The sequence below is a fragment of the Pseudorasbora parva genome, chromosome 5 (assembly GCF_024679245.1).
Source record: "Pseudorasbora parva isolate DD20220531a chromosome 5, ASM2467924v1, whole genome shotgun sequence".
NCBI lineage: Eukaryota > Metazoa > Chordata > Actinopteri > Cypriniformes > Gobionidae > Pseudorasbora > Pseudorasbora parva.
This window is the reverse complement of record NC_090176.1, coordinates 2,841,462-2,953,706: the sequence shown is the minus strand read 5'-3', so window position 1 is coordinate 2,953,706 and position 112,245 is coordinate 2,841,462. Positions and strand designations below refer to the sequence as shown.

The 112,245-nt window shown below is 42.6% G+C and overlaps 2 protein-coding genes across 2 annotated transcripts; one reads left to right on the top strand and one right to left on the bottom strand.

Annotated features, from left to right (window-relative positions):
• The first annotated feature begins 3,225 nt into the window (after nucleotides 1–3,225).
• Nucleotides 3,226–64,427, top strand: LOC137075801 (uncharacterized). The gene is made up of 13 exons (XM_067444755.1): nucleotides 3,226–3,395; nucleotides 3,475–3,831; nucleotides 3,956–4,083; nucleotides 4,163–4,269; nucleotides 4,362–4,474; nucleotides 32,724–32,813; nucleotides 33,124–33,212; nucleotides 39,394–39,661; nucleotides 39,741–39,973; nucleotides 40,072–40,381; nucleotides 40,509–40,636; nucleotides 63,889–63,992; nucleotides 64,085–64,427. Exons 1-13 carry the CDS (start codon nucleotides 3,257–3,259, stop codon nucleotides 64,209–64,211), a joined length of 2,193 nt encoding a protein of 730 aa, XP_067300856.1. The 5' UTR covers nucleotides 3,226–3,256; the 3' UTR covers nucleotides 64,212–64,427.
• Nucleotides 64,428–82,911: 18,484 nt separating this feature from the next.
• On the bottom strand, nucleotides 82,912–90,645 carry LOC137074947 (CD209 antigen-like protein C). Its single transcript, XM_067443052.1, has 5 exons — nucleotides 90,470–90,645; nucleotides 90,199–90,390; nucleotides 83,723–83,850; nucleotides 83,535–83,638; nucleotides 82,912–83,442 (listed from the first exon to the last, which is right to left on the bottom strand). Exons 1-5 carry the CDS (start codon nucleotides 90,606–90,608, stop codon nucleotides 83,277–83,279), a joined length of 729 nt encoding a protein of 242 aa, XP_067299153.1. The 5' UTR covers nucleotides 90,609–90,645; the 3' UTR covers nucleotides 82,912–83,276.
• Between the last annotated feature and the right edge of the window lie 21,600 nt (nucleotides 90,646–112,245).

The following is a 112,245-nucleotide window of genomic DNA, read 5'->3' as shown; positions in this document are numbered from 1 at the left end:
CACCACAAACTCTTATCACCCAGACAGAATTTAACAAAATAATATCTAGATATATAGTTGAGGACATGCTGCAGTTGTCGGCAGTTAAGTCGGATTCTTTTGGGGCAATAACTGCGAAGATACCATCGAGAGAGTGGGTAAGCCCGCCATACAAACAAGACTTGAGAGCACTTCTTGTTAAACGGTTTACTTTTGTGAGGAAGAAAATACTTCAAGTTGGCTACAGTATACAAGTTGTGTGACAATTTTAAAAGTTTAATGTGCACTACAAAGAGTCTAGGCTTTGTAAGATAGGCCAATATATTTTTATTATTATTATTTTCTATTTTTGGTAGACTTTTCTTAAGGAAAAACAATTATTTTTAGATTTATTTGATGGCCAGTTAGGGTCTGTTCAGTAAATATTACAGTTCTAAACAATCTATTTTGTTTTATTTTTTCCACTATATTAATGATATTTACAATAAGGTATTGAATTTGATAGGTGTCCCCACATTGTCCAACAGCAACATTAAAATTGTATAGATTAGTGTACAATGTTTTATAATAATAAATTATTCTATTTAGTGTCCATTTCATTCATTTAACATTTAATATTGGGGGCATCCAAGTTATTTTACATATTTGAACATAAAAAAAAAGTGCAACACTGATGACCAACACTGGCAATAAATAGGTTTATTTACAAGGTTATGTACAAACACTTGTCTGTTCTACTCATTTTAACTGACTTCTGAAAATTGGTAAAAAAAAAAAAATCAAAATTCTATGATTTATAGCAACTTTTTTTTTTTTTTTTACAGTAACACAAATAGTTACTTTCCCTGGTAACAAGTTACTGTTATTATAGAATAATTCAGATACTAACTACTTTTTGGTAGTGAGTAACTAAAACTAATTACTTTTTTAAAGTAACGTTCCCAACACTGCTTATGACCCAGGACCAGTAGTGAAGAAATGAAGACAAAGAGTCAGGATTACAATTAATTAATAGAAAAATTTACTTTCAAAAGCAGAAGCCAGTGAAGGGGGATTCTGAAATCCACTGCCGCTTCAATATACCTGTAAGTATTTATATCCTAATTAACTTCATAATCAAAACGTTAATCAATATTTATCCTATATTATTATAATGATTCTTTCCAGTTATGATTTTGCTTAATGTTTCTTGTTTTCTAAAGTGTATATTTGGTCTCTGAGGAGTGACTGAGGGTCTGGCCTAGAGATGTGTGATGTGTCACTAAACACTGGCAACAAGGTCATGTGTTTGGATTTTTGAGGTAACACACACCCCCTAACATGTCAGGAGTGCAGTAACAGGGTTTGCTCACTTAGCCTGGCTTCCAGATATGAAATATGGATTTGTCTTTCATTTAATTTATTATATTTTATTCCTTTTATATTTCCTTTTACTGAAACACTAAAGACTCAAGATGAATATTGCCTGTACTATTGTGTGTCCCTCTCACTGAAAGAAAGCACATGTTATCAGTATGTTTTGGTAAGAACTGGTTAGAACTGGAGCTTAATCAGCTCCAACCTTGGAGAGACTGTGTATCTGTGTATGTGTGCAATATCCTCTGTTACAGATCAGTGTTGAGAATGGTGTACAATGGGCACCCTAAGAGATGGGTGGACTTGTTGTTCTGGGCAAGCTGGCGCCTGCTCCAGATCGGGAAGGTCACTACGGGCCTTATTCTGGGGTGAAAGCGTCAACAAGTGACATGTCTATGTAAACGTGCATCAGATTAACTGACATGAGTGGAAATTTACCATGACTGTGCATTGTCACTGAGCCAATCAGAACCATCCACATTGCAGTAATGACGTGGATAAGACCTTGAAAACGGTATAACTGTTGGGACAATTGTATGTCCGATAGGGCGAGGCAACGAGACGGTTAGAGAGGGAGCGCGGCCTACGAACTCCTTGTGAGACTTGAAGCTGGCTTCTGCTTTTGAAACTGCAAACTATTCTTAAGTTAATTTTTCTTTTAATTAATTGCAATCCTGACTCTGTCTTCATTTCTTCACTACTGGTCCTGGGTCATAAGCTGTTAACCCCTAACACAAGCTTCAAGTCTCACAAGGAGTTCGTAGGCCGCGCTCCCTCTCTCGCCGTCTCATTGGCCCTCCCTATTGGACATACAATTGTCCCAACAGTTATACCGTTTTCAAGGTCTATCCACGTAATTACTGCAATGTGGATGGTTCTGATTGGTTTAGAGACAATGCACTTTTTCAAGCTTTTTTATCCAAAAGATGTGTAATAATGAAAGTAATTGTCAGTTAATCGTGATCTCACAAAGTTCTGTTTTAAAAAAAGGAAAGTGTCAACAATAAATCTCTTCCTTGCATCATTTCTTGACTTTGTTGAGAAGTTTTGCGAGCCTGCATTAACTCAGCACTAAATGAGCGGTGAGATTGTGACTCACTTTAACACCTCTGATTGCATTTAAGAGATCAACAACTGATCTGTGACATTAGTCACCGCTGTAATTAGATGCATTTGTCGCTCAAATCTGCCAAATCAACTACTGTAACATGCTTTGTCCATATTAATGAAGTTAGTATACCTATAGACAACGTCACATACATACAGTAGAGTCATTATTTTAACAAAAGAAGAGAGAACATACAAAATACACATTATTTAATATTTAGTACTTTAAAAAGATGGATCTCAAAATCATTCAGTCACTGCTGGAAATGATTCAAATATGCAAAAGATGCTGGAAACCTGAAGAATTTGCTGGACCTGGAGGATTTTTCTGAAGAACATTGGTCAGTTTAACGGCTGAGGACAAACAAGAGACTCAAGAACAACCATCACAAAAATCACACACAGCCGTGGATCATCAGGGACCGACACACAGTATTCAGAATCAAGGGTAGGTCAACTTTTGAATGGAGGAAATTCATTTATTTTGTTGTGGAATATATGTAAAAAAAAATTATGTAAAAAATCTTATTTTGTACAGTGCTAAATAAAAATAATATGAATTTTGTATCATCTCTCTTATGTTGTTAAAAATATTTGCATTTTCTGCTAGGGGTGTGTAAACTTTTGAGCATGACTATACATTAAACACAGGACAAAAATGCATTTAAGTACAAATAAGTTGTTTTAACACCTTAACAGGATGTCACACGTTCTTGACCACAGTGATGCTTTCTTAACACCTAGTTCAGAGCAATGCAATCCACTTGAAGAAACAATTTCTAATAAGCTCACATCTAACTCCAGCAGACTGAATATGTCTTATTCTGGCAATATGAACGTTCCCAGGAATCATGACATGGACAGAGAAGATGAAGAAGAGATGAATGACTATTGTAAGATGGATCCCATAAGCAGATCAGACACCAAGAGTCACCAAACGCCTCAACACATAGGTAAGGAGACTCACTTCATCATAACACACACATTTGAGTCATTTGAGCAATTAATGATCTTCATATCTGTGGTGTTCAGGAAGTAATACTGTGAGGAACAGAAGCTCCAGAGCAGCTCGAGTGTGTTTGGTGCTGCTGTGTGTTCTTCTGCTGACTGCCGTCATAGTGCTGTGTGTCCACATCCATACAAAGAGTACAAACTACACTGAAGAGACACACCGGCTACTAACCAAGATCACCAACCTCACAGAAGAGAGAGATGAGCTACTGACCAAGATCACCAACCTCACGAAAGAGAGAGATGAGCTACTGACCAAGATCACCAACCTCACGAAAGAGAGAGATGAGCTACTGACCAAGATCACCGACCTCACAGAAGAGAGAGATCAGTTAAATAAGGAGAAAAATGAACTGTCAAAAAGTCTTCAGGAAAGAGGTAAACATGAAGTATATTAAAAACTAAACAATTAAGTTTTTTACAGGATAGATGACTAATTATTAGTTGGTAGATCAGTGTGATGGGAATAAAGTGCTTAAACCTAAACTGGTTGTGTTCACAGATGGATGGACTTACTATAAGTCCCATCTTTACTTCTTTTCCTCTGAGAAGAAGAGCTGGACCGAGAGCAGAAGATACTGTACAGAGAGAAGAGCAGATCTGATCATCATAAACAACAGAGAAGAACAAGTGAGTAAACTCATTTTCTAACTGGATGATAGTTTATAGGAAGGAAATTATTAAATTAAATATCATTTTATGTTATCAGAGTTTTGTTAAGAAAATATCTGCTGATGTTAAAGTCTGGATTGGTCTGACTGACGGTGATGTGGAGGGCAGATGGAAATGGGTTGATGGCAGCACACTGACCTCTGGGTGAGAAAACACTGAATTGAACCCATTATTGACTAATAAATCAACACCAGTATCATATCACACAGAAAGCAAATGCTGGTCTTTAATTTCAGGTTCTGGGCGTATGGAGAGCCAAATAGTTTCCTTGGAACTGATGAAGATTGTGCTCTAAATGATGAATCAGGATGGTTTGATTATCCATGCAATCATGCTTATCAGTGGATCTGTGAGAATGTCATTTAAAAATAAGTCAATACATGCACTGCAGGTTTATGTAAAGAAATACATAAAGGTTTATTCTCCCCTAATAAAAACTATGTGTAAGTGGCCAGAACACAGTCACTCAAGGGTGGGAGGAGTGATCATTTGTAATGGCTGTTAGGACAGGCGTCTGCTGCTTCTTACAGACTGTCATGAGTAACTGTACGTGTTCAATGTTCAAGAAGAGATGCTGGATATCTTTGTGTGGCTCATGGCATTACAAATAAGAAGCTATTTCCTAGTTCAGTAAGTCAGTTCATTCAACTGTTGATGACAGAAATGTGGAACATGTTTCTTCAACTTTATGAAGCTACATAATAATAATAATAATAATATTAGTAAGTAAGTATTTTTGTTATTTGAAGTTCACATTAAAAACTTTTTGGAAACTCTTAACCATACCTCCATTACTTTTTTGTGTTCTTTTTTTCTTTTAAGTGATCTAGTTTTCAGTGTTGCTTTGGATTTTCATTGATTGGGTTGTTACACCTGTTGTTAATGGTTCATGTATATGTATGATGTCGCCACAAAGAGTTTGACTAAACTTTTATAATACAGTTTGACACGTTTTGTTTAGAAAACTGTTTGTATGTCTCACATCAGATAGGATTAGACTATCACCGTTGCAGTATGAATTATTCTTTGCATCATTTTGCAGTTTCTAATAAAATTACCAGCCAACTAATGAGCAACATTTGTTTTTATTTTCTCATCAAAGAACATTTTTATTCATATACAGTTCTTAGTGAAAGTTAAATTTAGACCCTGTGTAGATGTCCACGTGTGTTCATATTTCTTTCACAGAGCTAGTGAGGTCAGATATTGTCATCTCTGTCTTCTGTCTCATTTATTTCTCTGTCCATTCTTGAGCTTCACTTATTTTCTTCAGGAATGAATCTCCGTCATTCAGAGCTCCTGTAGTAGGTCAGCAGGGAAGAAGCCCAGTTTACGGCCAGTGCTTACTTTCAGATATCCATTCACCTCCTCTCCTTTCTTCACCACAATCTACAAAGCAGAACACAGTTTTAAATCTGAAAATCGATCTGTAATCATTCAATAAACTGCCTCTTAAAGGGTTACTTCAGCGATTTAGCATATGGCTTTGTATCAGTAGAAACCTGGGAGTATATTCAAATGATCATGCTTCTTTTGTTTGTTTTTTTTAATAATATATACATTTTTGGTTGAAGTAACCCTTTAAGTACAAACATTAACTAGGGAGGCCAGATTTTTGGCTTATACAGAGGTATTTCTGTTGACTGTTTCAGTTGACTCTCTTTAGTCCTCACCACACAGACACACACTGACCTGATCTTTCTTCAGGGTAATCTGGCCCATCTCTCTGTTTCCCACGAAGGAGCGCGTCACTTTATACACCCTCTCGCCTGCTCGCACCCTGATGATGTAATTCATGGGCAAGTAGCCTGTCTTCTCACCAATCTTACCCTATGACACACACACAAACACAGTTCAAAACAGAATATGTAGACTAGTGGTTACATTAAAGCCTAGGTCTGAAGCTCTGCTCCTAGAGAACCAATGTACTGCAGAGTTCAGCTCCAACCCTAATCAATCACACCTAAATCTTCTAACCTGGGGTGCGTTTCTCAAAAGCCAACTGTGGTTGCAAATTCTGTCATTGCCTACACAATTCAACAGAACTTGCGACCATAGTTGGCTAAAGATGCTTTTGGGAAATGCACTCCTGGGTGGTATCAAAGGGAACAAATGTTTGACAACTTTAGTGACTGGCAATGGCCTGGGTAAGTCAACACCACGCAGAACAGAAGTTGTGTTGGTGTTTTTTTCCTACTGTGGTGTATATCAAAGTTAAATGGCTTCTTGATCCCATAAAATAGTAGGGTGGGACTATTGTCTATTGGGAATTGATTGTATTGTTAAATCATTACGGTTTGCTGTCACTATGATCTCATTTGAGTGACAGGTTGCCCCGCCCTTGCATCAGTAAGCACTTCATCAGAGAAGAGATGTTGTTGCAAGAGGAAAGGCATTTTGACTGAAGATTACAAGGGCATATGAATTTTTGCAAAATAAAGATGACTGAGTAGAACCTGGTCAGTATTTCCTGTAGCAGGTTGAACTTCATCTGCTGACGAAGGAAGTACAAATTCTGCTGGGCTTTTTTCACAATGGAGTTAAGTGATGGAGTACTCGAGTCCTGGACTCGGACTCGAGTCCTTATTCTCTGGACTCGAGTCTGACTCGAGACTCTGTTCTCTGGACTCGGGACTCGACTTGGACTCGTGGACTGATGACTCGTACTTGGACTCGAGTCTCAAGGATATAAAATCGGACTTGAGGATTCATCAAATTAATTACGTTGTTTCTGACTTTTTGATGTTACACTTTTCCTGTTTCCTGCTCCAAGACCAGCCGTGAATCGTGATCTTTTTTTCCCTCACAGACACTGCTACCGCTCGCTCTCCTTGCTTGGCAACACACTCACTGACGTCACCCACTTTACGCCGCATTCTCCTGCATTATTCGCAGGCTAAATGTTGTCATTAGGAAAATAAAGAAACTATTATTGACTAATGCATATATGATAATGAACAGAGGAAGCTAGGGTTGGGCGATGTCTGCCTATTTGGCATCAGCCGTCGACGATGTCTATGTACAGTGAAGTGAATGTACAGTAACGGGACATAACTGCCAGATTCAAACTGTGCTTTCTGCAATGGCTGGTGCTGAGCCAAAGACGGACGCGCTCAGCGCTTAATCCTTAAGTTTATTTTAGATTTCATTCAGATATTTAAATACATATCATTTATAGCAAAATAATACATTTATAGTTTGTAAAATACACAAATGTGTCTATGGAAGCGGCAATAAACAATCCTTTCAAATGTATTTGCCTATGTACACTACAGGCCAAAGGTTTGGACACATTACTGTAATGTTTTTAAAAGAAGTTTCTTCTGCTCATCAAGCCTGCATTTATTTGACAAAAATACAGATTTTTTTTTAATATTGTGATATATTTTTACAATGTAAAATATTTTGTTTTCAATTTATTATACTTTATATTATCAATTATTTCTGTGATCAAAGCTGAATGTTTAGGATATTTCCTCCAGTCTTCAGTGATCATGATCCTTCAGAAATCATTCTCAGATGAGGATTTATTATGAGTGTTGGAAACAGTTCTGCTGCCTAATACATTAGACAAAATAATTATTCAAAATAAAAAAATATTTGTAAATAATATAAATCTCCTTTACTGTCACTTTTTTATCAATTTAACACATCCATTCTGAATAAAATTATTGATTTATTTTAAAGAGAAAAAAAATGACTGACCCCAAATTACTGACCAGTAGTGTATAGAGTTCTATTTTTAAAACATTTGCTTCTTTATTTAACTTTTTACAAAGTATCACAGTTCTGCTGCTTAATATTTTTTCATAACCTGTTTCCAACTTTGATAATGAATCCTCATCTGAGAATGATTTCTGAAGGATCATGATCACTGAAGACTGGAGGAATGATACTGAAAATTCAGCTTTGCATCACAGAAATAAATGACAATTTAAAGTATAATAAATTGGACTCGAACACGGGACTCGAGCCTCGACTCGGACTCAAACTCAGGTAATGGTGACTCGACTTGGACTCTTCTTTGGTGACTCGGACTTGGACTCGGAACACTGGGACTCGAGACTCGACTCGGACTCGACAGTTAGTGACTCGACTACAACACTGATGGAGTCTATGTGGAACTCCCACTTCAGGTCCTGTTTAACAGCCAGGGCTTGTGATGAAAGCCCGTTACCATCATGCAGATCTCTCTCTGTTCTCTGGCCCATCTGATGAGATGGCCAATGAATGGAGAGGTTTGCTGCTGCTCTCCAGCGCATTTCAAGTGGGTTGAGGTCTACCTAAACAAGGAATGGACCCTTAGCTCAATGCACTGCCTGGCGGGAGGGATCATGTTGTCTTCATTCTCCTTGAGCTTCCTCATCTTCCTCCTTCCTTTTGCTGTTAAGGTTCCAAAAGGGGAGGCAGATAAGGAAAGACATAGTCCATCAGTTTGCCCAACTGCATGACACAGGGGGTTATAAAGTCTCCTCCATGTGCGACAAAATCCAGGCATTTGACGTAGGACGTAGCGTCCGTGACGTCACCCATAGGATTCTGATAAGCCGTTCTGAAGCTTAAAGTATGGTCGAGCTGGGCGTTGCCATCTTGTGAGCGAGTCATCGCGTGTCACTCCCGGTTAACAGAAAATGGGCAAAAAGACGGGATGTGCGCGGAGCTGAGGTGACGCAATGACTATAGACGGCAGATAAATGGCTATCCACTTGTAACCATGCCCTTAATTATGCAGAACTTTAAGGCTTTATATAACGTAAATGAAATGATTTATAAAAAAAATTCACCCCCCCTCACAGTTGTCATGAAGATCAAAATTAGCCTTATAAGCCAAAACCACAATTTGTACCAGGCTGTAAACATGTTTTTTTCTGCTTTAAAGTTGAGAATTTTAACATGGGGCTCAATGAGATTCTGCTCCCTTCTGGAGCCTGTCCCTAGTGGCCAGTTGAGGAATTGCAGTTTACATTACTTCCGTATTGGCTTCAAGAGAGATCGTGTGAGGTTGCCGCTTGGGCAAGACACACTGATGAGCAACGTAGAAAGATAAACAAATGTTCACAGGATACACAGTACTGAAGGCAAACGAAGAAGCCAGCTCAGTCTAATAGCGAGATACGCTTGACAGCAGAAGTCCAAAGATCCAAGGAGGAATCCACGGGAGAGGGCGAGAGAGAGACCCACAGAGAGATCCAACAAAACAGGTGAAAGGAGAACGGCCCGGGCAAACACAGTCTCAGCTGAGTCCTGAAGGCAAAACAAAAGGTGAATGAATAAAAAAAAAAGCGAAACAAACAAAAACAAAAACCAACACGAACCGGACGACACACGGCAGCGATCACCCAGGAGGAAACAACGAACGCGCAATGAGAACAAAACATCAGGACATTAAATAGAGAGACGAACACGAGACAACGGTGGAAAACAATCAGGGATTACGAGGAGGGAGGAGACAGAGAGTGTACATGTGGAAACAAAAGGTAAACAAACAATTAGTGTAGATCACACCGGAATCCTGACAGAATGGTTATTAAGTTATTAGTTAAAATATTATTAATCACTGAAATGTCAGCGTACCGTTATCTCAATAAATTGTTAATCATGAACAAATGATGATCAAAACATTAGTAAATAATGAGTATATAATTTATTGATGCATATCCCAATGTGTCAGATCAAGACGCATTTAAAGGGTTAGTTCACCCAAAAATGAAATTGATGTCATTAATGACTCTCCCTAATGTCGTTCCACACCCGTAAGACCTCCGTCCATCTTCACACACAGTTTAAGATATTTCATATTTAGTCCAAGAGCATATCCAAGTGTATGCACACTATACTGTCCATGTCCAGAAACGTCATCAAAGCATCATCAGAGTAGTCCATATGAGACATCAGTGGGTTAATTAGAGTCTCTTGAAGCATCAGAAATACATTTTGGTCCAAAAATAACAAAAACTACGACTTTATTCAGCATTGTCTCCTCTTCCGTGTTTGTGATCAATCGTCAAATAAAGATTCAAACGGTTATGAATCAGCGTACTGATTCATGATTCAGATCGCGTGCCAAACTGCTGAAATCACGTGACATTGGCGATCCGAGTCATTGATCGAGATCGAGTTTGGAGACAGTCCACTCTAAGGAAAAGCCAGGAGGTTGAGAGGAAGACCAAAAAGGAGGTTTATGGATGTAGGGAAGAAGGAGGTGAAGGAAGTCAGTCTTAAGCCGGGTGCACACTGTGCGATTTTGGCCACGATTTGGCCGTCTGGGACAAATTTAGCAAATCCTAAAAGATTCCTCAGATCCTAGGCTAAAATCTGACGTCTGGTCGTTAGTTTGACATGTTCACCGGCAGCCGATTAATGAGCGCTGCAATCAAATTTTACCTCAGACGAAATTCTGGCAGTGTCAGAAGATTTGGCACAGAATCCTGCAGTGTGACTTCTCCTACGACGACCGGCAAGGAGTCTCCGTTTTTCAAGACAAACTATGACCAAAACGAGAGCTAGAGATTTCTTTGTAGCCAGCATTTCAGTCCCGCGTGTAATGCAGCTCACCGTCACCGAACGCGTCATTCATTGATGATATAAAACTCCGGGTGAGTTTTCTTGCGTGGGTCCGTTTTTAGCGCGCCTTCACTATCGTGCAGTCTGACATTAAAGGGGCGGTGAAACACTCAGTTTCAGTCAATCTCATGTCAATCTTGTGTACCTATAGAGTAGTATTGCATCCTTCATATCTCCGAAAAGTCTTTAGTTTTATCATATTTATAAAAGAAATATGGGCTGTACCGAGTCTTTCCAGAAAAAAATGAGCGCCTAGAGGCGTATCGTGTGGGCGGAGCTAAAGAATGACAAGCGCGCAAAGCGGTGACGTCCTCAAGCGTGGAGAAACCCATCTATCTCAGCTAATACAGATAATGATCCAGAATCAAATCTGAGGCTGAAATAAATTGAACAGGAGAAACGGCAACATCAGGATGTCCGTCTCTGTGGTATGTACTGTATTTAGGGGCCTTTGTGTGCAGTTTATGAGGACATGATTCGGTTTATGGACTATTGTATGTGACTAACGTTAGACCTTAGAGGTAGCAAGCAAAACGGTTTTGCACGTCAGAGTCAGTGTAACAGAACAACAATGGAGTAACCGTTAGCGCATTTGAATGACGAAGCACGCGATCGTATCGTTTACTGATGTTTACTCATGCGACGATAGCCAATAGCAGAGACATTTGAAGTTGATTTACTCACCGGCTGCTTCCAAGGACCGAACCTTTATCGCTGGGACCGCTCTGTCAAAAACACACTTCTTTGGTATGATTTGGTAAAGTCCTGTGACAGCAGTGACCGTGGAAATCCACTTTGCGACGCGACTGAAGCGATGCCTTGAAGCTTCCCGTCATTTCTGCGTTCAAATCGGTTCAAATGCAGCGCTGCCTTCCCAGAATGCTGTGCTGAAGCGTTGAAGTCGCTCGACATCACCCATAGGAATAAAGTGGAGCGCGGCGCGTCATAAGTGTTCACGGACGACTGGATCTGCACCTGAGAGACTGTTTACGGCGTGCATTTCCTCTCTCTCCCTCTAGTTACGCGCGCGCACACCCTACCGGGAGAAGAGCCCGTACGGCCCATACAAGGACCTTCCGCTCTATTAACGTCAAGCCGACCCATACTCGAAAAAAACTCGCCGAAACTTGTGAGAAACCGGAAGGAGTATTTTTAACACAGAAATACTCCATCAAACGTCCAACATTAGTTTTGGAAACTTTGTCTATGTTTAGGATGGGAATCCAAGTCTTTAACAGTGCAAAAAGCTCAGTATGCATGAAACAGCATTTCACCGCCCCTTTAATGTCAACTGAGATCTTACAGTGTGACATGGGACATTCGCCAAGGATTTTGAAAAATCGCACAGTGTGCAGGACCCATTAGAGAAGAGGATGCAGGGGACATGGCTAGATGGAGGAAGATGATTCGCTGCGACCGCTGAAGGGAACGGCCAAAAGGAAAAGATGATTGAAGTAATCTGGAAGACCATTTGTAAGTTCTTGGTAAAATTATGACAATTTTGGAATTTTAATGGACAAGACACTGAAAGAAAAATGTACTTTAAAGGAAATCCTAATTATTTGGAAAGATTTTGATAAAGAATTGGGTATTAAATATGACTAAGCAATAATGTCATGAGAGAAAGATGAGTGAACGAGTGTCACGTCTGAACAAAGGAAAACTGGTGTGAGGACTCAAGTGCAGGTAGTGATGTTACATCTGACACCGATACTCTGAAGCTTGCTTCAAACTCGAACGGTTCTTACAATGAACCACTGCTTCGGAGCTTGTATCACGACGTCACTAGTCACGTGAAAATGACTTCTGGAGCAAACACACCGCTTCACTCCTGTAGTGAACCACATGACTGCTTTCACAGCCCAATCAGTGCTGAAGGTATGACACCTGTAGGTTGTATTTCTTATGTGCTTTCACACATGATACTACCCTGCTGAAAAAATAACAGAAAGTCTAATGGATTTAATGGTTTTCATGGGAATTTTATTGGTTGTAATGGAAATTATAGCGGGTTCACATCCCCTCTGGGTCTCTACTGATGTGTTGAGTTATATTGGTGGGGGCATTATATCCTAAGGGAATATGTCCCAAACTCACAGCAAAAATGTTATATATGCCTTTTAAAGAATAACAATATTTAAAATATTTTAATAGAAACCATTAGATTTTCTGTGATGGTTTCCAGCTTTTTTTAAGCTGGTCTGATCTTCTGTCCTTGTCTAAATAAATAATTACACACACACATCATGCTTAATGTTTTATTATCACGGTGAACACATGAAATTCATCGGTATCTGTAAAATTCACCTACATAAATGAGTTTTACAGCACTAACATTGTTTCAGCTTTGATCACCTCGGTTTATACGTAATAAACGGGGCGTTAACATAAGCCTGCTTGCATTTTATGCATCTGAATGAAGCTTCCAGTTTGTATGAGACATGAGAAATGTATGAGAAATTGTATGAGAAAGCAGTAATGCTTTGAAACGCTTTATTTGGCCATCACTAAGTGCAGGTAAAGGTAAGTTTTATTATAAAATAAACATAAATACAAAACAAAACCCACGGGGGAAAACATCTAAACAGTCCTAAACATAAACTCGAAACATACCAAAAAGGAAACACAAGGAAAACTGGAGATGTAGACATAACAACGATCCGACCGAGACTGACAAACACAGTGGCCTGTTGCCCAAAGCTGGTTTCAGTTGCTACCCAGGTAAGTTCAAGATTATTTTGAGCAAACTCTGTTTTATCGTGCTCAAGAAGCTGGATTGGTTTTTAGCGGTGTTCATCACCATCGTAACTTACACTGCACGGCTAACCTGCTCTGGAGCCAGTTTTATTCTGGGTTAGAGACTGCAAACCCAAACTGGACCAATCGGCTGCAAGTACACACTAAACCCTGTTCCAAATTTGCAGTTTATAGAGAAAAAAACGTTAGAGACAAATTTGCTTATCCTTTGGTGCTTATTATTTATTATATTTATATTATAGGATATTAATTATAATTACTTTTAATTAATATAATCATATAATTGTTATATTTATTGACAAGTAGCCACATATTAATATACATATAAAACATGCATTCATAATGCTTTTAAACAACGTAAATGTGTGAACCTATAATTATTAGGCATATTCCTTTGGTTCACATCATGCATTGATATAGTCAGATCATCTTTCAGCTGCTTTCTCAAACTCTCCGCAGCAGCAGTCTTTATTCCTGCTTTGTAAACACATTTAATTTCATGATCATTTTCAAAACGATCTCTCAATCTCCAGAATAGAAGTGAATCAAACGGAGGCTGTGATTGGCTATTTGCTGCACGTCTCACACTTTCAGGTTTCAGAGTTAATCGCTGACTCTGGATTAAAGCGGAGTTCACAGAGAAAGTTTATACCAAACTTTGAGAAACGGTTTTATCTGGATTTGTCAACTCTAAACCTACTCTGAAACTCAGAGTTTGTTCTAGCTTCATTCAACAGGCTTCAGGAGCTTCTCAAAGGGGACAAATCAAGCAGAGAATGAGGGAACACAGGTGGGGCAAATGAAACCAATAATGAGATGACAGAGAGGGAGGAATCAAACACTGACAGGAGCACATGGCCACACTAACAAAACCCACATGTGCACACAAGACAGAACACACAAGATGTGACAACAAGCTGGTTGAATGTGATACAAATAGATAATTACGTCGTTTTGATGAAAAGTTTACAACGTTAACAAATGTAGATTTATGTTCATAAATGGTTAGATATGATGAGTGAAATTGGGTTTGATGGAAACACAAAAAAAAAAAAAAAATAGGGTGGTTTGTGAAAAATTGTGTTGAAACAGCGGACAGGAAGAACCCATATGGAAAAGTCTTGCTAAAAACATGTGTGATTCTTATATGTTCCAACAGAAAACTATAAGGATCATATATGCTGCAAAAACCACATATACAAATTGTACAATATTCATGTATTTTCAATCATATATGTCCTACACTGTAAAAAAAAAAATATGCTGGATTGTGTTAAATACAACCCCTGCAAATCAGTGAGATTTCACTTTAGTAAATTAATTAGCAAGTAAAACGAATAAAAAGGGGTAACCCTAATGCAAAGAAAAAAAAAAAAAAAAAAAAAATATATATATATATATATATATATATATATATATATATATATATATATATATATATATATATATATATATATATATATATATACACACACACATACACACACACACACATACAGTTAACAATAACACAAGTCAAGCACACTGGCATGTTCCTACATATTTAGCAAAGAGCTGTAACTGACATTATTGTTAATAAAAGTAACAGTTTTACAGGTTTTTAAATTGAGCAAAAACACATCAAATAACAATTAATTTTAACATTTAACCTCCTTTAAATCAGAAGTAAAGCATGATGGGAAGTAGAAATTTGTTGTAACTCATTCTGTAAAAGTGTTTATGTGTGTGTACATGCATTCACATTAATATGGGAAATTCAATATACAGTACAACACAATAAAGGATACAACTTAATGGATATTACATGTAATACTATTTATATCTTAATTACTAAATATTTTATGTGTTAAAATATAGCCATATTTTATAAATATAGTCAATATGCATACATTGCAGTAGCTATATTAAAAAAGGCTTTAGTTTCCTTTATTCCTTTATATTTCCTTTAATATAGGCTATTTTGCATATAATTGCAGTATATTCCCATATATTTGTTTCGTAATGTTCTACCCATACAAACTTAACAGCAATATCAGCAATATTTAAGCCTTAGTTCTGTCATCGCAAACTGCGCATGCGTCAAAGCGCCGCGGCCAGGAGGAAATCAATCGCGGGTTCTTGTTGTCTCCGTGTCCGTGATATGATTGCCTCCCAGCGGGACCGCGAAGTGTCGAGCTCCAGGTAAGAATGGTGTTTGTCATGTCGTTCTCAATGCAAATGTTAACTTATTTAATGGCAAGATTTGCTAAAAGATTTGTAAATTGTTCGTTTCTGTTATCATGTCGGTGCCACAGCCGTAACGTACAGGTAACGTTAAGCCTAATTATGATGTGCGCACGTGCAAAAATTAAATTACAAGTATTTAATGTGCAAAAACAAGTGAAAAATGCTTATATTTGTATTAAAGTTATTAAACTATATGATTGGTCTCATCATTTGTTAGTCCCTTTGAATAAAAGCGTCTGCTAAATGATCAAATGTAAAAAACGACTATTCTAGTTGTTTAACTATGTCATTTGATAACTAAGTTAAACCCTAAAGCTCATGGTTTGCATAGATAACGTTATACAACGATACAGTGAAAGCTGTGTGACACTGACAAAAAGCAAAAGTTAGAAGAAATGTAATGTGATTTGTTTACCGGTATGTTCCTTTTGTGATCATTAATAGTCTATTTTGTGCCAATTCACTTTAAAAGAGTTAATGTTTTAGTGAACTTGAGTTTGCAAATTGCTCTAATGTAGTTAAAATATAGCTAAAATATAAACTTCTATAATTTGCATTCATGTAACTGCAACATATATGAATCTAAATGATGTACAATATTACAATTTTGTAATAGAAAGTAAGTAACTGTATAAGAATATATTGTTATACTGAAAAAAACATTATATTGAAACGTGTCTGTAATATTCCTGTATGTAAATGGGGTGGTCAAGAAGATTTTCTTTTTCTTCCACAGAAAGATCTTCATGAAAACATTTGAAGACCACGCAAGAAGAACAGGTTCAGCCACAGACTGTTTCATCCCATGAGGACTGGTTCAGTTCTGAAGGGGAAGTGTTGAAGAAGTTTATGTAATGTGAGTTGTAAGACTTGAACTAATGTTAACAAATGAGACTTTATTGTAATGTATTAACTAACATGAACTAACAATGAGCAATACATTATTACAGTATTTATTAAACGTTGTCAATTTTTAACGTTTAGTTCACCCAAAAATGTATGTTGTTAAAATGACCCTCATGTCGTTCCAAACCCACAAGACGTTCATTTATTTTCAGATTTCGTGATTACGTCATCCTTGGCACCTCGCAGAGCTGAGCAAGTTGAACAATTAAGGTTGAAAAGTATATACATTTTTTTTTTAAATGACTGATCGAATGTTTTCTTCAAGAAACTTAATTTCTTTTCCACTGAAGAAATAAAGACATGAACATCTTGGATGAGATGGGGGTGAGTAAATGATCAGTCAATTTTTATTTTGGGGTGAACTAATCCGTTCATTATCTTTGATTGATGGCCATGACGCTGTGTTCAGTGTATTTTTGTGTTGTTTTTTGGGTTTTGTTTTTTTCCTGAGCAAAGTTCAGTTTGCTATCAAGTTGGAATTGTAAATTACTCATGTGGAGTATAATTTGAGTGTTTAATTTTGTGTTGAAATAAAAGTGTTTCCATCACAAATGTGTGTATAGCCCCGTTTCCACCAAAATTACCCGGAACAATTTGTACCAGGAACTTTTTTACAGGAACTTTTCTCCCCCCCAGACCTGCAGCTGTCTGCGTTTCGACCGCGATAAAGTTCCGAGAAGATTAGGCAGATTAGTCCGGTGATGTAGGACTACGCGCGACTACTCCTCCAAGTCAGTGACAGACATGTAATCATTTTTAAGTGTACCGATTGAAAGATTTAGTGAACTGTTTACATGAGACGTTATCTAAACCGATCTGGTGTTTACATGTGATGACTTTCAATCGCAATCATTTTGTCACATGCAGTTTGTCTGCCGCACCAAAAATGTCAACGCTGTTTTCTCCAGCAGCTGGAGTGTGTTAACTGAAGCCATAGCAACTCTTAACGGCCACCAGGACTAATACAGTATTATTTATAGCTATTTGTTGTAAAGTGCAATAATCATCTCAGAAAAAAAAAATTCTGTCAGGCGCAGTTAAAGTAAAAACTACCCGGGGCAATATACGCTGTGTCATTACTCCAACATTATCTTCATAACTTACGAAATAAAAAGTTTACCCCTCAGAAAAATGTACTTTCCTCTCTTGTCAACATGAGCGCGGCGCGCGCCGTCACGTCATGTAAGGACACACACTTAAAAGTAATCGGTCAGGTCGTTTACATGGTGAAAAAAAATGAATAACGAGTATGGAAGAGATTCAACCTGTGCTGCTTTTGCTGGTTATGTATAGGTTTACTAAAGAGGTAATTAACAACGACAGAAAAGAGCACTAATATGCAGATTCAGCAGCATGCAGCTGCAGCATATTCAGAAAGCTTGTAAAGCTAGATTTAAAATGACAATGTATATTATTATCAGCTATTACGGACATTGAACGTGAGATGGCTGAGACGACCGCGCGCCACCAGACAGAGAGCAAGACTGATATTTACTGAACGCAAAACGAACCTCGCAAAAGACTTTTAAAAATGCCGGTTGAACTGCGTGAGCTCAACCAATCAGCATGTTCAGCGCCCAAGTCCCGCCCTCGAAAGTTCCTGAACTTTGAAAAAGTACTACCTCGCGAGCAGGGCCGTTTGGAGGGGGAAATATTTACCCGGAACTTCAATTTTACCCTGGTTCCTGCGGTCGAAACACACGAAGTACCACCCAAAGTTCCTAGTTCCTGGGTAAAGTTCCTGTGGTGGAAACGGGGCTTATGTCATTGATTGAAATCATATATGGTTAGTATATGCAGAGATGTTGTAATATTGACTGAAATCATGTATGATTATTGTATGTAGTTTATATGTATATTATATAAACTTGAAGAGCTAACACACCATTTCCCTATTAAAAACATATGAAATCTGTATAAAAACCATATAAACAAATGACACAAAATATAAATAAATCCTATATGACTTTAATATGACAAGCATATGATTCAGTATAAGAACTTTATATGATTTGTATATGAATATCATGTATTTTCTACTAATACCATATACCATTGCATACAGTTTACATGTAAAACTCATATAAGATTTTTGCAGTGTTCATACATGACCCAAAAGTTTTCTGTGTGCTTTTTAGTATGAAACGGGCCATAAACGGTCTGATTTTGTGTATGACATATATGGGACTTACATTAAACATATAAGATGATTCTGACTGATTTAAGTAAGGAACATATATGGTCACTATATATGAACCATATAGGTTTTTTTCATATGGGAAGGTTGATAAGAATATGATGTACAGTAAACATGAAGTTGAGGTAGAGGATAGTGACCCCAGACATTTGTGCTTTAAACATAAGTCTTGCATGGGCAGAGGAGACCTCTGAACTGTGGGCAAAGCACAAATATAAACTGAAGGATGTTTATATATAAAGGCTTAAGGGCTTAGATTAATTATTATCCATATTACTTATGTTTTGTTGTTTAGTTTGAATTGGACCACTATTGAGATGATTTGGATTAATCAAGAGAAACAATGATTGCTTCTTTCTTCATGTGGTCTAAAGGTGTGTATTTGTTCTGAGGAGTGACTGAGGGTCTGTCCTAGGAATGTGTGATGTGTCCCTAAAGAGTTGATAGCAACAAGGTGTTGTGTGTTTGGATTTTGAAGGTATCACACCCCTAATTTGACAGGAGTGCAGTGACCGTCCTTACTCACTTAGCCTGGCTTTCAGATATTAAATATGGATCTTATATTTACTTTCACTGAAACACGAAAGAATCAACCCAGATAGCAAGCATGTTTGGGCCACATGTGGGTATTATCTGGCACATATGGCCCAGATTTGGCATGGCTGAACAGATATGGGCCAGAATGTGACCATATTTGTTTTGACATAACTTTAAAATCAGCGGGAAATGTTCTCTTGGTTCACAACTCATTTTGAGGTATATGGCCCAGATAACAATGTACACATGAGGGCCATATGTGTTTGAGCTATGGCACAAAGTGAGACAGGCTGACTTGTGGTAAACCTTTGGATTATATATGGAAAAACACAGGACACCTGAAATCAAGCGCAGCTGACCTCCGAGGTTCCACACCTCAGGTGGTTGCATCTCATTAGCGGAATGAATCTGACTGATACTACGGCACCATTTTCTCATCTGCTCTCGTGAGTTTTCAGTCACGCATATCTTCAGGTAAGTGAAGTTTTGGCATTTCAAAGTCTTTTTAAGGTTATTTTGTGCAGCATTATGTATTTGTTTGAGGAGGGTGTCGAATTAGCCTCAGTTGAGTGTATTTACCATTTCAATCCCATGTATAATGCAGCACACAGTCACCGAACGAGTCATTGATGATTTAAAACTCCGGACTAGTCTTCTTGCGTTTGTCTGGTTTTAACGCGCCTCAACTATCGTACAGTCTGACACTTATGACAGTTTTGATCTTACAGTGTGACATGGCTTACAGCACTGATTATGTTTGTACAGCCTGACATGGAACAATCGTGAAGGACTATAATAAATCTAAAAGTGTGCACCCGGGTAAAGTTGGTTAGTTTTTTTTTTTTTTTTGGCGCAAAAAATAAATTAATAAATTCAAATCTTAACCTTGATAATGATAAATTACAATGATTAAAAAAAGTGACAAAAAATTATGACAGAATTATATTTTTGGTTGAACTATCCCTTTAGTTTACGATTTATTTTAATCATAATTATGCAGACCTAGCTTCCAGGTTGTATTGCTGTTAACATTATTTAAATGTACTTTTTATTGCAGGTGCAGTCGGTTGAAACAACGCCAGTCCCAGCAACACACTTCCAACACTGATTAGTGTCACAATTCACCAGTGTGAGTGCCCGTGCTCACCACCAGAGGGCACTCCAATCCGGACTGTCATTCTATCATAAACTACATTACCCATTATCCTTTGCCCGGACTCATTAGCACTCACTGTTTACTAGTGATGGCGAAGTGAAGCTTTCTGAACCAGTGAAGCTTTCAGCACAGTTGTATCAGAAAAAGGTTCATTACTCGAAGCTTTTCAAGTCAGAGCTCAACGAGGACCTCTGCTGGTGAAAGTGAGGGAAAGCGCTGTGTCGCAAAATGTTTTGCAACCGACGCATTATCTAGAAGTAAAAAGTGAATTAGTGGATTGATTAATAAATTAATGAATTAATAAATATATTATATATGACATTATATGACACAATCTGTTCAATTGCATACTCCCAGTAACTTAAACCAATAAAGATATGATTTTGTATTGTGAATGTGAACATTTTTCCTGTTTGTAAACAAATAAAAATCACGAATAAAGAAAGTATGCTAAATAAATGCATGCACACAAGGAAACACACACACGATTATAGAAGCCTACAGACCAACAATGAAATGTAGGACAGATGGGCAAGGGAAAAGGAAGATTTGTGCTAAATGAACATTAGAATGTTCTTTAGAATGATTGGTGCATGGGGAGAGGGTAGGGCTTCAAGTGATTTAAACTGGGAACAGTGCTTTGAAACAGTGGGAGTATGTATATAACTGACTGACAGTGTTTTAAGAAATGCAGACACGGTGGAATGGGAATATTTTATACTGCTATAGTGTTTGTGGAGAGCTCATCGGAAAATGTATTGTGGTGATTGATGGTGTTTTTGGGTAACTTCTGTGGTTTGATTTTTATTTAGGAACAGGATTTTCTCCACAGTGGCTGGGGCTGAACCTATTTCTTTTCTTGCTGACCACTTCGCCAGCCTTGGAAGATACCCGTTGACAGGGCACAGAAGAGGCAGGGGTACACAGATAGCTCAGGGCCAGCATGTATAAATGTGGGTAAATATGCCTATGCCGTGACCAAAACTGAAGTGGGTTTTCAGAGCGGGGGATGTTGGGTTCACCCAGGTAGCGTTAAACTTCAATGGTGGCATTGGCAGTGGCACTCTTCACCTTCTGCGTTTCCATCACCCGTTGGTCAAGAAGATCCCACAGGCCTGTCCCTAAAATAGTGAGAAAATACATAACATTTCATTTATGCTTCAAAATACAACATGACCATGGTGAACTTAGCTGAGGTATCTCCAGCTGCTGCAGAGGTATCAGCAGGCTCTGGGATTGGGTCAGATGCTGTTTTTTCTCTTATTTTAGCTGCACATTCAGCTGTCAGCCTATTGACAGCATTCTGGGCATTAGATGGGTTGCAAAAGCCCATCGTTTTAAAGCGGGGATCCAGGATAGTGGCAATGGTCATTTGGCTTGATTTCTCATAATGAGCCAACCTTTCAGACATAAGTCTGATGAGGTTGTTGCAGAGCTGTGCTGCCCTCTCATCAGTAACTCCTTGCTGCCTTGTTGTTAAAGCATGTCTCAACATGCGATAAGAGGGGAATGACCTTGGAGCCAGAGACAGTTTTTTCTGCTGAAAGTTCAACAGTTGCCTCTTTCAGCGGAGACAGTACACCAAGGCACTCAGACATTGTGTGGTACTCAGCTGAGGACAGAGCAGCCAAATCTGTCCTGAGAGAAACCAGTGCAGCACCAACTGGTTCACGCTGTTCATACAGTCTAGACAGCATGTCAAATGTGCTGTTCCAGCGTGTGTCTACCTCCTGCTGTAATTTAAGAGAAGGTATGCCCATCTGTTGCTGGAAACTTACCAGTCGCTCCTTTGCTACAGTACTTGTTCTAAAATAAGCAACAATCTTCCTCGCCTTGCTCCTTATGTCTTGAAGCCCTGGTAAGTCAATAGCTTTTTTTACAATCAAGTTTAGAGAATAGGCAATGCAAATGCTATGCCTAAGCTGTAAATTGTTGGCACATGCAATCATATTAGCAGCTGCATCAGTGAAAAGACATCTAATCTTAGATGTAATCCCCCATTCCTCCATGAGAGATGTTTTCACAGCAGCAATGTTTGCTGCTGTATGTGAAGCAGGAAATGTTCCTACTCCCAGCAATACCATAGCAAGCTGGTCTTTACTGTCAATAAAATGGCAGGTGACTGCTAAGTAAGAATCCATATGGATTTGTCACGGAGTGACCTCAAAGGGCGGAACTTGAAATGGCGGAAATTGTCCGCCCGGACCATTGCACATGGAACACACGATCAGTTCCGGTAACTCCGGGCAACGAAAAGAGCGTGTTATTGGGAGCAGGTGTGTGCATGGACGTGGCGATCGATGGTTGGGCAAATTAGAGCAAAGGAGGCATATAAAGAAGGTACTGGGAGAACAGGGGAGAGAGTTGATCCCGGCAAACGAGGAAGTTGATTCCGGCAAACGGGGGCGGAAGGCGGAAGTTGATTCGGGCCAACGCTGCAGGGTGAGCGCAGTTGATTTGGGCGATCGCGGTGGGTGAGACGGAGCGACCGGTGGATCAGAGGGACGTCCCGAGGCGGATGATACAGACTGGGCGAAGTGAGAACGAAGTATTGGGCTGAAGAAAACATGAGCTAAGTGTTGGAAGCATTCATGGTTGAAACTGTGTTGATATGTATTGTTACTGCCTTGGAGAAATTGTTTACATTAAGAAGGCATTGGGAATGTATTGAAAAGAGGAAGGAGCGTGCTGAAAGATCGTGGTCTTGACGTTTTCATATGGTCATCTTTTGCACTGATCCTTTCTACTACCCAGGACTTGTCTCCCGGCCCAATGTGGTGATCCTGACCCTAATTCACCGTGAGTGTGTGTGGAGTGCAGTGGGTGAGTCTTTCTTTTGATGTGTGTCCACCGAAGAATTATAGTGTTGTGCTGTGCAAACGTTGTCAGCGATCCCTCCCTAGGTCGAAGAGAAAGCCCTGCATCAGAGGAAGCACTAAAGCCGACTTCTGCCTGACTACGGATCTGTGAGTTGAAACTAGTAACTGCCTGTATACTCACCTGTATGCCCAAAGTTAAGAGTCCAGTGTACCGCCTGTGTACTCACCTGTATGCCCAAAGTTAAGAGCCCAGCGTACTGCCTGTATACCCACCTGTATGCCCAAAGCTGAGAGCCAGTGGACCGCCTGTACACTCACTTGTACGCCCAAAGCCAAGAACCCAGTGTACCGCCTGCTAGTCACCTGCAAACCTAGGCGTGAACGCCGACAAGAGAGAGCTGGGAAGATCTGTCAAAAATCAGGAGCGACTCGGGAAACCAAGGCCCCAGTCCTGGAGGACTGGTGTTCCCCTTTTTAGTATCCCCCCCCCCCCCCCTTTTTTTCATAAATCTCTTTTAAATTAATAAATATTGGTTCTTAACTTACCCGTACTCGTCTGTCTGGTCATTGGGGTGTTTCTGGGACCTCCTCGGGGTGGAAACTAAGGGAGGAGCGGGACTCGCGCTAAGTGGCGGTCCGCTCCGGCCTGTGACAGATTGATGTCCACATATCTGAAGTGAAGGTCGCAGCAGTAGCCCTCAGAACTTCTTCTTTAGCCTTCTTTTTCTCTTCTGTAAACTTTGTCTCCACCATTGTCTTCAGTGTTTGCCTTGATGGGAGAACGTATGTTGGATCCAAAAGGCTGACAAAATTTCTGAAACCAACATCCTCCACAAGGGTGAAAGGCTGTGAGTCCTGGACAATCATATTCACGAGAGCCTCATCAAGCCTGTCCTTTTTGCTTCCTACAACACACACACACACACACACATGTTGGTCTATGTGGTTTACAGGGACTCTCCATAGGCGTAATGGTTTTTATACTGTACAAACCGTATTTTCTATCCCCTTACACTGCCCCTAAACCTACCCATCACAGGAAACATTCTGCATTTTTACTTTCTCAAAAAAACATCATTTAGTATGTTTTTAAAGCCATTTGAATTATGAGGACATTTGATATGTCCTCATAAACCACATTTATAGTGTAATACCAGTGTAATACCCATGTAGTTATACAAATTTGTGTCCTCATAAACCACATAAAAAGGCTCACACACACACACACACACACGTTTTAGATTCCGTCACTCACAGTTGAAAAGGAGGAGAGAAAGGAGGGAGAGCGAGATCACACAATTGCTCATAACAACATTTAACCCCTTAATTTTTCCAATACTTGAAAATGAAAAGCTAGATAAAAAAGGGAGGCTGGCTTTCACCCTGGTTGTTCTCCATAACTTGGAGAGAGGATCTGACACTGTCGTGCTTTGCTCGAAAATGCCTCAACATGGATGATGTATTATTATAGGCCAGCTGCTGGGAGCAAATCAAACCTTTGACCTAGAAAAAAAGAAAAAAGAAAATGAAGTTTGGCCTATACTTGTCTCTAATGTATGAAGTCATAGGCTAGTGCGGATTAAATAAATAAATAAATAAATAAATAAATAAAGGCAGAACAAAAGCCAAATAAATGATCAACCTTATTGGGCGAAATCAAATGAAAGTGTTCCCACATTTCAGAACGCCCTCTCTTTGCAGCAGGTTCCATAACAAACTCGAGCAATACAACAAACCGCTCAATGCAACGCAATACACCTTAACAACCCACAAGGGCCCGCCCTGTGTCGCGCATTTTTAAACCTGTCTGAATCAGTCACGTGGGTGTTTGTGAAACGAAGCTTCGGACGCCATTGGTCACGAGGTTTTGATAGAACGAATCAAGCATCGATACAAAGCTTCACAGAAATTAGTTTCATTTTTTTGACACACGCTTCGGAGCTTTGGTGTCACTGTTAACATCACTACTGTTTACACCTGTGTTTCATTATCCTGTTTTCCACCTGGTTATCTGTTATTCACTGCGACGTCTTGTTTTGTGTACACTGCATTTCTGAGTATTTTCCTCGGTTTCATGTCTCTTGATTTGTTGGATTTCTTGCCTGTTTCCCGGATTACCCGTTTGCCTGTCTCTCCTGTGTTGTTTGCCTTTTTGGACTGTTTGCTTGTGTATGACCTAGGGATGTGGAAATGAAGCCTCATGAAGCAGTAAGGCGTTACCCGGACTGTTCCGGGAAAAGATTCAAAGCTTCGAGAGTGTCGAGAACAGCACCATCTGGTGCTTATTTAAAATAAAGCAGCCAGAAGTCTGTGGAAGAAGCTCTGACTGTCAGATGAAGCAACCACAACACACTCCATTGTTTCAATGCTATGTGTACAAATAAAAGCTTTATATGTTTGTGTTAAATATGTCCATTAAATAAATTAATTTACCCATTAAAGTGTGAGAATAAAATATGAGCGAAAGGCTTGAGTCAATAAGATCTAATGTAGGCCTACTTTCTATACACACACAGTAAATAAGGACTTTATGTGATTGGATCATCTGTAATTAAATGTGTTTATGACACTTGGCAGGGCTTGTGTAACTGTAGGAATGACAGTAAGGTAATATAGGTTTAATTCTTATTATTAAGAAATAAAAGCTGTTTCAGAGTGTTAGGGCTGAGTCTATTTCTCCTCTTAGTACTTTCCCAGCCTTGGAGAACACTTTCACATGGTACAGAGGAGGCCGGGGTACAAAGAAACTTTAATGCCAATGTATATAGATGGGGGTAAACATGTTTCTGCATTTTCCAATATTAAAGTGGGTCTTCAGCTCTTTGTATGTTTGTCTCTGCAAGATATCTATTCACTTCAAGGATTGCATCAGAAGTGGCATTTGAGGTTTGTTTGTGCTGGTCTACAGCACTGTCCAACAGGAGCCAAAGGTTTCCACCTAAGAAGTGTGAGGAGAAAAATATTTCATTGGGATTGACTGTGCATGTACATTGACTAAATATAACATACATCAACATTCAACAATTATAATAATAAATACAAAATAATAAATAAATAAATACTTGAGCTTGGTGTGGGCTGTTGGGTTGATGATGGTGCTTCTGTTGACTGAGTGCTTGCAGATGTAGATGCTGTTTCTTCTTTGGCCCTGATGACATTACCACATTCTGCTTTTAGCCGTTTCACAGCCTCTGTCATTTTAGCTTGGTTAAGGAAACCCAAGGTTTTAAACCTAGGGTCCAGCAGAGTTGCCAGGGTCATTATGCTGAGCGACTCCATATTCCATATGTGTTCTCTTAGACGCCTGATGAGGTTTTCAGTTAACTCCTTAGTGATGTCCATGGTTAACCTATAAAATACAAAATTATGTACTCTGTCCAAAAATAAGTAATAATTAAACTTTTTTTAAAAAAAAATTGCTAATGAGTAGGCTATTGTAAATAAATACAAATAAATACCCAATTAGGTCAGTCTGTAATGTGTGGTGAATCATTTTTAGCAAAGGAATCACTTTGGAGCCAGACACTCGTTTTTCCTCGGACAGCTCTACAGTGGCCAGGTGGAATGGGGCGAGGACACACAGAATTTGCTGTATGGCTTCATTTTCTTGTGCATGAAGTGGTGCTACATCAGTTTTAAGTGAGGCAAGGGATGCTCCCACAGTTTGCCTTTCCTCATGCAGCCGTTGAAGCATGTGTAAAGTGCTGTTCCAACGTGTTTCCACTTCATTCACCAGTTTAAGAACTGGTCTGTTCATCTCTTGCTGTACCTGTGTCAACATTTCTTTGGCAGAGGTGCTGCTTCGAAAATAGGTGACCACTTTTTTAGCTTTGTTCCGGATGTCACACAGAGCTGGTACCTGATCAAAAGGCGTTTTAACCATGGTGTTAAGCGCATGTGCAATGCAAACTGTATGTCTCACTTGCAGAATCCTTGCACAAGCAATCATGTTTGCTGCTGCATCTGTGACAAGACGCTTCACTTTGTCTTTGATTGCCCACTCCATCATGACATTATTTGTCACCAGAGCCAGATTTTCTGCTGTGTGCTTGTTTGGGAACTTCTCAACATCCAACAACACTGTATTCAGCTTATCACTGTCATCAATGAAATGGCAGGTTATTGCAAGATATGTATCCATGTTGATTGAAGTCCACATATCTGATGTTAGAGACACAGCGGTTGCTTTTTCCATGTTGGCCATGGCCTTCCCCTTTGCTTCCTCATATTTTGAAGCCACCATTTTCTTTAAAGCCTTTTTTGATTTAACAAAAAATTATTTGTAGAAGTACATTATTATAGATACAGATATATTATAGAGATTATACATCATAATCGAACTCTGCTATTCTCACCTGTCTGGTTGGGATTATATAGGAAGTGTAGCGTCTGGAGTCTCTCTCATCAGGATCAAAGATGAGTCAATTCTGATGTGTAGGGTGGATAGCTTTTAGCCACATATAAATTAGGGGCCCGATGCCAACGAGTCTGGAGAAGCTGACACCTCAGACAGTTTTTATGACCCAGTCGAAATGAGACAGGCAGCATCTTTGGAAAACTGTGACAACTTCAATCAGATTGTTATCTGGTCACATGACTTGAACTCTGTTCCCCCCCTCACATTCTTTCAGACAGAGAGACGCCGAGACTCTTCCCAATACACACACACTGACTTTCCTTATGAAGCTTTAATTAAAACTATTCCAGACTGTATATGAGGTATCATTGTGTGTATGTATGCTCCATATGTCATACCAACATAGTCATGATGTATAAACAATGTAAGTTCATTTTAAATGCTTGTATTCCTGTGTAAGAATGTATCTCTGCTTTAATATCTCCCAGCCATAATGTGTTTGATATCTAAATATTCCTCTCTCTTTGTCTTAATCAACGATGCACAGAATAGGATTATGAAATGTATCATTAATACGTTTAGCAAACTTGGGAGTAGAACTGTATAAAATCGACACCCTTTACGACACCTGATAAAACATGCAAAGTAGGTCGTAAACAGAGACAAAAGATAATTTTTCCCGCTCAGAATTCACCCTCTGGATTGGGTAAACTAACCCAGAAGGGGTGTCGATTAATTGTCTTAAAAGACAAGTGGAAACATTTCTTTGGGCTCTTCTCTACTCGTCCTCAGACCTTCCCTATTGTCCTCTGAAGCCGGCTCACCGCCTGCCATGAGGCTTCGGCCCTCGGCTAGGAGGTGAAGCCAACAGTGGTTGTTTCCTTTGAAGTCAGCGCGCTCCGCTACTCAGTCCTTGGACAAAGGCACTGAACACCATCAAGGAACTTCCATAACTTCGAAGGAAACCTTCCTCTCCTTTGGCAACATTCACTTTCAAACTACCTTCAAACTTCTCGCTGATCAAAGACCCGATTACTTGGAAGAACTGAGAGAGAGCGCTCCAGCTCACAGAAAACTCTGAGAGGACCCTTACGCATTCTTTTATACTCAACACAAAGCAACCAATGCAAGTATAAATTCCCTCAAAATTTAGATGCGTTTAAGACTAGTAACCCTGTTTAAGGTGATATTGTTCTTTGCTGGCTCTCTGTAGTAATGTTTGTGAAATGCCATTCTGAACCCTTCCTTTCTCTTCTTTCTCCTTTTCTATTTCGTTACCTGTCGTTATTCTGTATATACATGTATTCTTTATCTAGTCGTATGTATTCGTAGTATCAATTATTAAAACCATTGTATCCATGTTTAATTGTCATTGTTACTGCTCACAAGACATAAGTCACTTTAATGTTCAGATCTAGCTACAGCTCTCATGAGTATCTTTGAATACTTTAACTAATATCCCAATAGCTCAGGAAGTTTATTCTTTGTGGCCAGAAGAGTAACCTTCCCAGAGATTTGGTAGAAGGAATAAAAGCTTTGAGAGTTGATAAGAGATTGTACTGATCGTTCGTTAAAAGAACAGATCAGATGAGTTTTGAATTAATTCTTTAAAGGTTATTCTGTAATGATTTAATATATATTCGTTAATTGCAAATATATATTGTTGCAATTATTATTATTGTTGCAAATTGTTGTTAACCAAATTTATATTGCTTAAATACCTAGGTTAGGTACAGTCTTGTTCAAAATAATAGCAGTACAATGTGACTAACCAGAATAATCAAGGTTTTTAGTATATTTTTTATTGCTACGTGGCAAACAAGTTACCAGTAGGTTCAGTAGATTCTCAGAAAACAAATGAGACCCAGCATTCATGATATGCACGCTCTTAAGGCTGTGCAATTGGGCAATTAGTTGAAAGGGGTGTGTTCAAAAAAATAGCAGTGTGGCATTCAATCACTGAGGTCATCAATTTTGTGAAGAAACAGGTGTGAATCAGGTGGCCCCTATTTAAGGATGAAGCCAACACTTGTTGAACATGCATTTGAAAGCTGAGGAAAATGAGTCGTTCAAGACATTGTTCAGAAGAACAGCGTACTTTGATTAAAAAGTTGATTAGAGAGGGGAAAACCTATAAAGAGGTGCAAAAAATGATAGGCTGTTCAGCTAAAATGATCTCCAATGCCTTAAAATGGAGAGCAAAACCAGAGAGACGTGGAAGAAAACGGAAGACAACCATCAAAATGGATAGAAGAATAACCAGAATGGCAAAGGCTCAGCCAATGATCACCTCCAGGATGATCAAAGACAGTCTGGAGTTACCTGTAAGTACTGTGACAGTTAGAAGACGTCTGTGTGAAGCTAATCTATTTTCAAGAATCCCCCGCAAAGTCCCTCTGTTAAAAAAAGGCATGTGCAGAAGAGGTTACAATTTGCCAAAGAACACATCAACTGGCCTAAAGAGAAATGGAGGAACATTTTGTGGACTGATGAGAGTAAAATTGTTCTTTTTGGGTCCAAGGGCCACAGGCAGTTTGTGAGACGACCCCCAAACTCTGAATTCAAGCCACAGTACACAGTGAAGACAGTGAAGCATGGAGGTGCAAGCATCATGATATGGGCATGTTTCTCCTACTATGGTGTTGGGCCTATTTATCGCATACCAGGGATCATGGATCAGTTTGCATATGTTAAAATACTTGAAGAGGTCATGTTGCCCTATGCTGAAGAGGACATGCCCTTGAAACGGTTGTTTCAACAAGACAATGACCCAAAACACACTAGTAAACAGGCAAAGTCTTGGTTCCAAACCAACAAAATTAATGTTATGGAGTGGCCAGCCCAATCTCCAGACCTTAATCCAATTGAGAACTTGTGGGGTGATATCAAAAATGCTGTTTCTGAAGCAAAACCAAGAAATGTGAATGAATTGTGGAATGTTGTTAAAGAATCATGGAGTGGAATAACAGCCGAGAGGTGCCACAAGTTGGTTGACTCCATGCCACACAGATGTCAAGCAGTTTTAAAAAACTGTGGTCATACAACTAAATATTAGTTTAGTGATTCACAGGATTGCTAAATCCCAGAAAAAAATTTTTTTTTGTACAAAATAGTTTTGAGTTTGTACAGTCAAAGGTAGACACTGCTATTTTTTTGAACACACCCCTTTCAACTAATTGCCCAATTGCACAGCCTTAAGAGCGTGCATATCATGAATGCTGGGTCTCATTTGTTTTCTGACAATCTACTGAACCTACTGGTAACTTGTTTGCCACGTAGCAATAAAAAATATACTAAAAACCTTGATTATTCTGGTTAGTCACATTGTACTGCTATTATTTTGAACAAGACTGTATGTCCTATTGGGTGATTTGAAGATTTATTGTTTGATCATAACCAGTTATGATTAATAATAAATATTTAAATATTAATCCCCATAATTCCCTATTGAGCTAATTTAATTTATTAATATATGTGGTCCAGTCACTACAGAAGGATCCAGGGCATTGATGAGGTCCCTGAAACCCTCACCCTCAATGGCTGAGAGTCTTTTATGACCATGTTGAGCAATGCCTCATCAACCATTTGCTTGTGAGATGCTATAATGAGAGATGTTCATATTATACATATTAATTTAAATCATGATAATGTATTCACAATTATGAATAAAAATCATTAAGCAACAGTCCTACTTTGTGTGCTTGTAGGATTGTTCTGGGGCAGTGCAATGTCATGCAAAGCTCTGAAATGCCTTAGCATGGATGATGTGCTGTTTCCATACGAAAGCTCCTTGTCACACACCAAGCATCTCACCTTCTGAGAAAAGTTATATGAAAGGAAATTACATACAAGAATAAAATACATAAAATGTTATATATATATATATATATATATATATATATATATATATATATATGATTTTTCCCCTTCTTTAAAAAATAAAAAAATGCATACATACATTGGAAGCTATAAGCTCAAAATGTCCCCAGGTAGGGGAAGTCTTTCTTTTTTTCCCTGTTGGCATTGCCCTAAATACAAACCCTTCACCAAACACCAACACCCTATCCCCTAATCCCACCCTTACCCCAAATACCAACACCAAATTACCAAAAAAAAAAGTGCAAAGATTTTACCAAAATACAAAGACACAAAACCAACAACAAAAAAAGATTAAGTAGTGACAAATAAATGTTTATCTAAATGTAATATATTGATTAACTTTCACAGTACAGCACTCTCCTCACACACCCATCAACCAGACTGAGCCAACAGGGACTCGTTAAGTAAGATCTAGAGGTTCGAAGCTTCTGACATGCAAAATGAAACGCGCACGTGATTGGACAGAAAGTGAGGCTTCATTTGTCATCGATCACGTGACTCAGGGAAACCAATACACACCCCGATACGGAGCTTCACTACAAATTGTGTCACATGCGCGATACGCACATCGAAGCTTCAGTGTCATATGTAACATCACTAGTATGACTAGTATAACATCACCTTTTGCCTGCTTTTTACTATGATTGTGGATTACCCTCTTAATATATACTGCATTTGGATCTCCTACATTCTGTCTCAGAGCGGTTCTTTACAATTAGAGACTTTTTTTCTCTTGTGAAGTTGTTGTTTGTTATCTTTAGCAAGTTACTGTGATTCCCCCCTCCCTTCTACTTTAACTCTCATTGCTAGTTTAGCAAAATACACACTTGAAATTTGGTGTCACACTTTGAATGTTATTTATATTAATATAAATGATTTCTGATTAACTGTAAATATTTGTCAAAAGAAAATTATGGAATACATTTTTGTTGTTGAGTGTTGTATTAACCATGGAGTTAATAAGACTTTTACATAATGGTCAAAGTTGCATGTGGGCCACATAAGGGCCATTAGATTTTAACAAAACTCAGCCATACAAAAATTCCATATAAGGGCCACATATAATTGTATTGTTTGGCTCACGTTTGGTGGAGTTATGGCACTGCTTTGGCTGTGCTGTGGTAAGGAAGAAGTGGGCCAGATCTGGGCCGGCAAACACAATCTAATCTGGGCCACATCTAAGCTGTTTATCTGGGCCAGATCTAGGCCAAAGGAAATTTGCTGACTGGGAAGTTAAAGATTGCCTGGTTAAGACTGGAGCACTGACTGAAGTATGCAAGTTGATGAAAGGTAAAAGTGTAACAATTTACACAGAACTGCGTTATGCATTCGGAGTTGCGCATGATTTTGGGGCATTGTGGAAACACGGGAAAATGTTTTACCATTTTTCAATTGTGTCTGCTCCTCTAGATGCATTTTTTTCTTGCCTGGCCGGGTTGATATCTGTAAATGCACAGCGCACACTAATAACAAAGATTTGATTTAAACAGGAAACACAAGAACAGATGAGGCTGCGAAGGCCGGGGCAGAGAAGCAGTCAAAGGAACCATAATGTCTTTTGATATCTGAAATAAACAAAAATGCTTTCACTTCTTTACAGAGGATGGAGACTTTTGCCACAACAGCAGAGAAACAGCTGTGGGAATGATGTTGTTACGTTCGCTGGTGGAAAAGAGACAGAGAATCCAGGTGCGTGAATTAAACAGTTTATTATACTCAAGTTCAGTATGAACACAAATAGTTCGCTGGTAAACGCGAGACGAATACTCAGGAACACAATAGGACAGGCAGGCTGAAGATCAGGCACCAGCAGAGAGGGCAGGCAGAGAGAGCATGCCGGGGTGTGACGCAGGGCTGAATGGGCTATCCGAATCGGCAGCAGACGGGACTCCGGCGCGACGAGTAGAACATCCAAGACACACAGGAACAGGAACACCACGCAGAGAGGACCCAGACGAACTGCAATAATCTGACAGCAAAGGAGAGTGAGAACCTTGTATAAATAGCCCCTGTGATAAGTGCAGCAGGTGTCCGTGATCAGAGTGAGAGTAATCAGAAACCATGCCTCCAACAAACCCACACACACAGAAAAGGTGAGACGATACATTCACCCAACGTGACAGTACCCCTCCCTCTAGGAGCGCCTCCTGGCGCTCCCAGAAGAACCTACCTGTCGATTGTAATCATCGATGAGAGGGATTCAGCAGGTCCCTGGCAGGAACCCAACTTCTCTCCTCCGGACCGTAACCTTCCCAGTCCACCAAGTACTGAAATCCGCGTCCCCTCAGTCTTGAGTCCAGAATCCGATTTACTGAATAAGTAGGTTTTCCAATAAATGTGGGGGCTAATTTATTACTCACGGACCGCAAAGGAATGTTCTTAGTAGAAAGCCACACTTTTTGACCCATGACGTAGACGGGAGGCTTAGACCGGTGGCGATCGGCTTGGGCCTTGGTGCGCTCTCCCACCCGGAGTAGAGTCTCACGGCTCAACTCCAGGGCTGGTGACACCTCTGGACAAATGCGTGAGTGGAGGGGACCGCGACCTCAGATTACAGACAGGGAAAAATGGGTGGCTGGTACCCTTATCTACACTTAAGCGGAGATAGGCCCGTGGCCGACACTGGTAACAAGTTATGTGTGTACTCAACCCAAGGAGGAAGGGTTCTTGGAGAACAAACATCGCAACACTCTCTCAAGATCCTGGTTGCCGCGCTCGGTCTGACCATTACTTTGGGGATGGAAACCCGAAGACAGACTCACAGTGGCCCCCAGTAGTCTACAAAACTCCCGCCAAAATTTGGACACAAATTGGGGCCCCCTGTCGGAAACCACGTCTGTCGGAAGGCCATGTAAACGAAAGACGTGATCTACGACAGCCACCACTGTCTCCTTGGCAGAAGGTTATTTGGCCAAGGGAAGGAAATGAACCATTTTTGAAAACCGGTCCACGGCGGTTAAAATCACCGTCTTGCCCTGGGAGGGCGGTAATAAAATCTAGAGCGATATTAGACCAGGGTCTCGAAGGAACAGACAGCGGCTGGAGCAACCCATCTGGAGAGCGATTGGAAGTCTTACCCACGGCACATTCCGAGCACGCCAAAACAAATTCCCGAATATCGCGAGCCATCCCTGGCCACCAGAACTGTTGCTTGACTAGAAATCTAGTTATATTAACCCCTGGGTGACAAGCTACATTGGAACAATGATCCCACCAAATAACGTCGGACCAGACCCCCTCAGGCACAAACAAATGAATCGGTGGGCAACCGGGCGGAGGCATTACCCCTTCTAAGGCCGTCTTGACCTTCGACTCGATCTCCCATGTGAGTGTTGAGATGATAAGTTTCTCTGGAAAAATACACTCGGGAGTAGACGGGGATTCGGAACGATCAAAAATGTACGATAAAGCATCGGATCTTAGAACCCGGACGATACGAAAGAGAAAAATCAAAACATCCGAAAAAAGGGCGCACCGAGCCTGCCTAGAGTTAAGTCTTTTGGGAGATCTGATGTTCTCCAGATTCTTATGATCGGTCCATACGATAAAAGGAACCCCTGCACCTTCTAACCAGTGATGCTAGTCCTCCAATGCAAGCTTAACTGCCAACAATTCCTTGTTACCAATGTCGTAGTTACTCTCGGCTGGCGATAAACGATGCGAAAAGAACCCGCAAGGATGCATCTTATCGTCCAAAGCAGAGTGCTGTGACAGCACCACTCCTACCCCCACTCCTACCCCCACCTCCACCACAAACTGACGTGAAGGATCAGGGGCAACGAGAATGGAAGCCGAAACAAAGCAGCTCTGAAGTTTGGAACATGTAGCTTCGGCTACACCAGACCACCTGAACGCCGTCTTGGAGGAGGTCAACGCGGTAAGAGGCGCGGCTAGTTGGCTGTAATTACGAATGAAACGTCGGTAGAAATTGGTGAACCCCAGAAACCTCTGCAGGGCCTTGCGGGAATCCGGGGTTGGCCAATCCACCACAGCCTTAATCTTGTCGGGGTCCATGCGCACCCCTTCGGACGACACGATGTAACCCAAAAAAGGGACAGACTGTGCATGAAACGAACATTTCTCCGCCATGGCAAAAAGCCCATTTGCCAGCAACCTCTGGAGCAGTAGTCTGACGTGCTGAACATGTTCCTGGAGAGAAGAGGAAAATATCAATAAGTCATCCAGGTAGACATAAATTAACTGATCTACCATGTCTCTCAGCATGTCATTAACAAGTGCTTGGAAAACGGCTGGGGAGTTAGAAAGCCCGAAAGGCATGACTAAATATTCAGAGTGACCCCTGGGGGTATTAAATGCTATTTTCCACTCATCGCCCTCCCTTATGCGGACCAAATGATAAGCATTGCGCAAGTCCAATTTTGTGAATATGGACGCTCCCTGCAACCTCTCGAAAGCTGAAGACATCAACGGCAAAGGATAGGTATTCTTCACCGTGATGTTGTTCAACCCTCTGAAAATCAATGCAAGGTCGCAGAGATCCGTCCTTCTTACTCACAAAAAAGAACCCCGCCCCCGCCGGAGACGAGGAATGAGTCCGGAAGCCAACGAATCAGAAATATATTTCTCCATGGCCTCCCTCTCGGGATTAGAAAGAGAGTATAACTTGCCTTTAGGTGGAGACGTACCTGGTATAAGATCTATAGCACAGTCATAGGGACGATGCGGAGGAAGAGAAGCAGCCCAGGACTTACTGAACACTTCTTTCAGGTCACGGTAGATAAATCCACCGTCTCCTCCTGAAACACAGAACTAGACACAGACGAACAGGCAGACACAAGACAAGAGGCATAGCACTGAGCACTCCAAGTGGAAATCGATCCTTGACCCCAATCAACTCTGGGATTGTGCTTCATCAACCAGGGGTGACCAAAGACGATGGGGTTGAGGGGGGTATCAGTGATAAAAAAACTTCAGTGTCTCTGTGTGATTTCCCGCAACAGTCGAAGTGATAGTGTCCGTGGTGTGTGATCGTGGGTAGTGTCTGACCATTGAGTGTGTGAACTGCAATGGGTTTGTGGAGGGTGGTGGTGGGGATGGGGAGGTGACTGGCAAACTTAAAGTCCATAAAATTACCCTCCGCTCCGGAATACACCAGGGCGTGACAGACGTGGGATCTGGTAGCCCATTGCAGTCTACCCGGAAGGAAAGTGGTGGACGAGGATTTCACCAATGCTGCTCTACCCGACAGTAACCCCCGCTCTACTGTCGGGCTTGATCTTTTAACGGGCACCGATTGAGGAAATGCCCCGACGCGCCACAGTAGAGGCATAACCCTTCTGCTCTACAACGTTCCCTCTCTTCCCGGGAGAGCCGAGCTCTACCCACCTGCATGGTGAGTGATCGTTGAGTGGACTGACCGCATGCCCCGCGATGAAATCCACCATCTCAGGTTGCCTTCGGCCGCGATCATATCACACCAGCCTGGAATCGACCCGTAGAGCCAACTCCATTAATCCGTTGAGGTTCTTAGGAAGATCAAGCGCGTAGATCTCTCTTTGGATGCGGTCAGCCAGCCCATGCAGGAATTGGTCCCACTGCGCCTCCTCGTTCCAGTGGCACTCGGCAGCCAAGGTGCAGAACTAGATCATGTAGTCGGAGACGGAATGCTTGCCTTGATGGAGATTGGACAGTTTCTGGGCCGCCTTGCGGACCGCCACTGCCCGGTCAAACACCCGTCTCATCTCCTCCTCAAGTGCAAGTTTTCCCACACCGCTGCTCCCCACCGAGCCGCACGTCCAGACAGGAGGTTCAGCACTAACGCCACTCTGGAACTCTCCGTGGAAAATGTTACTGGTTTGAGTGAGAAAAACTAAGAGCATCTTGTCAGAAAAGATCGACACATCTCTGGCTCACCCGAGTAACTCTCTGGCGTAGGAATCCTGGGTTCGTGCTGGTGAGTAGCGTCACTCGGGTTTAGGGGAACAGGTGGTGTGGCGGGCACAGCGGGCGATCTTAACTGTTGGATCTGAGTGGAGAGCTCGGCCACCTGCATCACAAGAGCCTGAACCGCCTGAGCAGTGGCGGAGACCTGTCCCTCTTGCTGGTCCATACGTTGTCTACTAGCAGTCAAATATTCCTAAAGCTCTGCCATTCTCGCTGGATCCATTTCGTGGTCAGATTATTCTGTTACGTTCGCTGGTGGAAAAGAGACAGAGAATCCAGGTGCGAGAATTAAACAGTTTATTATACTCAAGTTCAGCATGAACACAAACAGTTCGCTGGAAGATGCGAGACGAATACTCAGGAACACAATAGGACAGGCAGGCTGAAGATCAGGCACCAGCAGAGAGGGCAGGCAGAGAGAGCCACCAGGGTGTGACGCAGGGCTGAAGGGGCTATCCGAATCGGCGGGAGACGGGCTTCCAGAGCGACGAGTAGAACATCCAAGACACACAGGAACAGGAACACCACACAGACAGGACCCAGACGAACTGCAATAATCTGACAGCAAAGGAGAGTGAGAACCTCGTATAAATAGCCCCTTGGATGAGTGCAGCAGGTGTCCGTGATCAGAGTGAGAGTAATCAGAAACCACGCCTCCAACAAACCCACACACACAGAAAAGGTGAGACGATGCATTCACCCAATGTGACAGATGTGACTGCACCGTTCAAAATGGTGTGGTGATGGTATTAAGGTATCTGCAGGTTTCACCAAGTCAAATTTAAGACTTTTTAAGACCATTATAAATTAAATTTGTGATCTGTATCGCGCAATAAAAAATACAAAATACATCTCTTGAAAATACACGAGATGTTCGTTCTTGCATGTGTTTCAGATGAAACGTGCATGAGAACGTCATAAAAAAGCTTGCCTGTCACCAGCGCATGCATGAGACGCTTCAAACTTTCATGACGTTCTCATGCACGTTTCATCTGAAACACACGCGAGAACGGACACCTCTTGTATTTTATTCTTGTTTGCTTCTAATTGCTATTACCATATATTATGTTATTGTTTGTATACTGTTGTGAGCATAAAATAAAACGACAGCATCAGACATCCACATGACCAGAGTTTTTCGGTGCGCGCACGTCACGCTTGACGCTTCAAGTTACGTCAAGCGTGAAATCAACCTTCGCATGCACACGTAGATAACTACTGGTCGGATGCGATATATTGTTATTTTTCTTACAAACACTTATCCATTGGGATCGTATGGATTACAGTAGTTATTGCTGTATGTGCTGTTTGATGCCTTAACTCTTAGAAACCCAAATGAGTTTTAATTAGCAGAGATTGTTTATTTATCTGTGTTTCTCTGAGGAAATAAAGTCGTATACATCTCAAATTGCATGAGGGTAAAAGACGAGTAAGCGGTGAGGACATTTCTGCGCGCACTGTATTTTCAGTGTAACAGTTACAGAATACTAGCTAGAGACATGTGGGATCCTACTTAAGATTCATCTGTGGCAAGGAAGAAAAAGAAGAGGAACAAGAGGAGGATGAAGCCAAGCATTAGAAATTAATGTGTTCTAAATCTGTTTTTTTTTTTTTTTTAGTTTTTTTTTTAAAAATTTTAAATAAAGGTTTCTGAGTGATATCAGATTGTATTTGTGTTTTTATTGTACTTAACCCGTAACTACATGAAACAAGAAGGGAACAAGAGCCACTTTAAATTAAAGCCCACACATCCATACTTACCCCGTAACTACACGGATAATTACCCCTTAATTAAAAAATACTAATAATTAAAATAACAAATGATAAATAAATAAAAAAAAACATCCATTTTGTATAACCCTGCTTATTTTTTCTTTCCCGCTTCATCACTTCATCACACCAGACAAAAATGCACAGATAAGTTGTTTTAGCAGTCTAACAGGATATCACGTGTTCTTGACCACAGTGGTGCTTTCTAAAACTGCTCAAAGGCAGAAGTTCAGAGCAATGCAAACCATTTGAAGAAACAATTTCTAATAACCTCACATCTAACTCCAGCAGACTGAATATGTCTTATTATGGCAATATGAACGTTCCCAGGAATCATGACATGGACAGAGAAGATGAAGAAGAGATGAATGTCTATTGTAATGTGGATCCCATAAGCAGTTCAGAAGTCAGGACAGAAACTGCAAACTCCGACACCAAGAGTCACCAAACGCCTCAACACACAGGTACGGAGACTCATTTCATTATAACACAAACATTTGAGTCATTTGAGCAATTAATGATCTTCATATCTGTGGTGTTCAGGAAGTGATACTGTGAGGAACAGAAGCTCCAGAGCAGCTCGAGTGTGTTTGGTGCTGCTGTGTGTTCTTCTGCTGACTGCCGTCATAGTGCTGTGTGTCCACATCCATACAAAGAGTACAAACTACACTGAAGAGACACACCGGCTCCTAACCAACCTCACAGAAGAGAGAGATGAGCTACTGACCAAGATCACCAACCTCACAGAAGAGAGAGATGAGCTACTAACCAAGATCGCAGAAGAGAGAGATGAGCTACTGACCAAGATCGCAGAAGAGAGAGATGAGCAACTAAAACCAAGATCGCAGAAGAGAGAGATGAGCTACTAACCAAGATCACCAACCTCACAGAAGAGAGAGATCAGCTACTAAACAAGATCACAGAAGAGAGAGATGAGCTACTGACCAAGATCACAGAAGAGAGAGATGAGCTACCAACCAAGATCACCAACCTCACAGAAGAGAGAGATAAGCTACCAACCAAGATCACCAACCTAACAAAAGAGAGAGATCAGCAAGAAATCAGGAATACCAACATCACAGAAGACAGAGATCAGCTACTAAGCAAGATCGCTGACCTCACAGAAGAGAGAGACCAGTTAAATAAGGAGAAAAATGAACTCTCAAAAAGTCTTAAAGAAAGGGGTAAACATGAAGTATATTAAAACTAAACAATCAAGTTTTACATGACTTGGATAAATGACTAATTATTAGTTTGTAGATCAGTGTGATGGGAATAAAGTGCTTAAACCTAAACCGGTTGTGTTCACAGATGGATGGACTTACTATAAGTCCAGTCTTTACTTCTTTTCCTCTGAGAAGAAGAGCTGGACCGACAGCAGAAGATACTGTACAGAGAGAAGAGCAGATCTGATCATCATAAACAACAGAGAAGAACAAGTGAGTAAACTCATTTTCTAACTGGATGATAGTTTATAGGAAGGAAATTATTAAATTAAATATTGTTTCATTTTCTCAGAGTTTTGTTAAGAAAATATCTGCTGCTGTTAAAGTCTGGATTGGTCTGACTGACGGTGATGTGGAGGGCAGATGGAAATGGGTTGATGGCAGCACACTGACCTCTGGGTGAGAAAACACTGAATTGAATCCATTATTGACTAATAAATCAACACCAGTATCATATCACACAGAAAGCAAATGCTGGTCTTTAATTTCAGGTTCTGGGCGTCTGGAGAGCCAAATAGTTACCGTGGAGATGAAGATTGTGCTCTAAATGATGTATCAGGATGGTCTGATTATCCATGCAATCATGCTTATCAGTGGATCTGTGAGAAGGTCATTTTAAAATAAGTCAATACATGAACTGCAGGTTTATGTAAAAAAAAAAAAAAAAAACTATGTGTAGGGGATTTGAAATGTCCAGAACACAGGCACTGAAGGGTGGGAGGAGTGATCATTTGTAATGGCTGTTAGGACAGGCGTCTGCTGCTTCTTACAGACTGTCATGAGTAACTGCACGTGTTCAATGTTCAAGAAGAGATGCTGGATATCTTTGTGTGGCTCATGGCATTACAAATAAGAAGCTATTTACTCGTTCAGTAAGTCAGTTCATTCAACTGATGATGACAGAAATGTGGAACATGTTTCTTCAACTTTATGAAGCCAAATAATAATAATAAGTAAGTAAGTATTTTTGTTATATGAAGTTCACATTAAAAACTTTTTGGAAACTCTTAACCATACCTCCATTACTTTTTGCGTTCTTTTTTTCTTTTAAGTGATCTAGTTTTCAGTGTTGCTTTAGTTTTTCATTGATTGGGTTGTTACACCTGTTGTTAATGGTTCATGTGTAATGTATAATGTCACCACAGAGAGTTTGACTAAAACTTTTATAATACAGTTTGACATGTTTTGTTTAGAAAACTGTTTGTATGTCTCACATCAGATAGGATTAGACTATCACTTTTGCAGTATGAATTATTCTATGCATTATTTTGCAGTTCCTAATAAAATTACCAGCCAACTAATGAGCAACTTTTGTTTTTATTTTCTCATCAAAGAACATTTTTATTCATATACAGTTCTTGGTGAAAGTTAAATTTAGACCCTGTGTACAGGTCCACGTGTGTTCATATTTCTTTCTCAGAGCTAGTGAGGTCAGATATTGTCATCTCTCTCTTCTGTCTCATTTATTTCTCTGTCCATTCTTGAGCTTCACTTATTTTCTTCAGGAATGAATCTCCGTCATTCAGAGCTCCTGTAGTAGGTCCGCAGGGAAGAAGCCCAGTTTACGGCCAGTGCTTACTTTCAGATATCCATTTACCTCCTCTCCTTTCTTCACCACAATCTACAAAGCAGAACACAGTTTTAAATCTAAAAAAAAAAAAATCAATCTGTAATCAGTCTATAAATCTGCCTCTTAAATACATTTTGATTTGGTTATTTTACGCTTACTTCAAGAGTTAGCTCACCCACCCCCCAAATTCTACTTGCCAAAACTCAAAATGAATGACATAGCCCCCCTCAAAGGAGCGGCTTCCAGCTTTAATTTCCAGAAATTAAATTTAAGATCTATATCGCACGATAAAAAATACTGGATACATTTCTTGAAAATACAAGAGATGTCCTTTCTCGCGTGTGTTTCAGATGAAACGCTTCAAGCTTTCATGACGTTCTCATGCACGTTTCATCTGAAACACACGCGAGAACGGACACCTCTTGTATTTTATTTTTGTTTGCTTCTAATTGCTATTACCATATATTATGTTATTGTTTGTATACTGTTGTGAGCATAAAATAAAACGACAGCATCAGACATCCACATGACCAGAGTTTTTCGGCGCGCGCACGTCACGCTTGACGCTTCAAGTTACGTCAAGCGTGAAATCAACCTTCGCATGCACACGTAGATAACTACTGGTCGGATGCGATATATTGTTATTTTTCTTACAAACACTTATCCATTGGGATCGTATGGATTACAGTAGTTATTGCTGTATGTGCTGTTTGATGCCTTAACTCTTAGAAACCCAAATGAGTTTTAATTAGCAGAGATTGTTTATTTATCTGTGTTTCTCTGAGGAAATAAAGTCGTATACATCTCAAATTGCATGAGGGTAAAAGACGAGTAAGCGGTGAGGACATTTCTGCGCGCACTGTATTTTTAGTGTAACAGTTACAGAATACTAGCTAGAGACATGTGGGATCCTACTTAAGATTCATCTGTGGCAAGGAACAAAAAGAAGAGGAACAAGAGGAGGATGAAGCCAAGCATGAGAAATTAATGTGTTCTAAATCTGTTTTTTTTTTTAAGTTTTTATTTTTCATTTTTTAAATAAAGGTTTCTGAGTGATATCAGATTGTATTTGTGTTTTTATTGTACTTAACCCGTAACTACATGAAACAAGAGGGGAACAAGAGCCACTTTAAATTAAAGCCCACACATCCATACTTACCCCGTAACTACACGGATAATTACCCCTTAATTAAAAAAATACTTACAGTATAATTTCCCCTTAATTAAAAAATACTTACAGTATAATTACCCCTTAATTAAAAAAATACTTACAGTATAATTTCCCCTTAATTAAAAAATACTTACAGTATAATTACCCCTTAATTAAAAAAATACTTACAGTATAATTACCCCTTAATTAAAAAATACTTACAGTATAAATGATTTGTAAATTTTCCTGATAGTTACCCCTTTATTCCCCCAATATTACATTTTGTTCCCATATACTTACTTTATAGTTACACTATAATTACCAAAAGTTATGCTGTAAATTCACTTTAATTATGCAGTACTTTCCGGGCCGTAATCTACATTTACATTTATGCATTTAGCAGATGCTTTTATCCAAAGCGACTTACAACTCAGGAGAACAGGAAGCGATCCGTGAAGAAGAGGCAACGAAACACAAAAAGTGCCCTAAATACCAAGATTTGTATACCGCTCAGAGTAGCAAAAACCAGAAAAGGGAAGAAGAAAGGAGAGATAGAGGAAGAAAGAGTTTTTTTTTTAAATGTAAGATTAAGTGCTCGTGGAAGAGATGAGTTTTTACCTGTCTTTTGAATGAAGCGAGTGATTCTGTCGTGCGTATGGAGGATGGAAGATCGTTCCACCAACCAGGAACAATGAAAGAAAAAGTTTTAGAGATGCATTTCATGCCTCTCTGTGATGGTACCACAAGCCTTCCCTCATTAGCTGAGCGAAGGCTTCTGGTGGGTGTGTAGACGCGTAGGAGTGAGTCGAAGTATGCTGGTGCTGAGCTTGTGGAAGATCCATAAGCAAGAGTCAGGGCTTTGAATTTGATCCAGGCAGCGAGTGGTAGCCAATGCAGAGAGATGAATAGAGGTGTGACATGAGCCATTTTGGGCTCATTGAAGACAAGACGTGTCGCAGCGTTCTGGATCATTTGCAGTGGTTTGATTGCACAAGATGGAAGTCCAGCCAGAAGCACATTGCAATAGTCAAGTCTAGAAATGACCAGGGCTTGGACAAGAAGCTGTGTTGCATGCTCGGTAAGGCACGGTCTGATTTTCCTGATGTTGTGCAATGCAAACCTGCATGACCGAACTGTCTTTGAGATGTGGTCTTTGAAGGACAGCTGGTCATCAAAGATTACTCCAAGATTTCTGACCAACCCTGAAGGAGTAATCAAAGATGAACATAGCCATGATATGAGAGGCCATGTGCCTGAATGATGGGTCCTAATGATGTAGTGTAAATGGAGAAGAGGAGAGGTCCAAGCACTGAGCCCTAAAGAACCCCCGTGGTCTGTTGATGTGTTTGGGATACCTCTCCTCTCCAGGCAACCTTAAAAGACCTACCTGTGAGATAGGACTCAAACCAGTGGAGAGGAGTCCCTGTGATGCCCAGTGATGAGAGGGTTGACAGAAGAATCTGATGATTCACAGTATCAGGCAGCAGATAGATCAAGGATGGTGAGGACTGATGATTTGGAGGCAGCTTTAGCCAGCCGCAGGGCTTCAGTAACTGACAGTAATGCCGTCTCAGTTGAGTGGCCCTTTTTGAAGCCTGACTGTTTTACGTCCAGTTGATTAGACTGTGAGAGGAAAGATGAGACCTGGTTGAACATAATTCTTTCAACGGTTTCGCAAAGAAGGGTAGGAGAGAAACTGGTCTGTGGTCAATTTTTTTCTGTGAAAAAATTGGCAAGATCGTCTGCAGATAGAGAGTGGGAGGTGGTGGAGGGGGACAGAGGAGAGAGGTGAAAGTTCTGAAAAGTGTGCGTGAGTCTGAGGTGCTGTTGATTTTGTTGTGAAAATATGGGGCGGCAGTGGCTCAGTGGTTCATGTAGATTGTCTACAAACCGAAAGGTTGGTGGTTCGATCCCCGGTTCCACCTGACCAAGTGTCGAAGTGTCCATGAGCAAGACACCTAACCCCAGCATGCTCCCGATGAGCTGGATGGCGCCTTGCATGGCTGACATCGCCGTCGGTGTATGAATGGGTGAATGTGAGGCAAAAATGTAAAGCGCTTTGGATAAAGGCGCTATATAAATGCAGTCCATTTACCATTTACCAAATATGAGGATTTAGTCCTGTGAGAAGGAAATGAGCAAAGATTGGTACTTACTCAGGTCAGATGGTTTGTTTGATTTGCGCCATTTTCTCTCTGCTGCCCTAAGTTTGGTCATGTGTTCACGAAGAACATCAGATAACCAAGGGTTAGAGGGAGTAGCGCGAGCTGGCCTAGAAGACAGAGGGCAGATAGTATCTAAGAGGTTAAAGTGGAACATAAAGCGTCTGAACATAATCTAAAGCGTTACCACAGGAAATAATATTAACCTTTGTCATTTGACAAACTGTAATGTGAGCAACATTTACATTTAATCATTTAGCAGACGCTTTTATCCAAAGCGACTTACAAAAAAAGGGAGAGTAATAGAAGCAACGAAACAAATAAGGCCAACAACCTGTAAGAGCTGTAAGAAATCTCAATTAATTAGCATAGTACACAATTATTATTATTTTAATACAATAGCCACCTACAACAAAATCTCACGTATGCAAAATACAGAACACTGGATTTTGATAGCGATGATAACAACCCATTACACTGCATGAAAAAAGGTGTATCCGGACCCGTATACTCCTGTATACACTGCTGAAATTCGGAAGAATCCAGGAGTATACTGGCCAGATAGGTCAAATTCCCTGGATCGGTATATATCCGTATACATCCGGAATGATACCAAATCGGATGTATGTTGTGGCCGTATACTTCCATGCTACAGCCATTTGTTGCCATGGCAAGTAATCCCATCAGGTTTTTTCAGGAGACATTTTCACACCTCTGAGCAGCTTTGCCTCCCATCCCCTATTGGCCTTTCAAATCAAACTGGATTGGTTGTTCTTTTAAAACCACTCCCAAAACCCAAACTGCTATTGGAGGACAGGGCACATTGAAAACCCAGTAAAGTGATTTTATTGGTTACTTTTAAAACTTAGCCCACCCTAGGCCTTATAGCATAGTGATTTGATTGGTTATAGGTCAGCTATGCAGATATTTCTCAAATATACATACACCATAACCCCCCCCCCCCCCCAAACACACACACACACACAGGAAAAATACACACAAAGAACAATTTAGGAAAATCTGGAATATTTATTAAGGGACATAAAACATTACCAAGAGCATTATAAACAAGCATAAGAACAGAATGGGGGAACAAATACAAGTGAACAAAATGTAATAAGTGTAAAAAAATGTTTAAAAAAAAACAAAAAATAACAAGAGAATTTAAAATGAACAAATAAACCATGCAAATAACGTCTCGGTTACGTATGTAACCCTCGTTCCCTGAAGGAGGGAACGGAGACGTACGTCAGAACTGAACCGACGAATTGGGATCTGCCCTCAGAGACCTATCCACTTCGAGTGTGTAAAAACGAGCCAATCGGAGATTGGCATGTGATCCACACATTCCACGCTCCGCCCCGCAGCGCGGGTATAAATAGGAAGTGGAATGGTAGATCAAATGCTTTTTCAACTGAGGAGCCGAATACGTGACTGGGCTCCTAGCTGAAGCACAGCTCCTGGCGACGGGACGTACGTCTCCATTCCCTCCTTCAGGGAACGAGGGTTACATACGTAACCGAGACGTTCCCTTTCAGTCGGTCACGTTCGACGTACGTCAGAACTGAACCGACGAATTGGGATCCCTTTGGAAAACGCCAGGATGCTGGCCCTTCCAGCGTCCTGCTTGAGCGCACTGGACCGTCTAGTATGGTACGGAAGTCAGGGCTCCAAGCAGGGAGGTCAGTCACTGCTGTTTCTGCAAGACCCACTTAGAGTGACCATAGACCGCTGGGAAGCGTGTTCTTCTCGGGAGAAGGTACGCTGCGGGGCCACGTCCTTCAGGGAAGGAGTGGTGGCGGAATACACATAAGGACTAACCTGGCAGGGTAGTGCAACATATGGCAGTCTCTGGGGTGGTTCCAACCTAATTGTAGGGGGGAAAGAACACGCCCAGAGACGACAGAGCGGGCTCTGTCGAGGAAAAGACACGGGGCTAGCCCGAAGGGTAGCTGATACCGTGGACGTTGCCGTGAGGGAACCACTACATATGGAACCCAGCCTACAACCACGTTCCACAAGCATACGGGTGCAGGCCTAGCGTCAGACGGTCCGCAACGTCTGACACCGCATGGGGTGACGGAGGAGCTCCACAGGGTTAGCCGGTTTCCCGGGGAACACAACTGGAGACAATAAACGCACGTATCCGGCCCAGAGGGCGGGAGTGGCGTTGCAAGCCGACACTTAGAACGGGCACTTAGCGCTCCTGGCCACCAGGGGCGAGGATGCGGGAAGATACCGGCTCTACACGTAAGCTATAAAACCTAGAAAACGTGTTAGGTGTCGCCCAGCCCGCAGCTCTACAAATGTCTGTCAGCGAGGCGCCTTGAGCCAGCGCCCAGGAAGAAGCAACACTCCTAGTGGAGTGTGCTCTTACACCGAACGGGCAAGGCACGTCTTGGGACTGGTAAGCCAAGACTATAGCATCCACTATCCAGTGGGCTAACCTCTGCTTGGAGACAGCCTTTCCCTTCTGCTGGCCTCCGTAACAGACGAAGAGTTGCTCTGAGGTCCGAAAGCTTTGGGTCCGGTCAATGTAAGCGCGAAGAGCGCGGACCGGACACAACAAAGCCAGGGCTGGGTTTGCCTCCTCCGAAGTCAGCGCTTGCAGGTTCACCACCTGGTCCCGGAAGGGAGTGGTAGGAACCTTGGGCACGTATCCGGGCCTGGGTCTCAGGACAACGTGAGAGTTACCAGGCCCGAACTCTAGGCACGATTCGCTGACCGAAAGTGCGTGCAGGTCCCCTACCCTCTTGATTGAGGCCAAAGCAGTCAAGAGCACTGTCTTCATTGACAGGATTTTAATCTCAATGGACTCCAAAGGCTCGAAGGGAGGGCTCTGAAGTGCTCTGAGCACTTGAGCCAAGTCCCAAGAGGGTATCGAGGATGGACGAGGAGGATTTAGTCTCCTCGCACCTCTGAGGAACCTGACGATTAGGTCGTGCTTTCCCACGGACTTACCTTCGACTGCGTCGTGATACGCCGCTATTGCGGCGACGTACACTTTGAGGGTGGAGGGAGACAGCCTTCGCTCCAACCCGTCTTGCTGGAAGGAAAGCACAACACCAATCGAACACCTTCGGGGGTCTTCCCGGCGGGAAGAGCACCACTCAACGAACAGGTTCCACTTCAGTACATAGAGGCGCCTCGTAGAGGGGGCTGAAGAGATGGTATCTACGACTGCTTGTGGTAGTCCATCTAGAACCTCCGCGTCCCGTCCAGGGACCAGACATGAAGATTCCAGAGGTCTGGACGCTGGTGCCATAGAGTGCCCCGTCCCTGAGAAAGAAGGTCCTTCCTCAGGGGAATGGGCCAAGGAGGGGCTGTCGCGAGGAGAGTAAGTTCTGGGAACCAGGTCCGGTTGGGCCAATACGGCGCAACTAACAAGACCTGCTCCTCGTCCTCCCTGACTTTGCACAGGGTCTGTGCAAGAAGGCTCACTGGGGGAAACGCATACTTGCGTAGGTCCCGGGGCCAGCTGTGCGCCAGTGCATCTGTGCCGAGGGTACCCCCGGTCAGGGAATAGTACCACTGGCAATGGGTCGAGTCCGGAGAGGCAAACAGGTCTACCTGTGCGGCTCCAAACTGGTCCCATATCAGCTGGACCGCCTGGGGGTGGAGTCGCCATTCTCCCGGAGGTGCTGGCTGTCGAGAGAGCTCGTCGGCTGTCTGGTTCAGCGCACCAGGGACATGCATGGCCCGAAGCGACCTCAGATGCTTCTGACTCCACAGGAGCAGGTGGCGGGCGAGTTGGAACAGGCGACGGGAGCGTAGACCACCCTGACGGTTGATGTACGCAACGGCCACCGTGCTGTCCGTACGGACCAGTACATGCTTGCCACGTAGCGGCCCCTTGAAGCGGCGCAGCGCCAAGTGTACTGCTAGCAACTCGAGGCAATTGATATGCCAATGCAATTGCGGTTCCGTCCACAGACCTGCATGCCCGTTGTACGTGGCCCCCCAACCCGTGGATGAGGCATCCGTGAACAGCACAGCATGCCTGCACACTTGTTCTAGGGGCACCCCGGCCCGGAGAAACGAAGCGTTGGACCACGGGCTGAAGGTTTGGCGGCAGTAAGGAGTCACTGGGACCCGGTACTGGCCGCTCTGCCACGCCCACCTCGGGACTCGGCCATGAAGCCAGTGTTGGAGCGGTCTCATATGAAGCAATCCGAGCGGCATGACCGCGGCTACGGATGCCATATGCCCCAGGAGCCTCTGAAAAAGTTTCAGTGGGACCGCTGTTCTGCCTTTGAACATATTCAAGCAGTTCAACACCGACCTGACTCGCTCCTCCATGTGGCGCGCAGTCTGGCTGACCGAATCCAGCTCCATACCGAGGTAAGAGATTCTCTGTGTAGGACAGAGCTTGCTCTTCTCTCGGTTGACCCGAAGGCCCAACTGGCTGAGGTGACTGAGCACCATGTCCCTGTGTTCGCACAACTGCTCCCGAGACTGGGCGAGAATGAGCCAGTCGTCGAGATAGTTGAGGATGCGAACGCCGCGTTCTCGGAGTGGAACAATGGCTGCCTCCGCGACCTTCGTAAAGACGCGAGGCGACAGGGACAGCCCGAAGGGCAGGACTTTGTACTGGTATGCCTTCCCCTCGAACGCAAAGCGTAGGAACGGTCTGTGTCGAGGGAGTATAGAGACATGAAAGTACGCGTCCTTCAGGTCGATCGCTGCAAACCAATCCTGGGGACGGATGCATTGAAAAATGCGTTTCTGCGTTAACATCCGGAACGGGAGCTTGTGCAGGGCCCGATTCAGGACGCGCAGGTCCAGGATTGGCCGGAGCCCACCCCCTTTCTTGGGCACGATGAAGTAAGGGCTGTAGAACCCTGTCTTCATCTCGGCTGGAGGAACCGGCTCGATCGCGTCCTTCGCCAGTAGGACCTCGATCTCTGACCGCAAGACTTGAGCATCGCTGCTTCGCACTGAGGTGAAGAGGATGCCCTTGTACTTGGGTGGCCGGCGCGCGAACTGAATCGCGTAGCCGAGTCTGATGGTACGGATGAGCCAACGGGACGGTCGAGGGAGCTGTAGCCACGCTCCCAGGGACCGTACCAGCGGGACCAACGGCACCACAGACATGCCCGGGGTGGGGCAGCGCAACGGAGAGCTCTGGCTCGACTCAGGAGGCCTGGAGGCGGCCCGGAGTGTCGTGCGGGCAGGGAGCGGGTGAGAAGGCCCGGAGGCGTCCTCGGAGCCCGCTCGACTGCTCGCTGCCCGGAGGCAGACAGGTGGGATGCTCAGACCCGACTCGGGAGGCCCGCGGGCGGCCTGGAGTGTTGTCTGAGCTTTCCCGGGAGAGGCAGAGAGTGGGTGAGAAGGCCCGGAGGCGTCCTCGGAGCCCACTCTACTGCCCCCTGGCGAGGGGAGGGGAGGGAGGGAGAGACAAAGCCCGGAGGCGTCGTGAACTGCCCCCCTGACCCTCTTGGGGCCCAGGGGGATAGGAAACTGCTCTTTTTGTGAGTATGTGGGTACCGCCGAGCTCGGGAGAGCTGGCGGCAGATGTACTAGACCAGTCGGGGCCCCCCGGTCCTCCTCCGGGGGGTGTGGGAGGGATGCGGACATCATCTCCCGAAGAGCAGCTCCTGTCCTCCCTGGGCTGCCTGTCTCAGGGCCGCTTCCCCTTGCGCTTGCCGGCAGGCTTAGCGGTCTGGACAGGTTGGGCGCCACCCTTGCGCCCGGCACCCTGCTTGGCCTGTGGAGGCTGCTGCTTTGGCTTGGCAGGGGCGGAGGTGGACGCCGGGGGACGCCCTCGGCGACGATCAGGCGGGGGAGCTGCGGCCGGCGACTGGGTGGAGGCAGCAGCAGGTCGCCGGGGCAGGATGTTCCTGATAGCCTCCGTCTGCTTCTGGGCCACCGAGAACTGCTGGGCAAAGTCCTCGATGGCGTCGCCGAAGAGGCCGGCCTGGCAGATAGAGCGTTCAGGAATCGCACCTTGTCCGCTTCACGCATATCTGCCAGGTTCAGCCACAGGTGGCGTTCCTGGACCACCAGAGTGGACATCGCCCGACCCAGGGAGCGTGCAGTGACTTTCGTCGCTCGGAGAGCGAGGTCCGTCGCCGCACGCAGTTCCTGCATAACGCCCTGGTCGGAACTTCCCTCGTGCAGTTCCATGAGCGCTTTGGCCTGGTAGACCTGCAGGAGCGCCATGGCATGCAAAGCCGATGCGGCTTCTCCACAGGCTGTGTAAGCCTTGCCGGTTAGCCCGGACGAGAACTTACACGCCCGGGAGGGGAGACGCGGGGCACCATGCCAGTCCGCAGCGGTCTTGGGACACAGATGCATCGCCACTGACCGCTCGACCGGAGGGATTCCCACGTAACCCTTCACCGCACCGCCATCGAGGGAGGTGAGGACGGAGGAGTCCGTCGATCGCGAGCGAGCGCTATACGGCGCTGCCCACGACTTCAAGATCTCCTGATGCACTTCCGGGAAGAAAGGCACCGGGGCGGGGCGCTGAGAACCAGCACGGGCCGTCCCGAGAAACCAATCGTCCAGCCGCGAAGGTTCGGGACACGGTGGAGGGTTCCACTCGAGCCCTTCGCTTGCGGCGGCCCGGGAAAGCATAGCCGTAAGCTCTGGGTCAGACTCGGGCAACGCTGTCACACCCGAAGGGGGCAGCGCAGCCGAATCCTCATCCTCAGAGCCCATTAGCTCGTCCCCCGATGCAGCGACCGACATCCTGTCTTCCGCCGGAGCCCCGAAGGAAACGGCTGGCACTCCACGTGAGAGGTCAGCACGCTCCTCCGGAAACTCCACCGGCGCAGCGGAGGGGGGAGGGGCCCGAGGAGCCATATGACCCGGCGGGTTTGCCCTGACCGTCACCCTCAGGTCCCCACCCAAGTCATCAGCCAGAGTAGCAGCCCTCTGCTTAGGCGCAGAAGGACCGCTAGACCGGGGGATGCGCGAGGGTGCTCCACCTGCCTTGAGGTATTGGAGTCTGGACCGCAACACTGCGATGGTCATGTTCCCGCAGTGGGAACATGAGTCATTCACGAACGCAGCCTCCGCGTGCTGAGTGCCCAGACACGAGAGACAACGAACGTGACTGTCAAGCGGGGACAGAAAGCGACCGCAACCAGAAACACACGGTTTGAATGACATCTTGAAAAAGACGCAGGGTCAAACCGTGTTGCTCTTTTAGGATGGAAACTGCTCTTTTAGTTTGTGCTGAAGCACTCAGGGAGATGACCGCGGTCAGCACGCAGTCCACAGTGCAAGCCTGCGTGTGACACTCAAATGTTTTTCAGGAAAACGCCCAGCGAACCAACAGTTTGGAAGCTCTTTTTTGAATGCAAGCGATTGCAACAATATACGGTCACTCGCTGAGAAGCGCTATGACACCCACACTGGCAGTTCCTCCTTTTCTCCAAGACTCAGCTTGTCTTTAACACTCTTCGTGGAAACAGTACTGAACTGTTCGGCTCCGAAGTTGAAAGCATTTGATCTACCATTCCACTTCCTATTTATACCCGCGCTGCGGGGCGGAGCGTGGAATGTGTGGATCACATGCCAATCTCCGATTGGCTCGTTTTTACACACTCGAAGTGGATAGGTCTCTGAGGGCAGATCCCAATTCGTCGGTTCAGTTCTGACGTACGTCGAACGTGACCGACTGAAAGGGAACTATATAAAATAAACATAAGTTAAAATGAAAGGGTAAAAAAGGCATGAAAAAAAATTAAAACAACATATTTAATAGTTGGCAATATAAAGGAATAAATACACAGTGTATCTAAAAAGTAACATTATAAAATGAGATAATGCAACAATGTAAACATTATAAAATGAGAACCAGAATGTAGAATGTTAAAAAAGGTTATATAATATACATAAATGTTCTAATTAAACAATAAAAATAAGTGGGGCGAAAAAAACTTCCAAAGAGCATTGTAAACATATATTATAAAATGAATGAAAAAAAAAACAAGTGAGCAAATACTATTTAAAACATAAACATTATAAAATGAGAACCAGAATGTTAAAAAAAATGTATATTATATACATAAATATTCCAAATAAAAATAAAAAATTCCAAAGAACATTGTAAACATACATTAAAATGAATGGTGGTGGGGCAGAGCTAAATGTATTTAAAAGGACAGCGATGTAAAGGAATAAATTGCAGTGTATATAAAAAGGAACATTGTATAATTAACAATATAAAATGAGAAACAGAAATAAAAGAAAAAATGCATATAATATATGCAAATGTTCCAAGTAAACAATATACATAAGTGAAAAAATTTCCAAAGAGCCTTGTAAAAATACATTAAAATGATGCACTGGTGATGTGACGTGTAGTGTGGGTGAGACTCTAGTCTGGTTCATAGCACTTGGCAGAGCGCAGAGAACCGTGGTCCTTTTGGTGGAGACCTCACCATCCACACTGGCCTTCTATCAAAATTCTCATCAGACATTTGCTCTATTGTTGCGGTCTCTCACAGGTCTCTTTCTGCGTTGGTATGTACAACCCTGGACCTGGTCTCCAGCAACTGCAAAACATAACAGTCATTTAACCACTAAAACACAGACTGTGTTTACATGTGCAACAATAATGCAACTATGTATTCTAAGAGTAAGGTCTTAATCACTGGAAGATGTTTACATGACATGAGCAGAACTCTTCACTCCAGTTTACATGCAATTTGCATTATTCACTTATGAGTATGGTTATGTCACACTCAGATTTGATCAAAGTATTGGGTTTACATGAGGTAAAGTTTAATCACAATATTGACAAAATCAATCTCCTAAAGAGAAAATAAATGCTTAGCAAGTTTCTTAAATTACCCTTCTCTTTCTTTGACGGTTCTTTGCCATGTTCTTCATAGTGTGTCTTTTTTTGGGCCTTTTCAGGCTGAGCCAAAGAAAACTTCCTCCACGGTGTCTCAATATGTCTTGCAACCTGCTAAATAAATCATGAATAATTGTAATACCAATAAAAGTAAGCAAAACAGAGCACACAGGGTAAATATTAATATAAAATTAGATAAAAATAAAAAAAAATCTTTAAGATTACCTTTTACACGTTCAGGGTCAACATCTGTAAAAGTTGTCCTTAATTCTTCAAAGGAAAAATGGTCAAAGCGAGGTTGTGTGATGACTATTCTGGGGGAAAAAGTTGCAGTTATAATTAATGAAATTCGGTTTTGGCATTTCAAATCCATATGACGTTAGAAGTAGGTTAACCTAACATTTACAGTAGGCTATACAATAAGCAGTCTTACCCAGTTTGTGGATCATATTTGTGCGGGCTGTTCTCTGAATTGTGGAGGTGCCTTACAGATTCCTGTAAAGTTTGAAATTAAAATGTGTTTAAACGGATTCACAATCTGCAAGAACCACAACATTTTCAAGTTTGAAAAAGATGGCCATCAAAGTAACCGCTGGAGACAAAACACATAACGCTATAAGGCTAACGTTAATTGTAAGCCAACTTTGGTTTACAGACATATTATATAACAATAACTGAACTTTTAATGTCACAGTGTTGTTAGGCTCTTCCTGTAGTCCGTGCTGCTCATACTATTGCTCGAGAGAATAAAGTTGCTGGAGAGGCTCTTGGAGAAGATCAGTCCGTTCATGCTGTGCAGATATTAAAGTAGTAAGCTGACGAGATATAGCATTCTGGCCGGAGATCAGCTGCTTCATCAAGGCATTCACAGTAACTGGGCTGAGCCTGCGTGTCCTCCTCTGTTCAGTGGAGTAGAAAAACTAAGGTTCCTTTTACTCGCCATATTAAATCTGTCGAAAATGATCGATTCCAAATCTCAACCAAACACCACAAAAAACAATCCGTTCTCTGTACTTCCGCAAACAATGCTAAGGTTTTAACTTTCACGCGATTGAATCGATACACTAACCTTATTGGATGCGCCTCCATCGTCACCTTTATTGTGAGTGGTTGATTTCAAACCTCAAACGCCCCCTTTTTGGCGCGTGTTGTTGCTTGCTAATCACCACTCAAACCACGCCCTCGGTATGACGCGTCACAGGTGTATATTTAATTTGGTAAAAGAATATGATGCTGGACATAATTATCTATCAACATGGAAGGACAACCACCTGTTGATAATAATACGAGAGAGAGAGAGAGAGAGAGAGAGCGAGAGCGAGAGCGAGAGCGAGAGCGGCGGTTTTGCGACCACTGCAACGAGAATGTTTCACATGCATATTTTTATCTTCACAAAAACTGAGTGCATGTGATGAACTTCATCCAGCCGAAATGAGACCTGTGGACTGGGATGATGCTGGTATTCATTTGGGTAAGTTATTGAAATTTTTTTTAAAATGTAAAACCAAATGACAAGTAAAATAAGATAGTGCTCATCAGCAGTTGGTTTATATATTTACTGATGTCGTGCAACATTACACTGATGTTCATGTATTTGTCCATGATCTGCTTTGGTTAGAGTTGACACACAGTAGTGATTTGCTTGTTTTCAGAATGTAGTAAGTTTGTGTTTTTTCCAGTATAGGCATAAGTCTTGTTAATACATTGTAACTTTTATTTATTACAAATTTGGTCATAGCTGTATTTGCTGAACATTAATGAATGATGGGCCATTCATAACAATAACTAAAGTTATTTGGATAAACCCTTACGAATGGCCCATTAACATTTCTATGGCCCATCATGACCTGTACACATGATGTATTGTAAAGTGCATGATATGTGATTCTAAGGGATTTTAGTAAAAAGCTGCTAACTTTAAGATAATGCTAGACAAATGCATAGCTCCAGCCATTAACCAATTGGTGTTGTGATGTTTCACTGTTTAAACTAAATCTTTGTATTTAGCTTGTGTATGTAAATTTGTGTGTAGCTAAAATCATTGTATTGTTCTTTAATTCTTACAGAGGACACTGAAGTCCAAGAGAAAGTTGATTTCTGCATATTTGAAGACACCATGCATTTACATGAGAACCAAGATTCAGCAGATCTTCTTGATTTATCCATTACTGAAGGCAAGGCTCCTTACATTTAAATTAATGCACACAGACAGATGTGCACCGATAGATGTGTAGGCTATTATGTTACACTTCTATTAATTGTTTTTATTTTTTTCATACAAATGTATTTTTTTTTTAGAAGAAGAAGAAGAACGCAATGAGCTGCTCAGGCTTTCCTTGGAGCTCAGTGAAACATCTTCAGATGATGACAGTGACCATGAAGAGCAACACATCTTTACAGATGGTCAGCACAGTAAACATTTGGATTTTAAAGATGACAAACCTGAAGAAGATAATTGCAATAGAGACAGCTCTGCTTAATTACTTGTAAAGCTATTAGCAATAATGCTTTTAACCTGGCAAGCATTGTTCAACATTTCAGACAATGCCATCACTGCACTGCTGCTATGCCTCAGACAAATGATGGCTCATTGGAAATATTCTGTGTTGATTGGTGTCTCCTCTGGGTTTGCCACTGTGGCCTCTGGCTTACTCAGTAGGGGACACTAAAACTATAACACTAAATTTATGATCAAAGTTATTCAACTAAATATACAAATAAAATTAATTAATTAGGTCTAATTTAATTCTATAAACTTTAATATTGATCTGCCAACATTGTTGACCCTACAGCCAACTAAAATCTTGTTGCAATACTGTCTCGTTTGACACTGTGAAGTAACTTTGAAACAATCGTCATTGTAAAACCGCTATATAAATAAAGTTGTTTGATTATTGCAATTTGCTGGTATGATTTCCAAGATTTTATATTAACTAAGAAAATATACCAGTACAACAACTTCTCTGAATATGCTGTTTGTCCAAAAAGATGATAAGCTTCAATGGCAAGGAATATCTGTACCCCAAACAAACCTATTGTTACAAGAAAGTAACTCGGTCATTAGAGATCTTGGTAAAAAAGACCTGGGTTTTTTAAAAAGAGAGGCGTGTAGACCAATACAAATTCTTGGACGAACCAGTCCTAGACCCAAATGCAGAGCTGCATGCTGGAGTCATTAAGAGATTTCTTATAATCAGTGTTAAAAACAACAAAATACGCCATGTTGTTGCAAAGGTTTCGTGGTTGCACCCTCATCCAGACAGATGTTTCTTTGGGAACCCTGTGGAGGTATGGAACATAAACTCATTGTGCAGGAGCGTTCCTACCTGTGGAACGTATATTGCAGGGAGATGTGTACTAAGTACGTACATTGTGTAGTTAAGTCAGACAAAAGAAAAGGTATCAGTCATAATTCCCATTTGCACAATGTTTGAGATTGAGCCCCATGCGCTTTCCAACGACCTTCTTTTTATTCATTAAGTTTTATTTTGAGCAAATCTGTTTTTTGTGTGTGTTTTTAAAGCTATTTTTTCATTTTCACATTTAAATTCCTTTTTATGTACATTCCTTTTTATTAAATGTTATTAACTGCATTTTGTAAAACTTCACAATAAATGTGTGCTATTCTAAAATGGTTGTTTAATTTTCCAATTTGTTCCATTTAGTTCCTTAATTTTAATACTCTGTTTTTGTGACTATATGTTCGGGGTGTTCTCAATCTCCCCTGTCCTCCCCTGCCACCCCTCCCTCTGAGAACAGCCAGCACCTTAGTGTCATTAACATATGAAAGGCCTTCTTCACACTTAACAGTCACCAGTCCTAGCACCCAGCAGTGTTTCAGCTGTATATTTCCGTGAAATTTCACGGATGCCTGTATATGTCCGCATATGTGAGGTTTCCGGGTGTATCTTGAAATATACTGTTCCGTGTTACTCTGATCCGCTTTTTCCCACATACGGTAAACCTCAAATTACACAGGAGTTTACCATGCCCGGATCATGCCGTATTCCAGGGTTTTCATGCAGTGTTAGGACTAAGGCTGTTGCCCCAACTGTTGTCGTTAATGCAGATTCAGTGGCCCAATGGGTTGGTTTTGTATTGCATTCTAGCTAAACACGCAGCAATAGCCATCTACAACAAAAACTCACGTACGCAAAATACAGAACACTGGATTTTGATAGCTATGATAACTATGTAACATACCCGCCTGAAGGCACAAATCTGGATGAGAAACGTAGATATGATCCAGGAGTGTGCGCTTTTTGGTCGTTGCTGTGGTGATCAGTAAGTGCTATTCTGTATTGGTCAGGTGCAATTGGAAAAGATGTGTCTTAAGATGTTTTTTAAAAATGGCTACAGACTCGGCAGCACGAATTGAGATGGGCAGGTCATTCCACCAGGTGGGAACGGTCCAGGAATATGTCCGTGAGAGTGATTTCATGCCTCTTTGGGATGGAACCACGAGGCGCCGCTCGCTCGCAGAACGCAAGCTTCTGAAAGGTGTGTAAGTCTGAACAAGTGAGTTTAGGTATATTGGTGCAGAGCCAGTGGTTGTTTTGTAGGCGAGAACTAGTGCCTTGAATTTGATGCAAGCAGCCATTGGCAACCAGTGCAGTCTGATGAAGAGAGGCGTAACATGCGCTCTCTTCGGCTCATTAAAGACCACTCTCGCCGCTGCATTCTGGATCAGCTGCAAGGGTTTGATAGTGCATGCTGGAAGCCCAGCCAGAAGAGCATTACAATAGTCCAGTCTGGAGAGAAAAAGAGCTTGAACCAGGAGTTGTGCAGCCTGTTCTGATAGGAAGGGTCTAATCTTTCTAATGTTGTATAAAGCAAATCTGCAGGACCGGGCTGTTGCAGTAATGTGGTCAGTGAAGTTTAACTGGTCATCAATCACAACTCCAAGGTTCCTGGCTGTCCTTGATGGAGATATGGTCGATGAACCAAGCTGAATGGAGAAATTTTGATGAAGTGCTGGGTTGGTTGAGAAAACAAGTAATTCTGTCTTTGCAAAATTGAGTTTAAGATGATGCTCCTTCATCCAGTCAGAAATGTCTGTCAGACAGGCAGCAATACGAACACTGACTGTAGGATTATCTGGTTAAAATGAGAAGTAGAGTTGAGTGTCATCAGCATAGCAGTGATAGGAGAAGCCGTGTTTCTGAATGACAGAACCTAATGATGACATGTAGATGGAGAAGAGAAGTGGTCCAAGGACTGAGCCCTGGGGAACCCCAGTAGCTAGATGATGTGACTTAGACACTACACCTCTCCAGGACACCCTGTAGGACCTACCAGAGAGGTAAGACCTGAACCACTGGAGAGCAGTTCCTGAGATTCCCGTCTTCTTAAGTGTTGACAGGAAGATCTGGTGGTTAACTGTGTCAAAAGCAGCAGACAGATCCAGCAGAATGAGCACTGAGGATTTGGAAGCTGCTTTTACCAGTCTCAGTGCCTCAGTTACCGAGAGCAAGGCAGTCTCAGTCGAATGGCCGCTTTTGAAGCCGGATTCGTTGTTGTCTAGGAGGTTGTCCCGTTCAAGAAACATAGAGAGTTGATTGATCCCAACTCGCTCAAGGGTCTTTGCAATGAAAGGTAGTTTTCTAAAAGTGCTGGATTCAGAGAGGGTTTCTTAAGCAGTGGGGTTACCCGAGCCTGCTTAAATGCTGTGGGAAAGGTTCCCGTGTGAAGAGAAGTGTTGACAATGTGAGTGAGTGCAGGAGTGATTGCAGAAGAAATGGCCTGAAGGAGGTGAGTGGGTATAGGATCAAGTGGACAGGTAGTAGGGTGATTGGAAATTTTAGTTTAGAGTTTAGAAATATCTGCCTCGGAGAGCGGAGAGAAGGATGGAAGCGTGTTAGTGTTAGTTGTTGAGATGTGCGTGTCAGTTTGTGGTGAGGAGAACTGGTTGCTGATGAGAGATGTTTTGTTTGTGAAAAATGATGCAAAGTCATCAGCTGTAAGAGTTGATGAAGGAGGGGGAGGAGGAGGACAAAGGAGAGAGGAGAATGTTTTAAAGAGTTTGCGAAAGTCAGAGCAATTGTTGATTTTGTTGTGGTAGTATGTTGTTTTAGCAGTGGAGACATTTGTAGAGAAAGAAGAGAGAAGAGACTGATACAAGGTAAGGTCAGTATAGTTTTTAGATTTCTGCCATTTGCTCTCTGCCGCCCTGAGTCCAGAGCGATGTTCACGGAGAACATCAGACAGCCAGGGGCAGATGGGGTGGGGCGGGCTGGTCTGGATGAAAGGGGGCAAAAACTGTCTAAGGAGGATGTTAGAGTGGAGCAAAGAGTGTCGGTAGCACTGTTAGCATCCAGTGCTGAGAACTGAGCAGATGGAGGGAGTGAAGATGAAACCATAGTGGATAAGCGAGAGGGAGAGAGGGAGCGTAGATTACGCCGAAAGGTAATCTGTGTAGGAGTACGTGTTGTATCAGGAGTCAGTATGATGTTAAGAGTGATGAGAAAGTGGTCTGAGATGTGTAATGGAGTAACTAAAGTGTTGTCCGTGGAGCAGTTGCGTGTGTAGACGAGGTCTAATTGGTTACCTGATCTGTGGGTAGCCGAAGTAGATACTAACTTAAGGTCAAATGAAGTCAGTAGAGTGCTGAAGTCTGTGGCTAGGTGTTTATCAAGATGGATGTTGAAGTCACCAAGCAGAATCAGTGGAGTGCCATCCTCAGGGAAGCTAGAAAGTAACACATCCAACTCCTCCACAAAGTTACCGAGGTGACCTGGAGGACGATAGACCACTACCACATGGATTTTAACAGGGTGAGTAATAGTGATTGAGTGTAATTCAAATAAACTGGCCGGTAGAGATGGTAAGGGATCAAATTTCCAATCATTTGAGATAAGCAAACCAGTACCCCCACCCCTCCCAATAGGCCGAGGAGTGTGTGAAAAAGTTAAATTGGTTGAGAGGGCTGCAGGAGTGGCAGTGTCCTCTGGTTAGATCCAGGTCTCAGTTAGGGCCATGAAGCTGAGCTGAGAATGAGTCCCAATAGATGAAATAAAGTCTGCTTTGTTTACAGCAGACTGGCAATTCCAGAGACCAATTGGAATAGAGAGTAGCAGAGGATGTTAGGATATAGCGCAAATTATTAGGATTGCGGCATCTTGTGCGTACAGAGCGTGATTTACGAGTGCTAGTAGTAATAGTTGAGATTTGAAAGCACATGGTGAATACAGATCAGAGAAAAGGCCAGATAGGAATTAGAAAAGAACCGAACACAAATAATAAAAAAGGAAGATGATACTCAAGTGACTTGCCGGGGTCCTTGCTCGGGAGGAGTTGCACAGGGAAGAGTTGAAGTCTTTACACTCGTTGGTCTTGCACAGGGAAGAGTTGAAGTCTTTACACTCGTTGGTCTTCACACAAGGAGGGCTTCACACTGCCGCTTCCGCGGACTATCACGCTATTTATACTCACCTGAGTATCGTTATTGAAAGCAGCTGGGAACGCCCCCCAATAAACTCACTCACAACATGGCAATGACCAAACAAATGCTAACTCAACAAATGCTAACTCCCACACACACCACGAGAATACACCAAAACTAATAATACACACCACTGCACTACACAGACACACTTATCCAACAACAAATGAACAAACAATCAAATGAGAAAAGTTACAAACACTTACAGAGTAGTTGTCTATCAGTCAATCAATGCTTCACCTCAGCTACATGGAGTTTCCAATTGTTACTTTACTAGCATCTTGCATTAGATCTAGACAACACAGGGGATATTATCATAATGTTATCTTACTCAGAAACTTTCAATTTAATCTGAAATGGGTTCGACAGTAAATAAGTGGATAAATCACTGCTTGCAGGAATACGGTTGAAATCGGCCCTTTCTTCAGTATCAGACGCTGAGCGAATCCTGCTTGATTTTGTCTCAGGTTAGAAAAACTCTCCGTGGTGAAATGGGCCGAGCAAACTAACAACTTTGAATTAAATTGTTGCTGTAGCCGATTGTAAATAAACATCAACCATGATCGTTGACATTGTTTATCTGTGGGAAGGCTATGAAAAGTCCTGCACAGCCTGGAACATGACATCTGTGATGATCTGTCGTTTTCGCTTTCGTCACGTGACGCTTGTTTATCTGCTGAACTCCCGACGGCTGCGCATTGCAGAGCTCCGCCTGAAAATGAACATTGGCACAAATGTTGGGGTACATATTAAGGATCTCAGCGATTGCGTCACAGTTGCTGTTATGTTGAAAATAGCCTGTTTTTCCGTGATGTTTTTAATAAACAAGATTTACATATGAAGGAGGAGGCAATGATGTTTGAGACTCACTGTATGTGATGTCCATGTACTGAACTCTTGTTATTTAACTATGGCAAGGTTAATTCAATTTTTCATTCTAGGGCACCTTTAATCATATTTAATTTATAATGATATTCTTCTAATATGACGGCAACTGTATTTTTTGCTATGCCACTGAACTATAGTTGTGCAGGGAAACCTTGAAGCGATTTGAGATCTCCTACTCAAACAAAACTGGAATTTGGCAAAGTCAAGAGATTCATAGTCAAGAGTTCAAAGCAAATAAACATTACTTAGCCCCATTAGAATCTTTTATGTAAAATATCTTCTTCAGGACAAAATAAAATAACTAATGCTAAATAAATAATAAAAAAACATCCATTTTGTATAACCCTGCTTATTTTTTCTTTCTCGCTTCATCATTTTGTTAAAATTATTCATGCAAGGGGTGTGTAAACTTTTGAGCACGACTATACATCTAAACACCAGACAAAAATGCAAAGATAAGTTGTTTTAGCAGTCTAACAGGATATCACACATTCTTGATCACACTGGTGCTTTCTAAAACTGCTCAAAAGCAGAAGTTTAGAGCAATGCAAACCACTTGAAGAAACAATTTCTAATAACCTCATATCTAACTCCAGCAGACTGAATATGTCTTATTATGGCAATATGAACGTTCCCAGGAATCATGACATGGACAGAGAAGATGAAGAAGAGATGAATATCTATTGTAATGTGGATCCCATAAGCAGATCAGAAGTCAGGACAGAAATCGAGAACTCCGACACCAAGAGTCACCAAACGCCTCAACACACAGGTACTGAGACTCTTTTCATTATAACACACACATTTGAGTCATTTGAGCAATTAATGATCTTCATATCTGTGGTGTTCAGGAAGTGATACTGTGAGGAACAGAATCTCCAGAGCAGCTCGAGTGTGTTTGGTGCTGCTGTGTGTTTTTCTGCTGACTGCCGTCATAGTGCTGTGTGTCCACATCCATACAAAGAGTACAAACTACACTGAAGAGACACACCGGCTACTAACCAACCTCACGGAAGAGATAGATGAGCTACTAACCGAGATCGCTGACCTCACAGAAGAGAGAGATCAGTTAAATAAGGAGAAAAATGAACTGTCAAAAAGTCTTCTGGAAAGGGGTAAACATGAAGTATATTAAAACTAAACAATCAAGTTTTTTACAGGATACGTGACTAATTATTAGTTTGTAGATCAGTGTGATGGGAATAAAGTGCTTAAACCTAAACTGGTTGTGTTCACAGATGTATGGATTTACTATAAGTCCAGTCTTTACTTCTTTTCCTCTGAGAAGAAGAGCTGGACCGACAGCGGAAGATACTGTACAGAGAGAAGAGCAGATCTGATCATCATGGACAACAGAGAAGAACAAGTGAGTAAACTCATTTTCTAACTGGATGATAGTTTATAGGAAGGAAATTATTAAATTAAATATTGTTTCATTTTCTCAGGGTTTTGTTAAGAACATATCTGATGATGTTTTCTGGATTGGTCTGACTGACGGTGATGTGGAGGGCAGATGGGAATGGGTTGATGGCAGCACACTGACCTCTGGGTGAGAAAACACTGAATTGAATCCATTATTGACTAATAAATCAACACCAGTATCATATCACACAGAAAGCAAATGCTGGTCTTTAATTTCAGGTTCTGGGCGTATGGAGAGCCAAATAGTAATGGTGGAGATGAAGATTGTGCTGTAATTTATGGGCCTGGATTGGCTGATTATCCATGTAATCATACAATTCAGTGGATCTGTGAGAAGGTCATTTAAAAATAAGTCAATACATGCACTCCAGGTTTATGTAAAAAAAAAAAAAAAAAAAAAAAAACTATGTGTAAGTGGCCAGAACACAGGCACTCAAGGGTGGGAGGAGTGATCATTTGTAATGGCTGTTAGGACAGGCGTCTGCTGCTTCTTACAGACTGTCATGAGTAACTGCACGTGTTCAATGTTCAAGAAGAGATGCTGGATATCTTTGTGTGGCTCATGGCATTACAAATAAGAAGCTATTTCCTAGCTCAGAAAATGAAATGTTACTTTAACTTTATGAAGATAAATAATAATAATAAGTAAGTAAGTATTTTTGTTATATGAAGTTCACATTAAAAACTTTTTGGAAACTCTTAACCATACCTCCATTACTTTTTTGTGTTCTTTTTTCTTTTAAGTGACCTAGTTTTCAGTCTGTTGCTTTGATTTCTCGTTCATTGGGTTGTTACACCTGTTGTTAATGGTTAATGTATATGTGTGATTTTGCCACAGAGAGTTTGACACATTTTGTTTAGAAACCTGTTTGTATGTCTCACTATCACTTTTGCAGTTTGAATTATTCTACAGGTCCTTCTCAAAAAATTTGCATATCGTGATAAAGTTCATTATTTTACATAATGTAATGATACAAATTAAACTTTAATATATTTTAGATTCATTGCACACCAACTGAAATATTTCAGGTCTTTTATTGTTTTAATACTGATGATTTTGGCATACAGCTCATGAAAACCCAAAATCTCCAAATATTAGCATATTTCATCAGACCAAAAAAAGAAAAGTGTTTTTAATACAAAAAAAGTGAACCTTCAAATAATTATGTTCAGTTATGCACTCAATACTTGGTGGGGAATCCTTTTGCAGAAATGACTGCTTCAGTGCGGCGTGGCATGGAGGTGATCAGCCTGTGGCACTGCTGAGGTGTTCTGGAGGCCCAGGATGCTTCAATAGCGGCCTTAAGCTCATCCAGAGTGTTGGGTCTTGCGTCTCTCAACTTTCTCTTCACAATATCCCACAGATTCTCTATGGGGTTCAGGTCAGGAGAGTTGGCAGGCCAATTGAGCACAGTAATACCATGGTCAGTAAACCATTTACCAGTGGTTTTGGCACTGTGAGCAGGTGCCAGGTCGTGCTGAAAAACCAAATCTTCATCTCCTTAAAGCTTTTCAGCAGATGGAAGCATGAAGTGCTCCAAAATCTCCTGATAGTTAGCTGCATTGACCCTGCCCTTGATTAAACACAGTGGACCAACACCAGCAGCTGACATGGCACCCCAGACCATCACTGACTGTGGGGACTTGACACTGGACTTCAGGCATTTTGGCATTTCCTTCGCCCCAGTCTTCCTCCAGACTCGGGCACCTTGATTTCCGATTGACATGCAAAATTTGCTTTCATCCGAAAAAAGTACTTTGGACCACTGAGCAACAGTCCAGTGCTGCTTCTCTGTAGCCCAAAAGTGTCTTGACCTGGGGAACGCGGCACCTGTAGCCCATTTCCTGCACACGCCTGTGCACGGTGGCTCTGGATGTTTCTACTCCAGACTCAGTCCACTGCTTCCGCAGGTCCCCCAAGGTCTGGAATCGGTCCTTCTCCACAATCTTCCTCAGGGTCCGGTCACCTCTTCTCGTTGTGCAGCGTTTTTTGCCACACTTTTTCCTTCCCACAGACTTCCCACTGAGGTGCCTTGATACAGCACTCTGGGAACAGCCTATTCGTTCAGAAATGTCTTTCTGTGTCTTCCCCTCTTGCTTGAGGGTGTCAATGATGGCCTTCTGGAGAGCAGTCAGGTCGGCAGTCTTACCCATGATTGCGGTTTTGAGTAATGAACCAGGCTGGGAGTTTTTAAAAGCCTCAGGAATCTTTTGCAGGTGTTAAGAGTTAATTAGTTGATTCAGATGATTAGGTCAATAGCTCGTTTAGAGAACCGCTTCATGATATACTAATTTTTTTTTAGACAGGAATTTTGGGTTTTCATAAGCTGTATGCCAAAATCATCAGTATTAAAACAATAAAAGACCTGAAATATTTCAGTTGGTGTGCAATGAATCTAAAATATATGAAAGTTAAATTTTTATCATTTCATTATGGAAAATAATGAACTTTATCACAATATGCTAATTTTTTGAGAAGGACCTGTATGCATTATTTTGCAGTTCCTAATAAAATTACCAGCCAACTAATGAGCAACTTTTGTTTTTATTTTTTCATCAAAGAACATTTTTATTCATATACAGTTCTTAGTGAAAGTTAAATTTAGACCCTGTGCACATGTCCACGTGTGTTCATATTTCTTTCACAGAGCTAGTGAGGTCAGATATTGTCATCTCTCTCTTCTGTCTCATTTATTTCTCTGTCCATTCTTGAGCTTCACTTATTTTCTTCAGGAATGAATCTCCGTCATTCAGAGCTCCTGTAGTAGGTCAGCAGGGAAGAAGCCCAGTTTACGGCCAGTGCTTACTTTCAGATATCCATTCACCTCCTCTCCTTTCTTCACCACAATCTACAAAGCAGAACACAGTTTTAAATCTGAAAATCGATCTGTAATCAGTCTATAAACAGCCTCTTAAATAAATTTTGATTTGGTTATTTTACGCTTACTTCAAGGGTTAGCTCACCCAAAAAATATAATTTCTGCTTGCCCATGCCCTCATGCTTTCCAAATTTTTTGGTTGAAGAACCCTTTAAGTACAAACATTAACTACGGAGGCCAGATTTTTGGAGCATCATGCGGGACATACAGAGGTATTCCTGATGACTGTTTCAGTTGACTCTCTTCAGTCCCCACCACACAGACACACACTGACCAGGGGTCTCATTTATAAAGAGTGCGTACGCACAAAACAGTACGTACGCCAGTTCCCACGCAAAGGTTGTGATCTATAAAGAACAAACTTAACGGGAGAATGTGCGCACCTTCATGCTGTACGTACGCACATTCTGGGGACAGAGAATTGGCGACACAGATGGTGAAGTCGTGAACTGAAGTTAGATTGTAGAAAATACATGTGAAAAGAACGATTATAAGAAATAATGACATTTAATTTTCACTCCATATCATACGTTATATCCACATTGTCATGAAGATTAAATCCAACAGTGTTATTTCTGCTGATTGTTTTAGGCTATATGCATCTAGTAAAATCCAAACGTAATTCAAAATGTATTAAAAAAAATAATCAGCGCTGCCTTACAGTCACATCGTCCACAACGGGAGCGCTGGAGGAGATGGCACGACTACCTGTGATACAGAATAGCATGAAATACCCTTTTATTAGAGAACTGCACAACACAGTGTAAAAACTTAATATTTTCCTTAATGTAGGCTACATATATCATAAAATGTCAAAGTCTGCAAATACAGTCATGAAGCACAATCGCTACTCATCATCGGTCCTAACTATTACATTACAAAACATGAAGAAGCATGTGTTCACTATAACATTTTCATCTTAAATTTTAGCCCACAAACTAATTCTGTGATTTTGTCGAGGTGTTAACGATCAGTCTATTTGTTAAAAACATAGAAAATCCTCCGGTGACCCGGGTATGTAATGCTTCATGATGGCCCTGTTGGAGGATTACGCCAATGGCAGAATAAGGAGAGAATGAGTTTTCATTCAGGGACATTATCAGCAAAACTGCATGAATTTTATTTGAAGGGTTTAAAATTAACAAAACATTTATTAATTAAAATAACACTTTATAAAAATAAAATAAAAACCTGAGAAGTACAAATATATTTTTTCTATTATTCTACAACATTAAAAGGATATTGAATGATGTTCAGCGATGTAATGTGTAAGGCACAAATGGCATTTATAGTCCGTATCTAATATTTTTTAATGTCTTTTACCTTTGACAGTGTGTTACGACCCCCGGTCTAGGGCTGCAGGGGTGAACATAAAAAAAACAGTCCCAAAACAGAGTACGTTTAAAGGCGCACTATGCAGCTTTCCGTCCACTGGAGGGCGCCTATTCAAAACAAATCGTAGTTTGATGACGCAAAGTGTGAGCGCAGCATTTTGGGAGATGTGGTCTTCTCATCACAGCCGGTGAAAAATAGGACTCGGGCAGAAATCACGTTCATGCATGCGGTTATTAACGTTACTGTAGTCTAAAGCAGAGCAGGACCGAGTGTTATGGACCTGAGCACAGCTGCTGGAGCGATTGTTAAACAAATACCTGCCGCGCGAATACCGGGACTTTTATTATGACGGGACGGGACACATTCGCCGGGCGCCTGCACAGATCCGCTCTTCCGGTTATGATTTTGAGGTAATGGAGCTCTGTTTATCATATTAGATACATTTAAGTGTGTTTAAAACGATGTTATGACGTTACTCCGTGCGTTCACTTGTTCACACTGCTAAGAGTAAAGCGCTCCTGCCAAATAAAAGCCGAAACCGAAGGTAACGCAGATATGACGCAATTGACAGGCGACTCTCTCAAATGCAATGCTGAAACAATTTACAAATAGTTGGAAACTTCTGGGATATTGTAGGTACTCAACTGAACAAAATATATAACACCGGCCTAGTGGTTTTTGGATATTTTACTGCAAAAATACTACATAGTCATAGTGCACCTTTAAAAGGAACATTCTCAGTTCCTGATTTTAATTTTTTTGTGAGGACAAAAGGATGAGGGTTGCCACAAGTCAACAATGAAAAGTAAATCAAAACTCAGGGACAACTTCGGGGCTTGGCCAGGCCAAAATAGCAAACAAAAACGGCTCGGGTTATGTATATAACCCTTGTTCCCTGAGAGGGAACGAGCACTGCGTCGGAACGACGATTTGGGGATACTCCCTTAGCATGAACGCGTCTGAAGTATGAATGAAACTAGTCCAATCCTTATTGGTCCTACGTCATGACGTAGATGTGACGGCATACCCGGAAGCTATAAAGGGGAGCCCGGCGCATAGTAGCGTCAATTATCGCGATGAAGCATAATGCTCTCAGGCGATACGTGGTGTGGCGACGAGACGCAGTGCTCGTTCCCTCTCAGGGAACAAGGGTTATATACATAACCCGAGCCGTTCCCTATATCGAGGGAACTTCGCACTGCGTCGAAACGATGATTTGGGGAACGAGTACCCACTAGGCCACACCAAGGATACGCCTGCCCTATTGTGAGCTGGAGACCAGGCACAATCAGGACTGGAGTACCCTGCCACCGGGGGTCGCAGGGAGGTGTAGGCTGTAAAACCTTATAAATGTGTGCTGAGTAGCCCAGCCAGCCGCTTCACAGATGTCCTGCATAGGGACTCCGGACAGAAGGGCCACCGAAGAGGCCATACCTCTAGTCGAGTGGGCTCTCAAGGCAATAGGTGAAGAAAGCAGATTGCGCACCTGATATGCCAAGGCTATTGCCTGCACAATCCAATTACTGATAGTAGGGGTTGACGCAGGCAGCCCTTTCTTGGGTGAGCCAAAACACACTAACAGCTGGTCTGATTTCCTCCACTGAGCCGACCTTTCCAGATAGATCCTTAGGGCCCGAACTGGACACAAAAGGAATAATCTCCCTTCTTCCGCCGTGACATGGGGCGGAGGATGAAATGCCTGAAGAACCAAAGATCTGACCGTACTGGATGGAACCTTCGGCACATACCCTGGCCTAGGGTGCAGTACGGCCTTTACTCCTCCCGGGGCAAACTCCAAGCAGGTTGCCGTGATGGCCAAAGCTTGAAGATCTCCCACTCTCCTGAGAGAGGTAATAGCTAGGAGGAACGCCACTTTAAGCGTGAGATTCTTAGGTTCTGCTGCCTCCAGTGGTTCGAAGGGGGCCTCAGCCAGGCCTTCGAGAACCACTACCAGATCCCAGGTTGGAACTCTGGTACGCACTACAGGTCTTAACCTACGCGCCCCACGAAGGAAGCGTACAACCAATTGATGCCTACCCAAAGGCCCATCACCTAACAGAGCGTGGAAAGCTCCAATAGCTGCCACATACACCTTAAGTGTGGACGGGGTAAGCCCTGCAGAGAAACGATCTTGGAGGAACTCCAGTACTGAAGCCACTGGGCAGTTAACTGGGTCCACCTCACGTTCTCTACACCAAGTGACGAAGACATTCCACTTGAGGCTGTACAATCTCCTAGTAGACGGGGCCCTAGAGCTAAGCAAGGTCTCTATAACGTCTGCCGGCAGCCCCTCCTCTCAGAGGTTCCAGATTTCGGGGCGGGGGTGAAATATTGTGCCCCCCGCCTGCGATAAGAGCGATAACTGACGCTACTATGCGCCGGGCTCCCCTTTATAGCTTCCGGGTATGCCGTCACATCTACGTCATGACGTAGGACCAATAAGGATTGGACTAGTTTCATTCATACTTCAGACGCGTTCATGCTAAGGGAGTATCCCCAAATTTGTCGTTCCGACGCAGTGCGAAGTTCCCTCGATATAGGGAACTCAACTAAATTATACCAGGAGAAACTAAATTCCCTGTCAAACGAAAAAATAGGACCAAAGAAAAATACAATGCCTTACCTATCTCCCTACCTAAACATAAACAGGAGAAAAAGATGTATTTAACAAAATAAAAGGCACCTAGCCCCTACGGTTTATAAATGACAAACAACTAAAATAACTGTGGCACACACGCCACTAAAGTAACCAAAAACAAGTGGTAAAGGAGAGGGAGTAACTTAAACTAAAAGAACAACACCAATGGCTCACTCAATAGAAAATCACTAACACAATTTCACAACTTGTGTTTTACAACACTGCACAGGACTAAAATCACACGGATCAGTCTCTAGCTCTCTCCCTCTCTTGATGACGCGCTTCCACTCCTCTTTTAAAGAGCCGCCGCACAGCCGTGACCAACCAGCGCTCTCTGACGTCACGTCCAATTTGGGGCGGAACAACCTATTAGAAACAATAGGAGGAGAGACAGTGGAAAAAAACAGGAAGAGAGAAAAACAACAACACATCCGAGAATAGATGTATCAAGTGTTAAACATGGTGTCACGTGGATGGGAATATGCATGCAAATGATATGCAGATGAGGTCATGCATAGTAAAACTAGGCGTTGTCAGCTCCATATATGGTGATTTCAGGGTGGAGAAGCACGTACGTACAATCTCCTGCTGGCTGTGATTTATAAAGGGATTTTTGTGCATGGTTTTATAAATCAGATTTTTTTGTGCGTATGCAAAAACTAGCTTTTAGCTTTACGTACGTACATGTGGCAAGCAGCGGGACGAGGGACCACGAGAGCGGGCCGGTGACGAGTGGTAATGAGTACCAGCTGCGCGACACACCGGTCTCGTCTCGCAGGTAAATGACGGGAGCATAAAAGGAGGAGTGAAGGCAGCGGAAGATGAGAGAGGACCAGGCCTGGATTTTATGTTATGCTTACGTTTTGTTTTGTTGACTGCCCGCGTTTGATTATGTGTGTGGGCAGTCGTTCGTGAGGGACTGGCCGCATTTGATTATGTGTGTGTATGTGTGGGCAGTCGTCTGTGAGGGGCTGCTCGCCGTTTTACTTTCGTTTTGTGTATTTATCTTGAATTAAAGTTTGTTGAACGTTCGCCGGTTCCCGCCTCCTTCCTTCCATTGAAGATCTCCGTTACAGTACACTTTTAGGATGAAATCTACGCAAAGTTTTATAAATGAGACCCCTGATCTTTCTTCAGGGTAATCTGGCCCATTTCTCTGTTTCCCACGAAGGAACTTTAATAACAAAAACTACGACTTTATTCAGCATTGTCTTCTCTTCCGCGTTCAATCGTCAAATAAAGTTTCAAACGGTTATGAATCAGCATATTGATTCATGATTCGCGTGTCAAACTGCTGAAATCACGTGACACTGGCGATCCAAATCATTGATCGAGATTGAATTTGGAGACAGGAAAAGACAGGAGGTTGAGAGGAAGACCAAAAGTTAGGTTTATGGATGTAGGGAAGGAGGACTTGAAGGAAGTCAGTCTGAGAGAAGAGGATGCAGGGGACATGGCTAGATGGAGGAAGTGTCAGGGTTCTGCCCTGGCAGCTCTGTCTGTTTTGTCTTTGTTTAATGTTTCTATGTTTGTGTTGTGTCTTAGTACTTCAATCTGTCTCTCTCTGTGTTTGTCATGTGTTCCTCTTGTCCTGCCTCCTTGTTTGCCGTTACCACACCCCCTTGTTTAGTCTGGTCTAGTTCTCGGTTCACTAATTGTGCTCACCTGTTCCTCATGTGCTCTGCTCCCTTTATATTGTGCTACCTTCCCTCTTGTCTTTGCTGGTTCGTTGCATTTGTGTGCGTTTGTCCGTGCAAGCTTCTAGCCCAGTGTATAGTCAGTTCTAGATTTTGTGTCTCCTGTTTTTCTAGCTTTGTATTTATTTTCAGTTTTTTCTTTGTTCCTGAGTTTCTGAGTCTAGTGCATTTTCTGTCTTTATTTTGCTCATTTTCTCCAGGTTTTATTTTGGCATTTCTCTTTAGCCTTATTGTTTAGTTTTCTTGGTTTTGATAGTGATGGGCAGACTGAGGCTTCGTGAAGCACTGAAACAGTTGAAGCAAATGTGCCGAAGCTTCGAAACAACACCCGACACTCGTCTCCATGACGCCATCTAGTGGACACTGGCGTGTATTGATCTGAAATAACCTTGACTGTGATCTACTATGTAAAAAAACAAAAAAACAAAAACGTTTTTAACATCTGGCTCACAACTACTTGGTTTTGTAACCTGTAGCCTCCTCATTGTAAATAACTTTAGTTTTTTGTTTTGTTTTATTGAAAAATTAAGATTATTAAAAGAAATAAAGCCACAATGTGTCATTTGTTCCAAAACATTTTTATTAAAAAATATGAATTATGACATACAAATGAGTGAAAATTACTGAAAATTAAGTTAATGGATCCTGCATTCTGGGTCAATACAATACACACATCTCACTTCATGTGGTGTTTCCAAATGGATGTAGTACGAGATTTCGTTTTTGATTTAAAAAAGCATTGTCATTTCATCATTGCGATATTTTAGAGAAGCATACATTTTTAAGCTTTGATAATTTTAGGCGTTTAAGTACACTTGTTTAGTATACAAAATGTGACATAATCTTGCTCCCACTCCACTGCATGGCTTTTTTCAAAGAGTTGACAGTGGAGGTTATACACAGGCCTGTATCAAAGGAGACCGCGTGATACCGTTTAGGCTCACCACTTTTGGGCAAAACGTTTTGTTAGTAATAGGTGGTAAACTCTGGAATAGCTTGCCCCTTTCAACAAGAGAATGTCATTTCCTACATTCAACACCTTTAAAACTCACTTAAAACAGTGGCTTCTTGAAAACCAGAGGTGTTCTCATATTTAACTGTCATACATTTATCAATAGTGCATGTACACTTACACTGTAAATCTGAACGTAGTATAGAGGTGAATGAACAATGTCTTGCCATTTGTGTAATTTTTTTGTTTCGTTTTTTGGTGAATGATGTTGTATGATTGTTGGCTGTCTTTGTTATTTTTGCTATAGGGACTCCAGATGAAAAGTAGTTATTTTTACTAATTCTGGCATATTTACATGGTGTATTTTTATACAACAATGTTCATGAATATGCTTGGTCCCTATTAAATAAACAAATAAAATAAAATAAAACAAAAATATATATCACCTATGAATATCATATATATATATAATTCTATATATTCTATATCTATAATTCTAACTTAGCCTATATGAATGTGTTACTAGCCTATATCTATCCTATCTGTCACTGATCAGTCAATATAGCCTATCTCATTTAAATCTAGCCTAAATATAACTAACCATAGCGCACAATAAATCTCACTTATCTCACAAAATCTCTCTCCTCTCACTAAACCCACGAGGTGAAGATGGATTAACTTCACTTTTAAACTGTGGGGAATGAGGTTCATTCAGATGTGTGACTGTGTGGTTTGTTCCCGCCCCTTTTAATCAAAGCAGTCTCGACCAAGGGGGTAATCTAGCACTCGGAAAGCGTTCCACCCCTAGGGGCTGCCATTGCTAACCAAGCCATCACCTGCTGTTAGCATCCCATTGACTCCCATTCATTTTTGAGTCACTTTGACAGTGAATAACTTTACATCTGAGACGTTTAAAGACTCCATTTGTCCATTGTTTATTTCTAAAGAAACACGACAATGTATAAAAGGCTCCATTACCTTGTATCTTACACTATCGCCCCGTAAAAGCTGTTTTTGTAAAAATAGGCTAACGATTGCGTCATAACCAACGCAACTCTGTCGCACAGTTGAGAAATTACCGTATAGACCTGAGGAGACGCTCGCAGGCAATCTTTTACTGTCTATGAGACAGTCGGGGGGACGTGGAGACATAAAGTCTGATAAAGTCAAGGGAGAAGAATGGGGAGAAGCCCATAGTGAGCCAAAAGCAACGGGAGAAAATATTTAAACAACGTGATTCAGCTTTCCCTTTCCACAACTACTAGAAGACCTACAGCTGTCAGACAGGAGGCTCACGTCACATCTACGTCCTCAAGCTCAGTCTGAGCCGGCGCAGTTCGCTCCGCCATCAGGAAGTGAGTGCCCCTATACTGACATCACTTAACGCCGTAGAAGGCAATGGGATAGCTCGGTCCATTTCTTTTACTGTCTATGGTCTCGACAGGCGCACCTGATGAAACACTTCGGTGCTTCGTTTAGCGGTAGTCACGTGACATGGGTGAGTCGAATCACAGCTCGGAGCAGTGTTTCGAAACATCCGCGCTTCGGGATCTCGACACAGCATTGAAACGTCAGGTTCGCGTCAGCCATCCCTAGGTTTTGATAGCTTACCTTTTTATTTTTCTTGTTTTCCACTTTTATTTTCAGTTCAGTCTTTTTATAGAGATTGGTTTTGTTTTATTTTTCCTCGTTTTCTAGCTCCAGTTATTATTTAAGTTTTTTGTTTAATTTAGTCATAGTTCTTAATTTGTCTGTTGTTTCTTGTTGTCTTGTCGTGTGTGTCCTGTGTTGTTTTCTGTCCTAAGTTTTTCCCTGGCCGCTGTCTCCACTGCCTGTCAGCCAAGACGGGAGCTGCTTCTGTGAGAACATCAAGCCTCAGGTTCCTGCCTGGATTGGTCCAACATCGCCCTGCCTGGTGTTGCCTCCCAAGCTGTCCTAAAGTTCGTTGGCTGCCTGGACTGGTCTCAGTGGTCATCCTCCCCTGCCCGTCATCGTGGTGTCTGTCCCCTGCCCTGGTGTTTGGACTGTCACTCATACACTACCCTCTTGTGTCTTGTTGATCTGTCTTATTAATAAACTGTCCTTGTTGTTCACTCTGCATCTGGGTCCTCCACTTCCTGATCCTTGACAGGAAGATGATTCGCTGCGACAGTTGAAGGGAACAGCTAAAAGGAAAAGCTGATTAAAGTAATCTGGAAGACCATTTGTAAGTTCTTGGTAAAATTATGACAATTTTGGAGTTTTAATGGACAAGACACTGAAAGAAAAATGTACTTTAAAAGAAATCCTAATTATTTGGAAAGATTTTGATAAAGAATTGGGTATTAAATATGACTAAGCAATAATGTCATGAGAGAAAGATGAGTGAACGAGTGTCACGTCTGAACAAAGGAGAACTGGTGCGAGGACTCAAGTGCAGGTAGTGATGTTACGTCTGACACCGATACCCTGAAGCTTGCTTCAAACTCGAACGGCCCTTGCAGTGAACCACTGCTTCAGAGCTTGTATCACGACGTCACTAGTCACGTGAAAATGTCTTCTGAAGCAAACACACCGCTTCACTCCTGTAGTGAACCACATGACTGCTTTCACAGCCCAATCAGTGCTGAAGGTATGACACCTGTAGGTTGTATTTCTTATGTGCTTTCACACATGATACTACCCTGCTGAAAAAATAACAGAAAGTCTAATGGATTTAATGGTTTTCATGGGAATTGTATTGGTTGTAATGGGAATGGTCTCTGGGTCTCTACTGATGTGTTGGGTTATATTGGTGCATTAAATTCTGAGGGAATATGTCCCAAACGCACGGCAACAAGAATATCAATATTTAAAATATTTTAATAGAAACCATTCAATTTTCTGAGATCGTTTCCAGCTTTTTTTAAGCTGGTCTGATCTTCTGTCCTTTTCTAAATAAATAATTACACACACACACACACACACATCATGCTTAATGTTTTATTATCAAGGTGAACACATGAAATTCATTGGTATCTGTAAAATTCACCTACATAAATGAGTTTTACAGCACTAACATTGTTTCAGCTTTGATCGCCTCGGTTTATACGTAATAAACGGGGCGTTAACATAAGCCTGCTTGCATTTTATGGTTGTCAGCTTTGCTGCATTACATTTACTTCACCAGGAGATGGTGCTGCAGTTTCTATCTGAATGAAGCTTCCAGTTTGTATGAGACATGAGAAATGGACTGAGAAATGGACTGAGAAAGCAGTAATGCTTTGAAACGCTTTATTTGGCCATCACTAAGTGCAGGTAAAGGTAAGTTTTATTATAAAATAAACATAAATACAAAACAAAACCCACGGGGGAAAACACCTAAACAGTCCTAAACATAAACCCAAAACATACCAAAAAGGAGACACGAGGAAAACTGGAGATGTAGACATAACAACGATCCGACTGAGACTGACAAACACAGTGGCCTGTTGCCCAAAGCTGGTTTCAGTTGCTACCCAGGTAAGTTCAAGATTATTTTGAGCAAACTCTGTTTTATCGTGCTCTAAAAGCTGGATTGGTTTTTAGCGGTGTTCATCACCATCGTAACTTACACTGCACGGCTAACCTGCTCTGGAGCCGGTTTTATTCTGGGTTAGAGACTGCAAACCCAAACTGGACCAATCGACTGCAAGTACACACTAAACCCAAATTTGATCCAAATTTGCAGTTTATAGTGAAAAAAACGTTAGAGACAAATTTGCTTATCCTTTGGCACTTATTATTTATTATATTTATATTATAGGATATTAATTATAATTACTTTTAATTAATATAATCATATAATTGTTATATTAATTGACAAGTAGCCACATATTATTATAAATATAAAACATGCATTCATAATTCTTTTAAACAACGTGAATGTGTGAACCTATAATTATTCACCTATAAATATAAATAATCAAGATAAAGATTGCCTGGTTAAGACTGGAGCACTGACTGAAGCATGCAAGTTGATGAAAGGTAAAAGTGTAACAATTTACACAGAACTGCGTTATGCATTCGGAGTTGCGCATGATTTTGGGGCATTGTGGAAACACGGGAAAATGTTTTACCATTTTTCAATTGTGTCTGCTCCTCTAGATGCATTTTTTTCTTGCCTGGCCGGGTTGATATCTGTAAATGCACAGTGCACACTAATAACAAAGATTTGATTTAAACAGGAAACACAAGCACAGATGAGGCTGCGAAGGCCGGGGCAGAGAAGCAGTCAAAGGAACCATAATGTCTTTTGATTTCTGAAATAAACAAAAATGCTTTCACTTCTTTACAGAGGATGGAGACTTTTGCCACAACAGCAGAGAGACAGCTGTGGGAATGATGTGACTGCGCCGTTCAAAATGGTGTGGTGATGGTAACAAGGTATCTGCAGGTTTCACCAAGTCAAATTTAAGACTTTTTAAGACCATTATGAATTAAATTTAAGACCTATATTGCGCAAGAAAAATAAAAAAAAATGCAAAGGAAATGCAGAATCACCAAATTACTTATATTATTTAATTTATTTAAATTGAAAAAGTAGTATTAAACTTATTATTCATAGCTCAATCCCACCAGGATTAGCATATATATATATATATATATATATATATATATATATATATATATATATATACAGTCTTGTTCAAAATAATAGCAGTACAATGTGACTAACCAGAATAATCAAGGTTTTTCGTATATTTTGTATTGCTACGTGGCAAACAAGTTACCAGTAGGTTCAGTAGATTCTCAGAAAACAAATGAGACCCAGCATTCATGATATGCACGCTCTTAAGGCTGTGCAATTGGGCAATTAGTTGAATTAGTTGAAAGGGGTGTGTTAAAAAAAAATAGCAGTGTGGCATTCAATCACTGAGGTCATCAATTTTGTGAAGAAACAGGTGTGAATCAGGTGGCCCCTATTTAAGGATGAAGCCAACACTTGTTGAACATGCATTTGAAAGCTGAGGAAAATGGGTCGTTCAAGACATTGTTCAGAAGAACAGTGTACTTTGATTAAAAAGTTGATTAGAGAGGGGAAAACCTATAAAGAGGTGCAAAAAATGATAGGCTGTTCAGCTAAAATGATCTCCAATGCCTTAAAATGGAGAGCAAAACCAGAGAGACGTGGAAGAAAACGGAAGACAACCATCAAAATGGATAGAAGAATAACCAGAATGGCAAAGGCTCAGCCAATGATCACCTCCAGGATGATCAAAGACAGTCTGGAGTTACCTGTAAGTACTGTGACAGTTAGAAGACGTCTGTGTGAAGCTAATCTATTTTCAAGAATCCCCCGCAAAGTCCCTCTGTTAAAAAAAAGGCATGTGCAGAAGAGGTTACAATTTGCCAAAGAACACATCAACTGGCCTAAAGAGAAATGGAGGAACATTTTGTGGACTGATGAGAGTAAAATTGTTCTTTTTGGGTCCAAGGGCCACAGGCAGTTTGTGAGACGACCCCCAAACTCTGAATTCAAGCCACAGTACACAGTGAAGACAGTGAAGCATGGAGGTGCAAGCATCATGATATGGGCATGTTTCTCCTACTATGGTGTTGGGCCTATTTATCGCATACCAGGGATCATGGATCAGTTTGCATATGTTAAAATACTTGAAGAGGTTATGTTGCCCTATGCTGAAGAGGACATGCCCTTGAAACGGTTGTTTCAACAAGACAATGACCCAAAACACACTAGTAAACGGGCAAAGTCTTGGTTCCAAACCAACAAAATTAATGTTATGGAGTGGCCAGCCCAATCTCCAGACCTTAATCCAATTGAGAACTTGTGGGGTGATATCAAAAATGCTGTTTCTGAAGCAAAACCAAGAAATGTGAATGAATTGTGGAATGTTGTTAAAGAATCATGGAGTGGAATAACAGCTGAGAGGTGCCACAAGTTGGTTGACTCCATGCCACACAGATGTCAAGCAGTTTTAAAAAACTGTGGTCATACAACTAAATATTAGTTTAGTGATTCACAGGATTGCTAAATCCCAGAAAAAAAAAATGTTTGTACAAAATAGTTTTGAGTTTGTACAGTCAAAGGTAGACTCTGCTATTTTTTTGAACACACCCCTTTCAACTAATTGCCCAATTGCACAGCCTTAAGAGCGTGCATATCATGAATGCTGGGTCTCATTTGTTTTCTGAGAATCTACTGAACCTACTGGTAACTTGTTTGCCACGTAGCAATAAAAAATATACTAAAAACCTTGATTATTCTGGTTAGTCACATTGTACTGTTATTATTTTGAACAAGACTGTATATATATATATATATATATATATATATATATATATATATATATATATATATATATATATATATATATATATATATATATACACACACACACACACACACAACTGTAAGGCGGCCCAAATCGTCCCAATGGAGGCTAACGATCGGCGGGTGAAGGTCGCTGCGTGTTCGGTCTTTTCAGCCGGGAAAAGGGATTTTATTCCAATTCCTCGTAATCTGACTCCATTTAATCATAATTTAGAATTTAGGTTAGAATGCCAATTGGTTATTTGGTCATTTATATTTAATAGTTTAAGTACACATTTAATTATTCCGTTTAACCCTTTGTTGAAATTATGCCCGTTCGTAGCCTGAATAATTCCAGAGCAAGTCAGAATCAACCAAAGTGTAACAATTTATTAACAGTCAGGTAAATGTATAATGCCAATTACATAATCAAGTCAATGGTAGCCCAATCAATATAACATCAAATACTCTGAAGTAAAGAATGAAATGTATACCTGACTTCTGAAAATTACATAATGCTGGCTATCTTGAGACATCCAGCATTACGGGCTGACCTGACTGCAGTATCGAGCCCTGAGCTCTTTGCAACATTTCCTTAAATACCCAGAACCAGATGCATACCCAGAACCATTTGAAATTCTTTCAAATGTAAACATGAGTTCAACATTAGGAATTTGCATTAATAAAGTCCTATAGACTTGTATAGAAGAGAGGCCAAATGGCTGAAAGCCACACCCACCATACACCAAGGCAATATCTTTAAACTCTTAAAACATTTATGATGTTCTAGTTTACTTCTGTGGAGTAGAGATATTTGTACCAGTCGCACTGAGACATTTCAAATGATATTAAACACATATAATACTGTATCGTGAGGATTGGCATTGTAACAAAGATTTCTGGTGCATTTCAGGTGATCTCAATATGAGGGGGAGCAGGAGTTTGGGGGAAGTTTCATGTGAAAGGAAAGGCATGTAGATTAGTGTCATTTGTAGATGGTTCATTCAGTGTGAGGTCATCTCGGACAGAGACGCTAACTGTATGAATGAGTTCAGATGCTAATTTCCTTAGTTTTCTCAGAGCGATTAGACATTTCGGCATCTACTAGGTTTTTCCAGCCTTATACAACCGTTACATTTATTTATTTTTTTTGACTAAAATAATTTTTATTTTGTGGTGGTCACTTCCATAAATTTGCAAACATTTTTTTTTTTTCATAATTAGGATGCCAAATTAACCATATTACTATGTTAGATGCACAATAGTCACACACACACATGGTGAGAAAACAAACTAAATGCATGAATCTTGTTTGGCAGGCCTATTACAAAAAAGGCTGGTCCAGTGGTGTGCTATCTATCTTTAATAACAGGATCGCTTGGGGTGGGAAATATGACCAACATCTTAAAGTAAACCACAGCAATAAGCAATTGCTTAATATAAGTAAAAAGTTTTCAAGTAATTACGTAATCAAGTAATCGGTCAGTTATAAAATATATACTTATAAACAAATGACAATAGGATGAATAAATACAACATAAAGATGCATATCTACAAACAGTGCTTTAAGTGTAAGTGCGGTTTTCCCCGTTTGTGTTGTTTGATAAGCTATATTAGTTTGCTTTCGCTTTGAGAACTTACTAATGTGCAGATCCAGTACTTACCGACACATCTCAAACTTTTTTAATCAAGTCAGAATATGGACATATGCATAATGTGTGTATTTGATCAAGAGTAGGCAAATGAGCCTAGAAATAACATTCAATACACTCGCGCAATCACTGACAGGCAGCAAACACGCCGTCTGACATCGGAGTTCGGAGTTTACATCACTGTTATTAACAATCGGGTATATTATATTTTTATTTGGTCATTATATGAGATGGTGAGAAAGATTTGCCTTCGCGTTCACGATTGCGGAACTGGAGGAACCGTCAGCTGAAGAATAAAATCTGTTTTATGCATCTGTAGGGTATGATCAGAAAGAGGCTCGTGCCAATAACACGAAAGCTGATTGGCTGCAATGTAAGATGCATGCTGGTCTAATGCTGGCTGAGCTCCAGAGATAAAGTCAGGAGATGGGAGAAAGTCGTAGAAAGTCCACCATCACTGCAGCCCTCAACCAGTCTGCCTTTATGGCTGAGTGGACCAATGGAAGCCTCTCCTCAGTGCATGACACATGAAAGTTTGCTAAAAAAAACACCTGAAGGACTCCAAGATGGTGAGAAATAAGATTCTCTGGTCTGATGAGACCGAGATAGAGCTGCAGGGACAGGACGACTGGTTGCAATCTTGGGAAAGATGAATGCAGCCAAACACAGGGATATCCTGGATGAAAACCTTCTCCAGAGTGCTCAAGACCTCAGACTGGCCAGAACGTTCACCTTCCAACAAGACAATGACCCTTAGCACACAGCTAAAATAACGAAGGAGTGGCTTCACAACAACTCTGTGACTGTTCTTGAATGGCCCAGCCAGAGCCCTGACTTAAACCCAGTTGAGCATCTCTGGAGAGACCTGAAAATGGCCGTCCACCAACGTTTACCATCCAACCTGACAGAACTGGAGAGGATCTGCAAGGAGGAATGGCGGAGGATCCCCAAATCCAGGTGTGAAAATGCAACAAGTTTTTTCCCAAAAATACTCGTGGCTGTATTAAATCAAAAGAGTGCTTCTACGAAATACTGAGCAAAGGGTCTGAATACTAAGGACCATGTGATATTTCAGTTTTTCTTTTTAAATAAATCTGCAAAAATGTCAACAATTCTGTGTTTTTCTGTCAATATGGGGTGCTGTGTGTACATTAATGAGAGAAAATAATAATAACTTAATGATTTTAGCAAATGGCTGCATTATAACAAAGAGTAAAAAATGTAAAGGGGTCTGAATACTTTCCGTACCCACTGTATATACATAGATGCCTCATTAGACAGATCTGCGCAGGCACTAACAAGGAATCCATATATATAAATATCTATGATCACGCTGGGATTTTCAAAAAGTGTGATTAATCATGATTTAAAAAATACATAAATAAATAATTGACAGCCCTAGTAATAACATTTATGATGTTTGATCATATTTTCAGATTAAAACAATTAATACTGTAAAGGCTGAAAATCATTAAAAGAAACTAATGGAGGCATGGCAAAAGATTTAATGTGACCATATAAGAAAAAGATACATTTTGTTAAGATAATACATTTTAAATGCATATATTGTTTAGTAATAAAAGAAAAGTTGATGAAGTTGAAGAAACATGTTCCACATTTCTGTCATCATCGGTTGAATGAACTGACTAAAACGGTTTTAATGTGACCTTCATATAACAAAAATACTTAATAATATATATATATATATATTTTTTAAAGTTGATGAAATTGAAGAAAAATGTTCCATATTTCTGTCACTGACTTTCTGAGCTAGGAAATAGCTTCTTATTTGTAATGCCATGAGCCACACAAAGATATCCAGCATCTCTTCTTGAACATTGAACACGTGCAGTTACTCATGACAGTCTGTAAGAAGCAGCAGACGCCTGTCCTAACAGCCATTACAAATGATCACTCCTCCCACCCTTGAGTGGCTGTGTTCTGGCCACTTACACATAGTTTTTATTAGGGGAGAATAAACCTTTATTTATTTTTTGACACAAACCTGCAGTTCATGTATTGACTTTAAAACCTTCTCACAGATCCACTGAATTGTATGATTGCATGGATAATCCGCCCCTCCAGGCCCATAAATTACAGCACAATCTTCATCAGTTCCACGGTAACTATTTGGCTGTCCAGACAACCAGAACCTGAAATTAAAGACCAGCATTTGCTTTCTGTGTGATATGATACTGGTGTTGATTTATTAGTCAATAATGGATTCAATTCAGTGTTTTCTCACCCAGAGGTCAGTGTGCTGCCATCAACCCATTTCCATCTGCCCTCCACATCACCGTCAGTCAGACCAATCCAGAAAACATCACCAGATATGTTCCTAACAAAACCCTGAGAAAAGAAACAATAACACATTTAGGTCTTAAAGAGAATTATTAACAAACTATCATCCAGTTAGAAAATGAGTTTACTCACTTGTTCTTCTCTGTTGTTTATGATGATCAGATCTGCTCTTCTCTCTGTACAGTATCTTCTGCTCTCGGTCCAGCTCTTCTTCTCAGAGGAAAAGAAGTAAAGACTGGACTTATAGTAAACCCATCCATCTGTGAACACAACCAGTTTAGGTTTAAGCACTTTATTCCCATCACTGATCTATGCAACAACTGAGACAAATCTGACACAATTATTTGCTATATTTAACAAATGATCTTTAAAACTCTCTCTGGGATCAATAGACCCATCCACTAAAAGACCAACTATAGCAATAAGGGCCTCAGTGACCATGGATTCCAACTGATAAGACATTTTATTGCTTGAAAGAATGTAAGAAGCAACGCCATATGAAAGATGTTTATCTTATGAGCAAACTTCTAGTTCATGTAACCTCATGTCTTGTGTCCTATCAAATTAATGCTCATTTCACGGCTTACACTTTCGTGAATGTCACTTCCTCATATGATGCAGTGTGTGTTTGTTGTAATAATTCCAGTATAAATGGGCACAAACTAGGGCTGGGCGATATGGCCAAAAAATCATATCTCTGTATTTTTTGGTTGAATGGCCATACACCTTATATATACCCAGTATTTTCGACGTTTTTCTATTTGGATAAGAAAAAAAAAAATCTGTATTTATTTGAATAATACTAATTTTATTTAACATCCTGCCCAGTGATGTCCTAAAAACAATGTTTAATGTGAATTAATCATTTCATATATATATATATATATATATATATATATATATATATATATATATATATATATATATATATATATATATATATATTTATTTATTTATTTATTTATTTATTTATATATATTATCAAATATATATATATTTGAACACCCTGCTATTTTGCAAGTTGGTCTTGAAAATCATAGAGGAGTCTGAAATTGTCATCGTAGGTGCATGTCCACTGTGAGAGGCATAATCTAAAAAAAAATCCAGAATGTATGATACAGCTGCAAATAAGTATTTGAACACCTGTCTATCAGCTAGAATTCTGACCCTCAAAGACCCGTTAGTCTGCCTTTAAAATGTCCACCTCCACTCCATTCATTATCCTAAATTAGATGCACCTGTTTGAGGTCGTTATCTGCATAAAGACACCTGTCCACCCCATACAATCAGTAAGAATCCAGCTACTAACATGGCCAAGACCAAAGAGCTGTCCAAAGACACTAGAGACAAAATTGTAAACCTCCAAAAGGCTGGAAAGGGCTATGGGGAAATTGCCAAGCAGCTCTGTGAAAAAGGTCCACTGTTGGAGCAATCATTAGAAAATGGAAGAAGCTAAAGATGACTGTCAATCTCCCTCGGACTGGGGCTCCATGCAAGATCTCACCTCGTGGGGTCTCAATGATCTTAAGAAAGGTGAGAAATCAGCCCAGAACTACACGGGAGGAGCTAGTCAATGACTTGAAAAGAGCTGGGACCACCGTTTCCAAGGTTACTGTTGATAAAACACTAAGACGTCATGGTTTGAAATCATGCATGGGATGGGAGTTTCCCCTGCTTAAACCAGCACATGTCCAGGCCCGTCTTAAGTTTGCCAATGACCATTTGAATGATCCATAGGAGTCATGGGAGAAAGTCATGTGGTTAGATGAGACCAAAACAGAACATTTTGGACATAATTCCACTAAACGTCCTTGGAGGAAGAAGAATGATGAGTACCTACTGTAAAGCATGGGGGTGTTTTGCAGCACATAGGACAAGGCGACTGCACTGTATTAAGGAGAGGATGACCATTCTCAGCGACAGGCCAGAAACCTGACTGATCTAGAGAAGATCTGTGTGGAGGAGTGGGCCAAAATCCCTCCTGCAGTGTGTGCAAACCTGGTGAAAAACTAGTGAAAAGATTGACCTCTGTAATTTAAGTGCTTTATATTGAATTCTATATCATATGGGTAACCAATGCAGATTAATTAAAACTGGAGTAATATGTTCTCTCTTCTTAGTGCCCATTAAAACTTTGGCAGCTGATTTCCGAAACAAGCTGCAAATGGGAGAGGGAAGCCTGACTCACACCCAGATACAACACATTAAAATAATCCAAACGCGATGACTCAAAGGCATGAACAACCTTCTCCATATCATTACAAGTAAGGATAGATTTCAATTTTGATATTAATCTAAGATGGAAGAAGCTATTCTTAAAGGGTTACTTCAGCGATTAGCATATGGCTTTGTATCAGTAGAAACCCTGGAGTATATTCAAATGATTGTGCTTTCCCCCCTCATATCCCCCTGAGACAAGAGATTTATGCATTTTATTTCTGGAAAAATTCCTCCTATGATGCAAATTGACGATTTTTGCATCATAGGAGGAATGTTGGCCCAAAGGCTAAAGACTACAGCCAGCAGAGGGAGCCATTTCCGCATGTTTTGAATCTGTGCATGGGGGATGGAGACCACACTCAGCTCAGCTCAGCTACAGGCACTCATTTAAACGGAGCTATGGTGAGCAATGTAAGTCTTTTAACTTCTCAAATTAATTTCTATGAAAGTTAAGCTTGCAAAGGCATGAACTGAAACGCGCCAGACTGAACTCGCGTTGTGAATGTATGCCGTGAGTGTAGTCGCGATTACCTCAGCTCTCATCACTCGTGCAGTTAGTGCTCAGTGCTGTGATACTCGCGCGGTGACTCACTCATTATATTGAACAGTGTCTTCTCTAACTCAGTCACAGTAATGAAGTTGGTGGTGTTGGGAATGGCCTCACAGGGCAGCGAAGCATTCTGGGAATTGTAGTCTTTCATCCCCATAGGACAAAAATACATTTTCTGTCTTTTCTCAGTCTAGAAGGCACCAAATTCAAAAATAATTTCACATTTCTACTACATTGATGACCCAGTTTAAATACAGATTAATCTTCCCAGCGCTGAAGTACCCCTTTAACGACAGCGTTGATTTGCTGCTCAAATGTCAGCTCAGAGTCAAAAGTAACACCAACGCTAGACTTACACAAGACAGTTTTTTCCCAGGAAGCAACCCTAGGCAGTCATCATCCACACACCCCTTATTTCCAAATAAAATAACCTCGGTCTTATCCTCATTTAATTGGAGAAAATTATTCGCAAGCCAGCACTTAACTTCTGCCAAACATTCATGAAGAGACTGAATGGCACATTTACGCCCTTGTTTCAGTAGTATATAAATTTGAGAATCATCTGCATAAAGATGATACTGAATCCCAAATTTCTCAAAGATAGAGCCCAGAGGGAGCATATAAAGGGATGTAGTATCTTAGAAATAAATGGCAATTCTGAGATCGGACGAAAACTACTTATGTCAAATGGATCTAAGGCGGGGGTTTTTAAAAGGGGCTGAATAACCGCGTGCTTAAAACTAACTGGAACAACGCTCGATGACAGGCTAATATTCATAATAGACAGAATACTTGGGCCAATTGAATCAAGTAGCTGCTTAAACAGAGAAGAAGGGAGCACATCACCAGGAAACCTAGGCTTCATATGAGCCATTATATCCTTAAGCTGCTGCAAAGAAACGGGCATGAAACTGGACTGGGCCACAGAAACGATACAATCATTGCCAACAGGTGAAATTCGAGATCTAATTCCATCAACCTTACCAATAAAATGTTTTAAAATCTCTTCACACATGACAGCAGAAGGAATAAGTGCAGGAGTAACAGTAGGACTCGTTTCACCTACGACCGACATGCTGCATCTGCTGACTCCCACCTGGCTTATCCATCCAGAATGGCAGGCCTACACACACATCAAGCCATGTGCACCTTCATCTCCTCCTCTTCCTGCTTCTCCTGGGTGCTCCTGGGTGCGTGTGGTAACGGAAACCTGCTCCAACCACACAGTCGCGGGCCGGAAGGTCAAACACCTCAAGCCATGGGCAGCTTTCTCGACCATGACCGAGTCGAAACTAACCATGCAAGTTTATCATATCTTCCTCAGTCATTGCAGAAGAAATTGTTTGCAACTTCTACACCATTAAAGAGCATATTGCAGGTTAGAGACTCCAGTGAGTCAGTGTATAGAAAATATACTTATAAATATGCTAATAAGGCTTTTTGAGTCGTTTTTGTGAGAAAATTTTACTTCCGCATCTAAAAATGCGCAAACCGTAAGTGACATAACGAGAGGGAGTGCCGTGACTTTCAACCATAGGAAAACAATGGATCGCAATGGCAGTTCGGACGCTGAGGAAATTATAAATGTTTATTAATACTCATATGGCAGACCACAGCCATGCAATTATGACACACAATGGGGACAGGCCAGGATTAGACAGAACAACGATCAGAGGAGAGGATTTGAGTTGTTGTGTAAGGAGAAACAGTGGAAAACAGAGCAGGTGAGAGAGTCGGCTCATAACATTATACGCTAACACTGTGCTCAGATTACAATACTTACAGATAATTATCATGTATCAGGCAATCGCAATGCTGGTATTGGTCATCTAGGAGTATTGATACCAATAACAGAAACTAATAATAAGTTCAGACCATCTGGCTTAAGTCACACTCGCCGTCCACATTAGACGTTAAAGCCGGGCGCGGGGCGTAACCTGGTGCTGTTTTTGCTGACATATGAGCTCGCAGACAATGTTTTTCTCTCGCGTGGACATTGTGGATGCTCGTATGGTCGTGGCTCGCAGCATGTGAGGAAAAACACGACGAGCCGAGCACGTTTCTCGCACCTCCCTATCTCATGATATTTTTTAAACTTACAAAATCAAAAAATTCGGGAGTCGGCTCGATTTTCACCAGCATGGCTGTCCCCTATTGCCAAATCATGCACAACAATGTCAGGCTAGATCTATGAGTATTATTATGCTATAGCTCAGTTGCTGCAACCATACAGTGCCTTTTTACACACACACACATACACACACACACACACACCATGACACACACACATACATACGCACGTGCGCTCTCACTCCCGCTCTGTTTGTTTCTGTTGAAAAGGCTGCTGTTCTATGCTTTCCAAAAAATCATTTGCACACAAGTAATGTTTTCTATCTAAAGCTAGCAGCAACATTGAGTTTCTGGTTTGAGTCTCCAGTCTCTGTTTAACGCGAACGCTCGTGTGTGTGTGTGTGTGTGTGTGTGTTCGCCCGGATCGCCTCAGTTACGGTGCTCAGTTCACGCGGTTTCTTCGAGCTGATCGTCTGACAGATCCGCGACCGGCCGTCACACTCCGCCGCGGCCGAGCCACAGACAGTATAACGTGTTATTGTGATCCTTTATTCACTCATTCTGTGTTATGGGTTTATTTTGTGCCGATTCACCGTCGATAGTGTGGGGATATATGACGTTTTGAGTATGTATTTGAGTGAACGATGTATACGCTTGAATAAAATATACATTATCAGCACATAATTCCTGACTTTTTTTTAAAGTGTGAGACTATGCATGTGTGCTTATGTTACCTACATACTTTGTATTAATCAATGTTGAAATTGATTAATGTAAAAACAATAGCCAAGAAGCATTGCGTGTGAGTATTTAATCATTTAATATTATCCTTTAACTACATGAGTATTGCAATGTTAAACTTCATCATATCTCTGATAATCCGCGGTGTAAAGTGAACACACACACACACACCACCGCGTGTGTCAAAGCAGATGCAGAAGTGAAGTACCGTCTCTTCACCTGCACAAAACGCCACAATGCAGCTTTTCTAACTTTTTTTTTTTTAGGAAACCTGTGGACTCAATGTCCTGACAGGCTGGACACTATCATTTTCCATGACAATGATAAATTTAAATAGAAAAACTACCGAAAATACACTGATTACTACAGAATACCAACCTATTCTGCACTGAGCCAATGCAGAGCTTGGCAGACGACTCCCTCTCGTGACGTAATATGACGCGATGTTGAAAAAAACAGCGCTTTTACAAACAGCCAACGAAACGGCCACTTTATCTGCTAAATTTGTGCTCTTATGTCTTTTAAAAACATTTTAAATCCTGCATTACCTTTTCATATGCCATTTTCATACAAGGTTATATGTTTATCTAAAAAAAATGTAATCTGCAATATGCTCTTTAACTCACAGAACCATCAAATCAGGAACTTTACAAAAACTGCTTTAACTGGCACGGCAATGCATAACGTAACTAAACTAACTTAACTAAATTAAATGTAGCTGCATTAATTTAATCTCAATAACTGATTCAAATATTCATAATTAATCATAATGATAAGTTATGAATAATTATTTCCCCTTTGAGCTAACTCGCTACATCTACAAACTTATTTTAACTGGTCTCACCTAAATAAATTGTCATGGTTCCTGTAAAAATCTTAAACCGATTGTTTAGTTTTAATATACTTTGTTTACCGTTTTCATTAAGACTTTTTGTCATGTATTTTTTCTCCTTATTTAACTGGTCTCTGAGATTAATCAGGTCAAAGTTACTAGATGATCCAGCTCTTGTCAATTAAATGATCTTACTTAGTAGCTCATCTCTCTCTTCTGTGAGGTTGGTGATCTTGGTTAGTAGCCGGTGTGTCTCTTCAGTGTAGTTTGTACTCTTTGTATGGATGTGGACACACAGCACTATGACGGCAGTCAGCAGAAGAACACACAGCAGCACCAAACACACTCGAGCTGCTCTGGAGCTTCTGTTCCTCACAGTATCACTTCCTGAACACCACAGATATGAAGATCATTAATTGCTCAAATGACTCAAATGTGTGTGTTATAATGAAATGAGTCACCGTACCTGTGTGTTGAGGCGTTTGGTGACTCTTGGTGTCTGATCTGCTTATGGGATCCACATTACAATAGACAGTCATCTCTTCTTCATCTTCTCTGTCCATGTCATGATTCCTGGGAACGTTCATATTGCCATAAAAAGACATATTCAGTCTGCTGGAGTTAGATGTGAGCTTATTAGAAATTGTTTCTTCAAATGGTTTGCATTGCTCTGAACTTCTGCCTTTGAGCAGTTTTAGAAGGCACCACTGTGGTCAAGAACACGTGATATCCATATAATGGGCTAGAACAACTTATTTGTACTTGAGTGCATTTTGTCTTCTGTTTAGATGTATAGTCGTGCTCAAAAGTTTACACACCCCTAGCAGAATCCGCAAAATGTGAATAATTTTGACAAAGGGAACATACAAAATCCATGTTTTTTTTTATAGCATTTGTTATTTTATTTTGTCCTGAATAAGATATTTTACATAAAATATGTGTACATATATTCCACAAGAAAAAAAAAAAATTTACAAAAGGGACCAAATACAAAAATTGACACAGCCTTGATTCTGAATACTGTGTGTCGGTCCCTGATGATCCACGGCTGTGTGTGATTTTTGTGATGGTTGTTCTTGAGTCTCTTGTTTGTCCTGAGCAGTTAAACTGACCAGTGTTCTTCAGAAAAACCCTCCAGGTCCAGCAATATCTTCAGGTTTCCAGCATCTTTTGCGTATTTGAAACATTTCCAGCACTGACTGTATGATTTTGAGATACATCTTTTCAAAGTACTGATTAATAGATAACAAGCATTTTTTATGATCCCACGTGTATTTTTTTTAAATAGTTAACATTTTGCAGATTCTGTGAGGGGTGTGTAAACTTTTGAGCATGACTGTACTCTATGTTTGTGACTTCATTAATATGGACAAAGCATGTTTTCATACAGTAGTTGATAGACCTACACTGAAGCTAAAACTCATTAGAGATTAACTAGAATAATTTGGATCTTGACTGTGACTACTTCAACAAGTACTTTTTAATATATTTACAAAATTGAAAAATACCATCATATGTTTGCAGATATTTAGGAAACATGCTGAGTTCACATACTCATCTCTCTAAAAAACAATCCTACAGCCAGTTATTTTACTTGGAAATTTGCGTTCTTTGTGGGATTGTCTGTTTTTGTTTTGGTCTGTGCAATAAGGCACGTTGCCAATTTACCTAATAGTATTTCGACACCACAGGTTGTCAGTGGGCGGAAAACACAGCACATTGCTGCCATGGACACCAGCAAACAAACTGGGTCAGAGATCGCATATTCTACCCAACCTAAAAATCCTTGTCATCCATCAAAATGTCTGTAAACGAAAGATTATTAAAACACGGAAAAATCAACTCATCAGTTTACAGTCTCCATGCCTTCCATTGTCAATTATGCTTGTCCCTGTTGCATGTCCTCAATCTGGCAAACCACATGAAGCTCGAGTCCGAGGGAGAAGAGCAAACAATATGTAGAATATGGGCTGCACTACCCCTTTCAACCACTAGCTGTAATTTTTTCATACATCCCTTTAAATGTTATAGACAAGATACATTTCTACATATGTAATTGGCAGGAAGCTAAGAAAAAATTATCTTGGGTTTCGCAGTTTCGGGAGTTAGTCGCACACACACACACACACACACACACACACACACACACACACACACACACACACACACATAATGATCATTTATGCAGTAATTATGAAAAAGTAATTGGATGTTGCTTCAAGTGAACCACATTTCCCTTAAATGCTCTGCTTTTGCAACTGTGGTCATGAACATGCAATATCTTAAGATGATAAAAAAGGAAGTCAGTTAAGCAATGATCAAATACTGGAGCTAAAGTGAACCGTAATAGTTTCCACATCCTCTGTTCATCTCCTGTATCTCAGTAATATTTATATTGTTACTGTCAGACATGATCAGTCTCTTGAAGTCACTCAGATAGTGAATGGTGTTCTGAGTCTGTTCAGAAGGACTGTACTGCTGTTTTGAACACCACTTTTAAAAGTGCTTATTAGAGAAGAGATTAAGCAACATAACAAGGACACACAAGGCAACAAGGCAGTTTTAACGGTTTATTGGCATAACTTCATGACTCACATATTTCCTTCTGCAGCAGGCAAGAGATAAAGATTTCAGTTCAACTAACCGAAACCAAAATAAATTTAACGAAAATAAATCAGAACCAAACAAACTTTGATCAACAAAACATTAAAGAAAGTATTCCCGAATGTATCCCCTCCCGATTACGCAGCTCGGGAAAAGATAGTAGCAGCCCCCCAGCCAACATGTCCATGTGGGCCCCACTTGGAGTTTAGCTGGGCTACATGGGCGTCATCTGGGCATGGGCTCAGGGTGGGCAGTTTGATGGCCTGAATGTGGGCCCCATCTTGGATAAAGTTGTGGGGCCCAGTTAGGTTGTCCATTATTGTTTATTTGTTGGTTTTGTTTTTGTAGAATTATTGGTAACAGCCTAACCATTTATTACATTTTAAGTATTTCATATGTTTTTATATATATACATGTTTTATTTATATACATTTTTTGTTATGAATATATATATATATATATATATATATATATATATATATATATATATTCATTAAAATTATTATTATTTTTAATAATATCTAATAGCACTTGCCTCGTGCAGTCATAGGGTCATGATCGACGTCGTGCCTTCTCAAACTCTCCGCAGCAGCAGTCTTTATTCCTGCTTTGTAAACACATTTAATTTCATGATTATTTTCATAACGATCTCTCAATCTCCAGAATAGAAGTGAATCAAACGGACGCTGTGATTGGCTGTTTGCAGCACGTGTCACACTTTCAGCTGCTCGTGCTTCAGAGTTAATCTCCAACTCTGGATTAAAGCGGAGTTGACAGAGAAAGTTTATACCAAGCTTTGAGAAACGGTTTTGATCTAAACCAGGTTGATTTATCTGGATTTGTCAAATCTAAACCTACTCTGAAACTCAGAGTTTGTTCAGCTAGCTTCATGCAACAGGCTTCAGGAGCTTCTAAAAGGGGAAAAAATCAAGCAGAGAATGAGGGAACACAGGTGTTCCCCCTGTTTGGGGGCCCAAAGCACACAAACAGTTGGTCAGTCTTACGCCACAGGGCAGCTCTGTGGACGTAAGCATCTAAAGCCCTAACTGGGCAAAGCAAATTACTGTTCTCCTGGTCCGGATTGAGGAAAGGTGGAGGGCAGAAGGCCTGCAGTACAATAGATCTAGCTACATTAGTAGGGACCTTAGGAACATAACCTGGCCTAGGATGAAGGAAGGCCTTGACCATGCCAGGTGCAAATTCCAAGCACGAGGGTGCCACTGACAGAGCTTGAAGATCTCCTATCCTTTTAAGAGAAGAAATAGCGAGAAGGAATAACGCCTTTAACGTAACAAACTTGTCCTGAACCTCCTCCAAAGGCTCAAAGGGAGCCTGGGAGAGGCCCTGGAGGACCGTTCCCAGGTCCCAAGCCGGCACCCTAGTGCGAACTACAGGCCTCAGCCTAAGAGTACCACGAAGGAAACGAGACACCAGTGGATCTTTACCCACCGACATACCACCCAGAGGAGTGTGGTAAGCACCAATAGCCGCCACGTACACCTTTAACGTGGAGGGGGAAAGACCTGCATCAAACCGTTCCTGCAGGAACTCCAACACTGTACCCAGTGGGCAGTGAACTGGATCCTGGTGACGGTTCCTACACCAGGAAGTGAACACCGTCCATTTCAGGGCATAGAGCTTCCTCATGGAGGGAGCCCTAGAGTGCAGAATGGTCTCTACCACATTGGTAGAGAGACCCGAACTCATGAGCTGGGCCCCTTCAGCGGCCACGCCCACAGGTTCCATAATTCTGGACGGGGATGAAATATTGATCCCCCTGCTTAGGACAGGAGGTCCCTCCTGACTGGCAACTGAAGTGGATGCCCATCGAGGAGAGACACTATATTGGGGAACCATACCCTGCCCGGCCAACGCGGGGCTACTAGAATAAGGCGCACCTGGTCCCTGCGAATTATCTCTAGAACTTCCGGGAGTAGAGCGACCGGGGGAAAAGCATACAGACGCAGCCTCGGCCACGCCTGTACCATGGCATCCACCCCCAGCGGAGCTGGATGCGTGAGGGAAAACCAGAGTGGACAGTGAGACGTCTCTCGAGACGCAAACAGATCCACTTGGGCCTGGCCAAACTCTCTCCAAATCTGCTCCACCACGTCGGGGTGGAGCCTCCATTCCCCGGGCCTCAACCCCTGTCTCGACAGTGTGTCTGCTCCTATATTCTGGACCCCAGGAATATAAGCCGCTCTGATAGAGAGAAACTTCCCCTGAGACCATAGGAGGATCTGGCGTGCCAGCTTGCATAGCGGACGTGAACGCAGACCCCCCTGGTGATTTATATAGGCGACCACTGCCGTGTTGTCCGTGCGAACTAGCACGTGCTGGCCCCTGAGGTCTGTGAGGAAATTCCTGAGGGCAAGAAAGACCGCCAACATCTCCAGGCGATTGATGTGCCATGAGAGATGACGGTCCCCCCACAGACCTTGAGTCGAGTGACCCTCCCGGACCGCTCCCCACCCCGTGAGAGAGGCATCTGTCGTTAGCATCCTGCAACGACCAGAAGCCCCTAACACCGGACCTAGGGCCAGAAACCAAGGTTTCTTCCACATAGACAGGGCCCGTAAGCAGCGCTGCGTGACCCTGATCATGCGAAAGGGGTTGCCCCTCGGGGAAAACCCCTTGGTTCTGAGACACAACTGTAGGGATCTCATGTACAGCAGTCCTAGAGGTATCACCTTGGATGCTGCTGCCATGAGACCCAACACTCTTTGAAATTGTTTTACAGTAAGTGACTGGCCTAGTTTCACTTTCTTTACTGCTGACAGTATGGATTCTATGCGTGCTGGTGACAGGCGTGCCTCAGCACCGAGTCCCACACCACTCCCAGAAAGGTGGTCCTCTGAAGTGGAGAAAGCACACTCTTCTTGGGGTTAAGCCGCAAACCCAGCTCCTTCATATGAGCTGCGCCCTGTAACACCAGAGGTGGCAGGGTTGGCAGAACGGCCCCCGAAGGGAGACAGGCACCGTATAATGAGGTGTACTCTGCCTCCCTTCGGGGGAGAACGCCCCCATAATCCTGACCTCTCGGGCGTCAGGACTTCTTTTTAGCAGCCTTCTTGGACGCAATGACGGTCCGTAGATCCGTCTTACCCCTCGAAGGCTGCGGCAGACTGCGCTTCCCCTGTCCCCAATCTTTTTGAGGGGGAGCACGAGAAGCCACACTCTGCTTTTGTGTGGCACGGTATGAAGAGCCAGCTTTTGATGTTTGGGGCTGCTCTCTGTGCTCAGCAGCCCCAGTGAAATGTGAGCGGCGGGGGAGGAGTTTCTGGAACGCTACCGCCTGTTTGGATGCCTCCTGGAACCTGTCGACAACCGTGTTTACAGTGTTGCCAAACAGGCCCGAAGGAGACACGGGCGCGTCCATCAGAAATGTTTTATCTTTTTCCTTTATAGAGCTCAAATTCAGCCAGAGGTGTCTCTCAGTAGCCACCAAGGCTGCCATAGAGCGACCAATAGATTTGGCCGTCTCCTTGGCGGCCCTGAGAGACAAATCTGTGGCCCGACGTAGCTCACACACTACTTCGGGCCCAAAACCCCCGCCCTCATCCACATCGCTCAGTAATTCAGCCTGGTAGGCTTGTAGCAGCGACATCGTGTGTAAACATGCCGCTTCCATGACCAGACGCTGAATAAGCATTACCCACTAAGGCAGAGGTGGTGCGTACTGGCTTAGTGGGTAATGCCAGGGCCTTTAGGGAAGATGCCGACTCAGGGGATAAATACCTTGCTAAATTATCTTCTATTTTAGGCATCTCCCCATAACCGTGCTCTTTATAATTCATTATAGTGGAATAGTGTGATGTTTGTGCACTATACACCCTATATGAAACCGGTTTTTCCCATGATCTTGACACCTCGGTGTGAAGATCAGGGAAAAATGGTAGACCCGGCGTTGAGGCTGTGACCGGGTCAGCAAAAAACGTTCGTTTTTGAACGAACGTCCTGCCTGTCTGCGGGCCAGTCAATGTTTAATCTCTCCACAGCCCGAGTCACAACCTCAACTAGCTCTTCAAATGCTTGTGATTGAGGAGGCGGATCCTCTACTTCTCTGATACTAACACTCTCCAGCTCCTCAGAACTGGAGAGCTGCATCAGAGGTGCCTCCCTCGGGGTGGAAGTAACCGCAGTGCGTGCTTCCAACCCCAGAGAAAAGGCACTGGATCTATCAGGTGAGGGAAGAGATAAGGCTGGGCCCGTCTCTATCCCCGCTGATAGATCCACTTGCGAACCCCAGGACTGTAATCGCCGCTGTGCCTCGGCAGCAGCGGGACCAGAGCCCCGGGGAACGCGAGCCCGACTGTCCTCGCGAAAGAACGCCAGGCGGGATCGGAGCGTCTGTAAAGGAAGCGCTTCGCAGTGCCCACAGCCAGCGCCCTCGAGCGCTGACCGTGCATGCTCCTCTCCCAAACAAGCAACACAAAGACTATGTGTGTCCCCACCCGAAAGGAAGCGAGGGCAATGGTGCACACACACTCTAAACTGCTGCTTTTCCGCCATAGTGTTGAATTAGAGTTACTTTACTAACTATCAAAACACTGTATTCACTGATCACAAAAGCGCTACTGAAGACAACAGAAGCTAGCGCGGTTGTGTTTTGGGCAGGCTTTATACTTCCTGGTGACGTCACCGCCTCTGACGTGCCCTCCCACTATTGGACTGATTTCACATGTGCTTCATGACTTCATCACGCAAGCGTTCCCATAAGCGTCTTTCGATGCAACGGGAGTTCCCCTGAAAGGGAACCCACATGTGCACACAAGACAGAACACAAGATTTGACAAAGAGCTGATTGAATGTGATACAAATAGATAATTACGTCGTTTTGATGAAAAGTTTACAACATTAACAAATGTAGATTTATGTTCATAAATGGTTAGATATGATGAGTGCAATTGGGTTTGATGGAAACAATTTTTTTTTTAAACAAAAATAGGGTGGTTTGTGAAAAATTCTGTTGAAACAGCAGACTGGAAGAAGGTTGATAAGAATATGATGTACAGTAAACATGAAGTTGAGGTAGAGGATAGTGACCCCAGACATTTGTGCTTTAAACTAGTGGTGGAAATTTAGATTCCCTATCTCGAGGGAACTTCGAGCTGCGTCGAAACGCTAGGGGGGGACGCCTCTGCGTGCCATGTCATGAAGCACTTGTGTAATCAGTCCAATAGCGGGACGATACGTCACGGGCGGGTGACGTCATCGACCAGGAAGCTATAAAGCATGCCCGGACCAAACAGTCACTAGCTTCTGTGTCTTCACAAGCGCTCTGTGTGAATTGTATGTCCATTTATTGTGTGTGTGTTCAAAAAAGAAAGAAAGAAAGAAATATGGCAAGTCAGTATAGGTGTTGTGTTCCTCCCTGTGGGGACACACACGTCCTAATGTGTGATGTGTTTGGGGCTCGAGCATGCCCAGTCAGCTCTCGAGGGGGTCGGCTGCGAGCATTGCGAGAGACTCCTAATGCGCATATTAAGATCACGCCGGGCACTCTTCGAGGAGAGTGCTTTGGCTCGCGGTCCTCAGGGCTCGGGTCCCGCTGTTGCCGAGGCGCAGCGAAGGCTCGCGTCCTGGGGATCGCAGTTGGATCTAGTGGCGGGGTTAGAGACGGGTGATCCCCTATCTCTGCCTTTACCCGCTGGATCTCATGCCTCAGTTAGCGAGCTGGAAGCACGCTCTGCGGTTTTCTTCCGCTCGCGCTGAGGCACAAGCGCAGCAGCACTCCAGCTCCGAGGAACTGGATGTTGTTAGCGCTGATGATGATCTGCCAAAAGAAAACGACACACACACACTCATAAAAAGAGGTGCTATTGGTGTAACTCGCGCTGTGTCCAGGTTAAGTTTAGACTGGCCGGCCGAGTGTCAAGAAGTTCGCCAAAAAATAAATAAATATATAAATAAAATAAGAAAGAGAAAAAACAATATAATGGCGAGCAGACAGTATGTTTGAGATTACGAGGGGCTGAATCTAGTGGCTCGGATCTCGCGTTTGCCGAGGCAGCGTGTAGATCACGGGTCTACAATATAGATTCTATGACTCGATCGCGGATCTCGCGCATGCCGAGGCAGCGTGTAGATTACGGGGTTGAGTTTAGTGGCTCAGATCGCGTGTTTGCCGAGGCATCGCGTAGATTATGGGTCTGCATCTATCATTCAGAAAGGGCGACGATGTCTCGCGGGGAAGAGACGCTTGCGAGCTATCTCTCCCCCGAGTCCACATCGTCACACAGCCCCACAGCTGCCCACAACAAGCCGGTAAAAAAAAAAAAAAAAAAGTCGGCTTTGGGGGTAGGGCATATTCGGCAGCAGATCAGGCGGCCGCCGGTTTGTATACGGCGGTTGCCCTGCAAGCATATAAAACAAGCAGACCTGCTGGGGGATATTGATATTGAGATGTGAAATATAAAAATATATATATATATATAATAAATAAATAAATAAATCAAAATGTCCCTCTGGGGCTGTCGGGCGGGGCAGCCTCAGCCGAGTACATCCTTTCTCAAACCTACACCGAGCAAAACAAAGAGAGAGTGTGGCCGCTCGGGCCCCCCCCCCCCCCGCAGAGAGATCGGGGATCCGGGCGACGCGCTCAGCCGGGACCTTCCCGTGGTAGGGCGGATCTGAGGGCCGTCCTTACTGCTAGGAAGGCCTCGGCTAAGAAGTCCTGACGTCAGAGGCGCAGGACTTCCGATGGCAGTCCCCTCCGGGAGAGTGCGGCTCGCCGAGGCGCCCGCTCTTTCCCGGTGCCATCGGGGGGGGCCGATCTGCCAACCCTGCCACCGTTGGTGCTTCAGGGCGCGGCGGTCCCCGGCGAACATATATCTCCTTGTCCGCCCGGAAACGTAGCGGCTTGGGGATGTTCGCGCCCTCTCGTGAGGGCCCCGGGGCGGTCAGTTCGGTTGCTACCTGCCGGTTATCCGTTACAGGACACCGGGCTGACCACCCAGGAAAATCCAGAGACCAGCCTCTAGAGGCTGGTTCCCTTAGTAGATTTTCTGGCAGCGTGGAAACTTCTGCCGAATATCTCAGAATGGGTCCTGCTCACATTATAAAAAGGGTTCGGGTCACACCCACCCGTGTTCAGCAGGGTTACTCCTACGGTAGTAACCCCCGAGCAGCCTCTGGTCATGGAACGAGAGGTACAGACTCTTCTGCGAAAAGAGGCTATACACGGGTCCCTCCCCTCTGCAGAGAGTCGGGCTTTTACAGCCGGTACTTCATAGTTCCAAAGAAGGATGGAGGGTTAAGGCCTATTTTTAGATCTGCATCAGCTAAACAAAAAGCTCACGATAAAACAGATCGTGTGTCACGTCAGGTCCGAGGACTGGTGTGTCACAATAGACCTAAAAAATGTATACTTCCACATCTCCATCCTTCCGCAGCACAGACAGGTCTTCAGGTTTGCTTTTGGGGGCGAAGCTTACCAGTATTGAGTGCTGCCATTCGGCCTAGCTTAATCACCCCACACTTTCACCAAGTGCGTGAATGCAGCTCTGGCTCAGGTGCGACTCCAGGGCATTCGCGTGCTCAACTATATCAACGATTGGCTGATGTTAGCATAGTCGAAACAGTGGGCGTTCAGCATTGAGATGCTGTTCTCGCCCATATGAGAGTGTTGGGGCTAAGGTTGAACGGAAAGAAATGTGTGCTGGCACCTATAAGCTGCAGAGTACTACTTTTCTGGCGGTAGTCTGGGACACGAAAATAATGTTGGCTCGGCTATCCCCTCCCAGGATAAAAACGATCCTGGATACCGTGAACCAGATAAAGCTAGGTCAGTCACTCACTGTGAAACACTTTCAGAGAGTGTTAGGGCTGATGACAGCAGCGTCCAACGGGGTACCTTTTGGCCTGCGGTACATGAGACCCTTACAGTGGTGGCTCAGGACCAAGGGGTTCTCCCTGAGGGGAAACCCTTTTTCGCTTGATCAAGGTCACGCGGCGCTGCCTACGTGCCTTAGTGAAGTGAAAAGATCCTTGGTTCCTGTCCCAAGGTCCAGTTCTGGGGGCTCCTTGTCGTCGCCTAACGCTAACGACGGATGCCTCCCTAACTGGCTGGGGAGCGGTCATGAGTGGCCGCTCGGCCCAAGGTCTGAGCGGCCGTCAGCTCTCCTGGCACATAAACCAGCTGGAGCTGATGGCTGTGTTTCAATCATATAAAATCAAACACTTCCTCTCAGACCTGCGGGGCCGCCATGTGTTAGTTCGGTCAGACAACACTTCGGTGGTCTCGTATATAAATCACCAGGGGGGGTTGAGATTGCGTCGGGTGTGGAAGCTGACGCGTCATATGCTAACATGGGCCCACGGCAAGATGCTCTCGCTCAGGGCGATGTACATCCCGGGGGTCCTGTATGTAGCGGCAGACTCCCTGTCGAGGCAGGGAGTGATGCCGGGAGAATGGAGACTCCACCCGAGGTGGTGGAGGAGCTGTGGATCCGCTTTGGGCGAGCCCAGGTGGATCTGTTTGCGTCTCGAGAGACGACACACTGTCCAGCATATTTCTCCCTCACGCATCCAGCCCTGCTGGGGCCGGACGCAATGGTACAGACGTGGCCGAGGCTGCGTCTGTACGCCTTCCCCCCTCTGGCATTGCTCCCAGGAGTGCTGGAGAGCGTCCGCCGGGACGGGGTTCAGCTTTTATTGGTAGCCCCGCTCTGGCCGGGTTAAGTATGGCTCGCCGACATTATGTCTCTCCTAGAAGGTCCTCCCTGGAAAATCCCAGTCAGGAGAGATCTTCTTTCGCAGGCCGGGGGGGTCAGTACTGCACCCGCGCCCGGAACTGTGGAAACGGTGGGCTTGGCCCCTGAGGGGGCCCAGCTCATGAACACGGGTCTATCTACTGAGGTGATAGAGACCATATTGCACTCCAGAGCACCATCCACAAGGAGACTTTACGCACTCAAATGGAGAGTTTTTGTCGCCTGGTGTACGCACCAGGCTTTGGACCCTGTTAACTGCCCGTTCGGTTCAGTTCTTGAGTTCCTACAAGAAAAATTCTCCGCAGGGTTATCTCCGTCAACACTGAAAGTATATGTGTCGGCGATATCTGCTTATCATATTCCATTAGATAATGCATCATTGGGGAAACACCCTTGGGTCATGCGTTTCCTTCGTGGTACTTTGAGGCGCAGACCTGCGGCACGCTCGAGGGTGCCTACTTAGGCAGTGGCACCCTCTTGTCTGGAGTTTGCACCAGGAATGGTAAAAGCATTTCTCTTCCCGAGGGAAGGATATGCTCCCACGGTCCCGACTAATGTGCCGGGACCACTAATGCTGCAGGCTTTCTGTCCGCCTCCGTTCACTAGTCAAGACCAAGAGAAGCTAAATCTGCTATGTCCGGTCAGGGCCCTAGATGCATATGTCCACAGGGCTGCCCTGTGGCGAAACTCAGAACAGTTGTTTGTGTGTTTTTGGGTCCCCGAGCAAGGGAAAACCGGCTTCAAAGCAGATGCTTAGCAAGTGGATAGTCGAGGCTATTTCGCTCGCTTATGAGTCGGCCGGACATTCTTCACCAATGAGGGTCCGCGCCCACTCCACTGCCTCTATGGCTCTTATTTTCGGGAGTTTCATTGTCAGAGGTATGTGATGCGGCTGGGTGGTCCTCTCCGCATACATTTGTGAGGTTTTACAATCTAGATGTAGCCTCTACACCGGGGTCCCGGGTGTTTCTGGGTTGATTCACACATACAGACATTTGGGACTCTGGCGGCGTGGGTATTGAGGTCCCCTAGCGTTTCGACGCAGCTCGAAGTTCCCTCGAGATAGGGAACGTCTCAGGTTACGTATGTAACCATGGTTCCCTGAGAGGGAACGAGACGCTGCGTCGAGATGCCATACTCCCGGCATGCCTGTGATCGATTTGTTCGACTTTTCCAGAAGCTAGTGACTGTTTGGTCCGGGCATGCTTTATAGCTTCCTGGTCGATGACGTCACCCGCCCGTGACGTATCGTCCCGCTATTGGACTGATTACACAAGTGCTTCATGACATGGCACGCAGAGGCGTCCCCCCCTAGCGTTTCGACGCAGCGTCTCGTTCCCTCTCAGGGAACCATGGTTACATACGTAACCTGAGACGTTCTTTTAAGAGAGTCGTTCATTTTCCATTTGTTCACGAAAATGATTCATTCAGATTCGTTCATTGATTCGTTCAGTACATAAAAAAAATATTACATAAATATGACCACAGGTGACGAAAGAGTGTTTTATGTGTAATGTCTTAAGTGAACGAACGTATTTACTTACAAAAGAACTGATTTGGCTTTATTAAAATGTGCATAATCTACTAAATAAGTGCATGTTTTCTTGCATGATTAACATTTAATTGTTTGGGCAGACATTTAGACATTAATATATCTGGGATTATGGTAAACATGGGGCTATAAACATGAGGTTTGTCTATAACTGTGCTTTGCATCCGCTTTCTGCTGATTGCTGAACGAGACTGACTGACACACATGCTAAATGACCGAGGTAGCTTAGTTTGTTCACGAACGAGATCTCTCTCTCGTTCAGAGCTGGTTCATTTCGTTCACGAACGAGATCTCTCTCTCTCTCTCTCTCTTGTTCAGACTCAAAACAGCGAGTCTGTTCGTTCAGTAGCTCAGAATGCTATTTACTGATGTGACACACAAGATCTTTTTAACCATAGGCCACTGTCAGATTTTTTATTTGTTTTACAGTTTTTAGAGAAGTGCATGACATGACTCAAACGTAATGAAGAAAACGGTTCAAACATAAAATACAAACACGCTTTACTTTACTGTGTAGTAATCATTTAACCATCAACCTGCATTATTACACTGTTTTCATCACAGTGGTAAAGTGAACATTTCTTTCTTTGCCGCAAATATGCCACCTACACGAGCCGAGCTGTTCGCTATCAGTATCCTTCAACAACTGGTTCATTTCGTTCACGAACGATCGACATGTAGCCTACCAATTCGTTCATGAACAAGATTTCTCGTTTAGAGTCAGCCGTTCACTGAATTCAACAAATCACATTCTCCATCACATCTCATACTCGAACGCTATTGGCTTGAGGTTTTGTCAATCTTTGACAGAATGAAACAGTCGACAGAGCTGCGCATGCGCTCGCTGCTAATAGCGCCACGCTGCGGTGGAGGGAGGAATTTCAGCGAACGAGAAACATGAGTCAATAGACTACGTGAACAAGAACGATTCGTTCACCTAAAAGATTCGTTCAAAAAGAAAGTCATGCATGGGCAGAGGAGTCCTCTGAACTGTGGGCAAAGCACAAATATAAACTGAAAGATGTTTTTATAAAGGCTTAAGGGCTTAGATGAATTATTATCCATATTACTTATGTTTTGTTGTTTAGTTTGAATTGGACCACTATTGAGATGATTTGGATTAATCAAGAGAAACAATGATTGTTTCTTTCTTCATGTTTTCTAAAAGTGTGTATTTGTTCTGAGGAGTGACTGAGGGTCTGTCCTAAGAATGTGTGATACAGATACAGATACCTTCCCAAAATTGTTGTAGTTTAGGACAGAACCAGAACATGTGTATTAGAGTTGCCTCTGCTGTCTTACACCGATCACAGGTAGGGTCAAGTTGAGGATAAATCTTAGCTAGTTTCGATTTATGAAGATGCACCCGATGAACCACTTTAAACTGAATAAGACAATGTTTCGCACATATTGAGGATGAATGAATCTTCCTCAAAACGTCATCCCAATCTGATTTACTGATGCTAATTTGTCGATCTTGCTCCCAGGACTTCTTAATAGCAGACATAGATGAGGAGTCTAAACGTAAAATCAAACCGAGATTTGTGGAAATAGCCTTTTTTTTGGTGGGGTTAAAGATCATCACATCATCCATCATGTTGTTAGGAGGTTTGTCAGGGAACCCCGGGATGGAACCTGAAATGAAGTGCCGGACCTGTAAGTATCTTAAAAACTTAGAAGCTGATAGATGATATTTATCAGACAACTGCTGAAAGGATGCAAATTGGTTGTCCAAAAATAAATCGTTAAAAAGATTCAGACCCTGCCACCGCCACCCATGAAACACAGCATCCAGCATTGATGGAGGGAAGAAATTATTAGATGCCATTGGAGTTAACAAACTCATCCTTAAAAGACCAAAATGTTTTCGAAACTGAACACATATTTTAATCGAATTTTGAACAATAGGGTTGCTAATTGTCAGGTTTTTAGATAACGGAATTGATGCACCAATTACAGCCGGCAGCGACAAGTCAGAAGAAAGCTTCTCCTTCTCCACCCATTGTTGTCTGAGTAGTGCACCCAAAAGGACAGACAACATAGATTGACAGCCCGGTAATAATAACGGAAATTTGGAAGAGCTAGACCGCCGTCTTTTTTCAATTTCTGCAAATGTTTTTTACGCAAACGTGGCGTTTTGCCATTCCAAATAAATGATGAAAATGCAGAATCAAGTTTTTTAAAATAAACAATGGGGATGTACACAGGAAGACTTTGAAATAAATATAAGTATCTAGGTCATATAGACATTTTGATCACATTCACTCTCCCGACTAGTGAAAGGAAAAGAGGTGACCATTTAGATCATTTCTGTTGAATTTTCAATTGCAGTTTAGTGAAATTTTCTTTGAAAAGGTCACACATTTTCTTTGTAATGGTAATGCCAAGATAAACAAAACTATGCTTAGTAATCTTAAAAGGTACGGTAATTTTGGCTAAAACAGAATCTGCTAGATTAAGTGGGAGTAATTCACTCTTGTGAACATTTAGTTTATAACCTGACGCCTCCCCAAATTTAATAAGAAGATCCAGGAGGCTTTGGAGTCTCCTGGAGAAATGGAGGAAATGGAGAAATGGAGACTTTTCCCACAACAGCAGAGAGACAGCTGTGGGAATGATGTGGCTGCACCGTTCAAAATGGTGTGGTGATGGTAACAAGGTATCTGCAGGTTTCACCAAGTCAAATTTAAGACTTTTTAAGACCATTATGAATTAAATTTAAGATCTATATCGCGCAATAAAAAATTTAATAAATGCAAAGGAAATGCAGAATCACCAAATTACTTGTTATTTAATTTATTTAAATTGAAAAAGTAGTAGTAAACTTATTATTCATAGCTCAATCCCACCAGGATTACACATACACACAACCGTTACATTTATTTATTTTATTTATTTTTTTGACCAAAATAATTTTTATTTTTATTTTGTAGAGGTCACTTCCATAAATTTGCGAATTTTTTTTTTTTTTTTTCCATAATTAGGATGCCACATTAACCATATTATTATGTTAGATGGACAATAGTCACACATGGTGAGAAAACAAACTAAATGCATGAATCTTGTTTGGCAGGCCTATTACAAAAAAGGCTGGTCCAGTGGTGTGCTATCTATCTTTAATAACACGATCGCTTGGAGTGGGAAATATGACCAACATCTTAAAAGTAAACCACAGCAATAAGCAATTGCTTAATATAAGTAAAAAGTGTTCAAGTAATTATGTAATCAAGTAAATGGTGGTCAGTAATGAAATATATAATTATAAACAAATGACAATAGGAAAATTAAATACAACATAAAGATGCTTATCTACAAACAGTGCTTTAAGTGTAAGTGCGGTTTTCCCCGTTTGTGTTGTTGTTAAGCTATATTAGTTTGCTTTCGCTTTGAGAACTTACTAATGTGCAGATCCAGTACTTACCGACACATCTCAAACTTTTTTACTCAAGTCAGGATATGGACATATGCATAATGTGTGTATTTGATCAAGAGTAGGCAAATGAGCCTAGAAATAACATTCAATACACTCGCGCAATCGCTGACAGGCAGCAAACACGCCGTCTGACATCGGAGTTCGGAGTTTACATCACTGTTATTAACAATCGGGTATATATACTTTTATTTGGTCATTATATAAGATGGTGAGAAAGATTTGCCTTCACGTTCACGATCGCAGAACTGGAGGAACCGTCAGCGGAAGAATGTTTTATTCTTCGGCTGTGGGGTATGATCAGAAAGAGGCTCGTGCCAATAACACGAAAGCTGATTGGCTGCAATATGAGATGCATACTGGTCTAATTTGTAGTTGTAAAAGAGCAAACTACAACACCATGGAACAAACGTGCGCTGCGGGAGGGGGGAGCATTTCAATGAGGTAGCATTACATTAGTTAAATGTGAACTGTCTCGGTTACAGTATTTGATGAACATGTTTGTAAAAGAAAAGGCCTAGAGCAAATCTGACCCATTTGAAACCATTGGAAAACGTCTCGGGTTATGTATATAACCCTTGTTCCCTGAGAGGGAACGAGCACTGCGTCGAAACGACGAATTTGGGGATGCTCCCTAAGCATGAACGCATCTGAAGTATGAATGAAACTAGTCCAATCCTTATTGGTCCTACGTCATGACGTAGATGTGACGGCATACCCGGAAGCTATAAAGGCGAGCCCGGCGCATTGTCGCGTCAATTATCGCGATGAAGCAAAATGCTCTCAGGCGATACGTGGTGTGGCGACGAGACGCAGTGCTCATTCCCTCTCAGGGAACAAGGGTTATATACATAACCCGAGACGTTCCCTATATCGAGGGAACTTCGCACTGCGTCGAAACGACGAATTTGGGGAACGAGTGCCCACTAGGCCACACCAAGGATACGCCTGCCCTATTGTGAGCTGGAGACCAGGCACAAGGGGTCCGGGGGTCGCAGGGAGGTGTAAGCTGTAAAACCTTATGAACGTGTGCTGAGTAGCCCAACCGGCCACTTCACAGATGTCCTGCATAGGTAGTCCGGACAGAAGGGCCACCGAGGAGGCCATGCCTCTGTTCGAGTGGGCTCTCAAGGCAATAGGTGAAGGCAGATTGCGCACCAGATATGCCAAAGCTATCGCCTGCACAATCCAACTACTAATAGTAGGGGTTGATGCAGTCAGCCCTTTCTTGGGTGAGCCAAAACACACTAACAGCTGGTCTGATTTCCTCCACTGAGCTGACCTTTCCAGATAAAACCTTAGGGCCCGAACGGGGCACAAAAGGAACAATCTCCCTTCTTCCGCCGTCACATGGGGCGGGGGATGAAACGCCTAAAGAACCAATGACCTGACCATACTGGACGGGACCTTAGGCACATAGCCTGGCCTAGGGTGCAGTACGGCCTTTACTCCTCCCGGGGCAAACTCCAAGCAGGTTGGCGTGATGGCCAAGGCTTGAAGATCTCCCACTCTCCTGAGAGAGGTAATAGCTAGGAGGAACGCCACTTTAAGCGTGAGATTCTTAGGTTCTGCTGCCTCCAGTGGCTCGAAGGGGGCCTCGGCCAGGCCTTCGAGAACCACTGCCAGATCCCATGTCGGAACTCTGGTACGTACTACAGGCCTCATTCTCCGTGACCCACGAAGGAAACGTACAACCAAGTGGTGCCTACCCAAAGGCCCATCACCTAACGGAGCATGGAAACCTCCAATAGCTGCCACATACACCTTAAGTGTAGACGGGGTAAGCCCTGCAGTGAAACGATTTTGGAGGAACTCCAATACTAAAGCCACTGGGCAGTTAACTGGGTCTACCTCACGTTCTCTACACCAAGTGACGAAGACGTTCCACTTGAGGCTGTACAATCTCCTAATAGATGGGGCCCTAGAGCTAAGTAGGGTCTCTATAACATCCGCTGGCAATCCCTCCTCTCGGTACCTGGCCCCCTCAGGGGCCAGACCCAGAGGTTCCATATTTCGGGGCGGGGGTGAAATATTGTGCCCCCTGCCTGCGATAGGAGGTCCCTCCTCAGAGGGACCTGCCACGGGCGATCCGCCTGCAGAGCTATTATGTCTGAGAACCATACTCGAGTTGACCAACGAGGAGCTACCAGAAGGAGACTGACTCCTTGTTGCCGAACTCTCTCCAGGACCCCTGGGAGCAGAGCGATAGGGGGAAATGCGTACAGACGCAGCCTCTGCCACGTCTGTACCATAGCGTCCAACCCCAGCGGGGCTGGATGCGTGAGGTAGAACCACAGTGGACAGTGGGATGTCTCTCGAGACGCAAACAGATCCACTTCCACTGGGCCGAACCTCCGGCAAATCGCCTCCACTACCTCTGGGAGGAGCCGCCATTCCCCGGGCCTCAGCCCCTGTCTCGATAGTATATCTGCCCCCTGATTCTGTATCCCCGGGATATACATTGCCCTGAGGGATAGCAGTTTCTCTTGTGACCAGCGAAGAATGAGATGCGCCAGTTTGCATACTGGGCGCGATCTCAACCCCCCCTGGCGGTCTATGTACGCCACGACTGCCATATTGTCCGTACGGACTAGAACGTGGTGTCCGCGAAGTTCCAGGAGTAAACTCCTGAGAGCTCTGTAGACCGCCATCATTTCCAGGCAGTTTATGTGCTAGATTGAATGACTGTCCTCCCATGGACCCCTCGCAAAGCGGCCTTCCATGACCCCGCTCCAGCCAGTAAGGGAGGCATCTGTTGAAACGGTTTTCCGGCAACATGATGCTCCCAAGACTGGCCCTTGGGACAGAAACCAAGCTTTCTTCCATATACCTAGAGCCCGAAGGCATTTGCGCGTGACTCTGATCATACGGAATGGGTTCCCTCTGGGGGAAAACCCCTTGTTCTTCAGCCACCACTGTAAGGCCCTCATATGTAGCAGGCCGAACGGAATGACGTTGGACGCTGCTGCTAGATGCCCTAACACTATCTGAAAGTGTTTCACAGTGATACTTTGGCCCAGCTTTATCTTTGAGACTATCGCCAGAACGGTATTGATTCGTGCGGGGGATAATTGCGCCCGCATCGAAACCGAATCCCATATTATTCCTCGTTTTCTGGGCTGGCGTCAACACGCTCTTTTTCGTGTTAAGCCTCAACCCCAAGCGTTGAATATGTGCTTGAACTACATCTCGATGTTGAACTGCCATCCGATATTGATACGCTTCGCCCCCGAAAGCGAACCTCAGAAACTTCCTGTGGCAAGGAAGGATGGAGACATGAAAATAGGCGTCTTTTAAATCTATCGTGACGAACCAGTCCTTGGGCTGGATCTGACTCACGATGGTGAGTCACGATGGTCAACATCTTGAACCTGAATCTCCTCAGAGACCGGTTCAGATACCTTAGATCTAAAATCGGCTGAAGCCCTCCATACTTTTTTGGAACTATAAAGTACCGGCTGTAGAACCCGGCCTCCCTTTCCGACGGCGGGACCCACTCTATGGCTCCCTTTGTCAGCAAGGATTCTACTCTTGTTCCTTCACCCGAACCCACTCTGGCACCATTGCAGTCCATGTCACCCCATTGAATTTCGGAGGGGGGTGATCGAACTGCAGTCTGTACCCTACTTCTTCAGTACGCAGGACCCATGTGGATATATTCGGAAGGCATTTCCATGCGCCGAGATAATCTACTAAGGGAATCAGCCTCTCGAGGCTGGTCTCGGGTGTTACTTGAGTCTTGTTTTTCGATCCCTGAAGCGGATGCCCGGCAGAGATCGAAATACAATTTTCGGTATTTGGACATTCGTCCCGCCCAGTCGCAGGTCTTTCTTGAGGCGACTGGAGCATGACGTGTCCATGGGAAAACGTTGTGGCCCGAAGCGTCTGTGACGGCGGGATTTTCACATCGTTTTCCCATCGAGAGCGTTGCGCGAGAGACAACCGCAGCTAGGACTTCTTCCCAACAGCCTTCTTAGCGAGAAGGACGTTCCTTAGATCGCCCTTCTGCACAGAAGCCTGCTGGTAAGAGCGCCACCTCTGTTGTCAAACTCCCGGAGGAGGGGCTCTAGAGGCGGCCGCTCTCATTTTCCACCTGGCGGTGCGAGGAGCTGGCTTACAGCTGAGACTGCCCACTAGTGGCAGCCTTCCCTGATTTTGGCCGACGAGGGAGGAACTGCCGAAAGGCTGCCTACTGTTTCCTCGCCTCCTGAAACCTGTCGACGACTGAATTAACGGCGTCGCCGAACAGGCCAGAAGGCGAGATCGGGGAGTCCAGTAGAAAAGTCTCATCTTTTTCCTTCATCCCCGATAAGTTTAGCCATAAATGTCTCTCCACAGTAACCATATATGCCATGGAGCGGCCGATGGCACGGGCCATCTCCTTGGTGACCCGGAGAGACAAGTCAGCAGCCTTTCTGAGCTCTAAGATGTCCTCAGGCGAGGGGCCCTTCCCCTCGTCTAGCTCTTTTTGGAGGTCTGCTGGTATGCCTGCAAGATCGAGAGAGTGTGCAGGGAACTACCAGCCCGACCCGCCGCCATATAAGCCCTGCCCACCAACGCCAATGTGCCCCTGCACGGCTTGGTGGGCAGTACCGGTGCTTTTAGGTACAATGCCGATTCGGGTGACAGATAGCTTGCGAGAGCATCTTCCACCTGCACCATCGTCCCGTAGCCTGCCTCGCGTGCACCCACAATATTAGCATAATCTAATACGGGGGGTTGGAAATGCGCGCGGAGTATGGTCTGTTCCAAGACTTGCACAACTCATTGTGCAGGTCCGGGAAAAACGGTAAGCCCCGGCGAGGTAACTGAGCCCGGCGCGAGAGAAACCGATCGTCCAGCCTGCTTGATGGCTGAACTTCCTGTCTCTCTTGTGGCCAATCGATATTTAATTTGGCCACGGCACGAGTAAGTACCTCTATAAGCTCCTCTTGGGCGGGTGGATGCGGTGTTGACATATATGCGGCTCCACCCGCCTCGATCTTGATCTCTTCCGGATCCTCAGACCCGGAGAGGATCAACATCGGGTTCTCCACCCCGGGGGAAGAAGCCGCTTCACGGGCTTCCACACGAGGTGGGAGAACCTCTGAACTGTCAGAGGAAGATTGAGAAAGTGCCTCGGCAGTCTCAATCTCCTGCGACACGGGCCCAGAACCACGGAGCTCGCGTGGTTGGCCGGCCTCATCAAAGACCGCCAACCGAGACCTCAGTACCCTGAGCCTCAGCAGCTCGCAGTGACTGCAGGCGGCTCCCTCGAGAGCCGCCTGAGCATGCTGAATGCCCAGGCACTGAACAAAAAGAGAGTGTGTGTCCGCTCCCGAGATGAAGCGGGGACACGGATGCACGCATATCTTGAACTCTGTATTCGACATATTTCTTTCTTTTTTTTTTCTTTTTTTTGAATACTAGGCCTCTTTCTTTGAATATTTTTATATATATGGGACAAACAACAATAAATAGACAGACAGTGCTTCAAACACACACAGACCGTTATTGCTGAAGAGGGATAACTGACGCTACAATGCGCCGAGCTCCCCTTTATAGCTTCCGGGTATGCCGTCACATCTACGTCATGACGTATCTCTGTCCATATATATATAACATTTAAATGACAGTAGCCTATATTTATTGAAAAATAATGCATATTTTTTTTATCAAAAAAAAGGTACGGTAAATGGGACAAACTTTGCATCTAAAGTTCTTTTAAACAAGTGTTAACATAAGCCCCGTTTCCACCACAGGAACTTTACCCAGGAACTAGGAACTTTGGGTGGTACTTCGTGTGTTTCGACCGCAGGAACCAGGGTCTAAATGAAGTTCCGGGTAAATATTTCCCCCTCCAAACGGCCCTGCTCGCGAGGTAGTACTTTTTCAAAGTTCAGGAACTTTCGAGGGCGGGACTTGGGCGCTGAACATGCTGATTGGTTGAGCTCACGCAGCAT

Bases quoted from the DNA above. Each gene is read 5' to 3' on its own strand.
- LOC137075801 (XM_067444755.1), top strand. From the start codon at position 3,257: ATGTCTTATTCTGGCAATATGAACGTTCCCAGGAATCATGACATGGAC. The intron at 39,974-40,071 runs GCAGAAGAGAGA...CTACTAACCAAG, and splicing joins ATGAGCTACTAACCAAGATC to ATCACCAACCTCACAGAAGA. The intron at 40,637-63,888 runs GTGAGTAAACTC...TCATTTTCTCAG, and splicing joins TAAACAACAGAGAAGAACAA to GGTTTTGTTAAGAACATATC.
- LOC137074947 (XM_067443052.1), bottom strand. From the start codon at position 90,608: ATGTCTTTTTATGGCAATATGAACGTTCCCAGGAATCATGACATGGAC. The intron at 83,851-90,198 runs GTAAGATCATTT...TTGTGTTCACAG, and splicing joins AGAGAGAGATGAGCTACTAA to ATGGATGGGTTTACTATAAG. The intron at 83,639-83,722 runs GTGAGTAAACTC...TTCTTTTCTCAG, and splicing joins TAAACAACAGAGAAGAACAA to GGTTTTGTTAGGAACATATC.